At 53.9% G+C, this 138,925-nt stretch overlaps 4 protein-coding genes and 3 long non-coding RNA genes across 11 annotated transcripts; 3 read left to right on the top strand and 4 right to left on the bottom strand.

Annotated features, from left to right (window-relative positions):
* The first annotated feature begins 2,005 nt into the window (after positions 1–2,005).
* Positions 2,006–14,826, top strand: LOC113178049 (uncharacterized). 4 transcript variants are annotated; one of them, XR_013343958.1, is made up of 6 exons: positions 2,006–5,245; positions 6,401–6,548; positions 7,934–8,036; positions 8,163–8,675; positions 9,356–9,475; positions 9,636–14,826. It is a non-coding gene; the product is annotated as an uncharacterized LOC113178049 (long non-coding RNA). The 4 variants fall into 4 exon arrangements; XR_013343959.1 differs by having other exon boundaries at positions 8,500–8,675; XR_013343956.1 differs by having other exon boundaries at positions 7,934–8,675.
* Positions 14,827–19,757: 4,931 nt separating this feature from the next.
* Positions 19,758–27,196, bottom strand: LOC113178048 (uncharacterized). The gene is made up of 3 exons (XR_003300171.2): positions 27,106–27,196; positions 25,000–25,146; positions 19,758–20,110 (listed from the first exon to the last, which is right to left on the bottom strand). It is a non-coding gene; the product is annotated as an uncharacterized LOC113178048 (long non-coding RNA).
* Gprc5c (G protein-coupled receptor class C group 5 member C) lies at positions 25,974–44,161 on the top strand. Of its 2 annotated transcripts, none has more exons than XM_026382531.2 (5): positions 25,974–27,045; positions 34,840–35,928; positions 38,275–38,369; positions 40,290–40,442; positions 41,970–44,161. In XM_026382531.2, exons 1-5 carry the CDS (start codon positions 26,859–26,861, stop codon positions 42,000–42,002), a joined length of 1,557 nt encoding a protein of 518 aa, XP_026238316.2. In that variant the 5' UTR covers positions 25,974–26,858; the 3' UTR covers positions 42,003–44,161. The 2 variants fall into 2 exon arrangements, with proteins under 2 accessions (XP_026238316.2, XP_026238317.2); XM_026382532.2 differs by lacking the exon at positions 25,974–27,045 and adding an exon at positions 27,339–27,421.
* Positions 44,162–45,488: 1,327 nt separating this feature from the next.
* On the bottom strand, positions 45,489–47,175 carry LOC144256268 (uncharacterized). The gene is made up of 2 exons (XR_013344048.1): positions 46,051–47,175; positions 45,489–45,707 (listed from the first exon to the last, which is right to left on the bottom strand). It is a non-coding gene; the product is annotated as an uncharacterized LOC144256268 (long non-coding RNA).
* Positions 47,176–68,128: 20,953 nt separating this feature from the next.
* On the top strand, positions 68,129–79,168 carry LOC144256212 (CMRF35-like molecule 8). The gene is made up of 7 exons (XM_077801291.1): positions 68,129–68,162; positions 70,447–70,782; positions 71,375–71,534; positions 74,385–74,479; positions 77,127–77,164; positions 77,501–77,608; positions 79,019–79,168. Exons 1-7 carry the CDS (start codon positions 68,129–68,131, stop codon positions 79,166–79,168), a joined length of 921 nt encoding a protein of 306 aa, XP_077657417.1.
* A 19,992-nt stretch (positions 79,169–99,160) lies between these two features.
* Cd300lb (CD300 molecule like family member b) lies at positions 99,161–106,616 on the bottom strand. Its single transcript, XM_077801292.1, has 4 exons — positions 106,577–106,616; positions 101,467–101,810; positions 99,871–99,950; positions 99,161–99,266 (listed from the first exon to the last, which is right to left on the bottom strand). The coding sequence occupies exons 1-4, from the start codon at positions 106,614–106,616 to the stop codon at positions 99,161–99,163; spliced, it is 570 nt and encodes a 189-aa protein (XP_077657418.1).
* A 4,322-nt stretch (positions 106,617–110,938) lies between these two features.
* LOC113178235 (CMRF35-like molecule 6) lies at positions 110,939–113,136 on the bottom strand (the record flags this gene model as incomplete). The annotated part of the gene is made up of 3 exons (XM_077801293.1): positions 110,939–111,179; positions 111,680–111,803; positions 112,848–113,136. Coding segments are annotated over 3 exons (558 nt in total), but the record flags the coding sequence as incomplete, so codon positions are not given.
* Between the last annotated feature and the right edge of the window lie 25,789 nt (positions 113,137–138,925).

Genomic DNA, 138,925 nt, shown 5'->3' on the forward strand with positions numbered 1-138,925 from the left:
CAGCCACGCTGCTGTCAAGCCACAGCATTGACCGTGGGTTCCCGACACCTAACAGCGCAGGATGCTGTGTCCTGCCCGTGGTGCGTGTGCGTAGGATGCACGGGTGATGACCGTCCCTCAGCATATTGGCTCCTCTCCTTTCAGCTCTGAAATGCAGGGAAGGGCACAGGCCCGGGCACAGGGAACTTCCTGCATGGCTGTGCCCAGACCTGCCCAGTGGGCTCTGGAGTCGCCCAGAAGCTGCTTGGGCCTTCGACCACTCCCCAGCTCTGTCCCCTGCGGAGGATCTGGCCACGGCTCTTGCTGGTCTTCTTGCTGTTCCAGGATCTCCTCTGTAAGTGGCAGGAACTAGGACCCAGCCCCTTGGTCTCCCCACCATGGTTGGATGGAACCAAGTGGGCAGCCCTTTGGTCAGAAGACAAAAGTCACTTTAGCTACAAAGGATGGATGACACTCTGGCCACAGACTCAGTCTCACACTGAAAAACCAGCCTCTACCTCAGAGCAAAGCCCGTCCCAGGAAGGGACATGACCTTCGTTCCTTGGAAAGACCCACAGAGCACTCCTAGGCACATTCCCACCCTGCTAAGTGGTTTATCTACAAGTAACAGGAGAGGTCTGCTGCGCCAGGTGTCCCTGACTCAGTCAGGCTAGGTGGGGATCCATAGCAGCCCCCTGCTGAGGGCCATTGCCAAGTAGGTATGACGCATCGTAATCCTTGCCAGCGTACCCCATGTTAAATGGACTTGCCTTGGAAATTTGCTGCGACCTTGCATGTGTGTTTGAGAAAGATGACCCTGCTCAAGGTGATCGAGGGTGGATCCAGGTTTGAGGAAGTATCCTGCAGGTTTGAGGAAATATCCCAGTCCTTGGGTTTAGGGTGTTCCCGGTTTAAGGTGTTCCAGGTTTAAGACAATAGGGGTTTTAGGGAAGTTGGAGGTTGAAGATTATTGCTGCTGGGATTAGGGTGTTCCTGCTGCTTGTTCCCGTTGAGATCTCGTGAGATCAAAATGGGATTTGGAAATAGCCTCATGGAGTAGGTGAATTGTGCGGGCAGATTTAGATTGCCCCTGAACCTGTGTGGAGGCCGCTGTGAGTTCGGGAATAAAGGATTGCTATTTGAATCTACAAAGTGTGAGTGCCTCCTGATCTTGTGCCCAGGCAAGACACTGGCAGCCCCCTAGCAGCCACCAATCAGCATGAGACAGGAAAATACCTGGGATGACAGATGACCCTCCCAGTAGTTTATGGTGGTTGATAACGTGTTGGGAAACCTTGTAGTTCAGCACGTACACCCCTCTTGGCTTAAAGCCAATCAGTTCAAATGAATACCCCTTTTGTAGTGACCAGTCACCCCTACCCAACTTGTTCCCGCCAGTGAATGTGCTAATCATGTTTTAGAGTTGTTATTTGATTTTCCCGTGGTGTGTGATGATTTGCTAAGAGATGCTATGATGTATGTGGGGGTCCCTGCCTTCTCCAAATAATGTGTAGAACTGCTGCAAACCCTGGGCTCGGGGCCTCTCAGCGTCACCAGTTGCTGTGTGCGCACCGAGGACCAAGATAGCTCGCAATAAACACCTCTTTGTGTTTACATCGATGTTGGTCTCTGGTGGTCTTTTGGGGGTCCAGAATTCGAGCATAACATAGAATTCAAGCTTAACAACACACCATCCATAGGTGGCCACTGAAGGGAAAGCGAGGAACGAGAGACGGAGACCAGGCAGAGATACACACAGAGTTTATTTTTCAGAGCTGACAAATAAAGGCCCTCTCTCTATAGAGGCTTCAGTTCTGGGACTTTTATGGGAGAGGCTCAGGAATCAGAGCCAGGCGGGTCCTAATGCAGGGTGGTTAAGGGTGGGGTTGTGATGAGGGAGTGGTTAGCCTTTCTCAGAAAGGCCCTTGGGTGGGAAAGCGAAACTTTTCCCTTAGAATGGGGGCTGTCACTTAAGATGGCCGTCCAGATGCTAAGCAAGGACTTATAACTTTCCCCTGGGGTTCTGCCCAGTTCTGTTGCTGTCGGATCCTCCAGTCCTGAGCAAAAGCAAAACTCTTTCTAGCAAGTTGTTTAGGGAGGACTTCCTAATTTAAGACTCAGACTGCTCTTCCACCTAGTCCCTTAAGTCTCAGAATGAGTTGCTCTCCCTTGGTTCCCTGATCTAAATGCCTTGATTTCATCCCGTGACTGAGATGGTTGTCTACCAAAATCCCCACTCCTTCTAGCATAGTCACTAAGGAACAAAGACTACGTTTCCCAGCTGCCCTTGCACTAAGGTATGGTCATGTGACAAGCCCCCACCAATAAAATATGAACAGAAGAGAGTTCAACTCTTCTGAGTCCAGGCCCTAAGAAGCAAGTTGGCTTCTTGCACACTTGCCTTCCTCTTCTACCAGCTGGATGCAGGTGGCAGTGAGACTCTAGGGAATGAAAGAGCCCTGAGATGAGAAGAGCCTGGCTCCCTGAATCACCAAGTGGAGGAAAGCCACTGGCCAATCAGAGAACACCCATCTCCATCTGTTATGTAAGAGAAATTCCTAAGGCATTTGAACCATGATCTATTTGGGAGCCCGCTTGGGGTGCCTGTTCGCCTACTCCTCTTCAGGAGGCACATCCCTCTGCTCGGCCTTCCCCCTAAATCAAGTTGCACAAGATGCTGACAAAGCTCCCGGATGAAAAGCTGCAGCTCTCCCTGTACTCACCTCCCTTGGATGGCTCCCACCCCTGCCTGGCTTCACACCGTCGGCTGGCTCTGAAGTCTGGCCCACTCCGCCGGCCTGGGCCACCATCCATCTGCTGCCGATGAGTGCCTGGCTCCCAGTAAAATGCACATTTATTCCCCCAAACATAGGATTCTTTTTTCAGCAAAGGTGGTGCAGTATATTTGGAGAGGCAAGCTGCTCTTCCGCACATGGCTCTCGGTGACTTGGGATGCAGCCAGGGAGTTTGTGTCTTCAGCTCCAACTCCCTGAGCAAGAGCCTCCAGAGGTTGGGGAAGAGGTAGAGGGAGCAGTGGAGAGGGGGATGGGAACCAGAAGGGGGTGGGGGACAATTCTCTCAGAAAGCAATTAAGCATTTCTTGGTGGCCTCAGGGACAACCTCAGCTTGTTGTACTTTCCCCCCAGGGAGGCTGACGAGCAGAGGAGGAAGGCATCCATGATCCCTGCTCTTGAAAACTTGGCTTCATACTGGGGCTTTAAGAAGACACAGAAGATCGCGCTGCAGAAAGGCAGCCAGGCCCTTCCAACCTGCCACCCAGGCTACTTCTCCCATGGGGAGCCCCAGAATGGACCACAGGGGGGCTCAAGATACAAAGGAGCTATCTATTTCTGAAGTTTGGCTCTATTCAGATTAACCTGTTGTTGTTTTGCAGTGCTGGGGACGGAACCCAGGGCCTCACATACGCTAGGCGAGTGCATTACCACTGAACTACAGTCCCAGCCCTGAAGTGTGGCCCTGGATGGTAGGTTTCAGCCGAGGAGAGAGGAGAGGATGGTAGCTGAGCCCAGAGCAAGCCTGTGCTCTCTGGGGTCTCTGCTGCAGCTCCAAGACACAGAGGCCGGCTCCTTTATGGGATCAGATACCCTGGAGGTTATAAAATGACAAGGCCCATCCTTCAAGGGGCTCCAGAAGGATTCTGCCTCAGCAACTTCCAGAACAAATCTGCTGTTTGTTTGAATCAGGAAATAACAGGCTGCAGACTCCCCAGGGGCCCAGGAATCCAGCCACTGGCTCCTCCTGTCCTTCTGTGAGCTAGATTCAGCCAGCCACACAGGGCCCTGCAAGGAAGTCAAGTTACAATAGCCTGACCTGTGCGTCTCCAAGGATGCTGAGAACCCCCACTCAGGGAGGGTCAGTGGCCAACAGGGATTCTCCAGACCTTTAACTGGTCTGGTCACGTGATGGCCTGAATTCTTTATGCTCAGCAAAAGGGCATCTGTAGTTTTGACTCCAGGCTGCCCTTAGCAATAATCTTGCAGAGGTTTGGGGCCTGCCTGGTGTGGGTGCTGTGAGCTGCATCTTGTGTGTCTCCAGGGAGAACATTTCCTCTTTCCCATCCCCTCCCTGTGGCTCGCTCTCCTCCACCCGCTGTCCTATCCACCAACTCATTTCCCTTCTCTACACTCAGCCTGGTTCCTGTGATTTTGTCACTTAAAGCAGCTTGGTGGCCCAAGCCTACAATCCCAGCTACTTGGGAGACTGAGGCAGGAGGATTCCAAGTTCGAGGTCAGCCCCAGCAACTTAATAAAACAATGTAAAAAGGGCTGGGGATGTGGCTCAGTGGTAGAGTGCCCCGGCTTCAACCCTCCATCAAAAATTGAGGACCTTGGTATGAATTCCTTCCAACTGTCCCCTCTCCCAATCGGTCCTGGGGTTCTTTTCTTTCTTTCTTTCTTTCTTTCTTTCTTTCTTTCTTTCTTTCTTTCGAGAGAGGAATTTTTTAATATTTATTTTTCAGCTTTCGGTGGTTGAGGATTGAACCCAGTGCCCTGAGCATGCCAGGCAAGCACACTACCGCCTGAGCCACATCCCCAGCCCCCTGCCCTGGGTTCTTTCCTTGACCAGTTTGCAAACATATCAGAACTGATCCATACCTGCAAGCCCCATCCCTCCCAGGGAGAAGCCCCAGCTTGACAGGTGCAAAGTCCAGAGTGCTGGGCCACAGGAAATACCAGAGCCCAAGGTCTTCCCAGGACTGGCAGCTCGGATGGCTTCAGGGGCAGAAATAACCTGAGCCCGCTGCCCTTTCCCTCTTGGGAGTGACTCAGCTAGAAGCCGAGGACAGAAACACCACGCAGCGCCGCCTTGGCCGTGGGTTGTGTGTGGAGAGGAACAGGGGCAATCGCAGGGGTGAGCACCGAAAAGATGCTCAGCCTCACTGAGGGTAGGAGAAGTGCACCGAAGCCACACCACACCCCATTGTCCACCGAGCCACTTGGCAAAGAGGAAGGCTGGTGATGCGCCCAGTTGGCACCGGCGGGAAGAGACGCTCGGCTCCGCCACAGCGCTGTAAGCTGATCCGTCCTCTGCGGAGGCCACCCGGCAGTGCCCACCAAGGACACAGACTTTGACCCAGCAAACCCACTTCTAGAAAGGCCACATCCAGCTACGTGGGTGCCTTTGTGAAATGGCCGAGCTGGGCGTGTATACCTGATGAAGGGCTGCAGGTGCCCTCCACCGGACGGGGTCCACACTTGGGCCATGCGCCTGGGTGGAGCAAAGAACCAGAGCCAGGGCGGCATGGGTACGGGACCTGGCCTTAGATACGAAGTCCAGGAGCAGAACGGGTTGTGGGGGGCTCGGGTCGTAGGGGGCTCGCTGGATTCAGGTCTCGAAAAGCAGACCAAGGGGCACCTACCGCTGGGCGGGCCAAGGAGCAGCGTTGCGCATGCTCCCAGCTGTGCGTGGGGAGGTGTGTCTCTGAATGCACCCCCAGGAAACTGGCCGCATTGGCCCTAGAGGAGGCGGGGGTTGTTTTGGTTATTGTTTTTTGTTATTTATTTATTTATTTATTTATAAGAGAGAGGGAGAAGGGGAGAGAGAGAGAGAATTTTTAATATTCATTTTCTAGTTCTCGGCGGACACAACATCTTTGTTGGTATGTGGTGCTGAGGATCGAACCCGGGCCACATGCATGCCAGGCGAGCGCGCTACCACTTGAGCCACATCCCCAGCCCAAATTTATTTATTTTTATGTGGCGCTGAGGATTGAAACCCAGGGCCTCCCTTATGCCTGGCCAGCACTCTACTGCTGAGCCACAACCCCAGACCCTAGAGGAGCGTTTTTGATACAGATTTTTGTAACTTGAAATTTTTGAGCTGTGTGAACAGGTTACCTACTGAAACAATAAATGCAATTTAAAATATGTGACCCCCAGCTCCTTAATGAAAATAATATTTCTGTTATGTTTGCTTGCATTTGTTTATTTATTCATATATTTAGGGGTCCTAGGGATTGAACCCCCCAGGCACATTACTACTCAGCTATCTCCTTGGCCCTTTTCAATTTTTTTATTTTGAGACAGGATCTTGGCACCATGCCCAGGCTGGCTTCAAACTTGTAACTGTCCTGCATCAGCCTCCTGAGTAGCTAGGATGACAGGTGTGAGCCAGTTTGACCCCCAGTATTTGAAAATGAGCAAGTTCCAGGACAGAATGAAGTGGTGGAGGGGGGAGAGCATTCGTTCCACTTTATGTTCACACCATCTGTCATATTTTATAAATATTTCCATTTGTGCTGCCCCATTCAATCCTCAGGACAGTCTGGTGTTTCCAAATGAAGAAATGGAGGTTCAGAGGAGCAAAGTGACTTCTTGGAAATCACACAGCAAGTGGTAGAGCCAGGACTGGAGTCCAGCTTTTGAGATCCCTATCATGTGCCCTTTTCTCCCTCATTCAGGAGAGTCCTGAGGGCTGCAGTCACTATGTCCCCATGTCCACCCAGAACATCATCCAGACCACGGTGTATACTGGCCTAGACCAACTGTCAGTGGGTGGCATCAAATTCTGAGTCCTCTGCATGAGGTTGCTTATTAGTCCATGCTGAGGTGTGTATGTTTGTGTCCCCCAAAATTCATGTACTGAAATTTAATCCCCCATGTGAGAGTATTGAAAGGTAGGGCTTTAAGAGGTGACTAGTGCCTTTTTAAAGAGGCCAAAGGGGAACTTGTCCACCCCTTCTGCCACATGAGGACTCAGAAAGAAGACGTCATCTTTGAAGCAGATAGTGAGCTCTCCCCCAACACCAGATCTGCTAGGATCCTGACCTGGGACTTCCTAGCCTCCAGAACTGTGGGTAATGCACTTTTGTAACCTATAAATTCCCTGTTCTAACAGATCTTGTTATAGCAGCCTGAATGGGCTGAGACTGACTTTCAGTTGCTTCATTGATAAAATAGAACAATCATAGAACCCAGCTCTGGGGGTTAAATGACCTAAAGGCTAAGAAAACAGTGTTCAAACAGACCAAGTTTCCTTCTCTACTGTGGCTTGCTGGCTGCTTACAACTCTTGTACAAAAAAAAAAAAAAAAATTGCGTTTACTCCAGCATTTGTTTTGCATCGCCCACCTGCCCAGGTTCTTCTCTCCTTCCCTTCTCGGATTCCTTCTCTAGCTTTTCCTTCCTACCCCAGAGCTGGCTCTCAGCGACCTGGGAACCTGGCCAGCCCAGCCAGCAGGGGAGGGTGGTGAATGTGGAAACCCCATTCTGAATTTTCTCACCCTCCTTCCACTTACATATTCAAATGTTTGTTTCCTCTGGAGGTTACCATCACCCAGAAACGGGCAAAGGAGGGGGAAAGGCTAGTGAGTGAGGAGGACTTCTCCTCCCTCTTCTCCACCTCTTCTAAGGGCTGAACACTGAGCCCTTCGCCAGAAGTCACCCTTTAAAGAAGGAAAAGGAAGGAAAAGATGGGCAGGAAAAACACGTGTTCTTCTCAATCCAGCCTCCCCTTCCTTGTTCTTATTTTAGTTTTAGAATTAACACATAGTGCTATCACTGGAATCTTGAATGTCCCCAAAGCCCCTGTGTACATGGTGTGGTCACAGTCCCTGGGCTACTGGGAGGTGTAGACAGGGCCAGATCTCAGACTTAAATCTCATACTGTGAGCCAAAACAAACATTTTCTCTTTTTAGTTCATTTTCTCAGGTACTTTGTGATAGTAACAGAACTCTGAATAACATAATAATAAAACTGTGTGTGTGTGTGTGTGTGGTGTGTGTGTGTGTGTTTATTCACAGAACCACCACCCCAGTCAGGGTACAGAACAGTTCCACTGCCAACTCCTCTCTCAAGCAGCTCCATTGGGGAGCCACCCTTAGCCCCCGCTGCACCCCTGGATGTGCTATTACTGTAGTTTTGTTTGTTTATTTGTTTGTTTGTTTTGAGAATGTCACAGAAACAAAATTATGCAGCATCTAACCTTTTGACAGGTTCCCCCTTGGGAATCCCGCCTGTAAGAGTCGTCCCAGCGTCTGGGTGCCCGAAGTTCATTGCTCTGTTACTGCGTGGTGTCCGCCGTCTGGGCCTGCCAGGGTTTGTGCATGCGTTCATTCACTGAAGGACATTGGGGTTTTTCCCAGGTTTGGGTGACTGTGAATAGAGCTGCTCTAGATATTTGTGCAAAGGCTTTTATGAGAACCAAAGTTTTCATTTTTCCAGGGCAATGTTCTCAATAGGAGGCAGTTGGCCCCCCGGAAGCAGCTGGCAAGCCCTCAAAGCATTTTTGACTGTCACAAGGTGGGGGTGCTGCTGGCTCTAGAGGGTAGAGGTCGGGGAGGCAGCTCTACACCTTAGACCCAGAGGACAGCCCCAGGGCGATCAAGGATCTGGCCCCAAGTATCCGTGGTGCTCAGGCTGAGGATCCCTGCTGGGGGGGGGGCACCTGGGGCTGAGCCCGCTGGTGGGTTGAGCTCTATAGGGAATCTACAGACCATCTTCCAGATGCCTCTACCCCCCCCCCCCCACACACACACACACACTTTTCTTTTTCTCCCAGGGCTCAGGGATTGGACGCAGCATGCTGGGCAAGAGCTCTACCACTGAGCTTCACCCGGCCCGAGTTGACCATGTGGCATCCTCCACAACCAGGCCTCTGGGTTCTGGGAGACTCTCATCTCTGCCGGGGCCTGCTGCTGCTGTGGGTCTTCTTATTTGAGTCATTACAATGGGCGTGTAAGTGATGGCTTATCACAGTTTTAATTTGCATTTCCTTAGTGGCTAATGATGTTGAATATATTTTTATGGGCTTATTCGCCATCTGTGTGTCTTCTTTGGTGAAGTATCTGTTCAAGCCTTTTGCCCATTTTTAAAATTAGGTTGTTCCTTACTGTCAGATTTTGAGAATTCTTTCTATATTATGGATAGAAGGGTTTCCGTGTGTGAAATATGTGACTTGTATTTTCTGCTGTCTTTTCATTCTCTTCAGGGTCATGTGTGTGTTTGGAGGGGTGCTGGGGATTCAACCCAGGGGCCCTCCAGCACTGAGCCACACCCCTAGCCCTTTTTATTTTGAGACAGTATCTCATGAGGTTGACTTCGCTGACTTCAAACTTGCAATCCTCCTGCTTCAGCCTCCTGAGTCTCTGGAATTCAAGGCATGCCCCATCACACCCAGCAAAAGGCAAAAATTGTTCATTTTGGCTGGGGATGTTGCCCAGGGTATGGCACTTGCCACGCGGGCCTGGGTTCATTACTTAGCACTGCAAAAGGAGAAAAGCAAAGACAGGACTGGCTCTGTGATACCAAGAGCTTCCTACTAACCCTTAAAATAGGGTGGTGTGATGGTGATTTTTAAATTGTATTTATTTATTCATCCATTAATCACCCATTCATTCATTCATTCATTCATCCAGGGGACTGAACCCAGGGCCCATCCATCTCCAAGCTACATGCTCAGTCCTTTTTATTTTTTATTTTGAGAGACGTTCTCGATAAGCTGTGGAAGCTGGCCTCCGGAGACATTGGGGTCACAGGTGAGCGCCACGGTACCCAGCTGGTCTTGGTTATCCCAGTTCCTTTGCCCTTCCACAGAAATGGTAGAATCGTCTCGTCTCCCTCTACCACCTTGTTTTTTTTACTTTGTTTTCACGGGGTACAGATGTCTGAGACCCCAGCCGTGTTTCTTTGTTCTAGGTAGGACTTTACACCCACCCATCTGGATAGAACCTTTGGGTAAGTTCTGGGAAAAGAGGAGAAATGCCAATTTTATAGAAAACTCAAGAGCAGCCATTCACCTGTTTCCTGGGAGAACAGATGGTATTTTGCCTGAGGAAAATAGCAGGATGCAAATTGGCTTCTCACTCACTACAGAGGGTTTGTGAAGAGACTCAGACTAATAAATGCTCTCTCCACCACTTTGCAAGGCCAACTTCATTCCCTTTTTGACAGCAAAACCGTAACAACACTTCTGACTTGTCTGCGAGATGTCACTGATCTGCTTGAAACATGTTTGTCACCTGGTCAAATAACTTACCAGAAACTGCACACGCAACCTCTACAGTAGGAGAGTGGGACTTCATCTTGCTCCGTGATTGGCAGCTCTGAATACATTGTCCTCCAGTCACCAAAGCCCAGAGCTCAGCTGGGGGAGTGGGAACTGCTAGTTCTGCTGTTATTGGGACTGGCAGGGCTGAGCCTTCCGTCCCCCAGCCCCTGGCTCCTAGATCCCCAGACTCTGCCTCTGAGAAGACTGCAGGCTCCAGACCTCCTTACCAGAGAGCAAAGTCCTCTCTGATCTGGTCACTCTGTGCCAATATTGCTTTGTTTACTACCTGAAAGGAGGCCTCCGAGTTTTCTGCTTGTGCAATGAGGTGATCCGCTTGGGAAAAAGAAAGCCTGGGCCACTCATTGGGGCAGCCAATCCCAGGGGCAGGAGTAGTGGGCGTGGCCTGGCATGCCCTGATTGCTCCTCCCAGTCTGCACCTGGCTGGCGGCTGGACCTGGGCAGGGAGTTTGACTTCCTTGGGCCTCTTGGCTCACCTGTAAACTGGCCACTCTGCAATCTGATCTGCCCACCTCGTAGAATTATTGCAAGATGCAAATGATCAGTCACAAAGAATATTCCGGAAAGACACGGCCCCAACTGTTCTGAGTTGCTTCTCTGGAGAATGAATGGATCCTGGGGATTTCTACTTTCCTCTTCCATCAGTTCTGATCTCGTTTCCAAATTCTCAACATGTATGAATTCTTTTTATGGTTAAACAGTGTGTAGGGCTGGGGGCATAGCTCGGTGGTCGAGAGTGTGTTTTGCATGTGCAAGGCCCTGGGTTCAACTCCCAGCACTAAAAACCAAAGCAAACCAAAAACAGGGTGAAGTGCTCACTGCAGTGCCTAAATATGGTCATGCAATAACACACTCTGGTCTGCAAAGTCTCCACCCTTAAGCGCCAGTCACTCTTCGAAGCCCGTGTAGTGGGTCACGGAGCCCTGCGTTTATCACATGGACATCACAGCATAACCACCGAGTCCCTGGATACTTGAAATCTGAGGTGCTGGTGAAGTCAGCTGGGGTGGGAGATGAGAGGGCAGGGCTCCTCCCCGCTCCCTGGGCCTCCCAGGTAAGGCACGTATGTTCCTCCCTGGCAATCTGCAGAGCAGCCTAGGGCAGGACAAGCGGTGCCAGAGTGAGGGACACTGCAGGGCAGCACAGAGTCATCAAAGAACACACTTGATGAAAAATCAGTCGCTGGGGCTGCAGCCCGCTGGAGTAAAGGGGCCGGACACTGAGGCAGTCCTCCCTAGGAGCTGGCTGCCCTCGGGGTTCTGGGCATGTCAGTGGCTCCACAGGCACTGTGGCCAGCCTTGGCCAGCAGGACACAGTGCCCAAAGGCACAGCCAGGGCTGGCACACTGCACCAAGCAGCCAGGAGGAATGGGGCAGTGTGCATCTATATTTGTTTATTTGCTGTTGGAAGCCCCTGGCAGGAGTGGGAAGGTGCTCTGTTTGCCTTATGTGGCTACAGTCCCCTCAGGCCCTCCTCTCCTAGACCCCCTGCCAGATCTGGAAAGTGGCAGGGTCACAGCCCATGAAGAACCCAGGGCACCCCAGGAGTAAGAGGAGACCAAGTAAGGAGATGGCTGCTTAGGCAGCTGTCATCAGTCCCAACTGACTGTCCCTCTGACCAATGACAGGAGGGCAGGGACGGCCAGGCCCTGCAGCCAGCCGCACAACCCAGGTGACAGTTGTTCAGCTGAGATCAAGTTGCAGCTATTCTCAGTCCAGGGGCTTGCAGGGAAGTCACCTCCTACCCCTGGGCTCCAGGCAGTGGGGGGCATGGGTGGGGAATTCCTTGGGTGCTGGAAACAAGTCCTGCCCTGTCCTGGGCTGCGGGGACCAGTTGTCCTATGCTAGTGGCTGCCCAAAGCCTGAGAGGGTGCAGCTGCCCAGCTGCCAGTGGCAGTCTCAGGAGGACACAGACCTGGGTCAACGTCACCTAAGCACCCCACCCTGCTGGGCCCTGAACAAGTCCACGCTATCAGGTGAGACAACACTAACACACCCTCGCCAACCCAGATCTCTGGCCTCCTCTATCTGCCCCAACAGAAGCCCAGACAGGAACCCTGGGAGGCAGACGCCAGAGGATGTGACACTTCCCTAAGGCAGGGGTGTGCGAATTCTTTCTAGAAAGGGCCAAATAGCAAAGACATTTGACTTAGTGACTGTGTGGTCTCCATCCAACTCTACAACTCTGTCATTGCACCGTGAAGGAAAGCAGACGCAGTCAATGTGTCAGCAAGTCAGCATGGCTGTGTTCCAATAAAACTTTATTTAAAAGAATAAATGGGGGTCCAGAGGTGTCCTCTGACACGCATTTTGCTGATCCCTGCTCTACTTTACCAGACTCCCCCAAGGGCAGGTCCGTGTACCTTTAGGGCCAGCTGTTCTTCCTGGATTCTGGAACTGCAGGTGCCCCAACGCCCGGCTGTCCGTCAAGGTTGAGAGCAAGAGGGTTTGGCACGCATGCAAGGAGAAGGGGAAGCAGCTGTCTGCTGGAGAGCCCTCTAGGAAAGCACCCCTCATCCACCCACTGTAATTAACCTTTGATAAATGCCTCCCTTGTGAACAGGTTTGCAGACCCATAAGTCAACAAGGTCGGGCACAGAGGGTTCCTGCAGAGAAAACAAGGGCTGGTCCACCTTGCAGGCATGCAGGATGCTTGGGGAGGGGGCCATGGGGCCTCCTGGCACTAGGGATTGAACCAGGGCTTCAGGCTTGCTACAAGTGCTCCACCACTGACCTACATCCCCAGCCCTTTTTATTTTTTACCTTGAGGCAGGGTCTCGCCAAGTTTCCCAGGCCAGTCTTGAACTTGTGATCCTCCTGAGTCAGCCTCCCAAGTAGCTGGGATCACAGGTAAGTGCCTGGCCAGGTATATATTCTTATCATATGGCCTTGGGCTTAGGATCCATCAGTAGCTGGCACAAGGGGGTTTAAACTTCAGATCTGCTGCCCTTTACCGAGTGGCCTTGGGCAAGTTACTTAATCTCACTAAGCTTTGGTCTCCTTGTTTGAAAAAAGGGAGATAAAAATCGTACTTGGCTCCTGGCGCCCTGGAGTTTAGATCAGATAACCCCATGAAACACTTAACACAATACCTGGCAAACACAGGCAGAACCAGACCTGTGGCCATGACGGGTGACTGCTGGGTTGCTCACTGGGCACCTCCCATGGGCTTGGAGATGCTAAGTGACCTCTTATTCATTACAAAACTCTGAAGCAGCTCATTTTACCAGTGAGGAAACAAGGTTCAGAGAAGCAATGAGTGGCCCAAGGGCACACAGACGTAGCTATTCTCAAAAGGGACCATGAAGGCCATTGTACCAGAAAAGAACGGGCATGAGCAAGGGACCTGGGCCTTCTGAAGGTGACAGGAAAACTGGTTCCCAGTGCAATAACTGGCTTCCATTTATGCAGAGGAAGGACGTGGTTGCTTCTGAGACACCGTGAGCTCAGCTGGGGGGCCCTATCTCTGGTGCACCTGCCAGTCTTTTCTGGGAACACTGAGACTGTCCTGCACAGAAAGACCTTTGGCACAAACATCCAGAGGCCATTTGTAAAAGGTTGGCTGGTGGCCCTTGAAATTTTATATGTCCACTGGGAACCTCAGAATGTGACCTTTTTGGGGTCTATATAGATATAATTAAGAAAAGGATTGAGATAAAATGGTAACTAGATCAGGATGGGCCCTAAATCTACAGAGACTGTCACTATGGGAACCAGAGGATCCTAGGAGACTTAGAGGAGGCCATGTAATGACAGAGGCATGAATTGGGGTTATATGTCTAAAAGTCAAGGAGTGCCAAGGATTAATGGCAGCCACCAGAAGTTGGGAGAAAAGCAAGGAATAGATTCTTCCTTGGGACACCCGGAAGGAACCAATTCTGCAGTACCTTGATCTTGGATTTCTGACCTCCAGAAATATGAGAATAAAGTTGTCATTGGAAGCCACCCAGTATTCAGTAATTTGTTATAGCAGCCACAAGAGACTAATACATCACGCGCGGGCTTTGTGGTTCCTGGTATCTCTTGGGCCCAGCCCGCTCTGAGGCACACAATGATGCTTTGTGGTGAGAGAATGGACAAAGAGACAAAGGAAGGGAGAAATCAGTGGCGGGGGAGGGGGTGGCTTGGAAAGCCAGAGGCACAGCGCCAGGTCAAGGGAAGCCACTGCTGGGAGCCAGGAACGGGGCGAGGTCAGGAAATTCACAGGAGAGGTGAGCAAGGCCAAGCATGGCGCTGTCTCCTCTAGGTCTGAAGAATGCAAGTAAAGGAGGCTGGTGGCAAGTTCTTCACTGGGAGAGACAGCCAGGTCAACAGAGGGACGGCACGGTCAACCCAGTGCTCAGGCCTGCGCACGCGGCTCCTGGAGATAATTAGACGCCATCCCCACACAGCCGTCCAACTGCTTGGTCAAGCTGTGAGCAGGGCTTGGGAGAAGGGACCAGGCGGCTGGCTGTGATCCTCTGGTCTTGGCCCTCCCCTTGGTGCTCCAGGGCCCTCATTCCCACTGCCCTGGGTAATGGGGGAGGTGCGGCTCCCCGGTGGCTTTCCTGTGCAGGGGTTTAGGTCTCTCCTGACACTTGACGCCAAAGCCAGGTCCTCAGGTCACATCAACAGCCTTCTAGGCTGGCAGCTCAGGAGCCGTAAGGATGGACATTGTCCCTTGTTTGGGGTGGCGGCCTTCATTTCCTTCCCTCCTCCTCACTGCTCCATGGAGAGGAGGAGGTCCTCCTGCACCCCCTTCGCCGTGGGCTGGCTTGAGACTGCCTTAAAACAGCTGGGACGCGGCTGGATCCCCACTGAGCCCTCAAGGACCGGTGCTTTCTCTCTGTTCTTAGAGTTGTCAGTTGCCACTTACTACTTCAGCATGGCCATATTGTGAAGGGAGGCCCCGGGGAGGACCCTGTGCTGCCATCTTGAACATGCAGCCAAGCAGGGCCTTCAGATGACCACAGTCTCAGCCGCCATCTGACGGCACCTGCAGGGGGACCCCCAGGAAGAACCCACCAGCTGAGCCCCACCAACCCACACAACCATGGGAGGTGAAAATAAATTATTGTTTTAAGCCACTAGGTTTCCGGGTAGTTTTTCCACGGCCACCGGTCACAGGAATGCTCTGGAAGATTCACCCATCATCTCCTTTCCCATGTTCCCCATCTCACTGGCTACTTAGGGGCAACAAGAGCCCCCAACCTCCAAACCCACAGCCCCTCATTACTGATCTGCCCCAACCTTCTCCCTGGTGGCCAGTCTCGGTGACAGGCAGAGTTGCCTAGTGGCACTGCTCCTTCTGGGTCTGGCAAATCCTAAATTAAAATCAACAAATATTTGTATAGCAGCCAGAAGTCTGCGGCCCTCTGGAACCAAAGACAGAAAACACCTTTTATTTGAAGAGCAGTGAAGAGCTTTGCAAACACACAGCACGGCCAGGCTCGCGTCACCTGTGACAACCAGCAAGGGTAGCTCGGCAGCAACAACCTGTGCCGTCCAGCAGGAAGGGGCACTAAGGCCCCAGAGCAGAGATGGCAGCGTAAGGGTCAGAGCCAGGTGGTCGGATTCCCAGGCTGGAGGAACAGAGGAGAGGCGAGAAACACCAGCTCGGCCCGACACCTGCTCGGGCGTCCCGTGTCCTGTGCGTGACTCTGGATCTGAGGTCAACTTCCTGGATTTGCCTGTGGCTCTGCTAACAGAGTGAGCCCAGAGGGGGGGTGGGCCTCTGTGAGGCTGCCTAGACTGAGAGTGAAGCCAGGGCATAACGCGCCATGCTGTCTTCAATCCGAAAGCCAGGGCAGGAAGAGGCAGAGGAACTCGGCCGAGGTCACCCAGCTCCCTGGAAGTAGGGCCAGGGCGCCAACTGGGAAGCCATTTGGGAAGCCAACTGCCAGTTCCATGTTCTTTTGGCACACACTGCTGCATGCCCAACTGGCGGAGGGCCAGTGAGCCCCAGGAATGAGGGCCTGGATGGCGTATCTTGGAGGGCTGGGGTGAGGGACGGACAGCCCACCCCTCCAAGACAGCTGGGTGAGAAAGTGCTGAAGCAGCATCACCCATAAGGAAATAGATTATCCATGGGCAAAATTGACGGAGAAAATTTTAATGGACAGAATCCACGGAAAACCATGAGGAAGTTCCAGTGAGAGAACAGCCACACTTGGAAAAATGGCCTAGACATCAAGGGCTTTCAGAGAGATTTAAAGAACTGCCCACCTGTGTGGCCACGCAATGACAGTGACATCAACAGGATGTCCATTCTAATCACACTTTGTGTCCCCCCCCCATCCCCCGCTCTGCCCCGTACAGGGGATTGAAGCTAGGAGTGTGCCACCTTTGAACTGGATCTCACCCCTTCTTTTGAAATTTGGTTTTGAGACATGGTCTCAATAAGTTGCCCAGGCTGGCCTCAAATTTGAGATCCTCCTGCCTCAGCCTCCTGAGTCTCTGGAATTCCAGGCGTGGCCACTGTGCTGGGCTCCAACCAGCATTCTTTCTCCAGCTCCCATGATCACTGCTTCTACCATCACCACTGCAATGAGGGAGACAGCAACTCCTACCCAGGCAGGACCTCCCACCTCCCACTGCACATGCTGGAGGCCGACTGGGCACCCCAGGAGGTACGCATCAGTCCTGACCCCAGGGACCTGTGAAGGTGCCCTTATTTGGAAATAGGATCTTTGCAGATGTAATCACATCAAGATGCAGTTCTACAGGCTCAGGGTGGGTCCTAAACCCAATAGGCCTGGTGTCCTTTAAAGAAAGCCATGTGAGCAGTTCCTACCAAGTGACCTTGAACATACTGCTTGACACCAGGAGAGGTCGTGTACCGCAGAAGCTGAGACGGGGCAATGCCCTGCTAACCAAAGAACGCCAAAGATCACCACAACCACACGAAGCTGGGAGAGCAAGGAAGGGTTCCTCCCTGAGCCTTCAGAGGGCACACGACCTGCAGACACCTTGGTTTTAGATTCTAGCCTCCAGGACCGTGAGAGGAGAAACCCCTGCTGGATGAAGCCCCCAGCCCTGGCCGACTCAATAGCTCGGTACAACTACTCCTTGAACTGAGCTTCCTGGCCACCCTACTGACTGCTCTGTGTTACTGTGTGTGACACTCAGCCTCCAAGTGGCCCCAGGGGTCCCTTCTTCTGTCATTCACTCCCCTGGGTAACCAACAGGATACTGTGGAAGTGGCAGTTGACCAGCCCTGCCTTCCATAGCTCGGCTTCAGTACTTGCTTGGCCCCTTGAATCACGGGATGGAGGAAAAGCTCATAAACAGCTGAGCACGGTGGTTTATGCCCGTCATCCCAGCAACTCAGGCTGAGGCAGGAGGATCGTGAGCTCAAGGCCAGCCTCGGCAACTTAGTGAGGTCCTAAGCCACTCAGCAAGACCCTGTCTCTAAGTAAAATATGTTTTAAAAAGAGCGGGGGATGTGGCTCGGTGGTTAGGCGCCCCTGGGCTCAACCCCCAGTACCAACCAACCCACCAACCCACCAACCCACCAACCCACCAACCCCACACAAACAGCCTGTGGAGAGCTCTGTGGGGAGGACCTGCAGCTCCCAGCCAACACCCGGCCTCACGGGAGTGAGCCACCCTGGACACAGATCCCCTGACCTTAGGTGAGCCTTTGGGTGACCATGGAAGCCCCAGCCAACATCTTGACTGCAACTAAATGAGATGCCCTGGGCCTGACCCTCCACTCAAGCCCCTCCAATCCCTGGCCACAGACACCGCCATCACGAGTGTTTCTGTTCACACCGCCCAGTTTCACGGAGACAGCGCATATAGTCTTCTTATCCCACCAGAAGCAGCATACATAGTGGTCAGATCCTGGGGTGACCCTCAGTTCCTACCAACTGACCGTGAACACGCTGCTTGTTTCCCTCAGTGTCCTCATTTACTCTTGGTACCGGGGACTGGAGCCGGGAGCACTGTCCCCTGAGCCACATCCCCAGCCCTTTTCATTTTGAGACAATTTCTCACTAAGTTGCCCAGGCTGGCCTCAAACTTGCCATCCTACTGCCTCAGCCTCCCCATAACTGGGATGACAGGTATATGCCACCACACCCGGCCAGTTTCCCTTTACGAGTAGGTAGAGCGATTGCATCCACCTCATGAGACTGTTGGGGCCAAGGAGTTAATGTTAACTTCTAACAGTCCTATCCCGTAACCATGTTAGCTCTTGTTATCATACGGGTGAGAAAGCAGCTCAAGAAGCCGAGAGGACTCCTCCAGGGCTACCCTGGGCCATCAAGCCGAATCCCAAACCGGGGTCCCCTGACTCCCAGGACAGAACTGGAACCCAGAAGCAGATCCGCCAGGGGCGTCTGAGGCTCTGTGAGTCTAGAACTTGGAGCACCCCTGCCGGTGGTGTGCTTGTCAACAGCTGGCTGTGCACATCATGTCGGGGTGGGGAGGGCAGCCAGTGGGGTCCGTTTGTAGCTCTGGGCCTGATTCTGGGCCGAGAGCCCCTCTGCCCCACTGGGGAGCTGTCAGGAAGGTGGTCGGGAGCAGGCGGTGGGCGGGGCCCATGCAAGAGGGGCTTTTCTGGATCACATTTCATTGCCAGAGCAGGTCCCAGGACAGGGAGGGAGCCAAGCTGGGCCGTTTGCAGCCCTAGTTAGGAAGTGGCTGGGAGAGCAAGACAGCTGTTTTGAAATGCAATACGGTATTAGGCGCAAGGGCTGTTGGGAGTAAATCTCTACTGTGCCGGCTGCTTCAGTTCCAGTGATCAAAATGACCTTGGACACGCAGAAGAGTCACAGGCTCCCCTAGAATAAGTGCCCACTCTCCCTTCTCTTCTACCTGTGGTTCCTGCCCCGAACTTGATAGCAGGAAACAGTCCAGGGTCCAGTGAATGAGGCCAGATTTCTGGGGGAAAAAAGAGCAGAAGCAAGATAATGGCAAGTGAGATTTACCTTTGAGTGAGCAACATCCCCCATGAAAACAGGATGCAAATCCTCCAGGTGCACTCAAGTACTCCCACACTCCTGGCAGGTGGAACCCTTCAGAGAAGACAAGGAAGGCCACTGGGTGTGGCTGTCCCTAGGTCGTCTCCAGGACCTATAAAGCCCCATAGCAGCATCCAAGGCCCTGGGATCCCTTCACATCTTGCTTTTTCTCTGTGACTTTACCATTTCTAGAAAGAGGAGGCTGGCAGTCAGGTAGAAAATGACTTAATTCAATGATGCATGCCTTTGATACCCAGGAAGAGGATCAAAGGGGCTTCAGAAAAATGTTCATGACCTGGCGGGTGAAGGGGTGCATGCTGGTAAATCCAGTGACTCTGAGGCTGAGGCAGGATGATCCAAATTCAAGGCCAGCCTAGGCAACTTGGCAAGACGTTACCGCAGAATAAAATAAAAAAGCGCTGGGGAGCATGCCTGATGCCCTGGGTTCTACCCCCAGTACCAAAAAACTAAATAAATAGATAAAAAATTTTTTTAAAAAATTGTTATGAACATCAAAGGGTTCACCTTTGGGGCTGGCTCGAATTTTCTCCCCGAGTTCTGACCCCTTCCTAGGGCCTTCCACTGTGAGCCTGGCCAGAGCTTCTCACTGCAGGCCCCTTTGCTAACCACTCCAGGCTCTCACTTGCTCCCAAGACTTGTCTCTCTCTTCTCTTTTTCTAGAGGACGTGCTTTTAATGCGATCGCCCTCCTACCACCCAACCAGAGCCCACGGCACTGCTCACACACCAACCCCAGGGGAAGCACTGCTTGAATCCCAAAGGGACTCCTACTTCAGTGGCTCAAACTCTATGAGACCTAATAGTCTGTTGCACTTGGAGATTCTTTTTTTTTTTTTTATTGTTGGTAGTTCAAAACATTACACAGTTCTTAATATATCATATTTCACAGTTTGATTCAAGTGGGTTATGAACTCCCAACACTTGGAGATTCTTATGGAACAGGTTCAGAAGCCTGTAGTCTTCATGCGCTCCCAGGGGACTGTGAAGGAGGCAAACCTTGAACTTGACAGGGATGACTTCACACAGGGCTGGAAAATATTGGGGGCTGGGGAATAAGAAGGCAAGAGAACAGAGGAGATGTCTCACAGCAACTTGCTGTTCCTTAATCATCCCTTCCACCATGTGGAACGAAGATCCGCTCCTGGGGAGGAATAGAAGAAAGAGGTACGGCGCTCACCCCTGGAGCACTTCAGCTGTGGACCCTCCTCGCTGCCCCACCTTGGCCCTGCCTCTGCTTATCCTCAAGTCCACTGTTATCTAAGAGGTGGTCAGCCTGGACTGCCTGGCCAGAATCCTTCCAGGGCATCCTGTGCTGTGGTTTGCCTGCTCCTCCTGGTGGACTCCCACAGTTCTTTCTAACCTGGCCTCATGGATTCCCAAGGCCTGCCTGCATCTCTAGGCACCTGTGGGGCGTGGAGGTCAGGCAGGCTCACAGGCTCCTTGCCTAGGGAGCTGGATTCCACCATCAGAACAGGTCCAGATATCTGTTTCCTGTCCACCAGCGAGTGACCCTGGGTAGGGCAGACTCTCTTCCCGTCCTGGCTTCTAGTTCCACACCAGGATCATAAATCTCCAGGCTCCTACCCAAACCAGGTCAATCGTAAGGGCTTAATTTTGCTCTAAGTTGGGTTAATCTTTTGTCAACCAAACTCAGTGTTCGTACTTGCATTGCTTACGTTGCAGAAATATCCAGTTTCAATTTAAAAAGAGAAAGAAAAAAGGCCACAGAGGAAATCTGCCCCTGGATTTGACTGGGAGGGAGGGAGCCAGATCCCGTGCCTGGGCTAATGCGGCAGGAGGGGCGTGGGGACGAGCTGAAGCAGGAGGGGCGTGGGGACGAGCTGAAGGAAAAGCACCCTGGGCTGCGTGAGTGACAGCGAGAGTGAGGGCTGCTGCCTCCGGAGGCTGAGCGCAGGCCGCTTCTGCCCAGGTCCCACTTTAGCACGACCACAAGGGCCATTAAGACCCTCCAACGTGCCATCAGTGGTTCTGAACTTTGCATAATGACTGAAGGCTGCCTTATCATCAGAGGGGAGGAGCGCAGTCTGGAAACCAAAGGGGCTGAAGTTCCAGCCGCTGCCAGGCCTCTGCGCCCCATCACACTCCCAGAATAGCGCACCAGTTCCCGGCAGCCCAGGCTGCACCGCAACTGGCCTTCCGGTGAGGGAGGCAGTCAAGCCTCAAACAGTGCCAGGAACAGCTGGGACTGGACAGGGCCCAGAAGCCAGCTGGTGGGCCCTGCCCTGCCCTGCCCTCCTGGAGGAACCCATCTCTGGGTCCTCTGTGGTCCCATGACTCTCCCAACACTGCTAGGGGTCTGGGCTGGATTAGAGGTTGGGGCAGCCTCAAATTCCAGGCAAGGGGTGGGGCAGTGAGTTTTAAAGGGTTTGTTGAGTACGCTATGTTGGTGGTGGCTGGGGAGGCTGGTGAAGGGCCAAATGGCCACATGCGCAGAGTGTGCAGGGTGGATGAGACCATCAGAGGCCACAGGCCAAGAAGGCAGGGCCCTGGATGGAGGCTGGCTTCTGAAGGTGAAGGGGTTTCTGGAAGAGGAAGGGTAGCTGCCCACGGCTGGCCACCCCAGAGCTCCCTGCATCTCCTCAGGCCTGAGAAGGTCCTCTGCAATGGGAAGTGAGGTCCCACAACCAGGAGGACAGGAAGGGAAACAGGAAGATGAAGGGAACTTTCACCCTTCCTCCAAGCCTGTGCCTCGGCTGGGGCGGGACAGGTGCATAAATACCTGTCCATTCACAGGTGGGACATTCTAAGGGCTATTCAAGAGGCCAGGAAAGCAAGTCAGGGCACAGACAGTGAAGACCAAGTCCAAATCCACAGCGGGTCTTGGCCTCTGAGAACCTCAGTTTTTAAGTCTATAAAACAGAGATAATGACATCTGCCTTATGGATTCGAACCTACCCTTTTGGATGCTTATATGGTCGGAAGCATCAAATTATGTAAAAAACGATTTGAAATTGTACAGCACTACATGGGGGTATCACATATCATCAGACAAGCCAGATCTCTGAACTTCTTGGCCTGGGGTTCTGGACACTGGATTCTTGCTGACCCTGTGTCGTCCTCTCTCCCCTCCCACTTACAGAAGGCTAACAGCAGCCTCTCTTTTGGTCAATCAATACAATCACCAATATTTAATGCCTTTTTTTTTTTTTTTTTTGAATACAGAAAGCATTGTGCTGGGAAGGAGAGGGGCAGAATCTAGAATCCATTCCTACAGGGCCTCCCAGCATTAGGGAGGCAAGGTATCTCTGTATAAGATAATTAACAATGCAAAAAAAGGTAAGATTAGCAAATGGGGGGGGCAGAGTTCTGGGGGAAGGAGAACTCTGAGGTCACCAGCACTTGCTTGCAGGACAGCCCAGGGCTCTAGGACATGGTCTCTAAGAGGAGGGCATCTTGGATTGAGTGTAGGGACAATGGGAGCAAGTCACGGGAAGGCAGTCAGGAGGCAGGCTCAGGCCAGAGTGACCATTTCCTGTGGGAGAGAGGAAGGAGCCCCTGTTGGATACAGGCTGCAGAGGCCTTGAATGCTGGGCAAGGGGGTCTGGACTTTAAAGGCACCAGGAGCCAATTAAGGTGTTATAGAGCCCTGGAGTAAAATCAGGGAATGTCCCACATTAGATGAGGGCTCACAGGGTGACTGGAGGGGACAATGTAAGCAGGATCATCACTTTGGGGGCTAATGCAGCTATTGGGGTGAGACGGAAGGCATGCTCACCCTTGAAATGCTCTCAGATGGCGGGCCGACTCCTGAAGGCGGGGAAGCTCAATGCTGCATGGTTACACATTTCCTTTTTGTTTTTGGACAGGGTGGCGGGTTGAGTGGCCTGCATGCCTGGACCCTTGCTTTAAGATCTAGCTCTTAGGATTCACTGAAACTGTTGATGGAGGCTGGCCAAATCTGGGCAACTCAGAAAATCCAGTTCTCTGCTCCCAGGGAGTTGGTCAGCGGCCACTGAGCTGTGGACGCAGGTTTGTAGAAGGGCTCCCAGTCAGGTGGCATTCTAGCAAGCTCTATCCAAAGCCTGCTTCCGGGTACATTTCCAGAGGGGTCACCCACGGGTAGCCAGTTGAGGTGAATGAGTGTTTAACTCATCTGGCTTCCTGCTTCTTAAAGGGCCATCATGATATCGCAGTCCTCTCTATAACAAAACCCACACAGCCTCTGCTGCTCCAAACAGGAAGTCCTGTGAGACCAAGAAAAAGACCAGGCCCAACAAAACACGCAGCAGGGGCTGTAACCAGTTAATGCAGAGCCCCCCCCCCCCCAGCAAGACCAGGTGAAATACAAACTATTAACCAGCTGGCCACTCAGCTCAGGAACAAGGCCCCTACCTATCAGGGAGCCTGGACCCACTCTTAGTTCAGGGGGGCACTGTTCTCACTGCACTGAGGACCCTCCACCCGCTAAAAAGAGGAGGTTGGCCTGCCCCTCCATGGAGGAAGAAATGCTCCCCCAGCCCAAGAGATTCTGCAAGCTGAAACCGTGACCCAGGACAGGGAGTGGGGATAAAGCACTGGGCAAGTTCCTCTGAGGGACTTAGAGACCTCCAGCACTCCCTGGCTGGGCTCCTCCATGCTAAAACTGGGTTGCCAGGGGCCCTACCTTGGGCTCTGGTGTGGGGCTTGCTGGCTGGCCCAGGGGAGGTGGGATTCTCCAGCAGACAAGATGCTTGCCTGTCACGGGAAAGTTGTGGCACCATTTGCAAGGGTGCTGTATGAGAGGGAAGGTCAGCAGTGGTCTCCTACAGACTAGTGGCTATTCCTTGCAAGTACAGCTCAGAGGTAGAGCACTTGGCAGCAGAATAATGGCTATTCCATAGGCATTTGCTGAAAATATCTACCATGCTCCAGGCTGTGTGCCAGATGCTGGGGACCGATAGTAAGAAGAGTCCCTGCTCTTGAGAAAGGTTCAAAAGGTTACTCATGACACACCAGGAGAAACGATAAGCAAATGCTTAATGGACTGGGGGTAAGCGGGCAGCTCACAGTGGGTCCTCTTGGAAAAACTGAGAACAGCCTCATTCTGAGCCAGGCAGATTTGCAAAAATTTTTGCTCAGACAGAGACAGGAGGTGGGAGGGACAGGACATCTCAGGTAGAAACACCAGCACAGGTGAGGGCTTAGGGCATGCGTCCCAAAGAGTGATCAAGCACGGCTCCCCTGATGGTGATGTGGAGTTGAAAGTGTCAGAAAAGCAGATTCTGCAGGAGTTTGGGTTCAAAACTGCCAGATGTCTTTAGCTAAAAGGCCTAAGGTTCAGAGAGGTTAAGCAGTCACAGATAAGAGAGGCTGGACACTGACCATCTGTAAGTGCCAGCCTAGTGGGAGGAACATTCTAGACCCACTGCATTTTGGGGATGGTTATCACCACCATTTTGCAGTAGAGAAAGGTGGGGTCCAGAGAGATGAGCACCTCAGACTCCAGGATTGAGGGAACCCAGGCAGCTAAAAGAAGGGGCTTTCCAGCGAGTAAAGGTGGTGACATTCTACCTTCCAGTAAAAATCAGATGCTTGGGAGAGGGCAGATGGGAGGCACTGGGGTGCTCTGCCTCAATCCAGGAAGGCTGGGAACAGTGGGTGTGCAGCACCTGCCAGGACCATGTCTCAAAGGCTTACTTTCTGGTGACAATGGGAGTTCACAATGGGTTCCATGCCTGCTGGGTTGTATTAACTAAGGTTGAGGGGCACCAGGGGACACAGATGACCCTGTGATTGAAGTCTGAAAAAGCACAGTACCTCCCGAGAACCTCCCTTTCTAGAATGGTAGGCTGCGTGGGTACAGCCCTGCCAGCTAGGGTGAGGCTCAGGGTGGCGTGGGGGCGGCAGCTCCCAACTCCATTCTCCCTACCCAGGTCCAGGGACTGAAGTGGAGTGCAACAGAAATCCTGGACACCCAGGGGCCCAGGCCATCTGCGCTGAGGGACTTGCTTTGTCCTTTGAAGACAGATCCTATTCCAGAAGGGAGCTGGGGTGAGGAGGGAAGAGCAAACAGTTCTCAGCGAAACTGACCTACATTTCCCCAGGGCTCAGCCCTTGAGAGTGGGGCCCCTTTGCAAAGGACTCCCGGGTGGTGATCCACGATCAGGCAACAGACAGTCCAGTCCTTCACCTGCCTGAGGCAGGGCTGCAGGGGACTAGAGCTGATGTCTGGAGAACCTAGGTGGGGAGGAGAGGCTCTTGAAGAAGGCAAGCAAATCGACATAGTATCAGGGCCATAACTTAAATTGTCTTCCACTCCTTAGGGCCAACAGGTCTTGTAGTTTCAGGCTATTTCTCCTACATGATGACCCTGCCCAGTGAGCTGCCAGGTAGTGGCCTGGTTAAGCAAATGTAGTTAGAAGCCAGGACAACTTAGCTTCTCTCACTCAGGTAGATGGGGACTTTTCAGTGTGGGCATGGAGCTGCTAACCCTATTCAAGCCTTGGCCCCTGACTCTGGGGTGGGAGGTGAACGTAGGGATTGGAGAGCTCTGGAGCAGCAACACTGAAACAATTTGGTCTTAGCAGCGTTCTTCAGATAAGCCTGCCAGCATAGGGCACAGGAAGGGATATAGTGTTCTAGAAAGCCAGGGCCCTACCGCTGCTACCCGGCTAAGCAAACATTCCCTCCTAGTCAGAAAGCTCGGTGTGCAAAGGGAGGAACAGCCTGAGGTTTATCGCTCGGGCAGCTCTGGGTGATTGATAGAGTTTAGACTCCCGGTTGTCATAGACCTACGCACGCAAACAAACAGCCGGGGAGGTACCCCTCCCCCTCCGCGCCCGACCCCACCTGGCCACCCCCTCACCCGTGACCAGCGGCCTCCCCTCCCCCTCGCGGGCGCTCGGGGTTGAACAAACATGCCCAGCAGTCCGCCCCGCCACCGGTTGGCTCCGACCGCGAGCTGCTGGCGATCCCCCAGGCAACTAGGCGTCACGAGAATGGGCACCCCGAGACCCGTCGCCCAGCCCTCCCCCGCGTCCCCAGGGGCCGGGCCAGGCTCAACAACCTCCTCTTTCTCGGTGCGCCTTGGCCTCTCAGGGCCTCCGGCGCAAGCCCAGCAGGCCCGCTCCCGGCCTCCAGGGGCAGCGCAGCCCACCTCCCGCGGGGCCCGCGGCCCCTGGAGGAGGAGGCCGGAAAATCTCTTGTTTACTGGGCTCTCGTCTCAGCCGGGATTCGCTTCCCCTATTCTGCGGTTCCCTTTCAGCAGATTCCTGGGGCCGGAGGGGTCGGGGCAGTCACCCGCAGATCCACCCTGGCAGGGAGCGGGGGTGTGGGGCTCAGGGGAACCCGAAATCGTGGAAAGGTCCCCCGGCCGCGGGAGGGGCTGGACTCGGAGTCGGGGCCCGGTTAAACACTGTACCTCGGGGAACAAAACCGTAAAGACTAATTAGGACAAGTCGGCACGCGGAACGGGGACGCGGGGAGGGGGGCGCGCGCTCCGAGTTGAGCCGGGTCTGGAGCGGTCTCGGGAAACCCGAGCGCTGGATAGTCAACCCAGTGCGACGTTTGCCCACGGTCTGCAGTGGTTGGGGCTCGGCCCACGGGATTAGGGGCGTGCGTGGCGGCATTCCCACGTGATCTTGGTGACTGGGGTATCAGGGAAGGAGCGCGCGTTAAAGAGGTGGACGCTGGGTGTGTGAAGTGTCCACGTGTGCAAGCTCTGGAGGGGAGGGGGCGCAGAAGGCGTGACAAAGACGGACTTTGTGTCTCAGTGTGCGCCTCGCTCCAGCCCGGGGCAGCGAACTGCGTCTGGCGTGTCTCGAAGGAAAGCCACGACGAAGGTGACAAAGGCTGGGTGTCCGCCACTGAGAGACGCGCCAAGGCAGCCCCGGCGCCAGTGGGTGCGTACGCGAGCTGGGAGATGCCGCGAGGGAGAGCCCGCCCGCGGGATGTGCTGGGCTGCACCCCAAACCGCTTTCCAGAGAAAGAGCCGAATCCAGAAAGTGAGTGCGCGTGAATGTGCGCGTGCTCGCGTGCGGGGGCGTGGCAGTAAACAGCAACAACCCACACGCCAGCTTGGCCAGAAACTCGGATCTCGCTCACCGGCCGGAAAGTGCGTCTCGGCCGAGGCTGGAGGTGAGTCGGCGGGGGGAGGGCAGGGCGGGCTTTGTTACTGGGTAAACGGATTGCACCTACCTGGAGCGCCGCGGGCGCCGGATAAACGCCGTGAATGGAGGTGATGTCACGGTGATACCGGCCGGCCCACCCTCGCCGAGAGGAAGGAGCCGGGCACCCGGCGCGACAGCCAACGACCTAGCGCGCCCAGCTCTGCCTGGGTCCCGGGAAGGCAGGTCCTGCGCCCCGCGCCCCCGCCGGGGCCCCGCCACCCCAGCCAGGGTTAAGGCTGGCGCTGCGCCCTGCGCGGAGTCCCTCCCACCCCCGCCCGCGCTCTGCCTGGAGCTGGAGTTGGCCCCAGACGCCGCGCCGGAGTCGGGCTGGCGGCGCGTCCCAGGTAAGGCTGCTGCCTTCCCGCTCCGCCCTCCCCTCCGCCGCCCGGAAGAGCCGGGTAGAGCTGGCAGGGAGTGGGCCAGGGCAGAGGCGCTGGGGTGGACACCCGGGAGGGGGGGGGACGCCGCGCCAACTCCGTTGGGTCCCGGAAAGTTTCCAAACCCAAGCCAGCTGGGGACTGGGGGCGGAGGAAGCCAGGAGCTGCGGCTCCGGGTGGACAGCAAGAGAAAGGAGTCCGCGGCGGGAGTGTCCCTCGACCCGCCTGCCTCCAGGAGGCACAGATTCCTCTCCGCTGCCCGATGCTGTGGACGGGAAGGGGCAGGTTTCTGTGGACAGGGGAACTTTGACGAAAAGTGACTGGCCTCCTTGCCCTTTCTGTTAAGACGTCCGAGGAAGCGCGAGTGTAGACCTTAGTAGCGGGGGCTGGAGTGGGAAGGGGAAGGCTCCGGATCTGTCTGCGGGAAAGTTTGGAATTTTAGACTATCACACCGCTGGATTCCTGGCAGCGTGGCTTGAAGACCCCACCCCCACCCTCCTGGCTTTTCCTGTGTCCTTTTCACTACCCCCCCCCCCCCACACACACACCGTAGTTTTACACCCGGGAAGACCTCATCACTTAAAGCTCCCGCTCTTGATCCTAAAGCTCCAGAATGTGTACAAACAGGGTTTTGTGGCCTGGATCCCCACCTCCCACACCACCACCATCACCAACCATGTGCCTTCAAGTGTGGCTGGGACAGGGAGTGCTGATGGGGGGTGGGGCGCATTCCAGAGGGACATTCCTGAGCAGACCCTTGGTGAAGACTTCTGAGTCTCTGAATGCCCCAGGCAGTTTGACCCAAACGCCAATTCTTGGTATAGGGTGGGGTGGGGACCGGATTGAGGTGGCTCCTTCCTGGCACAGGCATCTCCCAGACTCCTTATTGGATGGGCTAAGTGTCAGAGCCCTCTGGATTGAGGGCTAACACCCTAGGACCCAGCCGGCGACTGAGAGAGAAAGGAGGAGGAGATGAATGGGAGGTGAGAGGAAACTGGCAGAGTCCACCCATCTTTTCAGTCTGCTGAGTGGAGGCAGCCACCTCAGGGAGGAAGAAGGGTGCTCTGTGCTCTCCCTGGCTGAGCAGCCCCCTCCGGGAGGGGCTCTCAATGTTCTTGGCACCCTTGGAGGCAACCACTGGCCTCAGGTTGATATCACTCTGCACCCTTGAGCCTGGGAGACAGACCAGGACTGCTTCCCCAGATTCTTGGGGCTTTCTTTCCACGATGGTATTCTTCACCCTGAGGAGTCCTCCAGTTTGGGTGTGGATGGTGGAGGGGTGAGGGGGGCTGGCTGCCTCACCTGTTGCTGGGTAAAACCAGTCAGGGCTGGCTGGGCCTCCGCCCTCCAACCCTGGAGGCCTCTCTGCTCCCCCTGGAGTGAGAAGGGCAGTGGTTCTGGAGCTGGACTAGACTGACTCAGACCAGAGCTGGGGGCTGGGTGGCTGAGCCAGGGAAAGGCAGATTTCAGAGGTGATTAAAAATATTTGTGTGACTGGTTCTGGAGAGGGGAAGCAAAAGGGCCCTTTTGTCCAGAAAAACATCTGAGGCTGGACTTCAGCTGTGGGGAGTGGGAGGCTCCTAGGGTACGAGGAGCTTGCTCCCTCTCCCATTCCTCTCTTGGTATCTCTTAAAAATCTTTATGCAGGAGATGTGACCCCAAAATGAAGGAGGCGGGACTGGGTGACGAGAAATGGACGTTGTGTCCATTCAGGGGATGATTTTGCAATGCCTGCTCTGTCCAAGCCCCAGCATAGAAGTTTCAAGGAACACTGTCTTGTTCACTAGCCCCAGACTTAGAGCCTGGGAAGGGAGAGAGGTGTCCATGATTTTAATGTTCAAGGCTCAGGAGGTTCAGTGTGAGTACAGGATCCTGAGGAAGAGCCCAAGAGCAGAGCTGGGTCCATCTGGTCTCACCCTTAGCCACCATCCCCAGGGGACGTCAACTAGATGGCTGAATCTGCACTCTTGGTTGTCCGTGCGCCTCTTGAGCTTTATTCTCTTGAACTCTTCTGCTGGCTTCCAAGGGTTTCTGTCCTAAGCAGGGGACCAGAGCCAGGCTCAGCTGGCCCAATTTTTTTTCCACCTGAGTCAGTATATTTCTGTCTCCCCACCTGCCCTTCAATTTTGGGGGGAAGCAGAGGATTAAGACATTTTAGGATGGGAATGGATTGCTTCATCTGAGGCTGGTCAGTTTCAGGGCAGCTGGATGGCATCAAGGTACCCGTTGAGGGTGGGGTGAGTAGATTCCTGGGGGGTTTGGTGGCAGAGTGAGATTTGAAGGGTAAGCTCTAGGAAGCTGTTTGGCCAATAGCAAAGTCAGGAGGAAATGGGGAGGAGGGATCTGTAAAGCCTCCTTGACCCTGGCCCAAGTGCCCAAGGGGTGCTAGGGGCCAGCAGGGTATAGACATATTTCTTTTTTCTTTCGTGGCACTGGGCATGGAACCCAGGGCCACACACATGCTAGGCAAGCACTCTGCCGCGGAGCTACTCCCCAGCCCTGGCAAGGTTTTTTGTAATGATGTGGCTGTTATCAGATGTGAGTGGATAGTACTTTTTTTTTTTTTTAGTTTAGCATTATTTCCCCCTACACCCTACTAGTCCTTAGATTGTGTTTTGATAAGTGTCTCTGAGATCTGGCCATTATGGTTTTACCTTTGGTTTTGATCTTAAAACTGGAGTGAATTTGTCCCTAGGAAATTGATTTCCTTATGCTTTTTTTACTCTCTCTCTCTCTCTCTCTCTCTCTCTCTCTCTCTTTCTTTCTCTCTCTCTCTCTCTCAATACTGAGGACTGAGCACAGGGCTGCTCTACCACTGAGATATACCCCCAGCCCTTTTATTTTTTTATTTTGAGATAAGAGTCTTGCTGAGTTGCCCTCAGACTGGCCTTGAACTTGCGACCCTCCTGCCTCAGTCTCCAGATTATTGGTGTGGGCCACTGCTCATAACCCCATCCCTGATGATGCCCCCATCATGCAAAAAGCAGCCTTCAGTGATTTCCCATTTCCTCTTAGAATAAAGCTCATACTCCTTCCCAAGGACTTTTCTCATGAGCCTCCCTTTCCGAGTGCACTTTATATACTTGGAGAACAGAGGCTGGATGTAGCTCAGTTGGCAGAGCGCTCGCTCTCCTAGCAGGCAGGCGGCCCTGGGTTCCATCCCCAGCACCACAAGAAGAAAAGAAGAAAAGCTAACATGCTTGGTGCACTTGACCTTCTCCCTCTTGGTCTGAACTTGGGTTGATCTCAGGGCTTTGACTTGTTGTCTTGCCTGTCTCCTTGCCCCCTGTGCTTGCTCAGCCCTTACCTCACATTCTTCAAGGCTTAGTCTCCTTCCATCCCTGCCTGTGGCAGTGTCTGGAATGAGGTTCATTTTGCTTTTGCTTATTTATTTAGTCGTAGTAACATTCTTGGTGCATTTTTGTTTTATGCCAAATAAAATGCTTTTTTTTTTTTTTTTTTTTTTTTTTGGTGCTGGGGATTGAACCCAAGGCAAAGACTGTACCTCCGTATACTCCCAGCCCCCCAATAATATTGTCCTTTTTTTGAGGCACTGGAGCTCCAACCCAGGGCCTCACACGTGTCAGGCAAGCACTCTACCACTGAGCCACATCTCCCAGCCCGATAGAATGCATCTTGATAGGTCTCTGTCCTCTGCTCAGGCTCCTCAGGCCCTCTCCTCTCTGCTCTGCGACACCTCTCTCCTACAGGTAAAATCTCTGGAGAATCCCATGGCATATTCCTCCTGGAGCCTTTGTTTTTTTTTTGTTTTTTTTTTTTTGTATACCTAGCTTATTTCTCCTATTAGATTTTCTATGTACCGTCCATTGAAGGACTGTGTTCGATCCCCTTTGTATTTTCCACAGCTCTTAGAGCAACAGGGCCCCCTAAATATGCAGTCAGTGTTTGCTGATTTGGACTAATTGTCTCTTCTAAACTGGGACCTACCCCAGGGAGGTAGGATGAGAAGCTCTAGAAGATGCCGGTGCCCCAAGATATCCCAGCCATTCTCAGTGTTCAGTTTCACATTTCCATCCTCATCCCAGTTTCTAGCTGGTTCTGCGGGCCAAAAGTCGCCCAAGATGGAGCTGAACATTTAACTTCCCACACCATGTTGTTATCTCTCAAGTGTTTCCCGGAGTTGCTCCATATTACCCCTTACCCATCAGTTCCCTTGGACCCCCTTTCTCTTCCCAGCAGTTGTGAATAGAGTTGGTGCTTTATTGATTTATGACTACACACGGAGTCCCCCTACAAAAGCTTGCATCCTGGGCTTGAGAGTCAGTGCTCAAAACTTGCCCAATTTGTGCTAAGCCCTGGGCTTAATCCCTAGCACCACCTGAAGTGCCTGGGAACCAAGCTTTTTGCATCAAAATGGAGAGAAACAAGCTGTTACAATAGAGGTTATTTAGAAAAACAATAGTAAATGTACATCAGAATGGATGGTGGTCCCAGAAAGGCTGGGAGAATTGACCCTGTGGTGGGGACCCAGATGACTTAAAATACCTTGAATATTTTCAAGGGCGGTGAAAATTTAAAAATTGATCACTGTTTTTATGTCATTTTTCACTTAATTTTTCAAATTTTATTTCTCCTGAAGTGTCTTTTCATTTATCAATTATGGAGAGAATTTCTATTGATTGAGATTTGGGACTTTTGCTTGTTAAGTAGCCACGGTGTCGTGGTGCATACCTGTAATCTCAGAGACTGAGGATGAGGCAGAGGATTGCAAGTTCAAGGCCAGCCTCAGTAACTTAGCAAGACACAGTCTCAGAATAAAGAATAAAAAAGGATGCCCCTGGGTTCAGTCCCTAGTGTCTCTCTCTCTCTCTCTCTCTCTCTCACACACACACACACACATATACACACATATACACACACTCACGGAAAGGCCTGTAATCCCAATAGCTTGGGAGGCTAAGGCAGGAGAATCGCAAGTTCAAAGCCAGTCTCAGCAATTTAGCAAGGCCCTAAGCAACTTAGCAAGGCCCAATCTAAAAATAAAAACCAAAAATGGCTGGAGATACAACTTACTGGTAAAACACCTCTGGGTTCAATCCCCAGTAAATAGAGAAAGAAAAACTAGAAAAGAGGTTAAGGGGACAAAGCCACACCCACCACCGCTGTGAGGAAGGTGGTGGGGAAGATAGGGAGTTAAATGGTGGTTCCCCTGCCAACCACTAGTGGTCGCTGTCAGCCCAGGAAAGCTTGGTTACTGTCTGGAAAAGTAGGAGTCAGGGCTACAACTAGTTTGTTTTTGGTACTGGGGATTGAACCCAAGGGTGCTCCACCACTGCTAGGAGCCACTGCAAAAGTATTACATTCATATGGTAAATGGACTCCTGCTGTTCACCTAGGCCCGTTTGGGAACTGAAGTTACTGGACTCCGGGAGAGTTCCCATTGGTTGGGGAAGGATGGTAGGAGGGTGTTGCGGGGGAAGTGGAGCCCCCGGCTCAGGTAGACACATACGTGTGTGGACCGGCTTGTTAGGGGACGCACAGGGCCTCTCACAAAATAAAACTTTGTTTCAGTTTGACTGGCTTTGTGTTTTTGTGCCCAGCCGGGTTGCAAATGGTGTGCACTGACAGCCCAGCAGGGAGGCGCCCAGCAGGAAAGCAGCAGGCGGGGCTCGGCAGAGCCCACGGGGCCTGGCCGAGCAGCCTGCACACCACCGAGCTACATGCCAGCCCTTTTTGTATTTTTATTTTGAACCAGGGTCTCACCAAGTTGCCGAAGCTGGCCTTGAATTTGCAATCCTCCTGCCTCAGTCTCCTGAGCTACTGGAATTATAGGCGTGCACCACAGTTCTTGGCTACAACTAGTTATTTGAACATGCAGGGTGACATAAATGTGAAGGACCTGTATTTCTTGTAATTTTGAATGTTATAACTTAAATTTGAGAGCATTTAAATTTTGTGTGCGGGCTGGGGATGTGGCTCAAGCGGTAGCGTGCTCGCCTGACATGCGTGCGGCCCGGGTTCGATCCTCAGCACCACATACCAACAAAGACGTGTTTGCCGAGAACTAAAAAAAAATAAATAAATATTAAATTTTGTGTGTTAGGTCTCCAAGTCAACTTACAGTTTTTAATTGTAAAACACAAATTCGGGCTTTATTTATTTATTTGCAGTGCTGGGAAGGAATCCAGGACCTCACATTTGATAGGAAAGTGCTCTACCATTGAGCTTCATACCCAGCTTCTCAGGTTAGGTCTTTAATTTCTCTTAACCTGCAATATCCTTTTTTCTGGAGGGAGGTGCTGGGGATTGAACCCAGGGATGCTCTCCCGCTGAGCCATATCCAGAGCCCTTTTTATTTTTCATTTTGAAATAGGATCTGAGTTGCTGAGGCTGTCCTCAAAGTTGCAATCCTTCTGCCTCAGCCTCCCTAGTCACTGGAATTACAACCAGTTATAATATCCTTTACCTCCACTTCACACAGGGAGAATCTAATTGGTAGAGAGGCAGAGTTTCCTTTTCCTCTGTGAGGCAGATGTATAGCATTGGGCAGAGCCACAGTGAGTATATGGTATGATGAGTTATCTTGCTGGTGTGAACAGAAGATACCTTTCTCCCCATCTAGCTCGTATCTTAAAAGTCTTCCACCAAAGAGTCTTTGGGGTTTTGTCTTGCTCTTGCCTGGTTCTTCTTTTAAAATGTTAATGCCTCATAGGAGGATTTTTGCATTAAGTCTTGAAGCCCTTGGGGGGGAAGTTAGTTTATTTTATCCTTGACTTCAGCTTCTGAGCTAGATAGAGAACTCTGGATTCTAAAGAGGAAAGTTGGCAGTAAAAATGGAAAACCGAGGGCAAAGAAGGGAGGAAGTGGGAGGGATGGGGAACTCAAGTTTTCAGCTTGTCTGTTTTTTAGGGACTTCAGGTTATGCCTGCTACAGGTGCCTGTTCAGTGCTTGCAGGATGAAGGATGATTGAATGAAGGAATGTGTGGCTGACTGACCAGCATGCTCTGGGCCTCACAGGGACAGGATTTAGGGGCATAGTCTCTTGACCTTCTGAACCCTAGAAGTCCCAGGGCAAAGAGGAAGAACTGAATGGGTCCTGCGCTTGGTTTTGAGTTGCTCAGAAGCCCTTTGACCCCCTAGCCTTAGCTCTGTGAGCTCAGGGAATATTTGAATCCACCTTATGGTTGAAAGGGCGGGAAGTGAAAATTCAGTGACATTCCTTCTTTTTTCCATGGTGAAGCAGAGGGATGACAGATGGGCTTCATCTCTGGTCAGTTGATAGGCTTCGTGAGTTCTGTGTTAAGAAGATTCTGGAGCCCAGGTGGATAGTCGTATCATCAACAAGTGCTGTCTGCCATGGTCAGCACTGTGCATGCTGGAGGCTGGCCTTGGAGGACTCACACCCTTCTTCCTCTCTCTCCAGGGACCCAGCTGGTGCCTGGCCTGGGAGCCAGGATGGCCACTCGCAAAGCCTTGCTGATTTGCCTGGGACTGCCTCTCTTCCTGTTCCCAGGGGCCCAGGCCCAGAACCATGCCCCGCCTGGCTGTAGCCCAGACCTCAACCCCCTCTACTACAACCTGTGTGACCGCTCTGGAGCTTGGGGCATTGTCCTGGAGGCCGTGGCTGGGGCGGGCATTGTCACCACGTTCGTGCTCACCATCATCCTCGTGGCCAGCCTGCCCTTTGTGCAGGACACCAAGAAGCGGAGCCTGCTGGGGACCCAGGTGTTCTTCCTGCTGGGCACGCTGGGCCTCTTCTTCCTGGTGTTCGCCTGCGTGGTGAAGCCCGACTTCTCCACCTGTGCCTCCCGGAGGTTCCTCTTCGGGGTCCTGTTTGCCATCTGCTTCTCCTGCCTGCTGGCCCACGTCTTTGCCCTCAACTTCCTGGCCCGCAAGAACCACGGGCCCCGCGGCTGGGTGATCTTCGCCGTGGCTCTGCTCCTGACCCTGGTGGAGGTCATCATCAACACCGAGTGGCTGATCATCACCCTGGTGCGGGGGGCTGGCGAGGGCGGCCCTGTGGGCAATGGCAGCGCCGGCTGGGCCGCGGCCTCCGCCTCCCCCTGTGCCATCGCCAACATGGACTTTGTCATGGCGCTCATCTATGTGATGCTGCTTCTGCTGGGGGCCTTCGTGGGCGCCTGGCCCGCCCTGTGCGGCCGCTTTCAGCGCTGGCGGAAGCACGGGGTCTTTGTGCTGCTCACCACGGCCACCTCCATCGCCATCTGGGTGGTGTGGATCGTCATGTATACCTACGGCAACCAGCAGCACCACAGCCCCACCTGGGACGACCCCACGCTGGCCATCGCGCTCGCCGCCAACGCCTGGGCCTTCATCCTCTTATATGTCATCCCTGAGGTCTCCCAGGTGACCAAGGCCAGTCCGGAGCAGAGCTACCAGGGGGACATGTACCCCACCCGGGGCGTGGGCTACGAGACCATCTTGAAGGAACAGGCGGGCCAGAGCATGTTTGTGGAGAACAAGGCGTTTTCCATGGACGAGCCCATCTCAGGTGGGTCCCTGACACCCTCCGGCCCCTTCCTTACCCCATGTCCTTTACCGTGATGCTTCCTGGTTCCCACTCACAGCGCCCTGGATTTGATCCCCAGCACCACAGACATGCACACACATGCACGCACGCGCACACACATACACCAATTCCATTTTTAAGGCTTTTCTTAATAATTCACGTAGTTCATGAATATATTCTTGTAAAATTTCAAACATTACAGAGAAACAAAATCCCCCCATCCTCCCGACCCCTTCCTGTTCCCTGCCCAGAACTGAGCGCTGTTGACGGGCACGTCCCTGTGCCTGGGTGTCCTCCTGTGCACAACGGGGTAGTGACAGTGATCCAGGGCCCTTGTGAGGACTGAATCAACAACGACTGTGCCTGACACTCGGGAAACGCTCCTAGAAACACGAGCGATTGTGGATCGCATTATTTCACTATTAACACCCTTTTAGAGGTTGTTTTCTGCTGTGCATGTATCCATCACCATCTTAGTTTACTTTTAAAGAAAGTCGTTTTCAACTTTTTTTCTTTTTTTAAATAAAAGCTCTCGTGGGGCCTGGGGTTCGGGATGTGGCTCAGTGGCAGAAGCTTGCCTAGCACGCAGCGGACCCTGGTTCCATCCCAGCCTCCCCACTTCAAAAAAAGCGCTATGGTGCCAGGCAGTGACCTCAGCAGCATATTTATTTTCCCATTGTTTTTATTGGTGCATCATAGTTGCACAGGAGGGTGGGATTTGTGTGTTACATATTCTTACGTGGATACAGGATAACAATATACTTTGGCCAATATCACTCCCCAGGATTCCCCTTTCCCCCCTGGTCCCTTTCTGTGAGACCCACTTCCCTTCTTTCTCTTCCTGTTTCCTGTCTGGCTTCCACACATGAGAGAACACTGGAGGTGCAGGCTTGAAGCCCTACCCTGACCTAAGCTGATTGTGCTGATTAAGATGCTTGGGGACTTCAGGTTTGGTGGTTTGCTTTTTTTTTTCTTTTTTTTTTTTTTTGTGGTTTTTTTTTTTTTTGGTACTGGGGATTTAACCCAGGGGTGCTTACCCCAGCCCTATTTTGTATTTTATTCAGACAGGGTCTCATGGAGTTGCTTAGCACCTCACTTTTGCTGAGGCTGGCTTTGAACTCATGACCCTCCTGCCTCAGCCTCCCAAGCCTCTGGGATTACAGGTGTGCATACCAGGGCAGGAACTTCAGGTTTTAACCGCCTCTGGTCACCCTGTGCCAGTTCTGGGGCCTCTGCAGGACAGAGTCAGAGGCTGTGGAAGATCCAGAATCACAGAAATCTGTTTCTTTCAAACTGTGAGATACTCAAAATCCTTGCTTTGGGGAAAGCAGTGACCCTTGTCCTGCTGGGCACTCGATCTTTGATCTGCCTCCCACTGGGGCTGACCGCTGGCCTTACCCTGGGGTGGCTCCTGGCACACAGGAGTGGGCTGAGTGTGCAGGGGGCACTTGGTGGAGTCAGCAGGAGAGGGGGGACTGTGGGCAGGTTCAGGAACTTGCAGCCCGCTGTCCCTGGGCGCTTACGCAGAGCTCTCAGCCTTTGTCCTCTCGCGGCAAACACTTCTGGGCTGTGAGTTTATATTTCCTTTTTTTTTTTTTTTTTTTTTTCCTAAATGGAAAAATCAATAACGTGAGCCCGGCACTTAGAAGCCTCATAGGTTGTCCCTGGCCCTGCAGGAGACAGGCCAGGCTACCCTGCACTTGGGCCCCTTGGGTTGGTCAGTGGGTCTCCTCCAATACCTCGAGGTGCCTGCAGGGTGGACAGATCAGGAAAACAACACCCCAAGGCACCCAGGAGAATTCCTGGAGCTGCAGATAGTTCTGGAGACTTGCCAAGGGGCCCTGGATGGGATGAGCAAGCAGTCTCCCCAGCCGGGTCCCAGTGGGTGGGTGGGGGCATCTGTAGCCAGCCCTGCCCTGTGACGATGTGAAGATTTGTGGGCTGAGGGGTCTCAGCAGTATTTATGCTAGCTCCTGGCAGCTGGCCCGCAGCAGTAGAGGCTGGAGCTGGAGGCTGGCCATCTTGGAAGGCAGCCTAAGGCCCATGTGCCCCTCTTGGCCTCTGGCCCTGGGGCGGATAGGGATGTGAAGGATGCTGACTGGGCGTTTTTCTGAGCTGCTGGATGGGGGTGGGGGGTCTTGTACCACAGGGAGCTCAACAGCATGGTGGTCTTCTATGCATCTTTCTGTACAAAGGGGTGCGGGCTTGGAAGGGCCCGGCCCATCCACTGTGTGGCTCCCCCACACTCTGGAGAGGGCTGCTTGGGTTGTGGGAGGGGGAAACACTGAGAATCAGGGATCCTCAATCTGCACCTGTCTTTCCTTACAGCTAAGAGACCAGTGTCACCTTACAGTGGCTATAACGGGCAGCTGCTGACCAGTGTGTACCAGCCCACCGAGATGGCTCTGATGCACAAAGGCCCGGTGAGTGGGGTCCCAGGAACCGCGCAGAGCCCAGCTGGGCAGGTGGGGAGAGAGGGCCCTGTGGTGGGAGGAGGGCCAAGGCAGGCTTCTCATCTGGGAATGTCCCCAGGGAACCCAGAGCCCTAGTTCTTACCGATCTCCTGGAGGTGATGTGGTCACTGCCTCTGGCCACACTGCAGTGACCTGCCCTGTGTCACTGGGCATCACACACAGCCTGGGCCTAGCTGCTATTAAAATGCAGAACCACTTGGTAAAGCTCCCCGCTTTACCCTAAAGAGCTCGGGGAGGGACAAAGGTCTCAGCCAGGTACTCCCCAAAGTGACAGGGGACTGAGTGTAGCAGGTCTCTCCGGGTATCTAGTTCTCACCCGCAGCTGTCCAGAGAGGGCCTCCAGTTCCCCGTCTCCTCCCACCTCCCCTGGGCTCTGGGAGCCAGATGGTCCATTAGCCAAGCCGGGAGGGGACAGGAAGCCGGTGGGTTAGATTCCCACTCCATATATGTTCTCCTCCTGGCTGGCAGTGGCTGCGGGGAGAGGTCAGCGACCTGCCTTGGCAGGACTCTGAGAACAGGAAGCCAGGAGGTCAGCGGGGTTCACTTCTGTCCCCCCCCACCTCCCACCTCCTGCCGTAAGCCAGAGGCAGGGGCTGGCCATGTGTCTGGAACTTCCGACTCCAGCTCTGTCCCTCTCCCCAAGCCTGAACCTGTGGCCAAGCCAGGGAGAGTAGGCCCAGGCCCTTAGGGACTGCCATATCATGGCCACCCTTCTGTCCTTCCCAGTGTGTTTCATTGATGATCTGGACTAGCAGGGATATTTATATATATATATATATATTTTTTTTTTTTTTTTAATTTTTTTAGTAGTTGTAGATGGACTCAATACCTTTACTTTATTTATCTTTACATGGTGCTGAAGATCAAGCCCAGTGCCTCACACATGCTAGGCAAGTGCTCTGCCGCTGAGTCACAACCCTAGCCCTAACAGGAATAATTTTTCTGCCTGGTTCTCAAAACATGGTTCACAGACCACCAGAGTTAACATCCCGGGAACCTGCAGAAAATGTGGATTAGCACCTCTTGGTGTCCCCCGGGGTTGTTGACATCACCTGGGTAGCTTGGTTTCCACCTGGAAGGGAAAAACTCCCCCAGGCAGTTCTGGGCTCCCTCTCCCCGCCCCAGTAGTTAAACATTTCCCACCTCCAGCTGGGGCTCAGCTCCGAGGGGGTGGATGGCTTCACAAAGAGTCCTGCTGATTCAGTGCACACCCAGGTCTAGAGACCATTTATCCAGATGTTCCGGAGGTGGAGATGGCACACAGGTGGGGGGAACACCTGGTTCTGACTCCTGCAGGCTGGTTTGGGGCCCTGGAGCTACAGACGTTGAAGACTGGTCTTCTCCTTAGGGATAAGGCAGGTGGGGGCAGGAGTTCATCTGCCCTCCAGGTAGGAGCCGCCTGCCTCAGGACCCTGCCCCCACAAGGCAGCCAAGCTCCAGGGCTTTCAGGGATTTTGTCTCTAAATCAGACTGGTCCGTCCAGATGACTTAGTGCCCAAGAGAAGGGTGTCCAGGTATTGTGACATTTGGGGGGGCTCAGGTAAGGTTCTTGGAGGAGGGGAGCCCGGAGGCAGGTCATAGGTCATCCTCCAGGGACCTGAGCTTCCCCCTTAGCCCTGGACAGCCTCAGGTGAGCGAAGCCCTCAGTCGCATCCCTAGAGGCAGAAGAGTTAGGGGCTCGAGGTCAGCCAGGTCTTTCCACAGTTGTCAGCCCCAGGTGCCACTGGGACCTGGCTGGAGTGGGGCAGAGGGGACGAGAAGGAGGAGCTGGCACTCAGGGCCCTGCAGGAAGCAGAGTGTTTGTACCTCCGCCCTGGCGGAGCCTGGCCCCGTCCCCCTGACTGTGACACCGCCTGTTCTTCCTTCCAGTCCGAAGGCGCTTATGACGTCATCCTCCCACGGGCCACTGCCAACAGCCAGGTGATGGGCAGTGCCAACTCGACCCTGCGGGCTGAAGACCTGTACGCGGCAGCCCAGAGCCACCAGGCGGCCACGCCACCGAAGGACGGCAAGAACTCTCAGGTCTTTAGAAACCCCTACGTGTGGGACTGAGGCGGCAGCCACGGCCAGGAGGAAGCGGGCAGATTTGGGGAGGGCCCTCAGGACCTGGCCTGGGCGAGGGACCCCCAGGACCCCCATGCTGTGTGACTCCTCCTCCCACACTGGCTCAAAGCAGCTGGTGCCCAGAGCCGTGAGGCCCCCGTCTGCCAATGTTCCGGGGGTGTCCTGGGTGCCCCCACCCACTCCTCAGTGTTCGTGGAGTCCAGGAGCCAGCCTGGTTTCGTGCCAGGGCCACCTCCGGCCGTCCTGCTCCAGCCAAATAGTGTTCTTCTTGGGGTGGTGGCCGGTCCGCGCCTACATTCTCTGGAGATTCCTGCAGCCTCAAGAAGTCTCCAGGCAGGCACGTCGGGCCTGGGTCTTGCTCCTCTGTGAGGATCAAGGGTGCCTAATAAACATGCCTCTGCTTTGTTAACGCACGCGCTGGGCTCGTGGTTTCTGGTGGGCTCTCAGCTTCCAGTGTCCCTCTCTCCCCTCCTCCATGGGCAGTGGGTGACCCTTCTCCTCCACAGCTGCTCACTCTGTGCACCACGGCAGGCGTGTCCTGAAGTTAGTGGGGGACACCTCACCAGGGAAGTGATCCCTGTCCGCCCCGAGGGCCGCCAGAACCAACCCCTGCCCCACTGAGCTGTGGATGTGGCCCCACATCTGGGCTCGTCTGACCCTGCAGCTCTCCTCTGGGACCCCCCGTCCATTGGTTGTGCTTGGGGACAGAACAAGGAAGGCAGGCCACCAGCAGGCGGCTGTGTGGGGGAGGTTAGCCAGTCTCGGCTCCTGGTGGGAAGAGAGTCCAGTTCACCCTGCAGTGGGTGGATGGATTGGCCAGGACTTGACTCCCTCATGGGTTTACCGAGGTGGGAAGGGTGTGAGAATGTCTGTTTACTGTCCTTTATAGTCAGCCCAAGCCTGTCCCCTGCAGGAGTGTAATCCCCGTGACTACCCGGGAGGGGGACAGGACTAGTATTCTCTTTCCGGAGTCGAAATCCCAGCGCGGTGCCCTGTCAGAGTCAGGCAGGGCTTTGTGGGTAGCTGTCCCAACCCCTCTTGTAGGTGAGCAGAGTGGCCTCCTGGTGGCCAGGCCAAGACTGGCCAGGTTTTCTCGACACTGACAGCCAGGGAGCCCTGGTGGCTGGCCTGTAGGCTGTCCTCTCAGCCACGTGGGGGGGACAACAGTGTCCTGGCCCTGGGACTCTGGTTCTAGGCTTCTCCAGGGGCTGCGAGCCGGCCCCTCCCGGGCCTGGGAATGTCTCTCCAGCTAGTCAGAAGCTATTTTCTGACCCTGGTTGTAGGAAGAACATGTTTTGTTGAAAGAGGGAGGGAGGGAGGTTGCTGAAAGATAAATAAACTTCTCCCAAACTTCTCCTTCCATGTTCACATGGCCCCGGCCCCTGGGGACTGAAGCACTTTGAAAATAAATAAATAAAAGTGAGTGGTTGGGCCCGAGCCGGCGGGTCCTTCCCCTTTGACTCTTGTTCTTTCTGGTTACTTTAGGCTCAGTCCCCGCAAAATAAAACGAGACGGTAGACGCCCTCTTCCCTGGACTGCACGGCCACCTGATGTCCTCATTCCTCTGTACCTCTCTCGCCCTTGTCCTTGGAGCTGGGAGGGACCAGAGGCCACCAACCTGAAGCAGTGGACTGAGTGGGGGCCCTGGGAAGGCCTGGGGTTCAGGGGTCTTCCTGCTTCTGCCCAGCCAGCCTCCTGGTCCCCGAGTGACTGCAATTGGAAGGAGCTGGTTGTGGACTCTCATCTCCCCTCTTGATCCCACCCTCCTTCCAAGTCACGGCCTATGTGTCTCCGGGTGTGGTTCTGCAGACAGCCCTCTTCTGCCGGGGAACGGCAGCCTCCGCTGCCTCTGTCTTGACACTGGACCTTCCTGGCTGGCCATCTTGGTGTCCGGCGTCATCTTGTCCCACTCGGCACCGAGGGGAGTCTTCTCTGTGAGCCTCTGGAGCCAAATCATGGCAGAAGCTGTCCCCTGTCCTCCTCCCCAGGGCCTTTTGCTACCACCTGGACTGTGGAAGGCCATGAGCTGAGGCCAGTGCTTGGCCTGGACAGGTGGTGCTTCTGTTCATGGCCGGTGGATCCTGGATTTGAGCCCTCTGCGCCATGACCCTGACTAAGCCTTCCCCAGCTTCCATGAAGTGGGTCCCACCACCAGGCCAGGGCCAGCCCTACCTGTCCTCTGATCCCAACTGTCCTTGCCATTCGGGACAGGGACTACCACACCGGTTCCAACCGGAAAGCTCTTCATCATTCAGTGCTACCTCATGGAGACCCCACGGAGAATTTGGAGAGCTGTCAGGCCACAGTGGCATTTGGGACTTGGCCTTGTTTACATGCCAGAATGCTCTGTGACCTTGTCTCCCCTCGTCAGCCTTTGGCTTCTCAGTTGTTTGGAAGGTGGCTCCTGGGATAGGGGAAGGTGTCGATGCTCCTGAATGACCTGGGCCGCGCAGGTTCTGAGGTGCGGGGGGCCTGCTGTGACTACCTGGGCATTGGTGGCCAGGGCCTGGAAGTCCCCTTAGGAGAAACAGGCTGGGTCCAGGCTGCATTCTCAGGGACCCCATTGAAGGTCCTGGATCAGGCAAGTTGGGATCCAGGCCTCTCCTGTGACAAGCTGGTGGGACGTGGGGAGACCCCTTAGATAAGGGGTCTTGGACTGAAGATTGTGATGGGCAGGGGGCTGAGTCTCCACCTCAGCTTGGGTGGCCGGCATTGCTTTCAACACTGGAGGGACCTCGAGTGTCCTTGTTCTTGGACATGCTACAGAGGGTTCTGACAGTCACCCAGGCAAGAGGGGCCATTCTCAGAACCTGCAGGTTGCTGGTCCCGAGGAAAGGGATGAGCCAGCTGAGACCTCCGCGCCATCTTGGTCTGCCCTTGGTACCCGACAGAGCTGGCCCATCCAAGGGGTCCCCCCTGAGTGTGCCCAGGAGCTCAGTCCTTAGCCCAGCATCACCTCTGTGCGAGGTGGAAGGCAAGGACTTTTCTGAGAGGCACCTTGTGGTCGGCCCCACAGATTCCCCAGTGCCACCCCCCTGTCCCCAGCAGCCTGTGCCTTTATCACTGGAGCATTTGTTCCAGAGCTGAACTGGGTGGACAGTTCCCACTGTGTACGGCTGTGTCCCCAGGTGTGATCCCCACTTCCCTTGCACTTGCAAGAATAATGTTTCCCTCCAAGGACGGGACGGGGTCTCCTTGCACCTCAGACTGCCCTTGATCTGAGTTAGCGGTCCCCAAGGTCCCTTCAGTGAGGGAAGGCACTTGTTGACTACTGTTCTTGGTGACAATCTCAGGAGTCTCGGGCTGGGCCGGGTGACCAGGGTGCTGCAGCCTGCAGTGGACACAGGTGTGTCTGTAGCCGGACTCCTCAGCTTGAGGAAGCTCAGGAGGGATGGGCTCCTGAAAGATGCGGGCCAGTCCAGCTTCTGGACTGCTTCCTCTAGTCCTGGGCAGCGTCCAGAAGACGCATGTGTTTCAGGAGGCAGGAGGCGCCTTCTCCGAGTGGCCAAGGTGCCTCATCCAGTGGGAGAAAACCAAGATGAGACCTGGTGCAGGTTCATTGTCCTAGGCACCCCCTGGTGAGTCTCACGCTGCCACTGCCGGATCCTGTCGCTGGAAGCAGAGGACTTCATGACACTCAGGATTAAACGACTATCCTCCATTGGGAGGGGTTTCTGCCACTGAGTCCTGTGTGTTCCTGAGGGGTTCTGGGGCGTGTGCACGTGCGTGTTCCCCACCCCACAGACTCCTTGACCTCTATCCACACCATCAAAGGCTGACTGACCCCAACCAACCTTTCTCTTGTTCGGGGACTCACTCTAAGGGGGAAATGAGGTCTCCAAAGATATTGAGTTCTCAACCAGGCAAGATCAGAGACCAGTGGCCCACATTGAGACTGGGGAGGGAAGGGTGGGAGGAGGTCACCTCTGATGGTAGCCCTACTGCTGCCTGGTGTTGCTGGCAAAGCAGCCAAGACAGCCCATGGGGTGACACACTCTGCACAGGAAGGTGGCTCCAGGTGAGGGTGACCTGCCATGGGCCATGCCCAGCTTTCTACTTACATTTGCAGCTCTTAGGACTTGTTCAGCCCCACGCAGCTCGCCAAAGGCACCAAGTAAAGGTCAGAGGTTAGGTGACTTGCCCATGGTCAAGCAGCCCAGAGGGGTCTGTCAGCCCTCCAACCATTCTCACGGAGGCTGGCATTTTCTCCAGCCCTCAGAGGACCAGCCAAGGTCAGGCACAGGTGCCTGGGCCAGACATTGCTTCCTGTCTGCTGTCTCCACACTGGGCTCCAGGAAGCTGCAGCCCCTGCTCGGCAGCAGCCCCATGAATAATTTAGCATCTGCACCAGCCCGGCAGTGCTCTGACCTCATCCTCCTTGGGCTCAGGGTGCGGCTCTGACCTCATCCTCCTTGAGAAAAGGTTGCTGCTAATGGGTAGTCGCTGGGTCCCTCCAGAGTGGGGGATGATTGACAGGGAAGGAGGAGGGGACCTGAGAGCCAACTGCCTTTGTAGCTGGAGGCAGCTTTGCAGTGAAGAGAACATGACTTTGGAATCCTATGGCCCTGGGTTCAGTCCCTGGCTCTTCCCAGTCCTGTGGGCCCCCTGGACCCTCCCTCACTCTCCTTATCTGGAAAACAGGAGTACAAAACCCTGGGCTCAAGTTAACTGTTCTAAACCCAGGTTGCCCCAGGGGCCACCGCATAGCATGCAGACACCAGCTGTCCATGTGTCCTCTCCATAGGAGCTGGTCTCTAGGTAAGATGTCACCATTTGCTGCCTTCTGGGGTGCCACATCTCCCCTTTCTTCTCCTGTGCTTCTGCTCTGGGGCGGCAGAGTGAGTGGGATGGCGGGGGATGGTAAGGAGGACACATCCTGGGCAGGCCCCAGACTGGCAAGGGAGAGGAGCTAACCCACAGTTATGCTACCGCTGTTGACCGGTGACGAGTCCTTGCTTCCCCAATGTTGAAGTACAACACCAGAGAAGCACGCCGAGGCAAGTGTAGAGTGGAAAATAGAAGTTTATTAAAGGACAGCAGAAAAGACTTCTCCCGGAGGAAGAAGGGGACCCAAGAGATGGAATCCGTGGAAGTGCGGTTGTCTCTCCATTTTATAGTTTTCGGTGATGGAATGTAGGTGGGAAGGCCCGAGGGGTGGGACACAGGTGGGCCAAAGAAGTAATCTGGGCCGGAAGGACTTCTGAGGCAGCATCTTCAAGTTTGCTGTTCATTAACACAAATATTAAATTAAAAAAAACACTTCTTTGGGATGGGCTATCTTCAAATCTGCTGGGGGCTGTTTCAAGAGCTGCTCAACTTTAACATTTCAAGAGCTGCTCAACTTTCCCGGGAATTCATTCTCATGGCCTCCATTTTAGATTTCACTCCATATTAGACCCGATTTATCTAACTACACTGACCACCTAATTTTAAATCTGGCTTCGGTTAGAAAGGTGGCCTGGGCACCGAGGAAGTCCAAAAGGCCAGGCTGAGGAGCTGGGGTCAAACTGCCTCTAGTCCAACAAACATTTCTCCAGCCCTACTCCAGGCATAGAGGTGAGCGCACCTGGTCCCCGCCCTCCTTTGCCAGGTCAGACCCTGGGGGGCTGAAAAGGAAGTGGTCCTGGTGGCTGCATCACGGGCTCCGGGCAGCACCTTTCTGTCCAGCATCCTCAGGCCAGGGCCGGGCTCTGTCTAGCTCAGGCTACACCCAGGTCTTGGGGTCCCCAGGAGCTGGGAAGGAAGCCCAAGCCTCAGCGCTGCGCTATGTGCGAGCCCAGCCGCCTCCACTCAAGGTCAGAAGCAGAGCCGGGCGGTCACAAGGCCACCACCTTGTATGTGCCTTGGACAGAGGCGCTGGGTCCCGGGTCCAATGGGATCCGTCCCATGGCAGCGGGCGGTGGCCGTCAGACTCCCCCACTCCAAGCCCCGGAGGAGGCGCCCTCCAGGACGGTCCGCTCGGAAGGCGCCCAGAGGCGGCCTCGCTCCTTCACCCTTCGACCACAGGAAGGCCCGGGGGCGGGGCTGGAAGGCTTTGTGCTGAGTCCTGTCCGGGGAGGACCCTGCCCTGACCCTCGGGAGAGGCCCTGGGCTCCCCACCCGGATAAAGCTCCCCCACCCCTGGCTCCTGGGCGGGGGAGGGAGCTGGCCCGGAGCATCTGGCGCTCCCACGTCACTCTGCCAGGCCTCCCCGCCCCCAGCCAGGCCCGGCTGCCACTCGTTGCCACTTGAAGCCCCGCCCGACGCCCTGCAACCGGATCCCGGGCCAGCTGTCCCTGCCGCTGCCCGCTGCGGGGCGACCGCGCTCCCGCCCTGGGCACCCTCAGGCCTGGCCACGGAGCTTCCGGGGCTGCGATTGCCCCAAGCTTTTTACCCTGCCCCCTTCTGCCTCGCCAGCTCCGGACTGGGCCCGGCGCCCACCGCCTTCGTCCCTGTGCCTCTCAGCCCTGCACAAAAAGGGGTCAGGGAAGCAGAATCCCGCTCCAAGAAGAGGGTCCCCTGGGGCCCTTGGCGTCTCCACGCGGGGTGTAAGGGAGCCGCGCTGCGCAGGGCGCCCGTCGTTGCTGCCATTGGTCGGGCTCTAGGGCGGCGGTCCTCAGCCTGAACACCACCACATTCCGGAGGGTCCTTCTTTGTGGTGGGAGCTGTGCCTTGTAGGATACTAGGCAGTTCCACCCACTGGATGCCAGGAGCAGCATCACCACCCTGGTTGTGAGAACCCAAAATGTCTCTAGATGTGGCAAATGTCCCCTGGAATCCAGCCCCCTAGCGTTTTACAGTGGACATCTGAGCCAGAGGCACAGGGCACTGGATCTGAGCCTGGGGCCTCACCCGGCCCAGTATTCCATGGTGTGCTCGCCCTTGCCCTCTCTGCTGGTCCAAGTCAATTTGGTCAGCCTGGGGACAGTTATCCTTGACCACAGCATTTGGACAGCATGTGACTCGCCAGCTCCTCTCTCTGCAGACACCTCAGCCTCTTGTCATCAGGGAGGCAAAAATAGGGCCACCCTGTGCCCACCCCACACACCCTCAATGTGGGAAGAGCCCCCTCAGTCCCTGCTGTCAGGTCCATTTGTTGGTGGTCAGCAGAGTCAAGTGGAGGGAGAGAGGGTGGGGCAGGGTGCACTGACCTCCACCTTCATGCAAAGAGGAGTTGCTGGAGAATCCAGTCCCATAGAAAGAAGGGGACACTTTTCCCAGTTGCCCCTCTCCTGTGTGTTCATTTACCTGTGTTTGCACAAAGGGACTCTGAAAGAGAAGACAGGTGTCACCATGCCAGGTAGACAGACACAGAAGACTTTACTGTCTTCACATATTTTGGGAGGGGGTGGGTACCCAGGAATGAAATCAAGAGCACTCGACCACTGAGCCACACCCCCAGCCCTATTTTGTATTTTATTTAGAGACAGGTCTCACTGAGTTGCTTAGTGCCTCACTGTTGCTGAGGCTGGCTTTGAACTCGAGATCCTCCTGCCTCAACCTCCCGAGCCTCTGGGATTACAGGCTTGTCCCACCATGCCTAGATAATAACATATTTCATTTTATTATTATTAGTATTATTTTGTGTGTGTGGTGTTGGGAATCAAAACCAGGCTATGTCAGGCAAACACTCTAACACTGAGCTCCACCCTCAGCCCTGAATCACGTATTTTTAAAACTTTGGAAACAGGCCAGGTGTGGTGGCACATGCCTGTAGTACCAGTACTTGGGAGACTGAGGCAAAAGAATTGAGGCCAGTCTCTGCAACTTAGCAAAAACCTGTCTCAAAACAAATTTATTAAAAAAGAACTGTGGATGTATCTCAGTGGTAGAGCACTTGTCTAGCATGCATGAGACCCTGTTTCAATCTCCAGTATCACAAAGGGAATGAAAATTTTTAAATCAGCCAGACACGGTGACGAATGCCTGTAATTCCAGTGGCTCAGGAGGCTGAGACAGGAGAATCTCGAGTTCAAAGCCAGCCTCAGCAATGGCAAGGCACTAAGCAACTCAGTGAGGCCCTATCTTTAAATAAAAATACAAAATAGGTCTGAGTGCCCCTGAGTTCAATCCCCAGTACCAAAATAAATAAATAAATCCAAAAATCATTTTTTTTTTTAATTGAAAGAAAGAGAAGGAGCCTGGAGCAGTGTCATGGCTCTGTGGTGTCCTGCACCCCTGGCTGCCTCCACGAAGGCCATCTTTGGCCACACCTGTCACCCCTCCTCCCTCTTCCTAGGAGGCTCCTGGGGCTCACCCTACCCAGTGTTTCCGATTCCTTCTCCCTTGGGAGGCTCTGTGAGGAGGCAGAGGACAATGGCCCGGGAAGGGAGGAAGCCCACTGCACAGATGTGCCCCCTCCCAGCACTTCTGAGAAGACTGGTGAAGCCGGCGTTCCTGGAACAGACTGGTGCACTGTCACCATTTGTCCCACAGAGAAGACAATGCAGACATGGGAACAGCACGCAGCTCCCAGCTCACCACCCTGGACTCTTCATCAGGGCTTACGGAGGCCGCTCCTCCAGCACCCTGATCCACCTCAGTCCCCTCTCTGACCTCTCCTGGCCCCCGGTCCATCTGGCTCCCAATACTCCTGAAATCTGGGAATTCCTTGTCCTCAGGTCACTTGGGCCAAGTGCTGTGTGTCTCTGGGAGGAACCCCTTAGGGGATGTGTGACTTCTGCAGCTGCTTCCCTGCATCAGTAAGATGTGCCCTTGGGTCTGCAGAGATGAAGCCACCTCCCTGTGTGCCCGCGGGTCAGGGGACCTGTGCTGGGGACGAGGGCTTCCATCATGGGGGCTTTGCTGTCACCTGGGAGAGGCCTTGTCTCAGATTGGAGTGTGGGGCTGGGGGACAGCCTGGGCTGGGATGAGGGTGTCCCTCTGTGGTCATCATGGGAAAGCCAAGAGGGCGGTGCCTGGTGCATCCCCTGGGCCCCATGAGGACCCCAGTGTCCTCGTTTGCTATGGCCACCTAACAGAGGGCCCAGACTGAGGGCTCACAGCGGGAACTGCCCATCTCAGTGCTGGAGGCTGACGTCCGGACCCAGGTGTGGGCAGGGCTGGTCCCTCTGGGAGGGTGAGGAAGGGTCTGCTGCCCCAGGCCCCTCCTTGCCTTGCAGGTGGCCGTCCCTGGGTGTCTTCACATCACCTTCCCACTGTGCGTCTGGGTACACGGCTCTCTTTTCCATGGGGACACAGTAGCATTGGGTTAGGGCCCACCCTAGAGACCTCTGCATAACTCGCTTATCTCTGTAGAGACCCTGTCTCCAAATAGGTCACCTCTGAGGTACTGGGGGCAAGGACTCTGTTATGTGAGTTTGTGGGGGTCACATTCAGCCCTGACACTAGGGCTGGGGTCCTGGGTGAGGCTGAGGGAGCCGGCAGGGACTGGGAGAGTCAGGGACAGAGGCAGGACTTCTTTTTTTTTTTTTTTTTTAAAGAGAGAGTGAGAGAGGAGAGAGAGAGAGAGAGAGAGAGAGAGAGAGAGAGAGAGAGAGAGAGAATTTTCAATATTTATTTTCTCGTTCTCGGCGGACACAACATCTTCGTTTGTATGTGGTGCTGAGGATCGAACCCGGGCCGCACGCATGCCAGGCGAGCGCGCTACGGCTTGAGCCACATCCCCAGCCGAGGCAGGACTTCTTGCCCTTCCCAAGGTTGGAGGACTCTCAGGTTATTCACTGCCTACCTGGGAAGATCGGGGTTTACCTGGGTAAGGGCCCTGAGTGTCTTTTTGAGCCCCTCCCCCAACCTCCAATCCAGAGCTCCTCCCCCTGCACATGAGCTCTGTTCCTCCACTGTCCCTCTCCCTGCTGGATTCACTGTCCCTGGAATTGGGATCCCCAGCTCCTCCCTCCCTCCCAGTCACCCCAGCTAGTAGTAAATCCCGCTGCACAGTCATTTAATGAAGTTCTGCCAGCCACAACCTCAGCAGTGACCAGGAGCAGTACCAGGCCACCACTGTCCCCTGCAGGGTTTATTGCGGCAGCCTCCCTGCTCCTGACCCTGGCCCATCAGTGCGTTCTTGGAAGGGTCAGGCTCACCACAGCCCTGGTTGTCTTCCCGTTGCTCGCTCAATCTTTGTGTGTGTGTGTGTGTGTGTGTGTGTGTGTGTGTGGTGCTGGGGATTGAACCCAGGGCCTTGTGCATGCGAGGCAAGCCCTCTACCAGCTGAGCTGTGTCCCCAGCCCTGCTCGCCCAATCTTGACCAAGTATTTCTGACCTGGGAGCCCGAGGCACAGTGGATGCCGCTTTGAATCCTCTATGTGGACCCCAGGACCACCTTCCAGGTGGGTGTCTTGATCTGGGCTGTTAGCCGTCCAGACAAGTTTGTGCCTTTCCACGATGTCAGAATTTACTGGATAACAGTAAATTCCCAAGCTACAACATCCTCAGCAGTTGTGATTCACCCAGCGTTTGCGGGTCACCTGGAGTCATCAGCTGGGCAATCACAGGTCCTTCCAGTCTTAATTATAAAGTCTGTAACACTCCAGTCACTGGCGACACTAAGGAAAGGTTGGAGGGGCCACAGGGTCCCTGGGGGCTGGCCTTAGGCAAAGGCAGAGGGCACCTCCTGAGGCAGGAGTCACTGCAAGTGGTCAGGTAAGATCACGAACCAGCAGAGAGCTTGGTGGGAGCTGGCAGAGCATGGGACTTGTGCCACAGCAGGCTCTGGGTGGCAGGCAGTGTCAAAGGGGGCCTCACCACGCAGGGAGGTCTAGCCAAGCTGAAGCCCCGGGGTAGAGGCAGGAGTTTGTTGTCTGTTGACCTGGGGACACACTCATCGGAAAGCCTGGTGGGGTTGGTGCTCACCGCTGTGACCAGTCTAAGGTGCTCCTGGGTCTGAGTGCTCCTCCTGTGTGTTCCCAGGTGAGGTCTGGGCTTCTCTCTTGGTCTGGGGTCTCTGATAAGCTCTCAGGCCTGGTTTTTCTGACATGCATCATTTGCTTTGGGTTTTATTCAGTAAGTTCAAGGGTGGCCAGTTTTATTAGCACCATTATTTATCAGTTTGTGCTTTTGGTGGTGCCAGGCAGATGGGGTTGCCCCCTTGTACACACCAGGTATGGAGACCTTCTACCTTGGCGCTTGTCCTCAAAATGGACTAGCTCATGGCAAACCGCTGCTTGACAAAACAGAGTGACTCGGGTGAGGCGCAGCCTGGGAACTGCTGTTCTGTACAGATGGAGGGACTCGGAGCGGGACGCAGCTGCTCTAGACAATGGACACTCCCCTGCATGCACCAGGCCTCCATGAACCCACGAGGTAGTCAGACACCGTGCGGGGGAGGCTGGGGAGCATGGGCGAGGCGCGGGGGGGGGGGGGGGGGGGGAGCTCTTTAGCCCACTGCCGCCCACTCACTCCATCCAACATGTGCCGGCTGCAGGCTCCCCATGGCCACCCACAGCTCTGTCCTGTCCCACCCCACCCCATCCTACCCACCCACCCACACACCCCACCCCATCTCATCTCATCCCATCCCACCCCCACCCCATCCCTCCAACCCCCTGAGCACTAGTGAGGGGCCAGGAATAACTCCTGATAAGTAGAGTTTCTTAAATTTGTCAGATTGTAGGAATTTTCTGCAGGAGTTTGTTAAAACAGCAGATCCCCAGGCCCCAGCCAGAAAGACTCTTGAATCAGTGGGTCCGAAGCTGGGCCCCAAATCTGTCTACTTACCCAGAACCTCAGATGTTTGTGACAATTGGCCACGATCCACAGCCACTGCTCCAAGGCCTGGAGGGGCTGAACCCTGTCTCCACCCAGGCCTCAATCCCCTAAGGGCGGCCTGGAGGAGTCGGGAAGGAGGGGCAGCGTGACTGGGTGACAGGGAGGTCTTTCAAATAATCAGTCACCTGTGCAGGGAACAGGGCGTGCACACACTTGCAGTCCCAGATACTCAGTGTCTGGGCAGCTGAGTAGTGTAGTGGTGGTCCACTTTATGCATTGAATATAGCCCTTGCTGCTCTGCTGCTGCAGCTTATTTTTTAGATGGACACATTTCTTTCTCTTCTCTCCCTGCTCCTTCCTAATCTCAGGGAAACACGGTTACCTTCCTTGCCCATCCTAGGCAGAGTTATCCTGAGCACAGACCCACCACAGAAACCAAGTAGTTCAGACTGTGGGGAAGGCACCAGATCTCAGAAATGACTGTCTCCCAAATTAACAAGTTAAAAAGGTTACAACTCCAACAGAGAGCACGTGGAATGGAGCCCTGGGATCACCTCTTTAAAGGCCCCCAGTCCCCTCTGATGGGCAGAATCACAGCCCCTGGGACAGGAGTCCCCTTGTGTTTATCTTTTGCTACCAAAGCAATAAAACTTCTCTTTCCTTTTTCTCAAAACTGTGCCCTCCTTATCAGCTTGGCATCTGGAGACAAGGACAGAGCTTTTGGTAACAGTAAGACCCTGTCTCAAAATCAAAAATGAAAAGGGCTGTGATGGAGCTCAGTGGAGGACCACCTCAAACAAAAATAGCCACATTTTGGGTGGGACTAGGGTGGGATGGGGTTGTGGAAGGGGAAGGGCCAAATGACTTAAGGCTGAGGTCCCCCAGCACCCCCCTAACTGAGGATCCATTTGGGGACAGGCCAGCCATCCTGTTTTCAAGGGCTCCATTCATCCTTCTCCCAGAATTCAAGGGGGACAGAGACTAAGCAGACTGAGAAGGAGGTGCAGGGCCAGCACCCCTGGGCCACCGGTCTGCCACTTTCCTGCATCTGCAGGAAGAGAGTGGCCAGTGCCTGTCCACCTAGAACTCTGGGATTGGGGCCTTGACTTCAGCAGCAATTCTCACCTTTTAAGGGAATCCTTCGTTTCTTGTTTATGTCCTTCGCACTAAACCCTGAGTGCCTTATCTCCATGTACCCATCTTTGGGCCCAGGGCCTGGCACAACAGGGACAGTCATTGAATATCTATTTGTTTAACAAATAAATGGGCTGTGGACATCAAGCGCCACCTGGTAGAGAAGGAGTGTAGTGCACTTCAGATCCTGTCTGGAGCTCTGAGCCTGTAGGGAGGTGGCCTGGCCCTTTGGGGCAGCTCAAGTGTGAGGGTAGGTTGGGGTGGGGTAGGATCCCTGGACAAGGTCTGTTAGGGCATGGGGGACTCTCTAGGAGGCCAAAGGAGGAGGCTGTGCTGACAGAGCAAGGACAGGAGGCTGCTCAGCTGCTTTGAATATGTGAGATAAGGCATATAGGGTTGAGAAGGTGAGGCTCAGAGAGGTTAGTAACTTAGCTCAGGATACACAGCCTATCAGGGCCAGAGCTGGGATTCAAAGCTCAGGCAGTGAGGCCTAGGCCTAGAGGGCTCATGCTCTGAGTCACTCTGAGCTTCATTCGCTGGTTCATTCATTCTTTCCTTTTCAGAACCAAATGTCCAGTAGCAGGGCTGTGGCTGGGTCGCCAGTTCCCCTATGGCTCTGGCCTTTGCAGTCCAGTGTAGTCCTCCCCATGGGAACTCTCTCCTTCCCTGAGGAGGGCTTTGGTGATCTGGGGTCAGAGACCACTCCTTGGATTAGAACCCACAGCTGACTTCCACATGTCCCCATGCTGTCCGCGGCCGGGACCCCCCTTCTCTACCTGTGGCCTCCTCCCTCTTCCTCAGGGCTCTGTGCATCTACTGAGTCAGAGCTCTGGTGCAGGTGGGCAGGAAAAAGCAGGGGTGGGGTTGGCTCGGGCAAGGGCAGGCTTCCCTGGAACTGGGGATTGAACCCAGGGCACTCCACCACGGAGCCACATTCCCTGGCCTTTCTAATTTTATTTTGAGCCAGGGTCTTGCTAAGTTGCTCAGGTTGAACTTGAACTTGCGCTTCTCCTGCCTCCGTCTCCCTGGGATCCTCCTGCTCGGGTCTCCGGGTGGGCGGGGCTTCCCCACTGCTCTGGGGAAGGCACAGTATTTTTAAGAAGGTCCCCAAAGGATTCCAAGGTTCACCTGGCTTGAGCCCCTCGCAGCATCTGTGTGATCGAACGTGGTCAGCTGAAGCTCAAGGACAGAGAGGACTTTGTCCCAGCCCCAGCTCCCTCGGCTGGCCTGGTCGAGGCCGGCACTCTCCCGTTTCCTGCTCTCTCTGCTGTCACCCTCTCCACCTCCCCCTCGACGGCCAACCTGCCTCAGGTCCTCTTCCTGTGGACCCAGAGCCTCTTCGGTGTCCACGGCCTATGGCTGGGGAGTCTGGGAGAGTCAATGCCACGCGCTTGGACTCTGCAGAAGCCTGTCCACCTGTCAAGAGGGGCAGCTGCCAGCAGGAGAGCCGGCAGTTCTGGCAGTGACCAGCAGGTGGAGACAGGGTGGCCGTGGCTGGTGGGCCAGCGCTGCTCTGTTGGCTGCAGACCTCTGCTTCCACAGCAGGTCTCACTGCTTCTGTGTAGCCTCTGGTTCTGGCCACCGTGGGGTTGGGACCAGGAGCGAGGGACCTCCCCACACACTGTCCTGCACCTCCCTGCTCCCAGGCTGTGTGTGGTCATGGATCCGCCCAGCTCCACTCTGTCTACTCCCTGCTCACCCCCCTCCCTCCCACCATGAGTCCTTAGTCCTGTTCCCTGGGGGCCAATCAGACAGGGGACAGACACCAGGGATGGGCCGGGCTGGACCCAGGATGGAGCCAGGGTTCCAGAGCCAGGCAGGCAGGCAGGCAGGAGTTGGAGTCCAAGAGGTCTGGGGCCAGACAGGAATGAGGTGGGCACCCTGGAGTCCCCTCCAGGCCAGCCCTGCCCAGGAGGTGTGACCTGCAAAGCACACACGTACTACAGACTCCTGGGAACGTCTGGCAGGAGCTGAGCTGTGCGTTGAGATGGTCGGGTGTGTGCAGGAGGGAGCTGAAAGGAACCTTTTTCATTTGTCCAGGGTCATCCAGGATGAGGAAGGAGGAGGAGCAGGGGCAGTGGTGGCCTGGGAGGCCCCGGGAGGCAGCCACTTCCTGCAAGTCTCTCCCCCTGGGTAATCATGGCCCCAACTGCCCAGCACCCTCTTCTCCAAGTGCCCCTGGGTCAGCAGCTGCAGCACCCTCCTCCTGCCCCCACTGCCTTCTCCCAGCCACTGTCCCCTGCCCTATGTGGTCACTCCCTAGGGAGCCACCGCACGGTGACTGGAGGTGTTTCACAGGACAGGTGTGGGCTCTCCCAGGCACTGGAGGAGCAGGGAAGGCGTGTGTGCTGGCGGGCGTCCAGCGGCAGTGAAACATCCCTAGGGGCTACGCGGCGGCTGGTTCCTGTTGCTGATCTCCTGTTGTCCCTGCGCTGGGGACAGAGCCCAAGTGCTCCGCCTCTGAGCTACACCCCAGCATCCGCCCTGTTTCTTAAAATCTTTGATACAGGTTCTTGCTGAGACCAGCTTAAACTTGTGTCCCTCCAGCCTCAGCCTCCCGAGTGGCGGGATTACAGGTGCACCTTTTAAGCGTCCCAATAACCTAGGAAGTGGGAGAGCGAGTGGCAGTGTCCCCGTCTGCAATGAGAAAACTGAGCGAGGACACACCTGCCACTCAGGCTCCGGCCTTCCCAGCTGTGGAGGCCCATTGTCACAGGCAGGGGACCTCCCTGCTGTCAGGCGCCTCTCACCCACCTCCTGCCCCTGGTCACCTGTGGAGGGGTCCCTGGCAAGTGCCTGTGACTCAGAGGGGACACGAGGGCAATGCAGGGAGAGGCTCCTCTCAGGTCCTGCCGACTCCGAGTCTCTGGGGACGTGTGTGTCTGGATCAGCAGCCCCATGTTGCCCCTGCCCCCTCCTCCTCCTGAGTGGCTTGGGCCTGTATTTTATTGAGGTACAACGTGTCATAAGTGCAAGGCATGATCCTTTGACACACCCCTCCCTTCTCCCTCTGGGCAGTTTGGCAAGAGCTTCAGGGAAGCCTTCTGTACCTGGGCCCAATTCTTGTCCCCCCACCCTGGGCCATGCAGAGACTCTGGGGCCCTCCGCCCAATTCCTGGGTGAGCGGGGGCTGCAGGGCCTTGTGGTCCTTGCTTTCCTAAAGTCCTGCAGTCTTTCCTGGAGAAGGAGGGTGTGCAGGGCACCCAGGTGAGGGGTGTGGGGGGTGACCCTGAGGCAGGAATGTCCCCTGAGAAGGTGGCTGTGCAAGCCCTGGGGGGGGCACGGGGAGGCTGGAGATGACGTGGAAGAGCCCCCACCCCACCCTACTTCCACTGAGCATGTCCCTAACTATGCAGTGTCACATGGGGAAGCCAGAGCCCCCTCCCTCCAGGGGAGCCAGGTCCTGGGTGCTGCTCCCTTCCTGAGCCGGCCCTGGGAGCCCCTGCTGAGCTCTGCAGCGAGGGTCGAGGGTCCTGGGCCTCTGGCTGCTTGTAGCTTCCTCTTCCTCTCTGTCCATTCTGACCACAGTACCCCCAGGACAGCAGGGGGACATGTCATGGCCACCATGACCAGCAGGTGTGGACTGTGCCCAGGGACTGCCTCAGAGCAGTCAGAGGTGCACAGTGGCAGATGGCCGTGATGGGACGAAGCGTACGGAGGGCAGGGATCATGCAGAGCTTCAGGGCCCAGAGGGGGTCCCATGGTTGTCTAGGTCCTGGCTGACCTTAGAGGGCCAGGGCCAAATGTCCAGGGCTGCTTTCCCTTGGTCCTTTTACTTCCTTGACTTCGGTCTCCAAGTTTTTGGTTTTAAACACTCAACTTAAAACCAGTTTCACCAATCGTAAAGAGGGAGTAACAGATTACAACTTCAATATCTATAATTTCACAGACACACCTTTCATTTCACTGGGGTGAGTATTAGTACTGGAAGTCAGTATTACATACTATCTGTCCTGTAGGGGATGGCTTATTATCTCCAATTAACCCAGGTTGGTGTTTTGTTTTTTTGTTTTTAAACAGAACCTCTGCAAAACACTAACAGGCAATAGTTATAAAGTTTACAAGGAAAACACAAAATGAAATAAACAGAGCAAAAATATATTCAGTTTGTATAAAAGCTATGAACCAAGAAAAATGACTTTTATAATCTTGAACCTTCACTTAGTTATATATTATAATCCCTGTTGGAGATCACAGAAATCCTTACAACAAAAGTCAATCTTTTGAACACAACTTTAAATGAGCTGGAGTGTGGCTTATTTTGGAGCCATTCCGACATGGAGTAAGGCAGAGCCTTATCCCAGGCAAGGGGGGCTCTTCACAAATAACACAACACAACATTACATCGGAAACACGGATCAAGGAAAGGCTAAGAGAGCTTTTAACTTTCTATTTGTGGAAAAAGTGGCAGAATGCCTCCATGTTTTACAATGTCACCTTTAAGCAGATCAGGATCTCCTTATCATCTTCCAAAAAATGCATTTAAATTCCAATTTCCAATGTGAAAAGCAGCACAAAATTGTGTATATAACACTGACCACAGGTTACTCTCGCCCGCATCCGGTGCAGGTGACGGAATTGGGGTTCCTCTTCACGGAGTGGGCTGGTTGAGAAATAAAGGCTAAAAAAGAAGAAGAAGAAGGCGGCAGAAAAACCACAGGACACAGAAAACAATTTTTAAAAAGCGGGGGCTGCTACAGGAAATATTAAGTATTTTATGCTTTCCCTTCCTTTTCCTCTTGCAGCACTGGACATAAAACCCAGGCCTCCAATAGGCTCACCTCTAACTTTATCAGGAGGATATCCCTAGCCTCTGTTCTGTTTTCTTTTTGAGGCACTATAAAACTACCTTAAGTAGATTTCTAAAATGCTATTGGGTACTAAATTGTGTCATTAAAAAACAAATTGGGGGCGGGGGGAGCTGGGGTTGTGGCTCAGCGGTAGAGCATTCGCCTAGCACATAGAAGGCGCTGGGTTCAAGCCTCAGCACCACTTAAAAATAAATAAATAAAATAAAGGTATTAAAAAAATCCAGGGCTGGGGATAAAGCTCAGTTGTAGAGTACTTGCCTTACATGCACAAGGCCCTGTGTTCAATCCCCAGCACCACACACACAAAAAACCCCAAAACAATAAAATCTTTTTAACTCAAAAAAAAAAAGGGGGGGGGGGCGGGAGGGCTCTCCAATCTTAAGGATGGAGCTTCCACACTAAGAGGATGGAGCCTGCGCTTGCTTTATTTATATGGGGAACCTCAAAGGTTTTCCATGGAATGTTCTGTGCCAAATAAGTTAGCAGGTGGGCTGTCCAGTTCCCAGTGGGTTAAGCCCAACTCCAAAGCTAAGGCGTGGAGACAGAGATCATGCTTTGGTCAGTCTGATGTGCACGGGAGAGCCAGGAGAGTTCCCGAGAAAAAACCCGAAGTCTCATGGCTGGGTTCCGAGTGAAGACACCCCCCAAATAGCTCACAGGTGGCTCCAGCTGATGTTTATCCAGCTGTAAAACATCAAATGTCATGAATAAATACCAACCAAATTCGTTATTTCTATGCAAATCTGAGACTTGCTACAGATAATTTTAATTTGGAGAACAGCAATTTGGCAAAGTGTACTCCTAAGCTTTATATTTAACTAAGTTTAACTTTTAAAGTACAATTGAGAATCCATAGTGTCGGGTAACAGTAATCACAGGTCTACATGGGTTAGCAAAAATCACAGGATAACTTTAAATCTCTCATATATTTAGGAAACGGTGTTAAGGATCAGAAATTGACTCAATCAAGCAAAAGTTATAAGACAGGTCTTCAAATAACAGAGTAGCCCTTCTATGTCAGATACAATGTATAAAAGAGAGTGCTTATTGTTGTCTTGCCTGTAAACTACATAAACTTTCATTTTATAAATACTTTCTTTCAAATTGTTTTAGCTGTAGATGGACACAATACCTTTATTTACTTTTTACTTCATTTATTTTTTATTTATTTACTTTTATGTGGAGCTGAGGATTGAACCCAATGCCCTCACATGTGGTAGGTAAGTGCTCTGCCACTGAGCTACAACCCCAGCTAGACAAGACTTAGACAGACACAGTTCTCAGATGCATACATATACCTAGTCACATATATTTGGTGTGTCAAGTATACTGTTATAACCTAAATATTGGTTGTTTGTATAACCAGTTACAAAGTAATAATTTAAGACTTTAAAACAGATACAAACTAATTCCTTTAAGACTTAGTTTCCCCAAGTAATAAAACCTAATAAATCCAAGAAAATTATCTCAAAAGATAAGAGCAGATCCTTGTTTCAGACTTTGCTTCATATCAGCACATGAAAGTTTGAACAATTTTGACTGTGCTAATTATAGCCAATTTAATCACAAACTTTGAGATTTACCTTCCACAAAACTTCTGTGACTTAGTTAAACATCCACAACTTCTTTATACCCTTAGTTTTATTCTGTTGCATCTTGGACTTTAGCCCAAGTATATTACTTTTTTATATATATTTTTTTCAGTTGTAGTTGGACACAACATCTTTATTTTATTTATTTATTTTTATGTGGTGCTGAGGATCGAACCTAGCGCCTTACAAGTGCTAGGCAAGCGATCTACTGCAAAGCCACAGCCCCAGCCCCCCAAGAATATTACTTTACCAGGCAAAATACTTTCCCATCCAGAAGCATTTCTTTTACCTTCCAATTTTCCGTACTAAAATGTATTTCCATACGTATAACTTTCTTTTATCTTTTCTAGTTTTAGACCCTTTCTTAAATTCATATTCTCAAACAGTCCTTAGGGATGTTATCTGTGCATTTTAATTTAAATCCAAGAAAATTATCTCAAAATTATCACAAATATCATCCCAGGAGAGGGTTGGACTATGCCTTCATCTTTTTTCTCTCCAGGGTTAGAGCACAGGGTATTTTGGAGGCTGACCTGTTTCCCTTGTCATTATCACAGTGCCATCAACTTGAAGTCAGTTCCTCACTTTGGACCCTTTTCTTATCCTGGGCCTGTTGATACGCAGTTGGGGGGGCCCATTCCCATCAGTTCCTTCAGGTTTCCTTGAGGTCCCTTTGTGAGGGCTGCCTAGGAAACACAGGTGGGCCTTAGTTTCTGTGTCCCTTTTCTAGGTGCAGTTATTTGTTCTGCCAGCGTCCCCGGGCATTTAGGTGGAAGGGATGCTATCATAACAAGCATTGCTTTGTCCCAGTGATGAATATCTCCTGGCCAAGTGGGGTGTCCTGTCAGGTCTTAAAAGGGGAGACTATTCCTGTCCCCAGGTCATAAAGGACAGTGCTGGAACCTACTGCCACCTCCCTTGTGGCCAGCAGCCTCCACCCCCCAGGGGCAAAAGGGGCTGGAAGGCAGGGCACAGGCCAGTTCTCTGGCCATTTGTCTCCCACCCAGGGAGCTTTTCTGGGATTTCCCCCCACCCAGTTCAGGGCTGGTGTCCTTGACCCACATGGAGATGACCTGCGGCTGCTGGGGCCAGGCTGAGGAACAGTGCTGCAGGGGTCAGCGCTTGGTTTAAAATATTGAAGTCTTTTTAGCCCTTTCTTCTGCTGTCCTGCTGTCCCTGTGCACCCGAGGCAGCGCCTTTAGCACCTTCGACTCAGTTCCTGACGGCTCAGACCCCTCATCCTGCAACTGCATAAACCCCTACCCACAGGATCTCTTTCATATGCTTTAACCCTGACAGCCCAACTTCAATGTCAAGAGAAGCCATTTAAAGGCCAGGTTGTGTTCCAGCCAACCCTCTTTCTCCTAGACGGGCTTATCCCCATCCGTGGCCCATGCAGCCCAGATCTCTCTGCTCAAGAGGATCCCAGTTAGATCAATGCAGCAAGGCCTGGGTCTTAGAGGGCCAGTAACAGAAGAGAGAGAGAGAGAGAGAGAGAGAGAGAGAGAGAGAGAGAGAGAGAGAGAGCCCCCAAACCATGGCTGACAAATGGGGACCTTTAAATTGACCAGCTAGGATCTCTCCCAAGAGCCTACCCTCAGTGTCCGTGCAGTACTGGCCATGTCTTAACCAAACAGACAACCAGAGGTAATCCCCAAGCCCAAGACCAACAAACAAATGAGAACCTGGAACAGATGAGAAGGGAGTCCCTATCCCTAGGTTCTCGAGTCCTGCGTAACTGAGACTCCTACACCAGTGGTGCCACAGAGGTCCCCAGAAAAGAGGGACCAGGTGTGTGGAATCCAGGGTCTCAGAGTGCACAGCGGGGGGCTTACCAAGTGGCCAAAGTTGTCTCGAGTTTCTAAAGTTCAGTTTCCTTTTTCTCAAAGTGGACCAGGATGGAGCACCCTGTACCGTTCAGGGAGAGAGGGCGGGAGTTCCCTGAAGCCAAAGGAGCTTCAGCAGCTGTGGGGACGGTCCCCCAGTCCCTCCCTTGACTTTCGAGAACAGCTCCTAGGTTCTACCCAAAGCCGACTCGCCTCCTTCCTCTCCTGCCTCCCAAGAAGTTCACCAGGACCACTAATCCTCAGCCTGGAAGTGGGGTTCCTCAGAGAGCCAGGGCTGCCCAAGAAAGCTGGAGTGGGGGCTGCTCCTGGGTCCCATCTGGGGTGCCAAAATGTTGCTGAAAGCTCAGCCCTTGTCCCTGATGCCAATCCCATAAAGAGGACTCAGTTTTGAGAAAAAGGTTTATTGCTTTGCTAGCAAAAGAGAAACACAGGGGACTCCTGTCCCAAAGAGGTGGTTCTGCCCATCAGCAGGAACAGGGGGCTTGTAGAGAGGTGGCTCAAAGGCTCCATCCCGTGTTCTCTGTCTGGAGTTGTCAGTCCCTGGTTAACTTGGGAGACAGTCGTTTCTGAGATCTTCTGGTGCCATCCCCAAAGTCTGGATTACTTGTTCCTGTGTTGGGTTTGTACTCAAGAGAGAAATCTCTAGGATGGGAAAGAAAGGCAACCCTGTTTCCCCTGAGATTGGGTAGGGGGAGAGATTAGGGAGGAGCAGAGAGAGAAAGAGGAACAGAAAGAAACAAGTCCATTTTAAAAATAAGTCGCAGCGGCAGAGCAGCAGGGGCTATATGAAAGCCCGAAGTGCACCTGTCACAGGTCCCCCAGGCCAGGCCTGACTCCCGCATGGTCTCTCCCTCGTGTTCTGGTCTGGTCTGCCATCTAGGTCTAGGGTTGAGTAGGGCCCTGCTGTGCTGGGCAGTGCTCTGACACCTAGCTGCACCCAGCCCTGGTTCCCAGGGAGAGGCAGGAGGGTGGGTGGGGTCAGGCCACCGCAGCTGGTCTCAGCCATCCCCGGGGAAGAGAAACCAGGAGCTCTGTCCTCTGGCTGTCCTCCCGGGCAGTGTGTCCTGCAGGTCTGCTCTGTCTCTGGATCCTACAGGTGTGAGCCCAGCTGTGCACTTGGCCACAGCAGAAGCACAGGTCTTGGGGCCCTTGGGGGCTGTCAGTTATTCTCGGCCTCCATCAGGTGCTCCCTGGGCTGTCAAGCCTTCTTCCCCCTGGGCCTCACCACAGTGAGCGGCCTCCTGCTTCTCCGGGCCTGGTGCCAGGCTCTGGCTGCACTGCAGAGGCATCCACCGGTCAGGGCTCTCCCGGAGACCCCCTCAGACTTCCTGGGGGAGGAAGTGGTGGAGGGAGGAGAAGGCTGCGGGGTGGGAGGGGCTCTGGCTGTGCTGCCTTGGAGGGCAGAGCCCTGCCTAGCGCCTCCCCAGCTTGTCCACACCCAGATCTTCCTGAGGACCCCCTCCCCCATCTCTAGAGTGTGTGTCCACACTGGGAGGAGACTGGAAGTGGGACCAGAGGCTTGTGGCTGTGGAGGGACCCTGGAAAGGGGGCTCAGCCCGGGGTTCTTGGGTTTGTCTTCCTTGCCCTGCATCAGGTCCAGTGAAGGGCGCAGGGAGCTGCAGGAAGGGGCGGCCTCCTGGGTTTCTGAGGTCATGAGGTCACCTTGCACCACCTGTGTTTTCCTTTGGGTCTGGGGTCAGGGACGAAGGACAAGTGCCACCAGGCATGGCCAGGATCAGGTCCTAGACCTGTTCCTCCTGCAGGTGTCCCAGGGGTTTTCTCCTTTCCCCAAGGAGGTTTACAGGGCGCCTCCCTGCTGGGTCCAGGCTTCCTACTGCAGACGCGTCCCCTTGGAGAGAGACTGTCCCAACTCGGGAACAACACTTTTGAGTGTTTTCATAGCCATCTCGTGACTTGTTCCCACAAAGGACCTGTTGTTATTGCCCTTGAGCAGAAGTCACAGGCTCTGCTCAAGGTCATTTGGTGGCCAGTGGACAAGCCACACAAGCATCTAGCCTCCTGCTTCTTTGTGTATTCTGGACACTTGAGCCTGCGCAATGACCTTGGGATCATGGTACAACTAAAAACGATGTCTGGGGCCAGGTGTGGTGGCTCATGCCTGTAATCTCAGCAATGTAGGGGGCTGCGACAGGAGAGCTGCAAGTTCAAGGCCAGCCTCAGCAACTTAGTGAGACTCTGTCTCAAAAAAAAAAAAAAAAAGATAAGGATGGGTTCAGTCCTCAGGGTGTGTGTGTATGTGTGTGTGTGTGTGTGATTGTTTACACACATACATTATTTCTGGGACTGTTCCCATGATCAGGCAGGAAATCCACTAAACGTGGCCCTCTCTCACATTCCCCTGATCAGCTCAACAAGATGAACCCCAGAGCGTCTTGGTCTCCTCAGGCCGTAGTCTCCCATGACATTGGCATAGAATTTGTTTTCTCTTTTTGAGAAAGGGCCTCACTATGAGGCCCAGGCTGGCCTTGAAACCCTGGGCTCAAGGGATCCTCCCAACTCAGCCTCCCAGGTAGCTGGGATTTTAGGTGACTGTCACCTTGCCTGGCTGTTAGAAAAATGTCCCCAGCTCTGCCAGGCTGTGTGCTCACCTTCCAACAGTAGAACCATCAAGCCTCTTGGGAGGGTCCTCCTGTGGCCAGGGGGAAGGAGGACAGTGAATCTCCTGGGGAGCAGCAGGAGGGGACAATCTTGGGACCTCAGAGCTAGTGTGGGCTCCCTGGGGTGGGTGGGTGCCCTGACTCAAAAGCTCCAGCTGCTGGGTGACATGCTACACGTTAGGATGAGGGCACCCTGTGCTCACACGGTCACTCTGTGCCAGCTGGGGACACTATCACAGGCGTGTGGAGGGGGGGGGGTCCCTGCAGCCTTGCTGGATCCCAGCTCAGGGCCACAGGGGCTACACGGGAGGGGGGAGGTCACGGCCTGTGGAGGTCACAGTCAGATTGAGGACACATTTCCAGGACCAGGAACCATTCAGGACTCTAGGGCCACTGTGCCAACCTGGGGTCAGGCCTAGACTGGGCTCATGGAGGGGCAGTTCCAGGTTGGCCTCCCTCGGGGCAGGCCCAGTGCTGAGGACACAGGCTCTGTGTGCCCCTCCCACTGGTGACATCCTGACCACAAGGAGAAGAGGAGGAGTGACAGGGCCTGAAGGAAGCCTGGCCCTGCAGGCCTGGGGTGAGGGCAGTCCTGCCACCTTGGGGCCAGGCGGGTCCCACACACCACACCTTCCCCTCCCTGGCTTTCCTAGGACAGCACAAGCCCAGGGCCACCTCGGGGGCCGCTTGGCCCCTGCAGCTTCTCCATTTTGTCCCCAGCCCCAGGAACAGACTAAAGAAGACAAGCGGGAAGCAGCTGCCCCAGAGAAAAGCAGAAGTGGGAGCCCTGGAGACTGACCCTCCCCAGGGGACTGGAGCCTGGGTCCAGTAGGGCCTGGAGCCCGGCTGCGGTGACATCTGTGCAGGAGAAATGAGCCCCAGAGGCGTGATGGCCTGGCCACCCTTGGCTCTGCTGCTTCTCTGGCTCCCAGGTGAGGGCCCTCTGTCCAGGGAGGGTCTGCAGAAGGGAGGGGAGGCAGGAGGGAGGGGGGCAGGAGGCCTCACAGAGGAGCCCCAGCTGCACGTCTCTGTGCAGACACAGAATGGGGTGCGCTGTGTCCATGATGTAAGATGGACTCGCCAAACACCACACCCCTGGGAGGGAAGAGGCAGGGGGCTCCCTCTGAGCCCACCTGACCTTGGAGGAGCCAGCATGCTGCCCAGGGCAAAGGGTGCTGCCCAGGGGGGCCCTGAGAGAGGTCTGGGGGAACAGGACAGGGGGAGCAGGGCGGGTGGACGGGGGTGGGGTGGAGAGGGCACCAGAGCACACCTGGGGCCTGTGTTGGGGAGGCCCCCCAGGTCCACCAGTTTGGGGTACAGAGGAAGGAGGGGACCGAGGAGGAGAAGGCTCCATCTCAGGGACAGGTGGGTTCAGCCAGGGCAGCTGGAGGCTGGGTGGGAAGAGTCCTGGAGGGGCCCAGGGGTCAGTGGTCCCCAGGAGGGGAGCTGGGGAAAGGAGAGAGGGAAGGGCAGTGGGCAGGGAGCGGGAGGCTGTGGGAGGGCAGGGAGGAGACCTTCTCGGGGCAGAACTCCTGGAGGGCAGAGTCTTCCCAGGCAGGACCAGACCTCCTCAGGCGTCCCCAGCAGCGTCCACCCTGTGGTCTTGGTGAGGCCCAGGACAGGTTTATTTTATTTCATTTATCTTACATGCAGGATATCTTAGAACTCTTGGTTGCTCCTGTCAGTTCTGTGCCTTCTCTAGTAGTATTTGCAGTGTAAACACAGTGACTCTGGGGAATGTGGCTTTGTGGATTCACTGCCGCCGGACAACCGCCCGTGGCCAGCGTCTCTGTTGATTCCCAGGGTCTTCCTGAGTTCTCATGGCATCTGCATGGGCCGAGGACAGGGGGCTCCTCCTGGTACCTGTTTCTCTGTGGGCCCTTTAGCCCAGGCCTGGTGCAGGCCCAATGAGCCCCTGTGGCTGTGCTCATCTGCCTGGCCAGCCTCAGGGGACGATGGCCAGTGGTCCCTATGAGGAGGAGGAAGCCGTCCACCCATATCTGTCCACAAAGCTTCTCTCCCTCTGTCTCCCCCTCCCTCCCTCTCTCCCTCTCCCTCTGTTGGGGATTAATCCAGGGCCCTGTGCCACTAGGCAAGGGCTCTACCCTGAGCCCCACTCCAGCCCCCACAGAGCATTTTAGCACAGCAGCAACAGGCAAGAGAGAGCTTTTCCTGATCTGAGGAGCTGATTTTCTTTCTTTGAACTTCTAAGCTGGTGAATTATAGAAAGAGAATTGGCCCCAATTATGTTGGCCCAGGTGGGGTGATGCACACCTGTAACCCCACAACTCGGGAGTGTAAGGCAGGGCCATCGAAGTCAAGGCCAGCCTCAGCAACTTGCTGAGTCCCTGTCTCAAAATACAATTTTCAAGGGGCTGGGGATGTGGCCTGATGGTCCAGTGTCCCTGGGTTCAGTTCCTAGTACCCGTCCCCACGTGCCCACCCATACACAGAGACAGAGTTGGCCAGATTCCGTCTCAGTATACCATGCTGAGTTCATGAAGAACCTTGCAGGGATTTCCCTGGTTGAGTATTTTCTGTAAAGTTGAGTGAATTGGAGCTGTGTGTGCCTTGAAGGGGTTTTGATTTTGGTTATGGGGCCTGAGCCCCGAGCCTCAGAGTTGCTGGGGATGACTCTATGCTGAGCCGCATCCTGGCCTGAGGTTTGAGAGAACTGAGAGAACTGTCATCTGTGCTGCTCTGGTCATTCTCTGGGTGGGTGGGGTGGGGGAAGGGGAGGACTCCTTGGTGACTCTCATTAATGTCCGTCTGTTTTGAGAAGCCCCTCTATTTCTGGCTTAGGTTGGTCATTTGTATTTCCCTAGAAAATAACTCACTTCCTCCAGGTTACAGACTTGTAGAGCCTGGGGAGATTTTCCTTTCTCTTGTGCTTTGGCCGAGTCCTCCTCCTCCTCCTCCTCCTCCTCCTCCTCCTCCTCCTCCTCCACTGTGTCCTCCTCCTCCTCCACTGTGTCCTCCTCCTCCTCCACTGTGTCCTCCTGATCCTCCTCCTCCTTCCCCTCCACTGTGTCCTCCTCCTCCTCCTCCTCCTCCTCTTCCTCCTTCCCCTCCACTGTGTCCTCCTCCTTTCCTCCTCTTCTCCTTTTTTTCTTACTTGAGGTTTAAGGATGATTTAGAGCAATTGAGAGGCAGGACTGGGTATGGCAGGTGAGGGGGAGGCCACAGGTCAGGGCGAGGACCAAGACCCTGATGAGGGGATCCATCAACCCACAGCAAGGAGAGGAGGGGACAGGGAAGGTGGGGACAGGAGGTGAGGGGCAGGGGAGGTGAGGACAGGAGTGGAGGCAACAGAGGAGCTGGGCACAGGAGAGGTGGGGGACAGTGTTAGGACCAGCATCCTGATGAAAGAGGGCTGGGTTGACATTCATTACTAACTACTTAATATGTGCCAATTTTAGTGATTTGTGTTTTTCTGGAAAATCACATTCATCCAGGTTACACATTTATTTATAGAGAGTTTCTTTTTGGAGAAGGGCACCAGGGATTGAACTCAGCGGCACTTTGACACTGAGACACATCCCCAGCTCTATTTTGTATTTTTTTTAGAGACAGGGTCTCACTGAATTGCTTAGCACCTTGCTTTTGCTGAGGCTGGCTTTGAACTTGAGATCCTCCTGCCTCAGCCTCCCAAGCCCCTGGGATTATAGGAGTGCGCCATTGCACATGGCCTATAAATTCTACAAAGTCTCCTCTGGTCCCTTAACTCTCTACCTTTGACTATTTCCTCTCTCCATTTCTCATTTGGACTAGACAGGGGTTACCTGGTTTTGTCGGGTCACATCTGATGGAGCTCCAGTTTTCTTGGTCGAGGGCATTCAGCAGCACATTTCCTGAGTGTCACTAACATGACCTGCAGACACTTGACATCCAGGACGGCTCTTTCCCTCCTCCCTCCTTTGTTTCCTGGGGTTGGTGGAGCCTGGGCCTGCTGCATGCTGGGCAGCCTCTCCACTGACCTGGCCCCATCCTAACATGACCTTCCATGAACCCCCAGATGCCATGTCAGGTTGGCATGGTCACCCACCCCTTTGCGGCTGGCATCTGAGGGGCAGAGAGGTCAGGCCCTGGCCCTGAGCACACAGAGGACGCAAACTAGAGCTGAGGCCCAAGCCCGGGTTCACCTGAGGCCCCTGTGGCTTCACCTCGGCAGTTGCTACTGAGCTTCTCAGAGAGTGTTCCACCTGTGACAGGGTCACAAGGCTTTCTCTGCAGGGGACCTCACCCCAAGGCTGGGAGAGGGGGTCCTACTGGCCCTGGCAGAGGGATGCAGGGGCTACTGGGCAGCTGTGGGCAGTTGTGCTCTGAGGGTGCAGCCACAGTGGTCTCCCTGTGCCAGGCGCAGCAGGCACTGAAGGGACGAGGAGGAGGTGGGGCCCCCGGGGCTGTGACTCAGGGGACCCACAGTCTCAGGTCGGGGCTGTGACTCAGGGGTCCCACAGTCCCAGGTCGGGGCTGTGACTCGGGGGTCCCACAGTCCCAGGTCGGGGCTGTGACTCAGGGGTCCCACAGTCCCAGGTCGGGGCTGTGACTCAGGGGTCCCACAGTCCCAGGTCGGGGCTGTGACTCAGGGGTCCCACAGTCCCAGGTCGGGGCTGTGACTCAGGGGTCCCACAGTCCCAGGTCAGGGCTGTGACTCAGGGGTCCCACAGTCCCAGGTCAGGGCTGTGACTCAGGGGTCCCACAGTCAAGGTCAGGGCTGTGCACTCAGGGGTCCCACAGTCAAGGTCAGGGCTGTGACTCAGGGGTCCCACAGTCCCAGGTCGGGGCTGTGACTCAGGGGTCCCACAGTCCCAGGTCGGGGCTGTGACTCAGGGGTCCCACAGTCCCAGGTCGGGGCTGTGACTCAGGGGTCCCACAGTCCCAGGTCAGGGCTGTGACTCAGGGGTCCCACAGTCCCAGGTCGGGGCTGTGACTCGGGGGTCCCACAGTCCCAGGTCGGGGCTGTGACTCAGGGGTCCCACAGTCCCAGGTCGGGGCTGTGACTCAGGGGTCCCACAGTCCCAGGTCGGGGCTGTGACTCAGGGGTCCCACAGTCCCAGGTCAGGGCTGTGACTCAGGGGTCCCACAGTCCCAGGTCAGGGCTGTGACTCAGGGGTCCCACAGTCCCAGGTCAGGGCTGTGACTCAGGGGTCCCACAGTCAAGGTCAGGGCTGTGCACTCAGGGGTCCCACAGTCAAGGTCAGGGCTGTGACTCAGGGGTCCCACAGTCCCAGGTCGGGGCTGTGACTCAGGGGTCCCACAGTCCCAGGTCGGGGCTGTGACTCAGGGGTCCCACAGTCCCAGGTCGGGGCTGTGACTCAGGGGTCCCACAGTCCCAGGTCGGGGCTGTGACTCAGGGGTCCCACAGTCCCAGGTCAGGGCTGTGACTCGGGGGTCCCACAGTCAAGGTCAGGGCTGTGACTCAGGGGTCCCACAGTCCCAGGTCAGGGCTGTGACTCAGGGGTCCCACAGTCCCAGGTCAGGGCTGTGACTCAGGGGTCCCACTGTCCCAGATGGGGGCTGTGCACTCAGGGGTCCCACAGTCCCAGGTCAGGCCTAAGGTCCTGAAGGCAAATGAAGAAAGCTTCCAATCCCAGGGAGAGAGCAAGCCACCCCAGTCCCGCCATCTCCCCGCCCATCTGGGCCTGACCCCAGGTCCCCAGGGCGAGAGGGAGGTGCACACGCAGATGCCCCTGGGCTGTGGCCTGGTGCAGGGTGGCCTGGTCCTCTGCCTGGAGGTGGGTTAGCTTCCTGGTGCTCACCTCACCCCAGCTTTGCGTCTGAGCCATTGGGGAAAATGCTCCTGGAAATCTTGGGGACACAAAAGAGTTTCCTTGGAAACGAGGTCCCCAGAGCTGGGCCATCCGAGGTGAGTGAGGGGGAGAGGGTCCTGGAGCTCTGTGCCCCTCGCTGTGTGCATCCTGTGCTCTCAGGAGTCCAGGGCTCTCATCCACATGGTCAAGGGACCCCGCTTCTGCCCTGGCTCACGTCCTGCTGGACCAGGTCCACTCTGGCTGTGTCTCTGCGTCTCAGACTCACAGGGCCGGGGGCTGTCCCAGGAAGTGGGCTCAGGGTGTTTATGGCCCTGGGTTCTGGAAGCAGGAGGTCAGGTGGTGAGGGGGGACTGGGGTGAAGGGAGGGGCTGCTGTGTCAGCATCCTGGGTGGAGGAGCAGAAGGGCTGGTGGCCAGGGGTGAGTGGTGGGGAGGGGGTCTGATGTGAGGTGAGGGAGGGTCTCCTGAGGACCTGACCCAGGCCCCCCTGGCCCTGGCCCATCTGTGAGGGCCTGGCCTCCACACTTGTGTTTTTCAGATTGTGTTCCTCTGAGCGGCCCCAGCAAGGTGACAGGCACTGTGGGAGGATCCCTGATCGTGCAGTGTCACTATGGCGAAGAATTCAAGGACAATGACAAACTGTGGTGCAAAAAATCAGTTTTCTATTGTAAAGATATTGTGAAGACCAGAGGCTCAGGGGGAAAGGTGCGGAGCGGCCGAGTGTCCCTCAGCGACCACCCTGCAAACCTCAGCTTCACAGTGACCATGGAGCGCCTCACCCTGGAGGACGCAGGCTCCTATGAGTGCCGGGTGGACTCGTCATGGCTCAGCATCCTTGACCGGTCCTTCAAGGTTGAGGTGGCTGTGCAGCCAGGTGAGCCCCTCCCACCAGCGCCTGGGCTGCCTGGACCTGGACACCTGGGTAAGAATCAGAAAGCAGCAGCTGGAGCCTGGGAGGGAGTCCAAGGGGGGAGCAGCCCACAGCCCGCCCAGCCCTGAGGAGCTGCCAATCAGGGAAGGAGGCGGGAGCAGAGCGTGCGGGGAGAGAGCCAGAGCCTGCCCTGGGCCCTGGGGACAGGGACAGGCAGAGCTCTGTGTGGACACCCAGGGTGGAGCAGAGGGGCAGAAGGCCTGGATGGTGCAGTGGGCAGAGGCAGCACAGTGACAAGTGGTCTTTGCAGTCGGATATCCCTGCAGCATGTGGCTGTGATGGGAGGGGGACAAGACCGGGAGTGGGGAGGTGACCCCTGTGGTCTCAGGAGGCCATGGCCCTCACAGGAGGAGGGAATCAGCCCTGCTGGGGGTGGTACCTGTGTCCTGTACAGAAATGTCCCCAGGGTCCTGGGGAGTCTTTGGCCCTCGCCACCGCCTGCCCCTTCCTGAGTGAGCATTTGGCATGAAATCAGGCCCAAGGCATCCCCCAGTGGTGGGTGGGTTGCAGGACAGACCTCTGGGTGTCATTGTAGATTTGACACCAGCAACTTCAGGGACACCTACAAGTGTCACGACAGCGAAGACCTTGACAACCACAAGCAGAGCCCAAGCTGCACTGTCCACCAGCCTGGCCACAGAGAGTGCCACCCCTGGTCCCAGCAGCCAGGACCTCAACCATGGCCAGGGCCCAGGGTAAGTGTCCTGTCCCTGACTGGGGTCTTCCCCACGGGGGCTGTGTGGTCACTTGGGGGAGGGAGTCACACCCCTGCTGGCCCAGGCCTGCTGACCCTTGGCCCAGGCCCAGGTTGGAAGCTGCCGTCTGTGTAACCTGGCTTGGGTCACTGAGGCCACCACACTGGACCTGTCCCAGGCTTCAAGAGAGGCTCAGACCAAGGCGGGGCTGGCAGAGGGGAGGCAAGTGTCCACCCATGAGGGCTGGGGCTGTCCTGCCGGGTGCCCAGAGCCCCACACGCTGTCCTCCTTGGCTCCTCACATGACCCCAACGTGCTCCCATGCTCACCTCACAGACTGCAAGGAGTCACATGGTCACATGGGCACAGGTGTGGGGCTGGGCTGGGCCTGCGTGACCCCAGAGTCTGGGGCTCCCCCTCTAATTTGAGTGGGTCTCTATCTGGGGGCCGCCAACCTCACAGAGAACCTGAGTACCTCTGTGACTCCTCAGAACAATGCAAGCAGGCACAGGCCATCTCTGGGGTCATGGGCTCCCCACCTGACCTCACCTGGGGGGGCAGTGGGCTCCTGGTGCTGACCACTGCAGTCCATGCAGTCCCACAGGTTAAGGGCTCTGACCCCAGGACCCCACATGTGACACCAGCTCACTTTGGGGCAGCCCAGGTCCCAGGACTTGTGACAACTGGCTGCAAACGTGGGGCTCCCGTGTCCCCTGGGGTCAGTGATCCACAGACTCAGAGTCTGCACAAAATACCTAAGATCACGGCTTCATCATGAAGGATACAGATCAGGACCCCCCAAATGAGGGGACACGGTGTGGTCTGGAGGGTCCCCAACAGAGTCCCAGGCCTCTTAGGGTGGGATCAGGGACCTCCCTGTGTCTGTCCCCAGAGCTCCTCCCGTCTCCCAGGTCCTGGTCTTCTCTGGGGTTTCAGGACACTCGGGCTCCAGCCCCTCCCTCCCTGGAGGCCAGGGTCCCTGCAGCCTCTGCCACAGCATGGTCTTTGGGTGGGCAGCCCCCTCCTGTCACCTCACCTCTTAGCAGAGTCAGGTGTGGGCCACAGATAGCAGAGCTGCTCCTGTCGCCTGGGAAATTCCCAGGGTGACAACCTCCCTCCCCAGACCCAGAGGCTGGGGCAGAGGCAGAGGCAGAGGCAGAGGCCAGCCAGACTCCTGACCCCAAAACTCAGGCCTCTACATGCTGCTTCCAGAAGTGTATCCTGCAGAGGCCCAAGGAGCTCAGCTGTGTCACCAGGGTCTGAAGCTTGTGCAGTGTGTGTGTGTGTGTGTGTGTGTGTGTGTGTGTGTGTGTGTGTCTTGGGGATGGGGGCATCTTTAAGAAAGATGCTAGGCAGAGTGTTTGCCTAGCATGCAGGGAGGCTCTGGGTTCCATCCCCGGGGCCCACATGCACGTTGTGCACACACTTGCACATGAAGATTATGAGTGCAAGGTATGGAAGAAAGGCCCGAGCACATAAGGGCTTGAAGCTTGTATCTGAGTAAATCTGGAGGTAAATCTGCTGCTCTGTATCCAGGTGTGGGATGAAGGAGCTACTGGGTGACTTATTACAGCCATGTTAGTGGTCACACAAGAAAATGGGGGAATCCCTGTAAAGAGGGGACGGCTAAAGGACGTGTGGTGTACAATGCAATGGAATATTATGCAGCTGTACAAAAGAGTGAAGGATTGGGATTTCTTTACGCACTGACTGGGAAGGTTGCTAAGAGGCACTGTTACATAAAACCAGAATGGTGTTCATACTTTGCCTGCTTTTTGTGAAAAAGGAAGACACACACACACACACACACACACACACACACACACACACACACACCTTTGTTTCTTTTTTTTCACAATAACTTTATTTTATTTTTTCATTTACTTATTTATTTATTATCAGTGTGGTGCTGAGGATGGAACCCAGGGCCTCCTGTGTGCCAGGCCAGGGCTCTACACTGAGCTACAATCCCGGCTCCCAGCTTTGCTCCATTTGATGTTGGGGGTGGCACCAGACCTGGTGTGTGGCTGGAAGTGTCCCCCACTGTGCCCTGTCCCCTGTCTCCCCAGCCCTGCACATTCTTGCAGGCTTGACTGTGAACAGAGAGTCTCTGGGTCTTTGGAGAGTTCTTAGGCACACCATGTGCACAAGTGCCAGGACTGGGGGACATGGGGGGTGTAGATAGGGACATTATGCTACCTTTGCTTTTTACATATTTACTTTTGGTAGAGGGAGTTGAACCCAGAGGCACTTTACTTCTGTGATACATCCCCAGCCTTAGAAAGACACGGCCTTTCTAAGTTGCTGAGGCTGGCCTCACACGTGGGAGCCTCCTGATGCAGCCTCCTGACTTGCTGGAATGATAGGTGTGCCCCTCTGGGTCCCACGGTGGTCTCCTTTTTTTTTTGGTCCCAGGGATTGAACTCAGAACTCAGGGGCGCTCGACCACTGGGCACCTCCCCAGCCCTATTTTGTATTTCATATACAGATAGGGTCTCCCTGAGTAGCTCAGCACCTCACCTTTCTAAGGCTGGTTTGAACTAGGGATCCTCCTGCCTCAGCCTCCCGACTTGCCTGGCTTCTCTACCTTCTTTTAAAAAATTGACTTGGGTGGGCGCAGTGGCCCCTGCCTGTAATCCCAGAGACTCAGGAGGCTGAGGCAGGAGGACACAAGTTCAAAGCCAGCCTCAGCAACTGTGAGGCACTGAGCAGCTCAGGGAGACCCTGTGTCTAAGTAACCACCAGGGAATGTGGCTCCGTGGTGGAGTGCCCTGAGGTCATTCCCTGCACAGTGACAGAGCACCTGCCCCGCGCACAGTCCCCCCACGAGGCCCTCACCCGCCCTCCGCAGGCTCCCTGTGCTGCTCCTCCTGCTGTCCCTCCTGCTGCTCCTCCTGGTGGGCTCCTCGCTGCTGGTCTGGAGGAGGCTGCAGAAACGGGTCAAAGGTGAGTGACCCCTGCCCCTCGGTGGCCCCAGGGGGAGGCCCTGACAGCCTCACCTGCAGCACTGCCCTGGCTCCTCAGAATGGAGGTCGGCTGCACTCGGGGCCAGGCCCAGAGGACGTGCCCTGGGAGTGGGGCTGCAGGCTGTGGGAGGGGGTCCTTCCTGTGCTGGGGCCTGGGGTGTCCCCTGGACCCTGCTTCCTTGTTTAAACCCTTTGTGTGACTCGTCCCCAATCCAGCCCCGGGACAGTCAGGGCCTCCACATTCAGCCCTGCCCCCCGCCCCCCACTCCTCACCTCCAAGGTCCCTCTTGTAACCAGCCTCGTCCCTCCTCCTGGGATGGCTCAAGGCTCACCGAGGGCCTCGCCCGCCCCCACAGGCTCCATCCTCCTGGACTCCAAAGACTGCCCTTGGATGCCCTCTGCCCGGCCCTTTCCTCCGCCTCCTAAGAGGCCCTGGGCCCCTCCTGGGCACCCCCTGCACCTGGGCTAGAAGTGGACTGACGTCCCCCTGCCCCCGCCTGCGTCCCCCCAGCCAGGACGCACTCCCAGGCCAGGGGGCGTGACTCCCAGGACACACTGCTGGATTCGTGTGTCGATCTGCAGTCACGACGGGGACCCCAGGACCCTCCCACCATCCTGGTCTCGTCCTCCTCTGAGCTCAGACTGACGGGGGGACGTGTGGGGACCCTGAGCCTGGCACTCAGGACGTAGGTGTCAATAAACACCAGGGAGCAGATGAAACAGTCAGGGAGCAGAAGAACCCACAGGTGGCCTTCTTGTTCCTGGCGGGGGTCCCAGCCACCGCGGGGAGCCAGCTTCTGCTGGGGGTAGCCCCCCGGTCCTTCCTGTGCCGAGTTGGGGCTTCTGTGGGGGGATTCTGAAGGCCGTCCCAAGCCCTGGGGACCGCAGTGAGGTGGGGGGCAGAGAGGGTGACTTTGTTCCTAGCTGCAGGGCAGCAGGCAGCTGCTGTGGGGTCAAGGGGACACTGCCTCAGTCCACCTCGGGCTCTCCCAGGGGCCCGGCCGTGGGAAGAGGTCAGCCTCAGCACCTGGGCAGAGCATGGAGAGAGAATCACTTCCTCTCTCCCTCTGCTTTTTGGGGTAGTTTTCTGGTCCCTCCCAGGCTGCACCCCGGGAGGACACTGCTGCCACGTGGGGGTTCCCATCCGGTGGCTCAGTCCCAGGGCCCCAGCAGGCTCCCTGGTGCCCTTTCACCTAGAAAGGCTCCGGCTCCTCAAGCAGCTTCCTCCTCTTTTAAAAGAGGGTCACACGATGACTGTGGGACAGGGACAATGAACAGAAGCACAAAGAAGTGGGTGGATTCCCTGCAGAACACCCTCCGCCCAGAGAAGTCCAGCCACTACACTCAGGGCGGGCCCCGCCTTTTTTCTGGGCTGCAGATGCAGAGACGGTTTCTTAGAGAATCTGATTCGTAGCAAGAATCCCCCTCAGCCCTAGGATTTTCTGCACCTAACAGACTGTGCCGCTTCCCGCTGTTAAACATTCTGGAAGCCGCGGCTGCACTGTTCCTGGGGAATGGGCGTCTTGTATTTGTTGACCGAATCCTCAGGCGCAGGGGAAAGGCTCTGTTCAACCCCTGGCTCTCCTCCCTCCCTGGCTTTGCAAGTGTCCATCCCCCGATCCTGGCGCTGCCTGGGCCGAGTCCCGCTGGCCCCTCTGCCACCCCCACCGCACACCTCCAAGTCACCCACCCCAGCTCCTTGCCAGCTTCCTCTTGTCACCCACTCATTCACACGGAGCCATCCCGAGCACCTGCAGTGTGCCAGGCCTGTGCGGGCCCTGGGGACATCCTTGTGACCAGTGCAGTCCCTGGACAGCGGCCTCCTGCACACCTTCCTCCCTGGCATTGAGCTGAATCTTCCCCTCCCCCTTCTCTTCCTCCTTCCCCAGAGCTCCTGTCCCAGGTGTGGCGTGGAGCCCGCCCACGGTATTCAGAACAGACTGCGTTCATGTCCTCAGCGCTCAGTTGCTGCTCTCAGTTCCACTGAGGACTTGGCGCATGCTAGCGTCTTGTGGACTTGTGTCTCCCAAGGTCTGGTGCTGCCCTGTGACCCGGTGCTCCCTGCCATGTCTCTGCAGCTTGCAGGCAGTGGCTCTGGTGGCCTGGCTGTGGACTAGACCCCTGTGTCACCTACTGCTGGCCAGCCCCCAGGCTGGGATTGAGAAGTCAGGGTGTATGTGGCTGCACTCAAAGGCAGGAACCTACAGCAACGTGGCAGGAGCCAGAGCCGGGGTGGGAAAGGCCTCAGCTGCCCCCGCAGGCTGCCAGGCCTCCCCAGCCGCAGGGAGGGCCCAGGCCTGGGGTTGGCGCCTCGCCCCAGCGACCTCTCGGGGTCTGGCGCTGTCTGGGCAGGTCCCTGGTGCACCCCCTGCCCCTCCTGCCTGTCTACCCCCTGCCGCCTGGTGAGCGGCTGTTGGGAACTGCCCTGCGCCTCTCCTCCAGCCGGGCCGTGTCCGCTGCCCACTTGGTGCTGGTCACTCCTCCTCCCTGCGTGCCTGGGCACCCACTTATTCCTCCAGCCACGCTGCTTCCCGCCAACTCCAGGTGTGAGGGGAGAGGAGCCCAGGGCTTCTCCAGGGTCCCCAGCCTGGCTCACATGGGTCCCCCCTGCTCTCTCCCTGTCTCAGCTGGTGAGCGCTCAGAACTGTCCCAGAACCTCAGGCAGGTAAGGAAGGCCACCCAGGAGGTGCATCCAGGTGGCCGGGCAGGGGCAGCATGGGGGACGTTGGGGCTGCAGCCGGACGGTCCCTGGGCCACAGATGGATGGGTCCAGAGAGGGAAGAGTGTCTCCTGAGATCTGGTCATCGGTGTCATCCCCAGTTTGGGCCTGTCCCTGAGTGGAAGGGGGAGGAACGTTCCCCAGGGGGCGCTCACTGCCCCAAGGGGAGGGTGCAGGAGGGAGCAGACCCAGGGAAGTTTGGGGCCCTCACCTGGAACTTGGGCGGAAGAGGGCAGAGCCATGGTGGGGAGGCCCCTGGACACCTCCTCCTGGCCCCCGCAGGCTGCCGGGCAGAGTGAGCCCTACTACACGAATCTGACGCTGCAGACGTGGTCCCTGCAGGAAGAGCCAGTGCCCCCAAGGCAGGCGGAGGTGGAGTACAGCATGTTGGTAAGCCAGGTCCTGGCCCCTGGCAGGGGACCCTGGGCTGCCCCACGTGGGGTGGGCGTGGGCACAGAGGGAAGGAGGCTGGGGAGGGGCAGGTGCGGAATTTGCCTAGAGGAGGCTGGTGTCTGTGTGGCTGGGCGGGGTGTGGAAGGGCTATGATGATGGCCAGTGACGGTGGCCAGTGACGATGGCTGCGACAGTCAATAAGGTGCAGTGTTTATTAAGCTCCTACTGCATACCACACAGCCAGTGACAAAGCTCATGACCTCTCCCTGGGTTGGTCCTGGTCATCTTTTGTATTCACTTTGTCCATGACCTGAACAACCCTTAGGCACTGTCACCAATGGAGTGGGATAAACGGAATGGGTGGCCTCCCCAAGGTGTGACCCACCCGCTGGTGGGGGACTTCAGGCACAGACTGGGGGGAGATCTGAGCATCAGCCAGGGGCTGCCTGGGAGGCCTCGGAGCCCAGCCCAGGCCTCAGTGGGTGGCACCGTGGCTGGTCTGCTCTGGGAAAGGGGCCCAGCTCTGTGCCCAGCCTGGGACCTGCCACCTGCAGGGGAATCGGGCTGCTCTGCTGTCCCCTCCTGCCCCCAGTCGTGCCCGCCCTGCCCTTTGTCAGCTGTCATGGGGGCGTGGCTGGGGCCTCTGAGCAGCTGGCAGTACCTAGTTACCTGCCTCAGGCCTGTCTCCTCCTCACCTGACATTCGCATGCCCCCGAGGCCACATGCTGGGTCTGAGAGTAGCCGCAGCCTCTCTTGTCCCAAGTGGTGACTTTTGGTCTCAGCTGGCTGGGAGCAGAGCCTCACTCCTGCCAGCTGTGTGGGGACAAGTCAGGGCCTTGCCCTGGCACAACAAGCTCAGGGTAGATCTGGGGAGCCTGCCAGGCTCCACCAGGGGCCAGGGTTCTGCATGTGAGATTCCTGAGTCCTCAGAAAGGGACCCCCCCCTGCACCGTGGCCAGGATGTCCCATCAAAGGGAGCCAGGGCCATCTCAGGGAGCCCACCAAGTGTGCAACCCTCTCAGGACCGCAGGGTCTTTTTATTTTTATTTTTTATATTTTTTGTTGTCGATGAACCTTTATTTAGTTTACTTATTTATAGGCGGGGCTGAGACTCGAACCCAGGGCCTCACACATGCCAGGCGAGCACTCTGCCTCTGAGCCACCACCTGGCCTCAGTGTCATTTTTGTAGAATGAATGGACGCACAGGGTCAGCACTGAGGGTCCCCGATTCTGGGGTCCAGGGACTTCGTGCTTGGCATGAGCAGGTGGGGTGGAGGGGTGGGTGGGCAGGATCCTGCCATCAGCTCTGTAGGGAAAAGGAGGCCAGGACAGCGGGAGGCCTCCCCAGGGGACCTCCCGGGGCCCTCCGGTGTCCCCCGGCCTCCTGAGCTGGGCTCTCTCTGCAGGCCTTTCCCCGGGAGGAGCCTCACTACAGCTCCGTGGTGTTTGACTCTCCCAGGCCCGACTCCAGCGCCAGCGGGGCTCCCTCCCAGAGGCCCCCCGAGGAGGTCCCAGAGTACAGCGTGATCAGGAAGCCCGGGGCTAAGGAGGGCTAGGCCCCCCCATGCCCGCAGCCCGCTGCCCTCCATGGGGACCGCCAGGCAGCGAGCTCCCTGTGGCTTGTCCTCCCCACGCCATCAGCCCAGCTGGCTCCACGGAGGACAAACAGGAAGGGGGTCCTGCAGGGGCCAGAGGGAAGCCCCCGTCTCTGTCCTCTCTTCCTCTGCTCCATTCCTCTATGTGTGGAGGATGCAGCTCCTGGTCCCCTGTGGCTCCAGGAAGTGACGCGGCTCACATAGGATGGCGCCTGCCACCCACCTTGTAAACCAGGGCTCCACAGCCAGGTCGGGATGGCGGGCAGGAGGTGGGCTGGCCAGAGGAGCCAGGAGAAGGCGGGCAGTGCTGGGGCCTGCGCAGGGGCCAGAGAGGCCATGGAACGTCCCCTCCCTTCCCATCCCACACCTAAGGAACAGCCGGAGGAGAAGAGCCGATGACGGCAGGTTCGCTGGATTCTTTACTGTCAACACAAGGCACAGAAATAAAGTCCCCCCCCAGAAAGGGGGACAAGAAAAAAAGTCACTTAAATGATGCCAGTCCCCTGCCTGCAATGCCATCTCAAGGGTGTTCCTGGCTTTGAGCCCAGGCTGGCACCGAAGAGCTCTGAGGACGGAGGGCTTGGGACACCCTGCGAGGCGTCCACTGCTGGGACCACAGCAGGGTCTTCTTTCTGGGGAGCGAAGGTAACTGGGTGGGGCGCAGCCTGCGGGCCCACCTTGCCCCCGTCTGTGTGACTCCTCGGTGACTTTCCTGCAGCTCCTTCCTGTGGTTCATCTTCTGCCTCCAGCAAGTGACAGTGGAGAGCAAGGGGTGTCCTGCCTCACCCGGGCGTGGAGCTGACATGACCGCCTAATGGCACCTTGGCCAGCGGTCTTTCGGGTGCACCTTCTGCTTCCTGAGAACTCTTTAAGGGCTGGGGTCCCCGGGCTGCTCCCGCGGCGTTGGCTTTAGATTTTGAGTGGCTCCTATGAGTGCACCTGAGCCATCCCAGACACTGTCCCTTCTTAGACTAAGGCTCTGAGCTGCAGAAGGGGACACACACACACACACACACACACACACACACACACTATGGCAATGCACACGTGGCCACAGCCAGTCCTGCTGGGCTGGGGAAGGGGCTGGGTCAGCATGGGGCCCGTGGTGCCGCTCACAGAGCCCTGGGATGCCCTTGCCCTGTCCCGGGCTCGGCCTGAGCCAGCAGGTGTGGGGCGCACAGCCGTGGGCGCTGGCTCTGCAGACAGGACCCGTTCCCCTGAGGAGAGGTGTGGAAGCCATGGCCAAATTAACAGGGGACTGGGCCCCAAAGAAGGGCAGGTACAAGTTCAGAGCCCCTGGGTGACCACACGTGGGCTGTAAAGTGGGAGTGGGAGGGGGGAGGCCCCTGCTCCCTGGGGGGCACTCATCTCTGGGGAAATCCCAGGCCCCCACCCTACAGCCTAGCACAGCCCCCAAAGCCACGGTCCCCATGTCCCCTCCTCTATTTCCTCATCCACCTCACCCGTCTCCAAGGCCTGGACAGACCGAGGGCAGCTGCCACGCTTTCATCCCAGAGCATTTGTGGACAGTCTGCTCTATGCCGACTGGTAGGCGGGGCCCTGGGGACATGGGGACATGTGTGACACAGCCCCGCCCCAGGTGAACTCTCAGGCTTGGAAGGATGAGGACCTGGCCTTCTTCACTCACCTCCTGCTGGGGACTGGGCAGGGGAGGGAGGCCTCTGCAGGCAGCTGTCCCCACTCCCAGGGACGGGAAGGGATGATGCCAGCTGAGCACCATCAGGCCCAGGGAAAGACGAGTGGGCGTTGAAACTTAAGCCACAGAGGCCAGGGGTGAAGAATGGTGGCCCGTACGGGGAGCTCCAGGATGCTTGGGAGTAAGTGACAAGGTAAACTGCTTGTCCCTGAGGATGGGTGACCATTTCAAGAAACAGTGTGTTCTTGTTTCGTTTTGTTTTGTTTTTAAGCTTCCTGTCCCTAGAAATAAATAGGACAGGAGAAAAGCTGATCGTCCCTGAGGAACAGATAGGGAGAGAGAACGGATGGACATTTCAAGAAAATAGAAAAATTGATGCAATGTGTTTTTGTTCCGTTTTCGTTTCATTTTGTTTCAGTTTTGTTTTGTGTTATCTTAGTGGGTTGTGTTATTTTTGTTACAGAAATATGGGATCAGAAGTTAGTAAGAACCAAACCGAGATGATGTTAAGTAAATTGCTAAAGGAAGGAGGCGCCCCAGTAAAACCAAGAACAGTTAGGGCATACGTTGATACAATACAAAAAAATAGCCCATGGTTCTTTAAGGAGGGGTTGTTAAATATATCACAATGGTACCAACCTAAGCCAGGAGGCTGACGGTTTGAGGTCAGACCATCCAATGACGGGTAAGGACCATTGGACAACCTAAAACAGGCATGGTCCCTAAACCACATACTTGTTGTTTAATTAAACAAAAGGGGGGAGATGTTGGGACCACAAATCAAGTCAAGATGGCGCCTGGCAGTTTGTCAGGAGGAGTGGTTTGTGAGGCAATGCCACCGAGCCAGTAAGATGGTAGGGATTCCTTATTGGCTGATTGCTGAACCTGGATGATGCTAATTGAGTCAAGCTGTGTGTAATCAGTTGGGTATATATACCTCTGCTGTCCTGCAATAAAGCAGCTCCCACTACCTTGGGTGCCCATTAGTTACCTTGAGTTCCCGCTGAGATTCCCAGCAATAAAGTAATTCCCGCTTCAACCTTCAAGTTACTTGTCACCTCCCGGTTATTTTTCCCAGCCGGACTGTGGCAGTGAAGGCCGCAGGAGGCCGAGGTGCCCTCTCCTCTGTCCTCTGGGCTGGAGCCAAGCAGCCAAAGGACCACGTGGAATAGCTGTTTGTTCAGCATCCTCAGGAAAAGCACCTGCCCCACAGGAAATGTGTGCCCAGTTGTGAATTCTGGTGGTGCCATCTCTACGAATTACTGCTTGTCCTTGGGTGCTGTGTGTGTGTGTGTGTGTGTGTGTGGCCACAGGAAGTCTTCGGGGAGAAAGAGGAGTGTGAAAGCTGTTAGGTGCAGGGCAGGCTGAACAAACGTTAGCTGCAGGGTAACCCCCGCACCCAACCCCCCTCCGTCTGGTCCTGTACCACCTGTTTGCATCAAGTCTGGACACTCAACCCCACTCCAGGCTGGACATTGACCCCCACCCTCTGGTGCGACGGAAACCCACACTGACTGCCCCCTGCCCCCTCTGCTGAAGGCAGAAGGTGATACTACGGCATGACCCAGTCACTGAACCCAACAAGGCAGCTTGCAGACCCAGAGGCCCCATTAGACTTGGGCTATAAAATCTCCCTCCTGCCGGCCCCTCTCTCTTGCTCTCTCTTCTCTTGCTTTCGCTCTCCCTCTCCCTCTCTCCTTTCCTCTTCTCTCTCTCTCACTTTTCTCTCCCTCCCCTCTCTCTCTGCTCTTCCCCCCTCTTTCTTCTCTCTTTCCTGCTCTCTCTCTCTCTCTTCTCCTCTTTTGCACTGCTGCAATAAAGATCTCTTGGTCGCTCTGAGTGTTGTGGTCACTTTCCTTTCGAAAGCTGTCAGAATCAAAATGAAGTCACTTAAGTCAGACTCTATAACAAGGGAGTCCAGAGGCCATTGTCCCAGTCTGTTTTCTGTTGCTATGACAGAATACCCGAGACTGAGAAATTTACAGAAAGAAGGTTTATCTGGCTCAAGATTCTGAAAGCTGGAAAATTCAGAGCTGAGCAGCTGCATTTGGTGAAGGCCTTACAGGTAGGGGGCTCTCTGCAGAGTCTGGAGGTCACACGGCCATGGCATCACATAGGGAGAGGGACTGCCATCTCAGGCAGCGAGGAACAATAGGTTTGGCTGGGCTTTCCCAGAGAGAAGTCTTTTTTTTTTTTTTTTTTTTTGAGCCCCATTCTTTTATCTGTACCAGGGATTGAACCCAGGAGTGCTTAGTCACCAGCCACATCCTCAGCCCTTTTTATGTTTTATTTAGAGACAGGGTCTTGCTCAGTTGCTTAGGGCCTCACTAAATTGCTGAGGCTGACCTTGAACTTGTGATCCTCCTGCCTCAGCCTCCTGAGCTGCTGACATTATAGGCATGCACCACTGCTCTGGGCAAGAGACCCATTCTCTCTCTCTCTCTCTCTCTCTCTCTCGATACTGGGGATTGAACTCAGCGGCACTTGACCACTGAGCCCCATCCCCAGCCCTATTTTATATTTTATTTAGAGACAGGGTCTCACTGAGTTGCTCAGTCTCTCGCCATTGCTGAGGCTGGCTTTGAACTCACGATTCTCCTGCCTCAGCCACCAAGCCCAGCTGAGACCCATTCTTGAGGCAGCCTGTTTAGCCCATGGATCACCTCTTCTAAGCCCCACCTGGTCTGCACAACGGGGTAAATTCCGACAGCAGTCTGCTGGGGTCATTCACACCAGGCCTCCTGAAGGGGTCCCCACATTTGCCTGGTAAAGAGAGAGATCAGAAGAGACTCTGCCAAACCACAACTTGCGTAAAAGCCACGACAGCCTTGCACACGGAGCCACAACCTGCCCAAGGCCACCCCCGCAGGGGCGGATGACGTCTGCCCAGGACCTGCCGGCCACCCCACGCCGCGGGCCGCCGTGTTTGCACTGGCCTCTGCAGCTCAGGAGGATGGTCCTGCACTGTCACCTCCATCATTTTACCTTTGAAGGTCCTTGCCTTCCTCTGCCCTCTGGTGCTCCTGGGCCCCACACTTCCCATGGCACATGCGTCCCCACTGCTGTCCCCTATCAGTCCCCGAAACTCTTCTTTACAAAGCCTTTCTCTTCTGCTCATTTGAGATTGTCAGAAGGATGTGTTTTTTTTTGGGGGGGGAGGGGGTGCCGGGGATTGAACTCAGGGCACTCCACCTCTGAGCCACATCCCCAGCCCTATTCTGCATTTTATTTAGACACAGGGTCTCACTGAGTTGCTTAGTGCCTCACCATTGCTGAGGCTGGCTTTGAACTCACCATCCTCCTGCCTCAGCCTCCGGAGCCTCTGGGATCCCAGGCGTGGCCACGGCACCCAGCAGGAGGGATGTCTTCACACCACACTAGCAGGGACCCCAGGAGGATGGGATTTGGAGTGTCTTGACTCACCTGGGCTGCGGGCCAAGGGTCCCCGGGTGCTATTGCAGTTGACAGCACAAGGAGCCCCGGGGATGCCCCTGCCGTACTCCCTGGAACCTGTGGGCACATTTTATAAGGCAAAAAGGACTTCGAGCCTGCGACGGCAACTGGATCTCGAGAGGCGGGTTTTCCCGGGTTTTCTCCCTTCCAACATGAGTGTGGCGAGGACATGCAGGCCACAGCAGCTACCGTCCCGCGTCACTTAACACAGCAGACACATCCTGAGGCCACCACGTCCATCTGAACAGTCATGGACGCTCACACAGACCGAACCGACACAGCGGCTGCACTGTGTGACGAGATATGGTGTCCCAGATACGGTGTCGCCTGCTGCTCCTGTGGCTCACGGTTCTATGGAGCTGTGTGAGGCTGCTGCCCGCACGGGGAGGCGTATTCGCCCACGGCCAACGCTAGGGTTCTTTATAAGTAGGAGGTGACAAGATGCAGAGCACACACCTGCAGCAGCCCATGCCACGTGTCACCACCCTCAAGCACCTGGGCTGTGCGTGGCCACCTGCTGTAGCTACTGCCATACAGCAGGCTCGGTAGCGCCAGCATCACCATGAATACCAGTCCAGTGCTGTGCCACCACCTCTGACACCTGTGCTGTCTCTAGGGGGTGGGGACTTTCCGGCTCCGTCGTAGTCTTTTAGGAGCACTGTGGGACCTGTGGCCCCCCATGGACCAGGAGGCGGCTGTGTGGCCTATGACCGCGTTCAGTCACTTTGCAGAGACACAGCTGCACACACAGAGGTGGCCTGCCCACACGTGCTCCCCGCGCCACGTGGATCCCCTCCCCCAGCCTTCCTGTGCCCCAGGGTCCTCACGTCACAGCAATCTCAGACATTGTTTGCCGTCCTCCTGTTAATGCTGGGGAACATTCCGTCACCCTCCTTTGCTTGAATGTGCAATAAAATACACAGACACATTGGCCATGGTCAGGTAGAGCTGAAGGACAAGGTCCAAGGGGCCCAGAGGCTGCACTGTCTTTGGATGGATGCTGCAGACCCTCGTCTGACTCCCACCTGCTCGTCACCCTCCACCTGAAGAAGTAGCGCACTAACTTATGACAAGAGGCGCAAGGTCTTGATAAGTGTGTGGGATGATAAAAATCTAATAAAGTCCCGAGGACAACCTGCACACAGGAAGAGGTACTTTAGACTCTGACTCTGGATGACTTCATGTCAGAGAGACGTTAATTCTCCCAAATTGATCAGAACATTCAATGCCATCCCAATAAAAACTCCAGCCACTTTTTTTTTGGGGGGTGGACTTAAACTTATTTTAAAGTTCATACAGCTGGATAAGGGCGTATGAATAACTAATCCATCCTTTCAAAGGAGTAAAGCCAAGGACTTGTCCTGCTCCATGTTAAGACACACCAGGAAGCCACAGTAATTCAGATGGTGTGGGGGACGGGCCCAGGACCAGACAGACAGACCCACAGAGAATGGAGGGTGAGGGCTGGGCCCCGGGGCTCCGTCTGCTGGAGTGCTGGACGTCAGCCCTGCAGCTCCCGCCTGTCCTGGACCTGTGTTGCACTTAGTTCTATTCGGGGACTTAAATGACCACGGTGACCCCACGGTCATCAGAGAGGGGACGACTGCTCAGTGGATGGACACGCACACACAGACCCCAGATCAAAGCAACGACTTGTGACAGTGGGGGACTGTTTTGAGGCGCTGGTTGATGTCCTTCCAGGGCTCCTGACCCAGCCAGCCCACTCAGCCTCCTGCCCTCCTCGCTGCGGGGACCAGGAGAGGTGGCATCAAGCAGAGCAGAGAGCCCGAGGGTGGGCCTGGAGTTCAAAGGCTTCCGGCCTCCGTCGGGGAGGAAGGAAGGTGCAGGCCGACTTGAGGGAGCAGCGAGGAGCGGGCACCTCCAGCCTGTGGTGGGGAAAGGTGGCCTGGACGGGGCAGGGAAGGGGCTGGTGGCCTCGCAGCCCAGGCAGGGCGTGGAGGAGCCCAGGGAACCAGCCTGGGCACTTGTGCTGCCAGATACGAGGGGCACTTGCCCCAGGGGGCATCAGCCCTGGACACGGCCAGTACCAGCTGAGAGGGGTCTTGAGTCTGCGACATGGTGCAGGGCGCCCCCACAGCGAGGACTGCTGATATGGTCACTTTGATACATTGGGATAAGACAAAATATACCGCAAAACTGAGTTCAGTAGCTTCGTTTCCCTCCTTCCTTTCTGAACGAGCTGAGTTTCATTCATAAAATTGAGAATGGTTTAGCAGAGAGGAGAGGTGGCCTTCTTTATTTTACAGAAGGGCCACCAGGGGAGAGGTCACGGAAATAACAAAAGCCTCTCGGATAGGTAAGAGAAAATCTGAATGTTGCATCTAGGTCCCCTGGATCTTAGGGTCTATGGAAAATCTCTTTTTCCTTTTTTTTGGAAGTATACTAGGATTGGGCCCAGGGACACTTAACCATTGAGCCACATCCCACCCCATTTTGAGTTAGGGGCTTGCTAAGTTGCTTAGGACCTCACTGACTTGCTAAGGCTGGCCTCCAACTTGCAGTCCTTCTGCCTCAGCCTCCCAAGTAGCTGGGATTACAGGCGTGCCCCACCACACCTGGAAAACTTCTACTCTGAAACAATTCCAAGCTTCAGGAAACTTGGTGAAAACAGAACAGAGCTCCCGTGTATCTTTTATGCAGAGCCACCCATTCTAGAAGACACTTTTCCTCTTTGTTGTTATTGTTTGCATCTGTACACTTCCCCTAACGGCCTGAGAGTGACCGTGGAAGGACCTTGCCTTGTGTGTTTTATGGCCCAGGTGCCCCTCACCATGCTGACCTGCTGGGCACAGAGGGCAACACGGCTAGCGCTGCAGGATCAGATGGCGTCAGGGTGACTGTCAGTGTCTTCCACTGCTCCGAGGACACGGAGGTGTCTCCAAAGTCGCCTGAGTCCCTCAGCTGAGCTGGGCTGACGGCCTCAGGTGCAGGAATGGCTGTTCCCTTGTTGTCCTGTCCTGAGCTCCAGCAGCTCCAGGGCCAGCCCCACTGTGGTCTGTAGGTCCAGCTCCCCCTGAGGCCTCACCTAGGGATCCGGCGGTCGGGCGTTGCCCCCTGGTGGCCACATCTGGAGCCACAGGCCCAGGACTTGAGCCTAAGGCATTTGCTCCAGGGGCGGGGGAAGGCCCAGGGACTGCCCAGGGCTTGATCTTGGAGGCCAAGGCTAGCCCTCCAGGGCGCTGCCGTCCCTCCAGGAGGCCACTGAGCTCAGAGCTGGCTCTTGCGACCTCGAGTCTCCCCGTTCAGTCCAGTTCCTGGATTTCGCCCCACGGCCCCTGGTCCAGGGAGAGTCCCCCCTGTGGCTGGGGAACAGATCTGCAGGGGGACAAATGGGCCCTGAATCTCAACTCTGCCTCCCAGCTACCTGGCCTGGGGACGTCGTGCAAGGCCATCTGAGTGTCCCCTGGCTGGGCTCTTTCCAGGGGCCCCTGGCTTGTGTTCCCACTCTGGTTCTTTGTCACCAACCTTTTCCCAGATCCTAGAATCTGACCCTCTGAACTCTGCCCTTTGACCTACAAACCTGGGTCATCTGCTGCGGCAGGACCCCAACATACTCCTGGAAACCCAGGCGGAGGGCGCCCCCCGGGGTCCCAGCGACCCAGGAAGGAGAGTGGAGGGGAGCTGGAGGCCCACCCCTCAGGGCTGTGGACAGGAACGTGGACACACTGGCGGGTCCTGGGCCCTCGGGTGTCCTCTCTGCAGGTCACCTCCCTCCCGTCCTCCCGCCCTCCTCTCCTTCCTTCTCCCACTCACAGTATCTCTGGATTCCAGAGAGAGGAGCCCAGGGCCATTGGGAAGACGGTTTATAAATGACCAGAGTCCAGTTTCCACGATCAGAATTGGGGGAGCAGGGGAGGGACAGTCACCCCCCCCTCTGGTGGAGTCCAGTCCATGTCAGGGCGGCTTCCTGAAAATGACCGACACGATGCCAGAGTCTTGGGAGAGAAGCCGGAGGAGCCCAGTGACAGGGGCGAGGGCCGGCCCGAGGAGGGGCGAGGGGGCCTGGGGCAGCAGGTCTTCATCCTTGAGCAAGAGGGAGGGCCAGGTGCTGAGAGAGAGCTGGCAGGCAAAGCCCCGTCAGGGACAACTGGGCGACACCAGGGCTAGATTTTATTGTGTAGACAGTTGGGAGCATTGGGAGTCTACTTTCAATTTTTATTTTTCCTCTGTTCTTTGATCCACGGGACAGCGGAGGGTATCCTGGTGTAGTATACACACTGAGTGCAACGTCTTCTAATCAGGATCCCGTTCCCGTGGTTGTTCATGGAGGAGTTTCCCTGGTGGTGGGTTCATATGTCAATATGGGAAAGTTACGTCAGTTCATTCCACTGTCTCGCCTACTCCCATCCTCCTCCCTTCCCCTCACTCCCCTTTGTCTGATCCACTGAACTTCTATTCTTCTCTCCCCGCCTCATTGTGTGTTAGCATCTGCATACCAGAGAGAACACTGGCCTTTGGTTTGCTGGGACTGGCCTATTTCACTTAGCATGATAGTGTCCAGATCCACCCATTTTCCAGCAAAAGTCATAAAGCCATTTCTTTTTATGGCTGAGTAATATTCCACTGTGTATATGATACAGGTCTTGGAAATCAGGTTCTGGTCCTCATTCCCTTGGTGCTGAAGACTAAACACCCTAGAAATGCCAAGGCACATGTAGAAAGCTTCCACCATGCGACCAGCACACTGGTTTCATTAAAGAGGTTCTTGGCATAAAAGTTAGCTAGCGAGATTGAAATAAAACGCACAGACTCAGTTACCTTTTTCTATGACCAGGTCAGAGACGGCCCTCCCTCTGGTTCCCACCTCGAACCATCCGGTAGGGCAGCAAGGATTACTCAGGGCTAGCAAGAGAGAGAGAGAGAGCACGCCAGGGAGTGGCCTTTTATTGGGGAACAAGAAATTCAGGGGAGAATTCCATCCAATGAAGGTTAAGGGGGGCAGCACTCCAAGGTCAGGGTCAGTGATTGGCCCCTGGGGTCAGTGGTCAGTCACACCCCCACACGGACAGGCTCTCGCACCAGGAGAGGGCCGGGAAAGCTCCGACACAGTTTAGCCAGAGTGCCTCACACCCAAACCGGGAGTTGCCCAGTCACGTGTGAGAATGGCTCCCCACAGAAAGCAAGTCTTATTTAAGAGAGAGACAGAGACAGACTCCTCTAGAGAGAAAGGGACCCAGAGCTGGGTATCAGCAGGAGTGGGTGTGTCTTGCCTTTCTGTAGATCCCAGGTTCTCCCTCCCTTCCCACCCCCTATGTTCCTAAGGGCAGGAAAAGAGCAGCCTGGGGGTATCATAAGCACCTCCCTGTGTGGGGGAGCAGTTCCCCCCAGGGGTTAGTCACCCATTTCCTTTTCTTTGATAATTGGCCAGTTAGCCCCCGTCCTGTCTAGGCTGACCACCTGTCCTTCACCTGTCTCATATACTTACCTCATTTTCTCTATCCATTCATCTGCTGAAGGGCAGCTAGGATGTTTCCATAGCTTAGATATTGGGAATAGAAGGGTCTTTTTAATATAAAAACTATAGAATATCTATTTGTTGTAGAGAAAAAATTAAATATAGAAAAACATTAAAAAATAATGCCAAATGTTTTTCCTTATAAAATATTGATTAAAAAACATGCCCTCTCTGGTTGGTTTTGAGTGTTGGGGATCAGACCCAGCGCCTCCCCATGCTGGGTAAGCACTCCACAACTGTGCACACCCCCAGCCCCCGGGGTGATTTTTATAAAACCTATAATTTGGGCTGGGGCTGTAGCTCAGTGGTACAGTGCCTGCCTCGCACATGTGAGGCACTGATTTGATCCTCAGCACCACATAAAAATAAATATATTTTTAAAAAATACTTTTAAAAAGCTATAATTCACACACTATGAAACTCAGCCTCCTGAAGTGTGCAGTTCCATGGCTCTTAGCAGAACCCAAGATGGGACCACCACTAATTTCAGCACATTTTCATCCTCCCACCAAACGGGATACCCAGCACTCGCGGCCCATCCCCTGCCCCAGGCCTGGCGACCCCCACCTGCTTGCTGTCCCTGCAGCTGGCTCCCCCCCGGACACCTCACAAAGATGGACTCATCTGCTCCCTCCACTCCCCGTCTGTCCTGGAGGCTGCCTGGGTTCTAGTGGCATCGGGGCCTCATCCCTTGTTACGCTCTGTTAGGTAGCAGCTGGCAATGAGCAGTGACCTGGGGGACAAGGTCACAGTGTTCTTTAGATGGTTTTAGGGTCTGCTTTAAACTACTTTCTAAGTGGATGAGAAAGCAAAGGGTGGTGGTTGATTTGTAGAAAATAAACAGAAGCAAATGGCAAACTGTCAAAGGAAAAGGGTTCGTGGATCTAACCCCAGGGGTCCAGTGGGGTTGGTGAGAAGGGGGCATGGTGGCCCAGGGGTCTCCGTTTGTCTGGGACGAAGGGTCCCTGAGTAGCGCAGGTGCACTAAGGTCACTTCTAACCAGGTGGACCCCATGCCACCTTCACATGGGACTGACTTGTTGGTCGTGACTTGTGGCCCCCGAATAGGACGGCCACCAGGGCAGTCCCCTGAGGTCAAGGAGGGTCAAACCCACCGCCCACGGGCAGGGGGAGTCGAACATCTGGTTGGCGAGGGTGCAGAGGGGGTCCCTGTCCCTGGTAAACGTCAGTCACAACTCAGAGAGGCTCTGCCCCCTTGGTCCTTCTCTGCTGGGAGCCGGGCCCCTGTCTCTCTGTGCCCTCTGCTGGGGCCTTACTCTGCTTCTCCTTCCCTTTCACTTATTAACAAAGTTCTCTTCGTGGCCTTTGGCGTCTGACTGGAATCTTCTTTTGTGGGAACAGGAGAGCCGAGGTTTGGGTTCCAGCTCCCCCTCTCCTGGGACAATCCCCCCGTGTGCATGGGAGACAGGAATGCAGGGAGGCACACCAAGAGGATCCCGAGTCTCAGGGAAATGGCCATAAACGGCTGAAACAGGGAGATGCCCATGAGCCTTTGAAATGCAAACCAAGCATTTGTGAGCCCCTGGCCCAAGTCCTGAGATGCGCCTGGCCCTGCCCTGTCTGCAGAAAGCTACTTGAGGACAACACCCGAGTGCTCAAAACCTGGCTCCAAGTTGGGTCACCCCACCCTGACCCCACCTCTAGTCCAGCCCCTAGCGACTGTCCCTCTCTGTATGCACACCCCACACCAGGTGCTGCTGGTCCCCCTCGGAGCAGCCTGTGGTCTTCCTGGAGCGTGTCTTTCTTGTTTACCCCCAAAGCTTCCCACTCTCTAGAAAGCCCACAGTCCCTCCACTGTGTCTCCGCTCTCCTAAAGAAACCTTGGTCTGGGTCTCTGGCTGGTGCCAGCTGGAATCCTTTTCTGTGTTGCATACCAATGGCCCCACTGTCCAGAGCCTCGGTGCTCCTTCGGGACCTCCTTGGGCATCTGGTGATTGATCTACCCTATTTTGTCCATCTGTTCACCAGTTGGTGGGCATCCGCTTGTGTCCTCCTTTGGCTATTGTGAACATGGCTGCCCTGGGCGTCCATGTACACGTGTTCATGGGGCAAACATTTTCAATTCTCTTGGCTGTAAACCTGGGAGTAGAATTGCTGCAATCAATCGTGACAACCCAAATTGTCTCCAGACATTTCCCAAATCCTCACCCCTTGAGAACTACTGGCATAAAGGGTACAGTGGCTTATTAAATTAAAACCAAGCCATGGCACCGACCCTTTGAACCTGGAGAACGTTTCATGTCTTTCTCAACTGCCTCCCTCTCCAGCCCCCAAGGTGACCTCTAAGTTGATTGACTTGACCTTCTCTCAGAGCCAAGCCCCTGCTCTTACGCACAACCACCCTGCACACCACCCCGTGCTCCCCATTTCCTCATTCCCTTGCGTAGGGTTTATTTATTAACAGTCTGAGGGGCAACTCCCTGGACGGGGAGGGGAAGTAAGCAAGATAAGCGAGGTTCTGCTTCACCTGCTTCCTCTTCCCCTCCTCCTTCTGCAGGTGGCCACGCAAACATCTGATGGTGCCCACCGTGCAGGGGGCTCCTGTGTGCTAGACACTTACAGGAAAACCTTCTGGAAGCCAGAGAGTTGCTCCCACCCTGTGTGCGCACAACACGGGGGAGACCAGAGCAGGGTAGTCAGAGCCGGAGCCAGTGCAGCTCGGGCCAAACCCAGATGTCCCCATCCCACCAGGGGCCTCCTCGAGTCCATCAGCCTGGGCAGCTTGTGTCTGTCCTGAGGTGACGGTGCCCAGGCTTTAGCAGGGTGCTTCACAAGCTCGGCTTCAGAAAACACTGTGCACAGCCACGGCGTCCCTTATCTCACTTTCTGTCTGGACACTCTCATCCTGGAGTCCAGGAGGACTGGAAGACGTGCCCAGGCGAGAGAGAGTAGAAATGCTCCGACACCCTTCCTGATTCTATGTCCAGAAGCGGTTGGTCTTAGCCATAAGATGGCATTTGATGTCTGACTCTCAGGCCTAACCCACTTGGGTAGCTTGTGTCCCCTCCTCCTGCCGTCCTCAGGGGTGTCCCTGGCTCTTCAATGGCTTCGTGTGGTGCCCACGTCCCCCTCTGTCTGGAAGTCCCCTCTCTTCTCCACCTATGAGACTCCTGCTTATCCTTCAGGGCCAGCTGAGATGGCCTTTGAAGTCCTTGCTGTCCCCCCTAGAATGCAATGGAGGTCACCGGGGCAGCCACGTCCATAGCATCCTGTGACACACTTGGAGCCCTTGCTCCTGGGATGGGGATGGTTTGTGGCTGTGAGATCTTGGAGGGCAGGGTGGACTCTTTGTCCCCAGAACCCAGCTCAGTGCCTGGCACACAGTAGACCCTCCCTGTCTGTGTGCCTGGGGTGACTTCCTGTGCCATGAGACTTTCCCTCAAAACTTCCCCACTTGGGGACAGGACAGGCCCCTGTACCCTGATCCTCCAGAGCTGGGAGGCTGAGGAGGACCAGGGGTGGGCATCCTCAGGACCCTCTCCAGCTCCTGTCCCCATCCCAAGAGGATCGTAGCCCAGGGCCACCAACAGAAACACAGGGGGAGTCGTGTCTGATTTCACATTTTCTAGAAGTTACATTAAAAAAGATAAAATTAATTTTAGAGGTATATTTGATTTAGCCCAATAAATTCAAATTTTACTTAAATGGAAATCAAACTTATTTTCACTAAAATTAATTTCTGTGCTATGTTTGATCTAGTCCAACAAGCTCCATAATATTGGAAATATTTTAAGTTGTGTTTTTCATACGTTTTCAAAACCTAGGGTGTATTTCAAAATCTAGTGTGCACTGCAATAAGACTGGCCGCACCCTCAGGTGACCAAGAGCCTCCTGTGGTCAGTGGTTACCATGCTGGTGAGGATGCCCTTGCCCAAGCCCTCAAATCTCCAGCCCAGATCTTTGATCTACCTGCCCACCCCCAGCTGGGGCTTATTTCAAGTGTCTTAGAGGACAAAATAGTGACAGAAAACTTATAAAGCAGGGCCAGGTGTCGTGGCACATGCCAGCAATCCCAGCCATTTGGGAGGCTGAGGCAGGAGGATTGTAAGTTTGAGGGTAGCTTCAGCAATTTAGCAAAATTCTCAGGAATTTAGTGAGACTCTGTTTCAAAGTAAAAAATAAAAAGGGCTGGGGATGTGGCTCAGTGGTAAAGTGGCCCTGGGTTCAATCCCCCGTAACAAAGAGAAGGAAAGACTTTCAGGAAGGAGGGAAACTTGGCTGACAGCCTTATTATAATAAGCAGGATGCACATGGATTCCCCTGTAGGAGCCCCTGAACATGGGCGTCCCCAGGTCAGGCACATTAGTCCTGAATCCTGGTTACAGCTCCCGCCTGCCTCTGGCCAGCGGCCCTTCCTCTCCAAGGCCCTGGTCTTTCCCCTTGTGGTCAGCCCAGCGTTCTGCAATAAGAGCCTTCAAGGTTGTGTGCATGCTCTGTGCTTGGTGGGTCGGGAAAGGCCAGAGTTGTTCTCTTCCTTCTCACCCTTGCTCTGCGGGACTGTTGAATTGGTGTTCTCTTACGTTTGGGACATTGATGTCCTATGGTGGGACATGGGTGACATCTGTGCTCCTGGATGGAAAGAGGCTGTGGATTCTCTACTCTCCTGGAAAAATGATGCTTTGGGGCTTTGTAGACCTGGTTGATGTGGTGGCAGATAGTCGTGGACCAAGGACCCACGACGGGGACATATCACCAAATGAGAGGCCCCAAGACACATTGGAATGTTCCTCTTTGGAAGTCAGATGATGAGTGACCTCCTATGCCATCTCTGGTCACTCTGGATGAACAGCTCATCACCAGAGCATGACAGGGGGTGTCTGGGACAAGGGCCCAGCCAGGCAGCTCTGTCCAAGGCTTCCACAGCCACATACAGGGGACCTCTGGATGGGGACTCTGAGCTCTGCCTGGCAGGATTTCCTCCACTTCCTGGTCTCAGGCTGGCAATGCCTGTCTTTGGCTGATGCTGCCCGAGGATGCCTTTCTGGGGTCAGGGAGAAGAGCTGGGTTAAGGCCCACTAGCATTTGAGGGACAGCCGTTCCCTGAAGAAGAGACTTGAAGAGAAGTCGGCAGTGGAATGAAGTCCTGATATTGATGGCCAGGACCAGTCTCCTGGGTTTGCCCCAAGGACCCGGGAGGAGATGATGACCTCCGCCAGACTTCAGCTGTGGGGACCTGGTGCCCTCACAGAGCCTTGTGTCACCAACAAGGTGACATTGCCTTGGAGGAGACTGAGCTGAGTGGCCGAGGAGAGGAGGAAAGCATCAAGTTCCCAAGGCTGCAGCCCACAGAGGACCCTGGGCCTTGAGAGATGGGGCTGAGAACAAGGAGAGGGGTGTGTTCACCCAGATCAAGGCACAGAATCCAGGGAGACCAAGGGGAGGCAGACAACAGAGGGGCAGGGCCTTTAGAGACACCTGGAGCGGTTGTTTATGGCCACTTTCTACCCAACTTCCAGGCCCACATGGGGCCGCCATCTTGTCTGGGTGTGAGTCGGGAGAGGATGGTCCCAGTCACTGATTGGTCTGAGGGTGGAGGCGTGAGTCTGATCTGGCCAATGGGAATGTTCCACAAGGAGGGGTTCTGGTTTTCTTCCTTGGAAGCTCTGCGTCTAGGTGCCATGGCTGTGTGCCGGGGACTCCCTGGGACCCGAGGAGAGCCAGCGTAGGATGCTGACGACAGCGAGGCAACAGGCAGAGAGCAGGAAGGAACCTGCACCAGGCAACTCCCGGGACGGCCCCAGGGGCCAAGCAAACCCCCTCAAAGCCCAAAGTGAGGAGCTGACAGTGAAGCCAGAGAGGAAGGGGTGGCCGCCCTGAGCCCAGTGCCCCGGGGGCTTGCAGGAACAGTGGGCTCAGGCGGAAGGCTCCTTCTGCCTCCTCAGTGAGATGGCAGACGAGAGATCACCTCCCCGTGGGCAAAGGGAAATAATCAAAAATGATATCTGGAGAACTGGGAATCTAGGATGGAAGAAGGAAGTGGGAGCCTTCTCTGCTTATCTGACACCTTATACAAAAATGACCTCAACGCATTAAGGCTTAAAACCATGAAACTCCTAGAAGAAAACAGATGAGGCAAACGCTTACGGCACGGAATTCAGCAAGGATTTCTTGAACGTGACATGTGCAAAAAGCTGAAACAGACAAACGGCGACTTGTGACATTTTGAAGTATCTGTGCATTCAAAGACACCATCAAAGACTAAAAAGGCAGCCTACAGAACGCAAGGAAGTCTTTGCAAATCACGTATCTGGTAAGGGATTATTTCTAGAATATTCAGAGATCTCTTAAAACTCAACAAGAAAAAAACTGAACAGCCCAATATTTATTTATTTTTATGTGGCTGAGGATTGAAGCCAGTGACTCGCATGAGTGAGGCGAGTCCTCAGCCACGGAGCCACAGCCCCAGGCCCAGCAGCCTGGTTCAGAAATGGGTCAGGACTCGAACAGACATTTGTTGTGCAAATGGCCGGTAAGTACACGTCAACATCTCCAATTTTAAAACCACAGTGAGCTGTCCCTCACACCTGTTATGGAAAACAGCAGAAAATTCTCATGAAGATGTAGGGACATGTTAGCCCCTATGTCCTATTGATGGGAATGTAAAGTGGTGCCATCAGTATGGAAAAGAGTACAGAAATTGGTTTTACTTTTGTATTTCTTATTTTTTATTTTTTTATTTGTTTTAATTAGTTAAACATGACAGTCGAATGCACTTATAAACTTTGATGTACCATACATAATGGGATATAATTTCTTATTTTTCTGAGTATACATATTGTAGAATCCCATTGGTCACACAGCCACATACATACATACAGTAATAATGTCTGTTTCATTCTACAGAAATTGTTTAAAAATAAAAAATAGAACTGCTGTATGATCCAGCAATACCACTTCTGAGTATATATTTCAAAGAATTGAAAACAGAATCTCCAAGTGGTCTTTACACTCCCATGTTCATTGCAGAATCACCCATAATAGCCGAGGTGGGGGAACAACCTTGATGTCCATCAATGGAAGAATGAGTGGATAAAGAAACTGTGGTCTGTTCATACAAGGGGATATTACTCAGCCTTCAAAGGGAGGAAATCCCGTTGTGTGCTGCCAGGTGGATGAGCCCTGGGGACAGCATGCAGGGTAGAGTAAGCCAGTCTCAGAAGGAAAACTATTACAGGATCCTATGTGTGAGGAAGTGAAAGTAATCAATTCATAGAAGCAAAGAGGATAATGGTGGAGCCTGGGGTTGAGGGAGGGCGAATGGCAAGTTGCGTCATGGCTTAGAGTTTTAGTGGTGAGTGATGAACATGCCCTTGAGACCTGCCGTACTGCAGGGTGGGTGTGATTAAGGGTTCAGTGTCGGACACTCCTTCCAGTTACAAGAAGACAGGCCCCACATCCCAGGTCCTATAAGGGGCTCCTCACTGTTGTCACTTCCTGGCCGGCTGCTGCTTCTCCAGCCCTGGACCAGCTGCCCTCTGCCTGCACTTCCCTGGGTGGTGCAGTGGCCCAGGGGGACGGCCCAGGGCAGGTCCAGGTGGATGGGAAGCCCCTCTCTCCCCGTTGCTCCTCTTTACTGACACTTGGGTTCTGATCAGGGCTTAGCTTCAGCTGTGCGGGCTGCAGGCCTCCTGCTCCTGCTCCCAATTGGAGCAGTGTCCTGTGGCTCCTGACTGGAGCACTGTCCTGTGGCTCCAGACTGGAATGGTGTCCTGTGGCTCGAGCGTTGACTTCTTCATTTTCCTTTCTGCAGAGAGGAAGCCTATTTGGCAACCTCTGCTGGCCAGCTCTCCTGGGGACTCCAAGTCTCCTTCCCAGAAGTGTGAATGGGGGTGAATTCAGGACAAAGGGTCAGAAGAAGCCTACTGTGCTCCAGCGGCTACCTGCAGGGGAGTGGTGAGCGTGGCAACCGGCCATGCTGCCTCCAAGAGAAGAGTCGGAGACGGCGGGGAAGCCCTGACCCGTGGCACGTGTCAAGGCGGGCACCTGCCAGAGGCCCCTCTCCCCAGAGCGCAGCACTTCCCTGAGTCACAGGGCGGGGCCCTGGAGCTGGTGGGCTGTGGGCCTGGTCCCCAGCAGAGTGACTCAGAGCGCCTGGGCCTGGCTTCGGCTCCCTCCTCCCGGGTGCCGTGGGGTTCCCCGCTCACCATGGCCAGAGCCCTCCACTAGGTTCAAAGTCAGACACAGTTTCTCTTTGGCTGAAGGACAAGAGGGGGTTACAGAGCCCCAGTGGGGAGGCAGGCTCCAGCTCCACGCTAGGGACAGGAGGTCCTTGGTCCCCTGCCCCTGAGGTCTGCCTGTTGGGACAACAGGCGGACACTTCCTCAAGGTGACCTTCAAACATTTGCATCCATGTTTGCTGGCGTGTGGGAGTTGGGGGCACGTCCCAGAGGGACCGTTTCCCTCACATGAAGTGAAATGGCTTCATGGTCAGGGCCCTTGACCTTCTTGGCGCCGTGACCTGTTCCAGGGCGTCCTTGCCGTGGTGAGGTGTTTGAGGCATGGTTTCCTCAGCATTTTTAATTATTGAGATGATTTCCAGCCATTATTTAAAAGGGGCAACGTCATTTCCCTGGGATAGTTTCCACTGACCACCCACCCCACCCCTCACCCCCAAGATGGCACCAGGGGCTCAGCAGGGTCCTCAGGAGAAGCCAAGTGGCTGCGCTGAGACAGGAGCAGCCCCGACCCCAGGCTGCGGCCCCTGAGCCAGGACGGGGGAGAAAAGGGAGGGAGGAGGAAGCAGAGACCCCCTCAGCATGTGGCCTCAGAGCCATTGGTCCCTGGTGGAGGGGACACCAACCTCTAGCCCTAGAGTCAGGAGCTCACCCCAGAACCACCCCCCTACAGGAAAGGACCCCGTCAGCCAGGGACTCGTGGCCGTCAACCCCACCCCGATGGCTTAAGAAAATGTGACGGAGAAAACAAAGACCAGGTATCAGGTGCTCGGCCAGGAGGGTGTCGCTGGGTCCCCCCTGTCTCCTCGGCACCTCTGTTCCCGGCTGTGCATGAGCTTTCCCAGACGTGGGACGAGGCCGTCGCAGGTTGGCCTCCATCCCAGCAGCCCCACCGTGGGCCAGCCCCGGGGCGAGTGGGCCTCTGTCCTTGTGAGGTGGATGTGAGGTACTGGTCCCGCGGGAGCCTGTGAGCCCCAGGCGGGCCGAGCTGCGTCCCCGAGCTGTGCAGGGCAGGGCTCAGCCACTGTACCCCAAGGATCCGGGGGACTTCCCGCTCAGCCTGGGTCCTCTGGAAACAGGGTCTGGGTGGGCAGGCGCGGCTCACCCACCTGCCTACGGAGCCCGGTCTCTGGTCAGAAGTTCAAAGTTCAAATCCCTAAGGACAGACGGCTCCTATTGTTCCTGGGGGGTCCTCTGAGACCCCTTCAGCCAGAGGATGACACTGACCAGGACGAGTAAGATGGGCACCTTCAGGAACACCAGGAGCACGTAGTGGGTCCTGTGGGAGGGACAGCATCAGACCCCGGGCCCTCCAGCCCCATGGCTTCCCACCCCAGACACCAGGGAGCCAGTCGCCATCCGAGCGGAACCCGAGGCTGTGGCCTGAGTCCCTCCCTGAAGACCCAGAGCCTCGCTGTGGCCCACCACAAGGGCTCCTCGGACAGTGAGCGCAGCTGGTCTTACACGGGCCCTTCCTTTCTTTATCATTTTTCCTTCTGGAACTCCCCTTGGCCCCGTAGGACACCCGGAGGTCACCACCTACAGTCTGTGTTCTCCAGTCTGCTCTGCCTCCTGCCAGCTCCAGGTAGGGAAGTCACTCTCCCTCCTCTGTCCCAGGATGTCTTGGGCCCTGCGTGGAGACTGGCACCTTCTCTCCCCTCACCACACACAGTGCCACCATGATGCTTACAGAGGCCAGTTCTGCAGAGCGGCTTTCTGGCGGGAGCCAGAACGGGGACATGGTGGGTGAGGAGTAACGGGGACAAGGGGCTTGGGATCTCAGCTCTGGCTGTAACAGGCCACTGGCATCTGGTGACAGGACATGGCAAGAGTTCCATGGAAGGGCCCCAGTGGAGGGCAGAGAAAGGCCTCCAGGGACTCACCTCTTGTGGGAGCCAGAGGACATCTCCAGATTGTGGGCAGTGGGCCAGGCTACTGGTTCAGAAGATGTAGCATCTGTTCTCTCTAGACACAGGCAAAGCCACCACAGGTTACGGGTACAGACCAGGCATGGTCCCACCCCGCCAGCCCTCACCAGGACACCTCCCTTCCCGGTCTCTCTGAATACAGCCCTCGGCCTTCAGTTGAACCACCTCCCTCCCAACACAGCCATTTCCCATCATTGTCAGGAATGGCAGGAAGGAGTCAAAATTAAACAGGAGCCGGGGCTGGCGGCGCACGCCTGTAATCCCAGAGGCTCAGGAGGCTGAGGCAGGAGGATGGAGAGTTCAAAGCCAGCCTCAGCAAAGGCCAGGTGCTAAGCAACTCAGTGAGACCCTGTCTCTACATAAAATGTAAAATAGGGCTGTGCCCAGTGCCTCCGAGTTCAATCCTCGGCCCCAGGTGGCGGGCAGAGAAAGCCCTCCAGGGAGGAGCCAGAGGACCTCCCCAGACTGTGGGCAGTGGGCCAGCCTACTGGTTTGGAAGATGTAGCATGTTCTCACTAGAGGACACATGGTGTCTCCCCCCAAAATTACACAGGAAAAAACACCACAGTTCCCTCTGGGTGGGGGAGATGCATCGCTCCATTCTCTCTCCACTTACGGCTGGTTGCGGGGAAAACAATCCCCAGTCCTTTCCACTCAATTAGTACCTGAGCAGGACTTAAATGGAAGGTTCTAGAAATGGGGTGTCTATGATTAGTGGGGTGAGGGAGGGGGACCTGCAGGCTGGGAAGTAAGAGGGCACATTCCAGCTAGACCGTGAGCACTGCTGCGGGGAACGGCACCTTCGTATGAGAGACGTCGAAGGCAGCTCGAGGGTTCCTGAGGCCAGCTGGGCACTGAGTGTCCCTGACCCGCAGTTCCCTTTATTGTAGTCCTCGGCCTGGCAGACCCCTCTGGAAGGTCCCAGGCCTCGGTCAGGCTAGGCAGCCGCTGACTGAGCTCTGCCACTTGTGGTCCTGTTGGTGCCTCTGGTCACTGCACAGACGTGGGCCCCCCACTGCAGATCCCTAAGTGACTTCTCCCTAAAGCTGCCCCCTGGGCACGCTCTGTGATCTCTCAGACTCGCCCACATTCTTACTCGGCCCTCCTCCCGTCCCCACAGGTCCTCTCTAGTTCCCCTATGTGGTAGCTCTAGGCGTCTTGCTTACCCTCTCTGCACCCCACGTCACAGCCCCTGTGTCCGTCACTCATTCCAACCTAACAACACGGGGCCTGCTGGGAAGCTGGCACCGTACCCATCGCCATCCAGGGAGACCCAGTGGTCCCTGGGCTGAGGATCAGCTGACTGCAGGTAGACATGGGGACAGCCGTTTCTCAGGTGGCAGGAGGAGGAGGAGGAAGGGGCGTCTTTGTCTCGCCCTCCCGCTCTGCCTGTCTGCCTGTCCCAGGCTCTCTGGGGTTTCCCTTCAGCCCTTGGGGAGGAGGGGGAGGAGGGGGAGGAGGGGGAGCAGGGGGAGGAGGGGGAGCAGGGGGAGGAGGGGGAGGAGGGGGAGCAGGCGTCCCGTCCTGAGCACAAGGCCTCCTGGTGCAGACGAGAAAGTCTTTACCTGGGTAAACGGTCACTCTTACTCGTGTCCCAAGGTCAGTTCCACTTTTCTTGATCCCACACCAGTAAGTGTCCATGTCGTCACGCTGGAGCTTCTCCATGGTCACCGTGAATGAGTGGTCTCTCTGATCGTCCACGATGGACACGCGGCCTTGCTTCTCTTCCTGCTCCGAGCCTCTGGTCTGAACGAGGATGTGGCACGTGCGCCAGTGCCTTCCGCGGCACCACCACTTCTGATAATTCGTCCACTGTGGGCTGTAGTGACACTGCACGGTCAGTGACCCCTGCTCTCGGCCTTGCACATGCTTTGGACCTTGGATGGAGAAACATCCTGGAAAACAGAATCCCAAGATCTGGCCCCTGCTGCCCCGAGTCAGGTGATGCCCAGGGCCTGGACCAGGGTCCGAGCCACCCCCACCATCCCAACAGGCCCCCCTCCTCACACCCCCCTCCTCCAAGGTCCAGCCTCTCGTCACCCCTCAGGGATGACCCCCGGCCTCTCCAGCCTCATCTCCCTAGGCCTAAGGCAGCATGGGACACTCCTGAACCTCTGTGGCCACCTGGTCCTCTCAGGGCCGTTCTCCTCTGATCTTCTTTGGCTTCTCTAGGGGGTCTCTAGGGTGCCAAGCCAAGCCTCTCCTCTCCCTCTCCCTAAGTCTCCATGTCACCCGGGCCGTGTCGGTGAATGTCTAACTAGCTCTCTGGTTGTAGCACTTGCCAGTTTCTGCAGTGTGAGTGTTCCCATCATGGCTGATGCCAGGCTCTGCTGTGATGTCACAGCTGAGGGGAGATGCCCAAGATCAACTCTCATCTGTGTCAATATGAACTGGAGACACCCAAGTCTCACGTCCGGAGGCTGCGTCTCACCTCAACTCACGTGGCCTCGCAGAGGGGTTCTCCCCACATCCGTGGCTCCAGTGACTGCCCGTATCCTGGTGTCCCCAAGCCCCTATTTGCCACTCCAGTTCTGTCCCGAGCTCCAGCCCATTTACAGATCCCCACTGGACATGTGGACCCCAGTTCAGTCTCAGAGGCTGACAAGCCGCCTCTCTCACCAGAAGCTACTCTTTGAGGTCCTCGGTGGGGATTCAGTGGGGACAGAGTAGCAAAGGCCCCACAGAGGCTGGAGGTTAGAGGGGGTCTGCGCTGAGCGGGGGTCTGGTTCGACTCCCTCCAGCTGCCTAAATTCACAGGGCTCTTTCCTTCCGATGGCCACTTGTTCCCTGGGCACAGGAAGTGGACGAAGGAGCAGAGAGTCACAGCAGAGGCCTTCCGTGGTGTGTCTTGGCCTCAGTGTGGGGTCTCCACAGGACGAGGCAGGTGTGTAGCAGCAGCAGGTGCCGCCTCCCTGTACCTCTAGGTTCCCCCTGAACCCGTTTTGTTTACTTGAGGTTTGTGCTTGTGGTCAGCAGAATAACGCCCTCCACCCAAGGGAAACTGAGGTCCCACTGTGACCCCCGACCCCTCACTTGGGCAAAGGGACTTTGCATTTGATGAAGGATCTTGAGATGAGGGATTATCCTGTGGGTCCCCACAGTGAGTGTTGGAAGAGAGTCAGGGCGGAAGGTGCTCAGGGCTGGATTTGAAGATGGCGGAGGGGCTGTGGCCCAGGGGAGCAGACGGCTTCTGGAGAAGGCAGGGAACAGGTCTCCCCAGGACCTCCGGAGGGACACAAACTGGAGTTTAGCTGGTGGGACCATTCCAGACTCCGGAGCTTCAGAACAGAGAGCCCACGGACCTGTGTTGTGCTAAGCCTCTGAGTCTGTGATCATTGGTGACTGCAGTCATTCAGGGGCGAATCAGATGACTGGTGCACTTTCCATCAGCAGAACCGACTTTGTGATTTTCCACCATCCACCCTGTTATGGAGCCGACTGGAGGACTTGGCATGGTCACTGATTCCGTCTTCTCCTTCGCTCCCCAGAAGCGACTGGCTGTCACTCCGTGAACCCTGCCCCCTGCGGTGGAAATGCTCCTCAGAATGACCCCCATCCTGCAGCCTCTTGCCGTCACAGTAAACTTTGGACACAGAAGATCTATCTCCCACAGGTGGTTGGGAAACCCTGGGTCAGTTACTTCACCTCTCTGAGGCTTGCTTCCTTGTTTGCAAAGTGGCCGTGCTTCTCTCTGCCTTACGCAGGCTGGGAGGAGACTGGGTGTGCATTCAACACCAGGCAGATGGGGCTTGTTCTGTCAGTGACCTGCTCAACAGGTCAGAACCTGGTTTGGTGCTTGGATCATGGCAGCAGCACCCAGAGAAGTCCAGAGTACCGACCTCCTCTCTCCTCTCCATGTGGCTGCCAGAGTTACGCACTGAGCTGCACTTGCTCCGAGCTCAGGAGTCTTCCTAGACCTCTCCTGTAGCCACACCCACTGCTTCTGTTTGGCGCTGAGTCTTTGGGAAGCTGGATTCCACTTCTCCTCCCGCTGCTCCCCTGACCCTCCATCCGGAGCCCCAATGCTGCGTTGCTATCTCATTTTGGCTGTTCTCTTCCTGCCTTCCCTGCCAGGCCGCTCACTCCCAGAGAACAGAGGTTCCATGTTCTCTTTTTCTCCCTTCCCCATCCCCAGTCTCAGGGTCTCAGGTGCCAAGAAAGCTCAATCTCATCACAGACACAGTCCTCTCAATTCCAGCACTCGAGGGAGTTTCCACGACAAAGAATGATGGAGAGAAGGATGTTAGCCGCATTGGCCAGGTGAGAGTGACTGTGGGAAACTCACCTGCCACCCACAGGGACTGCACCAACAGACTGTGGGCCATGCATCACTTGGTGAAAAGGGAAAGACAGACCTCCAGACAGTGATGGGAAAGATGTCCAAGATACGTTGTTATTATTATGGTCCTTTTTAAGTTGGTGAATGGAGTTTATATGATTCCATTTCTGGGTTTTTTCTATATTACACGCATAAAAAAATGTGGAAATAGTAAGTTTTAAACTTTCAAAGGTGGTCAGTCCTGAGACTGGGCTCTGTGGGGGACATTTCTCTGACTCATACATTTTGAATGGGTTGAGATGTCTGCCAAGCCAAGAACAGATCAAACAACAAGGGGAAACCTTAAATATAAACCAGGAGTCAATTAGGAGAAGGGCTGCAGGAAAGGGCAACGGCTGCAAGTTAAAATCCAGGGTCAGGTTGGCACATAGGGATGTTTTCTTTAAAAAAAAAAAAATAAGGGCTGGGGATGTGGCTCAAGCGGTAGCGCGCTCGCCTGGCGTGCGTGCGTCCCGGGTCCGATCCTCAGCACCACATACATACAAAGATGTTGTGTCCGCCGAGAACTAAAAAATAAATATTAAAAAAAAATTCTCTCTCTCTCTCTCTCTCTCTCTCTCTCTCTCTCTCTCTCTCTCTCTCTCTCCCTCTATCACTCTCTCTTAAAAAAAAAATAAAAAAAATAAAATGAGAGGCCGGGACTGGGGCTCAGCAGGGCGCACTTGCCGGGCATGAGTGAGGCACTGGGCTCGATTCTCTGCACCCCATGTAAATAAATAAAATAAAGGCCCATCAACAACTCAAAAGTACTAAAAATGAAAAAATGAAGTAGAAAGGCAACAGTAGAAAGGAGGGACCCGCGGAGACTGTTCCCACCAGCCATCGCCAGGAGCAGGAGGGACACAGTGGTCCAGGTCTCCCAGCCTCGGTTACGGTGCCCAACGGGCAGGCGCTCAGTGTGGTCAGACCAGTACCACGCTGCCCAGGAGCAACTGTGGATCAGGCCTATCCGCGAGATCAGAGGTGGCTTGGGGGCAGGGTGGAGGTGATGGACAGCAGCCACCTCTGAGCCGAGCTCTGGGGACCGGAGCATAAGGCTGCTCACACCTCAGTGTTTCATCTGTGAGGTGTCCACTTGCCCCTCTGTGTGGATTCTGCAGGAAAGTTTACAGAGTTCTTGTGTGAATGGCCTAGATGGCTGTCCTCTGTGGGTGGCAGAGCGTGTGTGTGTGATGGTGAATGAGTGTGCGACACTGAGGTGTGCCTGGGGTGACTGACTGCGTGTGCCCTAGTCCACTGCCTGGGTGTGTGTGCACAGCGTGCCGGCTCACGCTCAGCCCTGCCAGGCCTTCTTCAGCCTCCGCAAAAAGGGATTAATAGAAGGAGCCGCTGGGATGGCCAAACTCTGATGCAAATCTGGCTGGGAGCCAGTAGACATCCCCAGTCTGTCCTCTGAACTGGGCACCATGCGGGGACCTGCTGGAGGAAGACAGCTGTGGCTCAGCCAGGCCACTGGCATCATAGTAAGGTCAGCAGCAGCAGCAGGAATCCAGGAGTGCCCAGCCCTGCTCTCTGGGCTGAATTGCAGAATCCTCCAAATCTAGACCTGGGAGGACTCGGAGACTCTCCCTTCACACTCGAAATCCGGGTCTCAGGGTGGGGACTGGTCTCTGAACGCCCTGGTGGGCTCTTTCAGGCAGGCCCCCGTGGACCAGCCTGTGCCGTGTGGTCAGGTCCCAGGCCCTGAGGGGACCATGGGCCCACACACGCTGCCTACACTGTCAAACCTCCAGATGTCCCCCAGGTCCTGAGGTGTCCGTAAGGTCTCCATGGACAGGAAGATACCCCCTCCTGCTGGCTCCTGGGCAGTCTTCTTTCAGAAAGTCTGTTGCTGGGCCTGACATCCAAAGCCCCTGCTGTCTCCTCTCCTGCGTTCCCCTCCCCACATCTAACACGGCCTCCTTGGCACCTGCACCCTGAGAGCTGCTCTGCACGGGGTCCCCTTCCTTTCCCAGCCTGCGTCCCTTCTCCCAGGCAGTGCCTCTCCCTGGAACACCCCCCTCTGCAGCCTGGAGGGGTGGCTTTGACCCGCTTTCTCTGGCTCCCGGAGGGGGGGTGGCCTCGTCCTCTGAGTGCACCTCTGCAGTGCCTTATTCCCTGCCCTGGGCTGTCGTTGGCACCGTGTCTCTCCCACTCAGCCCAGTGGGTCTTCTTCCCTCTTCCCTCCTGAGCTCAGGGCTGATGCTTGCCTCTGTGTGGGACTCACCGCCTGCTGCTGGGTGAACTCACAAACTTCTCCCTCCTGAGCTGGACAGCTCTCCAGTGCCCTCTGCCCCCTGCTCTGCTCTGCTGCACCAAGCCCCAGGCCCCAGCTGCACTCACCTGCCAGGCTGAGCAGGAGCAGAGCTCCTGGCAGCCACATGGTCCCCTCCCAGCTCCTTGCTCCTCCGACTAAGACAGCATCAGCGCAGACCTCAGCTGCACTCTCCGCTGAGCCAGGCTCACCCCTCCTGCAGGTCCAGGTTGACTTTGAATTTCCTCCTCATCACTTCCTTTTATAGAGTGGGTATTTCCTGCTCTCAGTTATTCAGCAAAAGGGGCGTCCTCTCTTGGCAGAGCTTCATCCTGGGTCAAGAGTGTCCTCCCTAGGTAGGACAGAGGAGGCAAGGGGATTGTGCAGGGAGGGGAAGGCAGGGGAGAGGAGTCTGCAGACAGCTGGGGGACAGCTGGCCTACCAGACCTCGGATCAGGGGCACAACACCCCAGGTGCCAACTCCAGAAGAGGATCTGCACTACAGGGATGGTCCCCCAACTGTCAGGAAACCCCCAACTCAGGTGTCAGGGGGCTGTGCTCAGCAAGCCTGGAGACACATTTACTCAGGGGCTGCAGCCAACTGCATAAAAATGCAGGCTGTGGGATCAGACAGACCTGGCTCTTACCCCATGGATAAGCTGCGTGACTCTAGACAACTTATTTAACTTCCGAGTCTCAGAGGTTTTATTGATAAGTTGGGCTCATCACAATTGGTTAAGAGAAGTAAATGAGAAAACTTATGTGAAGTTTTAAGGACAGTGTGCTAGGTTAGGGTTAGCCCTCTGCTACTGTTAGGACTTGTGCAAAACTTCAGCCACTAGATGAAGAGTGAGATAAAAGAAGCCCAGAGCAGGAGGCCAGGAGGAGGCTGGTGGGCAAGTCTTCCTCACTAGTAAGAAGACAAGGTCTAGCCTCTAACTGACATTAACTAGGATCTTTATTAGAACCCACAGCTAAAGCTCTTGAAGAAGATCAGTTTGGGGAAGGGGATGAGTGTTGTATTTTTTCCCCCAGATCTCCAGGGCCAGCTAAGGAGGGAGGGTCCGTCCTGGGTTGTCCTGTGGTTGTGGTGGCTCAGGACTGAGAGAAGGAAAAGGGCTCATCCCTCAGCTGGGAGCCCTGGGCCACCTGAAAAGCAGACATGGCCTTGCCCAGGCCATCACAGCTGGGTTAGGACAGGTCATTGCCCCACCGCCTTCGTCTCTCTGGGAAACTGGAGCAAGCTTCTTTGAGTATCAGCAATTAATACAATTAGTCACATTAGCAAAATACAGGAGAACAGCCACAGAGCCATGTAAATAGATGCACAAAAAAGCATCATATTTCATTACTTTTCATGGTAGACTAGGTGAAGGGCGTCTATAAGCAACCAATGACAACAAACGGCAAATCATTAAAATTCTTCCATTTAAAATCAAGAAGAAAATGAGAAGGTGGGAATCGCTACTATCATCCACTATTTTGAGCAACTTGCATCATACAATAAGAAAAAGAAACAAACCACATAAGCCTTGGAAAGGAAACTCTAAGTCATGATAGATAATTGATTGTCTACAAAAAAAAAAATGAAAGGAATTACTCAGGTTTGTCAGGGTTGCTGTATACATGGATAGGAAATCAGCATTCAAAATCAACTACTTCTCTACACACCTGCAATAAATAATTCGAAAATACAATTGAAAGACACCACTTAAAATAAAAATAAAAATGTAGGTTACAGAATTAAAGTCAATAGACACATGAACAAGTTTCAAGAATAAAATACTATATTATCAAAAACATTTTAGAAGCTTAAAAATAATGGAGTAACATACCATGTTCATGGAGAGGGAAATTATCACATTGAAAGTCCCAAAGGTTTGTTTTTTTCTTTTTAGAAACTTGATTGGCTAATTCAAAATTAGCCAGTGGGCAGTGTTTGCAACAACCTTCCAATATCAAAGAAAACCTACAGTGACATGTGGTAGCAGATCTCAAGACTTTAAAATAAAGCTGTAGTGATTAGAACTGTGCTTTATTAGTTCAAAGATATGCAACTAGAAAATTAAACAGAGTAGAGACAGCCATCAGAAAAAGCTTCAGGCATATTCAGAAGTCAGTGTAGACTAAGAGGGGCATTGCAGGACAGGAAGTGGAAGAAAGGAAAATGGTTCACCAGCTCAGCCATAACCATTAGAAGTGGGTGAGCTATGGGGAGCCTCTCTGAATGACCTGCACCTGCCCTCCTGAAGTGAGAGGCTCTGACTGGTCACTACATTTCATAGTGACCTGGACGTTGTCCTGGTTCAGGAAGTTGAGGGATGTCTTCTGATGTAGGAGTGTCACCCATGGGGTTGAGCCACACTCACCTGCTCCTTTGTAATCCTACCCCTTTGCCCTGTTTTGGGATGGAATGTTCCATGGAAATGCCCTTTGTCTGTCCCCTTCTCTTGCTCTGCCCTTGGGTTGGCCTTCCTAGATGTCAGTCAACTGCTGACAGCAGACATCAGGAAGCTAGACTCAGCCCCTGAAACCTGACCCCTTGCCTCATTGGAATGGTTTCTCCTCAATAAAAGGGCCAGCCCTGTGCTCTGTCTCTCTCTCCATGGACTCCTGAGTTCAGAGGAGCCCTCACAGGACAAAAGGAAAAGGTATCTCTCTCTCTCTGTGATTATTTCGTGCAGCCCAGTTCACCTGGAATGACCCTGAGTGTTTAGTCGTGAAATGTGACAGTAAAGACTTTCTGGTGAAGGAAAATTTCTTAAGTTTTTAGAAGACTATGGAGGAATTAAAAAACTTTTAGGTTACCAACAATTTGTTACGCAAGAACAAAAAGTATAAAGCATAAATGAAAATATAAAATAATTTGCTACATTAACATTTTTTAAAGAGAAAGAGACAGAATTTTTTAATATTTTATTTTTTAGTTTTCGGTGGACACAACATCTATATTTTATTTTTATGTGGTATTGAGGATCAAACCCAGCACCCCACACATGCCAGGCGAGCACATTACCGCTTGAGCCACATCCCCAGCCCAAACATTAACATTTAAAACAGGAAGCCAGACATGATAGGGCACACCTCTAATCCCACTTGGGAGGCTAATGCAGGAGGATCATGAGTTTGAGGCCAGTCTGGGTAAATTAGTGAGATCCTGTCTCAAATAAAATTTTAAAAGGGAGATGGAGGCATAGCCCAGTGGTAGAGCACTTGCCTAGCTTGTGAGAAGCCCTGGGTTCAATCCCTAGTCCTAAAAAAAAAAAAGAAAGAAAGAAAGGAAGAAAGAAAGAAAGAAAGAAAGAAAGAAAGAAAGAAAGAAAGAAAGAAAGAGTCTGTTTTCTCAAGATTCCACAAAGTCAACAAACTGGGGAAAGATATTTAGGACACATGCAACTAACCAAGGACTTGTAAAGAATTTCTACAAATCTAAAATCAATATGAAAACATAGCCCCACAACAGAAAATAGAAGTTCACAAAAGATGAAATCCAAGTCACACAGATGGGCAGGAGTGACAGATGGACACAGCCAGAGGCCACTTCCCACCCATTAACGGGGAGAAATGGGGAGTCTGGCATGTTCAGGGAGGGGTGGGCTGCTGGGGAGGGTGGGTACAGTGACCTGGATGTGGAAGGGAAGGGCCTGGTAGAGTGGAGTCAAGGGGCAGTGAGGCCTAGGGCCAGGCTCCAGAGACATGTGGAACACGGGCCAGGGAACAGGGTCAGGGAGGTTGGGGGCAGCATTGTGAGTGATAGAGGCAGAAACTCAATAAATAAAAAAATAAAAAAGGAGAAGAGGAAGGTGGGGGAGAGGAGGAAGAGGAGGGGGAGAGAGAAAGCAAGAGGGGGACCAAAGAGGACAGGAGGAGAGGAGAGGAGAGGGGAGAGGGGTGGGGGGAGAGAAGGGACGGAGACGCATCAGAGGACAAGGGACAGGAGGAAGAGAGAAAAGGACCAGAAGAGAAAGAAGAAACAAGCGCCCGGCACATCCAGGCAGCAACACCTCCATGTGGACGAGTCCCCAGGTCGAATGTCCAGGGGCCATCACAGGACTCGGGACTCAAGGGCGCATCAGAGCTGGGGTGTAGCTCAGAGATGGACACCAAGCTGCACGTGGTCTGTGTCCCATCACCAACACCAGGGAGGAGGAAGACCAACGTGAACATAAAATCCTGTTTATGTGAAGTTCAACAATGAGCAAAGCTAAACCTCGCGCCCTGGGCACCATACATGGGAGTGCAGACCTTCAAGCAGGTGGAGGAGGAGCATGCAGCCCTGTTAGGCCCCAGGAGGGTAGGAAGGAGGCACAGAGACCAGAAGGGCTGCATCACGTCAGCAGTGCCCGTGACAGGCTGGGCACACGGGCTGCAGTGGCCTTGGCTGGAGGTGCACGCACTAGACACGCCTGTCTGTGTGTGTGATGAGCCAAGGAAAGGCTTCTAGAAGGTCACAAAGGCCTCAGAGTGGTCAATAGAAATGCAGACAAGTCAGGATGTCCCCTCCTCCAGCAGGGGGTGTCCCTGGAGGTGGCCTCAGGACAGCAGAGTCACTGGTCCTCACAGTCATGGTGCCTGCACCTGGACCTGGAGCTCCTCTGAGGCCTGTTCACCCAGAGGACAGCACTGAGCATGCTCAGGAGCAGGAGCACCTTCAAGACCAGGAGCAGGAGATGCACATTGATGACCAGGGGCCTGCGGGGGACATGGGAACCGTGAGCTGTCTCCTCACGGGGAGGCCCCAGTGCCCTGCACTTTGCCTCTGTCCCTTACACCCAGGTCCTATGTCCCCTGGGGTCCCCATGAAGACCAACCTGACCAAGGCAGTCCCACATAAAACATCTCAGTCCCCACATGACAGCCAAGAAGGGCCCTGGACTCAGCATGTAGGAAGGGCATGGCCACAGGAAAGATGTGAGGGAGCCCAGGCGTCCAGCAGGGACCCGGGTCCAGGGAGGCATTTCTACCTCCCCTGCCACATCTGGGGGTACCCCTGGGTGTGGGGGGTCTGCAACCTTCCATGGGTCGGCGTTTCCACCTTCCAGGGAGAGGGGACTGAGCACTTAGTAGGAGCCTCGTGGTGAAGGGTGGGATTGGCGAATGCAGGCAGGACTCAGAGGAGGAGACCCAAGTGCCCTGCCAGGCCCCTCAACCGCACTCACCCCCAGAGGCACAGCCCTGAGTCCAGGCCTTACCCAGGCTGTGGGTGGGCACTGGGGGTGTCCTCTGTGGTCGTGAGGGGCCAGGTGTGTGTTGGCATCGACATGGGAGGCCTCTGGCTGCTTGTGCGGCTCTCAGGGCTGGAGGCTGTGGTCAGGGCTGAGGGGAGGCACAGGTCAGCACACTCTGCCCCTGGTTTGTTCTGACTCACACAGGCCAGGTCACTCGGAGCCTGCTGGACAGACGTCCTGCATCCAGCAGTCTCCTGGCCACAGCTGGGCCTGAGCAGGGCTTCACCCCGCCCATCTCCAGGTGCACTGAGGCAGGAGCACTTCCACTGGGAGGACTCCGTTCCAGAGGAGGGGCAGGGCTCCTGGGAGGACTCTGCAGCAGGGCCAGTCCATGCACCACCCTTTCCTCCTGCTCCCGTCCCTCCTGGGGACAATTACAGTGAGGCCTACTGTGTAGAGATTGACGCTGGGAAACCAGAGACACAGGGTCCTGGGCAGGGACATGGACAGAGTGACTTCAAATGACAGCAGAGATGGTCTGTGGCGTCCACAAGGGATGCTGTGACCCAGGACCACCAGGTCCACTAGGAGCAGAGTCCCCTTAGGAGTCAGGAAGCCTGCACAGTGGTATGGGTCCTTTTTAGAAGGACCCCAGGACCATCATGGAGGAGCTAGTTTCCCAGAGACCATCCACAGCGGAGAGGGGGCAGGTGACCCAAGTGAAGATGCCCTTCTATAGGAAAAGCAAATGCTGTGAGGGTCCCGTCCCAGAGGGAGGGTGGAGACAGGCCCAGGTGAGACACGGGTCTCCTTTGGAGAGGACATGACCGTCACCTGGTCAGGAAGTCAACAAAAAGCCAGGGACCCAACAGCCAGTCCCACCCCACTCCTCCCACTCCTGGAAGGTTCCAGACCTGGACTGTTAGAGTGGGGCCCAGGGAAACACTGGAACTACATAGGTGTGCTGTGTGTGCACACCAGGTGTCTGCATGCCCGGATACACACACACACACACACACACACACACACACACACACACACCAGAAGCCTGCTTTCACAAAGGCCTGTGCGCACAGACACCCTGTTCTGAACCCTGGAATCACCCAGAGCACGCTCTCCTCCCCCATGCCTTTCTAGGGAGGGAAAGGCCAGGTCTATTGAGGGAACCCAGGCGCTGGTGGGAGGGGCTCACCTGGCTGCACGGCCACCTCAACCTTGAAGGACAGGTCAAGGATGCTGAGCCATGGTGTGTCCACCCGGCACTCATAGGAGCCTGCGTCCTCCAGGGTGAGACGCTCCATGGTCACTGTGAAGCTGAGCTTTGCAGGGTGGTCCCTGATGGACACTCGGCCGCTCCGCACCTTTCCCCCTGAGCCTCTGGTCTTCACAATATCTTTACAATAGAAAACTGATTTTTTGCACCACAGTTTGTCATTGTCCTTGAATTCTTTGCCATACTGACACTGCACGATCAGGGATCCTCCCACGGTGCCCGTCACCTTGCTTGTGCCATGCAGGGATCCTCCCACGGTGCCCGTCACCTTGCTGGGGCCACTCAGAGGAACACAATCTGAAAGACACAAGTGTGGAGGCCAGGCCCTCACAGATGGGCCAGGGCCAGGGGGGCCTGGGTCAGGTCCTCAGGAGACCCTCCTTCACCTCACATCAGACCCCCTCCCCACCACTCACCCCTGGCCACCAGCCCTTCTGCTCCTCCACCCAGGACACTGACACAGCAGCCCCTCCCTTCACCCCAGTCCCCCCTCACCACCTGACCTCCTGCTTCCAGAACCCAGGGCCATAAACACCCTGAGCCCCCTTCCTGGGACAGCCCCCGGCCCTGTGAGTCTCAGACGCGGAGACACAGCCAGAGTGGGTCTGGTCCAGCAGGACGTGAGCCAGGGCAGAAGCGGGGTCCCCAGACCATGTGGATGAGAGCCTCGGACTCCTGACAGCACAGGATGCACACAGCGAGGGGCACAGAGCTCCAGGACCCTCTCCCCCTCACTCACCTCGGATGGCCTGGCTCTGGGGACCTCATTTCCAAGGCAACTCCTTCATGTCCCCAAGATTTCCAGGTGCATTTTCCCCAATGGCCCCAACACAAAGCTGGGGTGAGGTGAGCACCAGGAAGCTAACCCACCTCCAGGCAGAGGACCAGGCCACCCTGCACCAGGCCACAGCCCAGGGGCATCTGTGAGTGCACCTCCCTCTCGCCCTGGGGACCCTGGGGTCAGGCCCAGATGGGCGGGGAGATGGCGGGACTGGGGTGGCTTGCTCTCTCCCTGGGATTGGATGCTTTCTCCATTTGCCTTCAGGACCTTAGGCCTGACCTGGGACTGTGGGACCCCTGAGTCACAGTCCTGACCTGGGACTGTGGGACCCCTGAGTCACAGCCCCGACCTGGGACTGTGGGACCCCTGAGTCACAGCCCCCACCTGGGACTGTGGGACCCCTGAGTCACAGCCCCGACCTGGGACTGTGGGACCCCTGAATCACAGCCCTGACCTTGACTGTGGGACCCCTGAGTCACAGCCCTGGGGGCCCAGGCCTCCTCCTCATCCCTTCAGTGCCTGCTGCGCCTGGCACAGGGAGACCACTGTGGCCGCACCCTCAGAGCACAGCTGCCCACAGCTGCCCAGTAGCCCCTCCATCCCTCTGCCAGGGCCAGTAGGACCCCCTCTCCCAGCCTTGGGGTGAGGTCCCCTGCAGAGAAGACCTTGTGACACTGTCACAGGTGGGACACTCGCTGAGAAGCTCAGTAGCAACTGCCGAGGTGAAGCCACAGGGGCCTCAGATGAACCCGGGCTTGGGCCTCAGCTCTAGTTTGCATCCTCTGTGTGCTCAGGGCCAGGGCCTGACCTCTCTGCGCCTCAGATGCCAGCGGCAAAGGGGTGGGGACCACGCCAACCTGACATGGCATCTGGGGGTTCATGGAAGGTCATGTTAGGATGGGGCCAGGTCAGTGGAGAGGCTGCCCAGCATGCACCAGGCCCAGGCTCCACCAGCCCCAGGAAACAAGAACAAAAATGGGGAAGGAAAAATGAAAGATTGATCGCGGCTGTCAACTGCTGGGCAGCTCCTATTAATGAGCCAGGGAAGAGCCGCTGTCAACTGCTCTTGACCAACAGGAGCTTCATGCGACGTGACCTAACACAACCAGGTAGCCCCTTCTAGTCCACGTGAGAAATGCAGAGAGGAAGGAATCACAGGTAGAGAGAATAAGAGTCCAGAGGGGACTTTGTAGAATTCTCTATAAATAAATGTGTGATCGGGATGAAGGTGTGGTTTTCCAGAAAAACACCAATCAGTAAAATTGGCCTTTATGAGTGTTTAGTAAACAATGCTAATTCCCAGCCTCCTTCATCAAGACGCTACCCCTGGCCTGGTCCTGACACTGTCCCCCCCTGCCCTGTCCCTACATTTCCTATCCCCACCTCTCCTTTCCTCCCTCTCTTCTGTCCCCAGCTCCCCTCCTGGGGACCACTGACCCCTGGGCCCCACCAGGACTCTTCCCACCCAGCCTCCAGCTGCCCTGGCTGAACCCACCTGTCCCTGAGATGGAGCCTTCTCCTCCTCGTCCCCTCCTTCCTCTGTACCCCAAACTGGTGGACCTGGGGGGCCTCCCCAACACAGGCCCCAGGTGTGCTCTGGTGCCCTCTCCACCCCACCCCCGTCCACCGGCCCTGCTCCCCCTGTCCTGTTCCCCCAGACCTCTCTCAGGGCCCCTCCTGGGCAGCACCCCTGGCCCTGGGCAGCACGCTGGCTCCTCCAAGGTCAGGTGGGCTCACGGGAGCCCCCTGCCCCTTCCCTCCCAGGGGTTTGGTGTTTGGCGAGTCCATCTTACATCATGGACACAGCGCACCCCATTCTGCATCTGCACAGAGATGTGCAGCTGGGGCTCCTCACGGGACGCCTCCTGGCCCCCCTCCTGCCTTCCCTCCCTTCTGCAGACCCTCCCTGGACAGAGGGCCCTCACCTGGGAGCCAGAGAAGCAGCAGAGCCAAGGGTGGCCAGGGCATCAGGCCCCTGGGGCTCATTTCTCCTGCACAGATGTCACCGCCGGGCGCCAGGCCCTACTGGACCTGAGGCTCCAGCCCCCTGGGGAGGGTCAGTCTCCAGGGCTCCCACTTCTGCTTTTCTCTGGGGCAGCTGCTTCCCGCTTGTCCTTTTTAGTCAGTTCCTGGGGCTGGGGAGAAAATGGAGAAGCTGCCCCCGAGGTGGCCCTGGGCTTGTGCTGTCCTAGGAAAGCCAGGGAGGGGAAGGTGTGGTGGATGGGACCCGCCTGGCCCCCAGCCGGCAGGACTGCCCTCACCCCAGGCCTGCAGGGCCAGGCTTCCTTCTGGCCCTGTCACTCCTCCTCTTCTCCTTGTGGTCAGGTTGTCACCAGTGGGAAGGGGACACAGAGCCTGTGTCCTCAGCACTGGGCCTGCCCCGTCGGACGCCAACCTGGAACTGCCCCTCCATGAGCCCAGTCTAGGCCTGACCCCAGGTTGGCACAGTGGCCCTAGAATCCTGAATGGTTCCTGGTCCTGGAAATGTGTCCTCAATCTGACGGTGATGTCCACAGGCCGTGACCTGGCCCCAGAAATCTTTTTTTTAATTGATGTTATTTTTTTAAATACACAACTGTGGAATGCATTACAATTCTTATTACACATACATACCACAATTTTTCATGTCTCTGTATGTAAAATAGGTTAACACCCAATTTTTGTTCATACATGTACTTTGGATAATGATGTCCATCACATTCCACCATCCTTACTGATCCCCTATTCCCTCCCACCCCTCTTTCCTATCTAGAATTCATCTATTCCTCCCATGCTCCCCCTCCCTACCCCACTGAGTGAGCCTCCTTATATTAGAGGAAACATTTGCCATTTGTTTTTTGGGATTGGCTAACTTCACTTAGCATTGTCTTCTGCAACGTCCATTTACCTGCAAATGCCATGATTTTATTTTCTTTTATTGCTGAGTAAAATTCCATTGTGTATATATACCACATTTTTTTATCCATTTTTTTATCCACTGAAGGGCATCTAGGTTGGCTCCACTGTTTAGCTATTGTGAATTGTGCTGCTACAAACATTGATGTGGCTCTGTCCCTGGGGCTGTTTTTAAGTCCTTTGGGTATAGACCGAGGAGAGGGATTTGGGTCAAATGGTGGTTCCGAACTGCTTTCCATATTGGCTGCACTAATTTGCAGTCCCATCAGCAATGTATGAGTGTACCCTTTTCCCCACATCCTCGCCAACACTTTGTTGTTTGTCTTCATAATAACTGCCATTCTGACTGGAGTGAGATGATATCTTAGAGTCGTTTTGATTTGCATTTCTCTAATTGCTAGAGATGATGAGCATTTTTCATATATTTGTTGATTGATTGTATATCCTCTTCTGAGAAGTGGTGTTCAGGTCATTGGCCCATTTGTTGATTAGGTTATTTGCTTTTTTGGTGCTTAGCTTTTTGGGTTCTTTATATACCCTAGAGATTAGTGCTCTTCTGATATGTGAGGGGTAAAGATTTGCTCACAGGATGTAGGCTCTCTGTTCACCTCACAGATTGTTTCTTTTGCTGAATAAAAACTATTTAGTTTGATTGCATCCCATTTATTGATTCTTGGTTTTAATTCTTACACTATAGGAGTCTTATTAAGGAAGTTGGGGCCTAATCCCACATGATGAAGATTAAGACCTACTTTTTCTTCTATTAGATGCAGAGTCTCTGGTTCAATTTCTAGGTCCTTGATCCATTTTGAGTTAAGTTTTGTGCATGGGGAGAGATATGGATTTAATTTCATTTTGTTGCATATGGATTTCCAGTTTTCCCAGCACCATTTGTTGAAGAGGCTATCTTTTCTCCAGTACATGTTTTTGGCACCTTTCTCTAATATAAGATAATTGCTCTGGCCAGTGTTTCAAGAACTACGTTGAATAGAAGTCACAAAAGAGGGAATCCCTGTCTTGTTCCAGTTTTTAGAGGGAATGCCTTCAATTTTTCCTGGTTTAGAATGATATTGGCCTGAGGCTTAGTGAAGATAGCCTTTACAATGTTGAGATATGTTCCTGTTATCCCTGTTTTTTTCTAGTGTTTTGAACATAAAGGGGTGCTGTAGTTTGTCAAATGCTTTTTCTGCATCTATTGAGATGATCATATGGTTCTTATCTTTAAGTCTACTGATGTGATGAATCACATTTATTGATTTCCATATGTTGATCCAACCTTGCATCCCTGGGATGAATCCCACTTGATCATGGTGCACAATCTTTTTGATATGTTTTTGCATTTGATTTGCCAGAATTTTATTGAGAATTTTTGCATCTATGTTCATTAGAGATATTGGCCTGAAGTTTTCTTTCTTTGATGTGTTTTTGCCTGGTTTTATCAGGGTGATATTGGCCTCATAGAATGAGTTTGGAATTACTGCCGCTATTTCTATTTCCTAAAATAAATTGAAGAGTATTTGTATTAGTTCTTCTTTAAAGATCTTGCAGAACTCAGCTGTGTATCCATCTAATCCTGGGCTTTTCTTGGTTGCTAAGCTTTTGATGGCTTCTTCTATTTCCTCACTTGATATTGGTCTATTTAAATTGTGTATATCTTCCTGACTCAAACTGGGCAAATAGTATGACTTAAGAAATTTGTTGATGCCTTCAGTGTCTTCTATTTTATAGGAGTATACGATTTCAAGATATTTTCTAATTATCCTCTGTATCTCTGTAACGTCTGTTGTGATATTACCTGTTTCATCACGTATGCAGGTAATTTGAGTTCTCTCTCTCCTCTTCGTTAGCGTGGCTAATGGTCTGTAAATTTTATTTATTTTTTCAAGGAACCAACTTTTTGTTTTGTTTATTTCTTCAATTGTTTCTTTTGTTTCGATTTGATTCATTTCAGTTTTGATTTTAATTACTTCTTGCCTTCTACTGATTTTGCTGCTGGTTTGTTCTTCATTTTCTAGGGCTTTGAGATGTAGTGTGAGGTCTTTTATTTGTTGACTTTTTCTTCTTTTAAGGAGTGAACTCCATGCAATGAACTTTCTCTTAGTACTGCTTTCATAGTGTCCAAGAGATTTCGATATGTTGTGTCTGTGTTCTCATTTACCTCTAAGAATTTTTAAACCTCCTCCTTGATGTCTTCTGTGACCCATTGTTCATTCAATAACATATTGTGTAGTCTCCAGGTGAGGGAGAAATTTATATTTTTTATTTTGTCATTGATTTCCAATTTCATTCCATTACGATCTGATAAAATGCATGGTAGTATCTCTACTTTTTTGTATTGGCTAAGAGTTGCTTTGTGGCATTGTATATGGTCTATTTTAGAGAAGGATCCATGTGCTGCTGAGAAGAAAGGATATCCGCTTGAAGCAGGTTGAAATATTCTAAAAATGTGAGTTAAGTCTAAGTTATTGATTGTGTTATTGAGTTCTACAGTTTCTTTATTCAACTTTTGTTTGGAAGATCTATCCAGTGAGTGGTGAGAGAGGTGTGTTAAAGTCACCCAATATTATTGTGTTGTGGTCAATTTGACTCTTGAGCTTGAGAAGAGTTTGTTCTATGAACATAGCTGCACCATTGTTTGGGGCATAAATATTTATGATTGTTATGTCTTGTTGGTGTATGGTGCCCTTGAGCAGTATGTAATGTCCATCTTTATCCCTTTTGATTAACCTTGGCTTGACATCTACTTTATTTGATATGAGGATGGAAACCCCTGCTTGCTTCCGCAATCCATGAGAGTGGTATGATTTTTCCCAACCTTTCACCTTCGGTCTGTGTACGTCTTTTCCTATCAGACGAGTCTCCTGGAGACAGCATATTGTTGGGTCTTTTTTAAATCCAATCTGCTTGCCTATGTCTTTTGATTGGTGAGTTTAAGCCATTAACATTTGGGGTCATTATTGAGACATAGTTTGTATTTCCAGCCATGTTTGTTTACTTTTGTTATTTTACTTGAATTGGTTTTCCTCTTTGATCAGTTTTTTCTTTGGTGTACTACCACCCTCTGCTGATTTTCATTGCTGTTTTTCATTTCCTCTTCATGAAATATTTTGCCAAGAATGTTTTGTTGTGCTGGTTTTGTAGTTATAAATTCTTTTAACTTTTGTTTATCATGGAAGATTTTTATTTCATCTTCAAGTCTAAAGCTTAGTTTTGCTGGGTTCAAGATCCTTAGTTGGCACCCATTATCTTTCAGAGCTTGATATATGTTGTTCCAGGATCTTCTAGCTTTCAGGGTCTATGTTGAAAAATCTGCCGTTATCCCAATTGGTTTTCCCTTATGTGTAATCTGATTCCTTTCTCTTGTGGCTTTTAAAATTCTCTCCTTATTGTGTATGTTGGGCATTTTTATTATCAGGTGCCTTGGTGTGGGTTTGTTGTGATTTCTGTACATTCAGTGTCCTGTAGGTTTCTTGAATTTGGATTTCCAATTCATTCTTCATGTTTGGTAAGTTCTCTGATATTATTTCATTGAATAGATTGTTCATTCCTTTGGTTTGGATCTCTATGCCTTCCTCTATCCCAATAACTCTTAAATTTGGTCTTTTTTATGCTTTCCTATATTTCTTGAATGTTCTGCTCATAGTTTCTTATCATTTTCACTGTGTGGTCTAGGTTCTTTTCAAGATGATTTATTTGATCTCCATTGTCTGATGTCCTATCTTCTAAGTGGTCTACTCTGTTGGTGATGTTTTCATTTGAGTTTTTAATTTGGTTTATTATTTCTTTCATTTCAAGGATTTCTGTTTTTTTGTTTGTTTGTTTGTTTGTTTGTTTAGTTTTTGTTTGGTAGAACCTCTATCTCCCTGTTGAGGTGATGTTTTGCTTCTTGGATTTGTTTATGTAGCTCAATGTCAAAGTGATTTTGTTCTCCTATGTCTTCTTTGAGATCCCAAAACATTTTAACCATGTATATCCTGAAATCTTTATCTGCAATTTTTTCTGCTATAGCTGTCAGTTCTTCCAATGATGTGTTGTCTTGATTTGTTTGTGGTTCTTTCTTCCCTTGTCTTTTCAGGTTGCTCATGTGTCTTCCTTTCCAGCTCTGTGGATCTGGTGTGTTATTGTTTTTACCCTATAGATTTGTAGTGCTCTTGCAGGGTTCCAAGATCTCTCCTATCAACAATACATCACCTATGAACAAATTGTTGTTATTAAGACATTTTCAATTTAGTCTTAATGTCCAGAAATGTTGGATTCAATTATTATTTAAAATATAATCAGTAGTTTCATAAAAAGGTTTACAGTTTCTAGAGGTGGACAATGTACTGGGGGTGAAGCATAGGATGATAAGTTGAGGGGAGAAGATGTGAGAGTATATACTTAATATATCTTAAGAAATGTGAAGGAGAAATCTAGTGAAGAGGGTTAGTAGCAGGAGAATAGATAGGAGGTAAATTGGGGTAGACAGTTATGTGGGAAGGCAGTAGAGTACATAAAACAAACACACATATGTTTCTAGAAAAATACAGGATGTTAAAATAGTGTAAATTGAAGGGTGAAGGGAGAAGAAAGAGGAAAATAAAGGACAGAAAGAAAGAAAAGAAAAGAAATAGAAAGAAAAAAAAGAGAAAAAAGGAAAAAAAAGAAAAAAGAGGAAAAAAGGGGCTTCTGCAATTCCTCTATACTATGTTATTCAGGTGACTCAGTCCTCAAAGTCCTATGTCATGCAAAGTTCCTGGTTTTACATAAGTCGGGAATGTGAGGCCCAGGGGACAGAAAGGTAGAAGAGAATGAAGAAGAGAAAAAACAATACTCTTAGAGATCCATTTTTTTCCTCTTCTCATCCAGTAGGTGGGTTTGTCTCATTCAGTAGGTGTCTCTGCCCTCAGGATGGTGCAGGTAACCAGGGTGTGAAGACTGGACCTGGTGTGGGGCGTCTGGAAGTGGGGAGTGCCGCCCACCTATTCCAGCAGGAAAATAGCATCTCACGGGTCTTTTTTTGTGACCACTTGTCTGACTTGAGCCCCCGATGTCGTCTCCCTCTCTTGCCTGGAGATTTCCCAAATCCTGGTCTCTCTGTTATGCTCCAGACTTTAGTCCCCTCCCGTCTCTTATTTATCAGGTCCTAACTGCGGGACCCCTCACCCCCAGGCTCACAGCAGGTGGGTGGCGCCCTGTTCGCACTGCACTCCTGTGCAGTTGAGAGCTGTCCTCCTGTTGGGTGGCCACTGAGACCAGGCATTGGGGAGGGGGAGGAATTGGAAGTCAGGAACCTGCTCCAATGGCGACCCGCTCTGATGGCCACGCCCACCACAAGATGGCGAGAAGGTTTTCCAAGATGGCGGCGGTCTGCTTCCAGCGCCGGGGTGTCTGGTGATGTGGGGGGAGCTGGGTGATGGCCTTGGTCCGTGGACAGGTAGCAGCGAGTGACCTGCTGGGAGCCGCGCGGTCTGGAGTCCTGCAAGGTGCTGGGAGGTGTTTCTGCTAAGCCGCTTGCGAGCTAGAACTGCGGGCTGTGGGTCCAGAGTCCGGAGACTTACTCAAGCCCAGAGGCTCTGATTTCTGCGTGGGTGATCGCAGCGCTGGTGATTTCTGCGAAAATCCACTGGCCCCTGGAGATGCGATCTGGGAACTGCCCCCACCTCATATGGGGAGAAAGTTGAGCCAAGATGGCGGCGGCTGCCCTCAGCGCCAGGGTCTAGAGCGCCACTCTTTTTGCTGACTAACAGTCCCCGGTAGATATACCACATTTAGTCTACCCACTTACAGTTGATGGATCTTTGGGTTGTTCTCACTCTTTGGTGGTTGTTAATAATACTGCTGTGAACTGTCACGTAGGTGTTTTGTGGTGGGAGATGTTTCGGTTCTCCTGGGAAGGACTTACCTAGGAGTCTATTTGCTGGGTCACGTGTTAACTCTATGGCTGACTCTTTGAGGAACTGCTGAAGTTTTTTTTTTTGTTGTTGTTTTTTCCCAAGAACTTACTTTTGAAGTAAGTTACTACGACTGTGACCATTCAGGTTTTAATTCAAGTTTTAATATGTAATGTTCTCATTTTTGTTAAAATAGTGTCAGAGTCCAGCTCCAACAGGGGGTCTCAGGAGACGGAGAAAGGGGGGTGGAGAAACAACACAGACAGCAAAGTGAAGGTGCTGAATCCCAATCTTTACTTGTGAAGTTAATCATATATACTTTTCATTTTGGCAGGTTCACAGTACTTTGTGGTTACAAAACAGAAATCATTATTCAAAGAAACAAAGTATTACATAGCTACAATTAGAATAGAAGAATGTATCTTAGCTTATGCATCAGCAAGCATGAGCTGTTTCTGCTTAGTTAGCTTTTAATAATAGTTAGAAATGTCCCAGACTATTGGCCTATACCTTGACTATTCTTTCTTGACTTACTGACTGGAACCGGTGCCATGGTTACAGCAAGTGGTTAACTTGAAAAGGGAGGCTACTAATTTTAATCAAAGAAGAGCAAGAGCACAAACCATTGTGCACAGGAACAAGAACAAGTTGCCCAGTGCTAAGCACTAATCTGTCTTCTAAACATTAATTCTTCTTCTCTAGATTTTAATTTAATTTTTCAAAAACTTCCTTGACAGGAATACAGGGAGTTTTTCATTAGACATAGACAATTTACATTCCACAGCTGAATCATTGCATTTAGAGCAAACAGATCCATTCTTAAGAAGTAGTTGCATTAATTGGGAAAGTCATATTTTTTTCCTTCATACTTAATGGTCATATGAGAAGTCACAACTATACTTATTAAAGGAATACAGAAACAAACCAGCCCATTCCCAGAAACATACTGCGCCGCTCCTCCAGAGGATGGACGTCTTGCGCCATCCACCTCAGTAGGGCCTTGCCATTGCCTGAGTCAGGGGAAGAGCGCAGCGAAATAGAGTGCATCTTTATAGTTTTTCACATTGCCGATAATCAGATTAACTTCTGTAAGGAAATTTTCCCTCAAATATCAAACTTTGTTTTCTGCAAACAATTTTCAGTTATATTTTTACTTATGGTAAGTAAATTTCAGATATATTTTGAAAAAAATATTTACCTTAATGTTGTCTTTCCTTTTTGATGCAGAGTGTTTTTTCTTTTTTTCATAATTAGCACATGGAACCTCAAAACCTCATCTTTCTTCAAAAGGATGCGTGTAATTGTCTCAGTTCCCTGCAGATGTCACTGAAGCACACTGGACTGTGTAGACCACCTTCTGTCCCTGGTGGATGTTTATAATGGAGCTCTGTCTGTGGTGAAATTGTCTATAGCTCTCATCACTTTGAATTCTGGCAGAGAGGGGTGAAGGACAGGAAGCCACCCTTGCTGTGTCCCCATGTTTGTTTCTTGAGAGAGCTGGAGTTGTGCTCACCAGTGATCCTCCTGGAGCCTTTGGCCCAGCAGTGTGTTAAGTATGCAGGTCCGTCTTGGGGAAGGTGGGTTCCTTCCTTGACCATTATTCATGATGCACTTGGACTTGGGAACTCTTCCCAGTGCAGGATGCTGTGGCCGTGCCCTTGGGGTGGGAAGTGACAGCTACATGGATCTGTGTTTTCCAGGCTATTCCACTGCACAGAATGAAGTCACTGGTCCAAAGACAAAGAGTGGCCCAGAGCGGGGCTCACTGACCGTGCAGTGTAATTATACCTCAGGCTGGGAGACCCACAGGAAGTACTGGTGTCGAGGAGCTGTTTGGAGTGGCTGCAAAACCCTTGTTAGCACCACTGGGTCAGAGCAGGAGGTGAAGAGGGACCGTGTGTCCATCAGGGATGATCAGGAAAAGTTCATGGTGACCATGGAGGACCTCAGGAGAGATGACGCTGACATTTACTGGTGTGGAATTGAGAAGGCTGGATATGAACATAAGTTTCGAGTTGATGTGACCATTGATCCAGGTAAGAGTGTGTTGATGTGTCCCTGAGGTCCCACTGAAGTGGATGGTCCGTTATTCAGAGTGACCTGTCACAGAGGGGCTTGAATCCCGAGGTCTCACAGAATCCTGAGTGAACACTTGGGGTTGGCCAGGGTGGGGCTTCTTTAAAAGCCCCGGATCCTGGAGCCTCCTCCAGGAAGTCAGCCAGAGCAGACTCTCTTCCCTCTGCACAGCTGAGTCCTGAACCTGTTGCCAATAAAGGTCAAGGTGATGGTCCCCAGTTTCAGCCCTTGGTCTGGGGAGACCTGCTACTGCTTTCCTGGGACCTCAGTGTCCAGGGGTGCCCTGCTCTTTGGGGTGCTCTGGGCGGGGCCTGGACAGGTGCTGTTCTCACCCCCTCCGTATCCACCCTGGGGAGAAGAAGCCCTGTGGAGCCTGGTGTGCTGGTCTGACTCCTGAGCCCAGAGAGGCCTTCATAGACGGCTGCTCCTGCTGCTGGGACCCCGCTGGGAGCCGCTCATGCCTTTGGCTTACTGAGGGTCGTCCTAAGTCCTCCAGAAAGCAGGCGCTGCTGGAGGCTCCAGGGTCCCGAGGCCTGAGGTTGAAGGCGTTTCCTGTTGACTCTGCTGCTCAGCCCCTGGACAGGCAGCACCAGCTGGCAGGGCTCTGGGGGCACAAAGGAGCACCACAGTCACCTGAGCCCAGGCCTGGAACCTCTGGGGCGTGTTCTGGTGGCACAGTGGGCAGCAGGCATTGTCTCTCAGAATCCTGACACTGCCCAGGAGGAAGGTGTCCCCATTATCGAATCTTCATAACTTGCCTGAAGTGGAGGCCTTCCAGAACATTCTGTCTCATGGCATGCACATGAATTCTAGCAGTGCAGACTCTGGATAAGCTCAGAGGGCACCCGGTGGCTGCCTGGTGTGGTCGTCTGCTCAGCTGCCATGCCACAGTCCGGGTGGTGTGGACACAGGAGCATCCCTCACAGTTCTACAGGTTGCAAGTCCAAGATGAAGGTGCGGGCTGGGTGGGGTCTGGCTGAGGACGCTCATGCAGAGAGCCACCCTCTGGCTGTCCTCTCGTAGGGTCATCCTTCTGTGCTTGCACATCCCTGGGTCTGTCCATGTGTTCTCATGTCTTCTTCTAAGGTTAGTTTAGGTCTTGTATCCTCAAAGGCCCTGTCTCCAAACACCGTCCCATTCTCAGGTACTAGGAATTGTGTGGGGGTGGATTCAGTGTTTGAATTTGGGGGGATACTTTCCAGTCCACAGCACCTGGTGACAGAATAGGGAAGAGGGTATTACTGAGGAAATATTTTGGCTATGTTCACTATCTTGATTGAGTGGTGGTGTGTGCAGGTAATCTATCCTCAATTTAACAAATTATATGCTTCAAATATTTACAGTTTATTATGTGCCAGTCATACCTTGATCTAATATGGGAAAATGATATCATCAGAAAAAGAGCCAAATGTGATGTGATCTTTTATGTTTAGATCGTTCTAGAAGCTCAGCACAGGTGAGAACAGTGTGGTGCAGCAAGAATTGGCACTGCATTGGAGGTGGTCCCGCTGAGTTGCTTAGCACCTCGCTATTGCTGAAGCTGGCTTTGAACTTGCGGTCCTCCTGTCTCAGCCTCCCGAGTCACTGGGATTACAAGCATGCACCACTGTGCCTGGCTGGTTTTGTATTTTTAATAGGCATGCATTGGTTTCTTGACTGAAGTTACATAGTTTTGCTTGGTTATGTATTAATTATTGGTGCCCTTTGACCTCATGGAAGCCTAGCATATGGCTCTTGGTTAAATACTCACTGCCATAATCTACTTGAGGACCTCGTAGGAGTACGACACTCCCCAGCTCTCTGTATGCTGCTTCAGTTTCACTTTCCCTCCCCAGCCCGTCTTCCTTTCTCTTTTTCTTTTTTTTTTTTTGATGCTGGGGAATCAATCCCTCCTGCATGCTAAACACATGCTCTACCACTGCTCTACCCAGCCCTTTTGATAAAGTAGATTTTCTTTTTCCTAAAATGGGACCTTGCTGTGTTGCCCAGGCTGGCCTCAAACTCCTGGGCTCAAGCGGTCCTCCTGCCTCGGCCTCCCAAGTGTCTGGGACTGCAGGAGTGGCACTGCAGGTGGCTCCAGTTTAGACTTGGAGTCCTTCTCACCTCCTCCTACTCTTGCCCCATCCTTTCTCCTCTGCTCTTCCAAATGAAAGCTGCTTCTAGCGCCCATGGGGATTGGGTATCCTCAGCCCTGGCTGCCCATCAGATGCACCGGAGACATGGTTTAACATGCCACCCTGAGGGGGACGCCTTGGGAGGACAAAATCCACAGCTTGGCCCTCAGGTCCTCACTTTCATTCTTGCATTAGAGCAACCTCAGCAAAATGAGGCAGTTCTGCCAGCAACCAGCAGATGGCGAGAGTGGGCCCTGAATTCTGTGCTCCCCTAAGTCCCTCAACTGCTCCTCAGCAGCTGATTGGACACTAGGGCCAGTCACCTCAGGGTTTAGGGTCTGGACCAGGTTCTTCCCTGCACACCGAGAGGCGGCCTGCCTGCTCCAGCCCAGCCCCAGCTGCCCAGGTCTGCTGTCTCCCCCCCAGACACCCCTCTCTCTGGGGCCCACAGGACCGGGCCGTTGGAATGCATCTCAACGTGGTCTCCATATTCTTCAAAGACCTGAGAGCTGTGCTTGCTGGATGGGAAATGTGTTCCTCAAGTTCCCTGCCCTCTGCCGCAGTCCCCTCCTGACGCTGCCCTCTGCATGCTCCTGGCATCGTGGAGAGCAACACCAGGACTGGGTCAAGCCCCGATTCTAGCTGTACTGACAGGTTACTCCGAGTTCCAGTGTCCTCTTGTGAAGTGACACCTCCTGGGCTGGGCTTGGAAGGGTGGAGAGCTCTGTGTAGGGCCACTAGGGCCTGGGAGGAGCAGCAACCAGCCTTCCAAGACATCCACAGTCCTTTAGAGGATCTCACCTTCTGAGCCCCAGGTCGGCTCCTTCAGGGGGTTGGAGTGTTTGGGGAGCAGGCTGTCATTCCTGTTGTGTCGATTGACAAACTAAGGCTGAGGATGGTTGGGAGATTTTCGTAACCAGGGAGTGGCAGGCTGTAGTGGGTGACCAGGTGTGGTGACACCAGGGCCGTGGCTTCCCTGCGGAGCCTTGTTGCCTGCACTGTCACTCAGCTGGGAGAGGGCGCCTGCTCCTCGCCCCTGTCTCCATCTCCCAGGGCTGCATCCTGCTCCTGCAGATGGCTGCAGAAGATGCAGAAGAGATGCAGAGGGTGCCACAGGCCAGGAGCTGCCCTCCTAGGCACCTGCCACATGTGCCTGGGCTGTGGGGTCGGGGTGACTGTCCCTTGATATGGCTACAAACTGCCCCTTCCAGTACTGAAGGCTACAGCTTTCCCCCACCCTTCTTAGTCCCTTTTCTTCTTCTCCCTGTAGGACAGAATTTGGCCAGAGACCAAAGGAACCCCACTCCACAGTCTTTGCAGCACCCCTCATCTCATTGTGGCTACCTGGATTTATTTTGGTCGGGGGATGGGAGTGAATGTGAATGGACCCCAGCAGGGACACGCTCTGGCCACTACCTTCCCACCTTCCCTGGGCTGGAATGCATGTGTGGCCATTACCAGATTACCATCTTGGACATGCAAATGAAGTCAATGCTTTTTTTTTTTTTTTTTTTGGTACTGGGAATTGAACTCAGGGGCACTCAACCACTGAGCCAATCCCCACCCTATTTTGTGTTTTATTTAGAGACAGGGTCTCACTGAGTGGCTTAGTGCCTCACCATTGGTGAGGCTGGCTTTGACTCTCCATCCTCCTGTCTTAGCCTCCCTAGCTGCTGGGATGATAGGTGTGAATCACCGCGCCCAGCTGAAGTCAATTCTTTAGAGCTAGCAGAGCAGGAAGACCGAAGGAGCTGGGGACTCTGAGGTTATGGAGTCTGAGCCTCCCCAGACTTGAGCTAGAAGCTGTGCTATGCAGCCCTGTGGCATGCAGCCACGTGTATTTTTTAACTACTGTAGGTCCTGTGAGCAAGGTGCTGGGGACAGAACAGCAGTGCCATCTCTGCCTTGGAGTGGATCACAGTTTGTAGACACAGGTATCCTGCTGCCCCTGGGCTTGTTCTGTGCTCCAGGAGCAGGTGACTGCATCGGCTGCAGGGTCCCTCCCAGCCTCCCTCCCAGAGCGCAGGAGGGTCGGATCTGCTTTGTCCCCACAGTGGGATCCTGATTCCGGCTGCCTCCTTCCTCCTTCTGAGCAGCAAGGCTAGACGACCTGGCTTCCTGACTTCAGCTAGAGCACCCGGTCAGCAGGGCCAGCAGCTCGGGTGACCGTGCTTCTCCCATCCCGTTCTCCCCTTCATGGCTCCAGTCTTTGTCCTCCGATTCCTCCCAGACCTGCCAGCGAGATCAGGGACCAGACCAGCATCCTCATTCCCCAGGTTTCAGGAGAGCAAACGGGTTCTTCATTCTGCCACTTTCCTCCTTTGTTTTGTGAAATCTTCCGAGGTCTCCGTCTTCCCTGTGTAGAGGAGTGATTTGCACAATTTCACCTCGATGTGCTGATTTAATTCTTTCCCTAAGCTGACTTCTCTGTGCTGCTGTCCACACGAGAGGTTCCTTCTCTAGTCAAGACGCCCGCTCAAGAGCATTCATGGTATTCACAGTTCTAAACTGGCAGAAATTATTTTTTTACAAAAGCAATCTAGTCAAAATCAAATGCCCATGAAAAATAAAACCAAATCTATTTCCGTGGGAAGATGTCGGCAGGTCTAATGAAATAAAAAAGACTCATGGTGTTGGCACCTGCCGCTGAATGAACTGCACATCTCCCCTGTCCCCTGAGCTCACTGAGTGGTATTCCCCACTTCATTCCCCCCGCTCCCTCCCACATCTGTGGCACCAAGTGTCCAGGGTTCCAGTAGACACCCCTTTGGGAGTCCGCTGGCACCAAGTGTCCAGGGTTCCAGCAGACACCCCTTTGGGAGTCCGCTTGATGGCCCATGTCATGGCTTACCTGTCAGTCACAACAGGTGGCCTATCTCATGTTGCACTATAAGTTCAATCTAACGGTTGCTCTGTTGTTGGGGGGTCTGCAAGACCACCTCAGCCTGTCTAGAGGGGCTCCTGGAAGTCAGGACAGAGGCTATACTGGTGGTAGTTTGTGCGGCAGAAGGAGATCACTGGCCACCCGTCCCTGGAAGAGGACTGTGCCTCACCTGTTGACTTCAGACCTAGCTGTGTGACTCGCTTTGGATGATGAAATGTGAGCCAAGTGGCACATGCCTGCTCTGAGCACAAGCTCTGAGATCCTTTGTGGCTCCTTCTCTGTGTGTGTGGGGCGGCCCCTGCAGCCTGGTTTCCCGAGCAAAGCTGACTCGCTGCTCACATGAGAAGCAAATTTTGGGGTTTCAACAGTCAGAGATTTGGGAGTTTTGCTCCCAAAAGATGAACCAGGAAAGGCTGATTGACATGAGCCGGCACATGTCTCTGGGACGTGTGCAGCCTTGAGTGCTCGCACTCACACTCATGCCTCCTTCCACGAGAGGTGTGCAGACAGCCACCTTGCCCCAGCGGAGCTCCTCCAGGGACACTTCTCAGGCACCCAGAGCCTGGTGCAGTGCGGGTGCTGGCCCTTGCAGAGCTGGGGGTGTGGGACCCGGGTGGAGGTGGGCTGCCTGTCACTCACCAATAGTTACGCAAGAAGGCAGGAAGCCCAAGCCACCCGGCCAGGTGTAGATGGAACCTCCACACAGGCTCAGGAGGGGACGTGTGCATCAACTCCTGCCTCGGCTCACACACTGCACACCACACACCCGGCACACTGCACACCACTCCACACACACACACCAAGTATACCACACACAATCACACTCACACATACCCCACCACACACACACACACTCACACACCACACCACACACACACACACACACCAAATATACCACACACACACACTCACACAGACACATACACACACACTCACACACACATACATACACGCACTATACACACTCACACACTCACATACAGAGACACATACACACACACTCACACACCACACATACACACTCAAACACAGACACACACCACACATACTGTCACACACACCACATAACACACACACACACTCACACACACACACCACACATACAGTCACACACAGTCACACACACTCACACACCACACATACACTCACACACACACTCACACACACACACACACACACACACTCACACACACACACACTCACACACTTACACCCATCACACACCAGACCACACATGAAATCCCAGAAAATCTCGCAGCTAAAAGTGAACAAGCAGGGAACACGCGTACTAAACTGAGGCTGTTTGAAAACAGAATCCTGGAACTTAGAATTTCCTGGTCACACAGGTCTGAGTTCTGGGATGAGGCTTTCTGGGCCTGTGTCTGCGTTTAGGAACCTCCACAGCTATTCTGTGCTCGCAGGGAGCCTCAGAGTGACCTTGAGGCCTGGGATGTCATGTCACTGAGAACCCAGGTTCATGGTGACTCTGGGGACGGTTGGTGTCACTGTGCTCTGCATGTGTGGAGACTGGTCAGCAGCACTGTGTCCCCAGGAGCTGTCCACCTGGGGCCAGAGCCGAGGCTGGCTTCGTGCTGCGCTCCCTGGGCAGCCACACGGGGCCTGCCCAGAAAGGCCTCAGGCCAGTGGCCCACTCTGCTGTTGCCACCCTGAGATTCTTGACTGTGGAGCAGAGGCCCTGCGTCTCCATTTTGTACTGGGCCCTCCAACTACTGGCCGCACCCCAGAAGGCCAAGGCTGACCTGCTCTTGGACCGCTCTCCACGGCCACAGCTGCTCAAGAAGGGCGGGAGCTGCCAGGAGCCAGCAGTGGGCCCAGTCTTGCTGCTGACCTGGGTGCACTGAGGTCTGGAGAGGGTGGGCTTGGCTGCTATGGGTGAGTGACAGGGACATTATCTTCACAGGGGACAGAGAAGATAATGCTTCCCCAGCTCGGACCAGCTCTGAGCCCAGACCAAGGAGAGGCCAGGGAAGGACACAGGTGCCCAGGGAAGCCGAAGAGGGGTCCTCGGGGGTCAGCCTCCGTGAGCAGCTGCAGCCTCAGGCTGAGGTAGCTGCTGGGGACCTCAGGCTGAAGTGGTGGCCCGGGGCCGTGGCCATGGGGTGCCTTCAGCTCTGCAGCTTCTCTGTGTCCCAGGGGAGTGGGGAGCAGGCAGGAGGTCTCCCCGGGGTCCAAGTGAGGAAAAGGTGGTGAGGGGCGAGGGGAGAGGGCAGGAGGGAGGAGGGAGCGGGGCAGGCTCAGGCTCATCTGCTTATGGGTTTAAATCTCATCAGTCTAGAAACGAAGGGCTTAGCTTAATTAAAGTGATTGGTTTGCATTCAATTGATGTAAGATAAAGTCTTGCAGTCCTTAATGCAGGAATTAAGTATTAGGTACTTGCTTAGGACTTTGAAGGTCCTTGGTCTAAATTAACCTAAATTCCTAGTTCAGGAGTGAGAAGAGGGGTATTAATGGGAGGGAGAGGGTAGAAGTAATGATTAGAGTAGGTAGAAGGGGTATAAGTTTTGTATTTTCGAATTGTCATTTTATTTTGGTGTTAAATGATGGAAATAAGGTTAGAGATGTTGAGTAGATAAGTCGTGTATAGAAATATAAGTTTAGGAGCGCGAGTATTGCTATTAATGTAGAGAAAATAATGTTGTTATTTGAGATAAGTTCTTTAAGGATAATTCATTTTGGTGTAAATCCTGTTAGAGGGGGTAATCCTCCTAGCGATATTAGTGTAATTAAAATTGTAGGTGTTAAAAGAGGGAACTTATTTCATAAATTAGATAGGGAGAGGGTAGTAGTTTTTTATGGAAAAGGAGAAGTATAAATATGTTAATAGTAAGAATAATATAAATAACTAGGTTAAATATTGTTAAGGTTGGATTATATGTAACAATTGCTATTATTCATCCTATGTGGGCGATTGATGAATACGCTCGGATTTTTCGTAGTTGGGTTTGGTTAAGTCCTCCTCAACCTCCCAGTATGATTGATAGAATTCCTATAAGTAATATAAGGATAGGATTTATAGAGGGTGCGATTTGGTACACGATAGAGATTGGGGCAATTTTTTGTCATGTTAACATGAATAGGCCTGATTTAAGTGGAATTCCTTGGGTGACTTCTGGGACTCATAGGTGAAATGAAGCAAGTCCTATTTTTATTGAGAGTGTGATTGTAAATATGAATGATGAAATTTGATTATATGAGTTAGATAGGGTTCATTGGCCTGAGTCTATGAAGTTAATTATTGTGCCTATTATTAGAATTATTGATGCGGTGGCTTGAATGAGAAAGTATTTACATGCAGCTTCTGTAGATCGAGGGTTTCCTTTATTAATTAAAATAGGGGTAATGGCTAATATACTTATTTCTAGGCCTACTCAAGTTAGAAGTCAATGCGAGCTAAAAAGTGTAAGTATAGTTCCAGAAAAGAGGGTAAAGTAGATTGCGGAGGAAGTTAGGGGATTAATTAGTACGGGAAGGATATAAACCAACATTTTCGGGGTATGGGCCCGATAGCTTAATTAGCTGACCTTACTATTTAGGACGTGGTGTAAAAGGTAGCACGAAGAATTTTGAATTCTTAGGATTAGGTTCAATCCCTATAGTTCTAGAAATAAGAGGATTTAAACCTCTATAATTTACTCTATCAAAGTAACTCTTTTATCAGACATATTTCTTAGATTTGGGGTGGTACACATGCAGTTATGATTGGAAGGGAGATATGTCATATACATAAGGCTAGGGTTAGGGGTAGGAAGTTTTTTCATAAAAGATGCATAAGTTGGTCATAACGGAATCGAGGATAGGATGCTCGGATTCATAGGAAAGTGGAAGTTAAGATAAGTGTTTTTAAGGTGAAGTTTAATGTAAAGGTTTCGGGAAAGATAGGATTTAGTAGTGCTCCCATAAAAAGGGTTACCGTTAATGCGTTTATTATGATAATGTTAGTGTATTCGGCTATAAAGAATAAGGCAAATGGACTGGCTGCATATTCAACATTAAATCCTGATACAAGTTCTGATTCTCCTTCTGTTAGATCAAATGGAGCTCGATTAGTTTCTGCTAATGTTGAAATGAACCACATTATTGCTAGAGGTCATGTTGGGAGTAGCAGTCATGTAAATTGTTGGGTGGTGATAAGTGTAGATAAGGTAAATGATCCATTTATTAGAAGTACTGAGAGAAGAATGATTGCTAATGTTACTTCATATGAGATGGTTTGTGCTACGGCTCGTAGAGCTCCAATCAGAGCATATTTAGAGTTGGAAGCTCATCCAGATCATAGAATTGCATATACGGCTAGACTTGAGGTAGCTAAGATAAATAGGACTCCTATATTTATATTAATAAGGGGTATAGGTATGGGTAGGGGGATTCATATAGTAAAAGCTAGTGTTAGGGCTAGGGTTGGAGCGATAATAAATAATATAATTGATGATGTTAGGGGTTTTATGGGTTCTTTAATGAATAGCTTTATTGCGTCAGCAAATGGTTGAAGTACGCCGTAAGGTCCAACAACATTGGGGCCTTTGCGGAGTTGTATATACCCTAGTATTTTTCGTTCGATTAGGGTAAGAAAAGCTATGGCTACTAGGATAGGGACAATTAAAAGTAGAAGATTAATTATAAACATTAATGTTAAGAAGAGGAGTTGAACCTCTGAAATAAAGTTTTAAGTCTTATGCAATTACCAGGCTCTGCCATCTTAACAAGCCCTTTTCTAGGGCAGGCTCATCTGCTCCCTATCAGGATAGGACGAGGACTGAGGTACAGTGCTCCCTGACGGTTAGCCCCAGGTCCACCTGCAACCTCTGCCATCATGGCCACCGTCACTGGGATCAGCAATGTCCTCTTCCTATGTCAGAGGGAGGAGAAGGAGGGAGCGGAGCGGACAGGGGACATGCGCTCACTGCACCACGCGGCTTTCCCATTAGCTGATAATTTAATCTCTATCACGATCCTTATTGAAATGAGAGACCGGGACGCAGAGAGGGGCGAATGACGTACTCCAGATGAAACTTGTGCAAAAGCAGCCAAGACCCAGCCCCACACACTTCTATTTCTGTGATCATTTCTCTTGATGACACGATGACAATTGCTGCAAAGCCTCCTTGTGAGGATCCATCTGCACAACCCGAGGGGCTCAGCTGTCCCCACCGTGGAGACCCTGTGCGTCCCAGCAGGTTCTGGCTGGCCCCAGGTGCCCTACACGATGGGCCCCGGGAAGGTGAGGCGGCTGCTCAGTCATGGTCTGGGAACTTGGATCCATGACCCTGGACGCAGAACAGTCAGCATTTCTTTTCAGGGCCTGTGCCGGGAGCTTGCTGGGGGGGTGCAAGAGGCTGGGGGAGTGCATGTGCTCAGGGTCCAGCTGAGAATCAGACAGGAAGGAGGCTCCACAGTGGGACCCAGCGTGTCCTCCACAATGTCTTCCCCTCTAGGCCTGAGAAGGTGGCACCAGACTCCAAGAGAGGGACGAAGGACTTGAAGGCCTTCCCTGACTTGGGGGTGCTGTTCTGTGCACTGCACCGGAACATTCAGCCACATTGCTGCCCTCTATCCACTATATGCCAGAAGCCCCCCTCCCAGATTGTGACCACCAAAATGTCTTTAGTTATTATTAAATGTCCCTTGGGAACAGAACAACCCAAGAGTCCATCACAGACCATCTGGGAATCTCACCTTCACTGTGACCTTGGAGAACCTCATGGTAGAGGATGCAGGATAATACTGGGGTGGGATCCAACAGTGACGAAGGAGGCTGAACTCATTACTTTAGAGGAAATATCCGCCGGCCACTTGTGCTCATTTTCTGGGAAATAAAGTGAGACAAAGTGAGATATTTAAATGAAGAAGCAAAACATGAGGGTTTTCTTTAAATTTAGATTTCAAAATCACACAGTCTTACCACTGACGATGAGGAAATATCCTAACAGACAGATGAATGGACAGACGGGTGGTACGAGCAGATAGATTATATCCCTAATTTTTTTTGCATACTTCTTTTTCAGGAGTGGCTTCTCCCTTTGCTCCGTGTCAAGCCCCTTCCTGTCATTTCAGACCAGATGGGGCTGGGGTGGTGGCTCAGTGACAGAGCACTTGCCTAGCGTGTGTGAGGCTCTGGGTTCCATTCTCAGATCCTCAGCGCCACATATAAATAAACAAAATAAAGGTCCATTGACAATGAAAAAATATTTTTAAAAAAAGAGTAGATCAGATATGGGTGGTTGATAAATCCCCTGGGTGGCGAGCGCCCGTGCACATGCCCAAGCAGGAAGCAGAGAGCTTATGGGGCTGGGTCCCAATAACTTAGAACTGGGGCTTCCAGAGTAGGTGGAGGGACCCAAGAGGGGCTGGAGGAGGGAGGGCAATGTCAAAATCTTGGGAGGACAGAGGACCTGCAGAAGAGGCCCAGAGCATGGCGAGGCGGTTGTGTGTGTGCTAAGGAGGAGGGAGGGGAACCTGGGGTGGTCTACCCATGGAGTGGGGAGCACTGAGATGTTGGGATGACGAGAGTCCTGCAGGATGCTGTCCCAGGAGGGCACTTGAGATGTGCATGTCCTTGAGCAATAGCTAGAGAGAGTCTATCCCTAAATGGTCTCTCTCCCCATGGCCGCCCCTTCTCCTTTCTGACCCCAACCTGTGAGCAGGGGCTGCATCCGTGCAGGCTGGGTGATGAGCCAGAGACCTGCAGCTGGAAGGGCAGCCCAGCCAGAAGCTGAAGGCCTCCTTCCTGCCCTGAGAACGGGCTTCCTCTTGTTTTTCCGAGCTCCTATCCCTAGTTCCTCTTTCCCATTCCATCCATCCGTGATCCACCCGTTGTTCCATCCAAACATTTATTCAGGGTGCACCGAGGTGGTTGATGGAAACAGGTGTCTCCTCTAGGACTGATGCTTTTGGGGGACCCAGAACCTATGGAGGCCATCAAAGGCTCATCTACCCCTAATACTGTAAGCTGGCTGAGCACCACTGCAGGGCCCGGCTCCCAGGGTCCCACACCTGCATCTCCTTCCCTCAGACCCTGAACACAGGCCCTAGCTCCTGGCTCCTGCCTTCTGCCCCCTCCAGCCTCAGGGAGACCACCGGGCTTCCAGACCACCTGATGCTGAAGGTGTCTCTGGTTCAGGTTCTTCAGGGTGAAGAGAAAGCTGACTGTGTTTCTAGGCTGCCTGACCTGGAGGCCGAGTGGCCCCTACACTGTGGAGGCACCATGGGGAAGTCTGTGAGTGTGCAGTGTGAGTGCGAGGGGACAGTCAAGACCTTTACCAAATCCTGGTGCAGACCTCCATGCTTGCCACTTTGGAATCAGGCTGTGAAGGCCAGAGGATCGGCAGTGAGTGTCCATCACGGACCACTCTGGGAATCTCTCCTTCACTGTGACCTTGGAGTATTGACGATAGAGGGTGCAGGACGACACTGGTGTGGGATTGCAAGAGTGAAGAAGGAGGGTGAGCTCCTGGCTTCCTGCTGACCTCAGCTTCCTGTGTGATCCTGACTCTCTGGTCCTGTTTTCCAGGTTCAAGTCCTGGCTGGCCCCTCCTGGCACCGGAGAGGTTGAAGTTGGAGCTGGACTCTGCAGAGCTACCCGGGAAGTGTCAGCTCAGGAGACAAGAACTGGGTCTGGAGTTCGTGTGTCGGAGATGCAGGGCTGAGTGTGTGTAAATGTGGGGGTGTGGGGTGCACATGTGTGGGCAGAGGCCCTCGGGGGCATGAACTCCGCAGCCTCCTGCCTGTCCTGCTCGGCAAGTCGTGCCCACAGATAGATGTGGGGGCTTGGGGGGGGGACGGTGACAGCGCTGGGAGCTCCAGTGGGCAAAGGGGACACAGGACAGGCACCAACTGGGTGTGCCCCAGGGCCTATTGGTGAGGATGAGGACGGCATTGGTCAAGCCCTATCGTTGGGGGCTACAGAGGTGGAGAGTGCACAAGCGCCCAGCTTGGGAAGTGGACACTGCCCTTGGGCAGCTGGAATGGGCACAGTGTTCTGGGACCCAGAGGTGAGGGCACTGGCCATGAGCTGAGGTTGGAGAGGTCACCCCTTGGGTTGAGGTTCTTGGGTGGTTTAAGAAGAGCTGCTTTCGTGGCTGGATTTAAAGAGGAGCCGAGACTCTGAGTGAGGACAGATGCCAAGGGAACATTTTGTCCTTGAAGTTGTTCCCCAGAAAGAGCTGAGCTCCTTTGAGTGTCCCCAAGTAGGGAACCAAAACACGAACTTAGAAAGCTAGAGACAGGATCCCTGCCAGGAATCCCACATCTCTCCATTCCTCAAACCACACCCTCTGGCACCTTCTAGATCCTGATGCTGGTCGATTCCCAATTGAAGGACAGGAGCTTGCGCCCCTTGGCTTGGGCTGCCTGACCCTGGCACCACCAGGTTTGATGCTGAGGCTGAGATTTAAGGGCACAAGATCAGAGCTTAGAGAGAGATGGGGGAGAGGAGGGGCCAGGGACTCCCCTGAGGAGGCAGTGCACGTCTGGTCACCTGTCCCTCTACATGTCCCGTTCAATGACATTGATTCCTACTCCTCTGTCATTGCACTCAGAACACCTTGCTGTCTCTGTGGTGGGTAAGAGAGCTTAGCTTTATGTGTCTCTATGGTAACTATCACTAGTAACCCAGCTTAAAGGGTTTCTGCCATTATGGCTTTTACCCTATAGGTCATTTAAAAGATGTGAAGATTTTGTCAGCTTTTAAGACTATGTTTTTAATAGTTTTGAATAGTTTTGAATAGTTTTTAAAAATTGTTCAAAATAAAATATGGAGAAAAAAAATATATTTTTTTTTTAAATGAGCAGACAGAGCCCAAGAAGAACGAAAGTAGCAGCCTTCAGCATTCTCATCCCTTTCTCCCTGAGCCACAATGGTGGCCCCATGACCTTGTGGTCCCTAGACAAATCAATCCCCTCCAATGGCCTTAGTGATGCTGCCCAACACCTTCGCCTTCAGCGGCATCCCCACTGGCTTAGCGGGCACAGCCCTCGCTGACTTTGGCCGACCTGAGGTTTGGTTGCTCTCCTTTCCCACAATCCCCAGCCTCTCCCAGGTGTTCTAGCGGAGCTTGGGGGTCTGCTCTGCTCCCTGCTTTCTGCCTCTGCTCTCTTCTACCTGTGCCTCCCTTTGTAAGTCCCACTGTCAAGCTCAGGTCTAATATTTCCTCTTGGAAGCGGGGAAGATAGCCTGCCCCCTTCAACTTGATTATTTACCCACTTAGTTCTCCTAGGAGGGGTGTCTTTCCCTGATCTGACCCCTAGGTGGCAGCAGCTGTGAGCTCTGCCATTTTCCCGGGTCCATGCACTTGACATTTCTTTGGTCTAGTAGAGTATTGAGCCATTCATTATTCATGTCCCCTTCGTAGTCCCTG

The sequence above is a fragment of the Urocitellus parryii genome, chromosome 7 (assembly GCF_045843805.1).
Source record: "Urocitellus parryii isolate mUroPar1 chromosome 7, mUroPar1.hap1, whole genome shotgun sequence".
Lineage (NCBI taxonomy): Eukaryota > Metazoa > Chordata > Mammalia > Rodentia > Sciuridae > Urocitellus > Urocitellus parryii.

What these genes read in the sequence shown, in the direction of transcription:
- LOC144256212 (XM_077801291.1), top strand. Translation starts at nt 68,129, where the DNA reads ATGACCTTCCATGAACCCCCAGATGCCATGTCAG. An exon ending in TGAGGTGGCTGTGCAGCCAG is followed by an intron (nt 70,783 to 71,374) that starts GTGAGCCCCTCC and finishes GTGTCATTGTAG; the next exon opens with ATTTGACACCAGCAACTTCA. An exon ending in AACCATGGCCAGGGCCCAGG is followed by an intron (nt 71,535 to 74,384) that starts GTAAGTGTCCTG and finishes CGCCCTCCGCAG; the next exon opens with GCTCCCTGTGCTGCTCCTCC.
- Cd300lb (XM_077801292.1), bottom strand. Translation starts at nt 106,616, where the DNA reads ATGTGGCTGCCAGGAGCTCTGCTCCTGCTCAGCCTGGCAG. An exon ending in ACCCAGGTAAAGACTTTCTC is followed by an intron (nt 99,951 to 101,466) that starts GTCTGCACCAGG and finishes CTGTGTCTAGAG; the next exon opens with AGAACAGATGCTACATCTTC. An exon ending in TCCTCTGGCTCCCACAAGAG is followed by an intron (nt 99,267 to 99,870) that starts GTGAGTCCCTGG and finishes TCCCTCCCACAG; the next exon opens with GACCCACTACGTGCTCCTGG.
- Gprc5c (XM_026382531.2), top strand. Translation starts at nt 26,859, where the DNA reads ATGTGCTGGGCTGCACCCCAAACCGCTTTCCAGAGAAAGAGCCGAATC. An exon ending in CGTCTCGGCCGAGGCTGGAG is followed by an intron (nt 27,046 to 34,839) that starts GTGAGTCGGCGG and finishes CTCTCTCTCCAG; the next exon opens with GGACCCAGCTGGTGCCTGGC. An exon ending in CTCTGATGCACAAAGGCCCG is followed by an intron (nt 38,370 to 40,289) that starts GTGAGTGGGGTC and finishes TCTTCCTTCCAG; the next exon opens with TCCGAAGGCGCTTATGACGT.